Here is a 144,179-nt window from a genome sequence, read left to right as displayed (position 1 = left end):
AGTAGGTCTCAGCGAGATTACATACCCCCATAGTTGAAATAATATCAAGGATAAGGACCGTGATTTTTATTGCAAAAGGATATCGGAAGCCCCGAAACTTATAACGATTAAAAAAGGGTTCTATAGAACCGTCGACAGGATCATCTCAGAGATGAACGAACTCCTAACCCTGAACAATATGGAAATACTCTTGAACTACAACCCTATTCATAAACGTGTACAAATCTCAGGGGCTGCTGATGGGGGTATAAAGACCAGAAGTAATTTAGCCTACATGTTGGGGATGAGTTCCAATAAATGGACATATGTGAGAGAGAAATTATTTCCATTCCCTGCGGATATACATGCAGGGTTTTACAACATATTTGTGTATACCGACATCATTTCCTATCAAAGGGTAGAAGACAGTTATGTGCCCCTCCTGAGAACAGTTCATATAGAGGGAAAGGATGGTGATGTAGTCACTGTTAACTATGACAAGCCACACTATGTACCTGTAAGCAAGAAATATATTGAAAACATTCTGGTTGAGCTTAAAACGGATCAGAATGAAAATATTGAATTTACTTATGGTAAAACTCCACTTTAGACGCACCAAAACCTCTCTAGATATTTAATATATTATTGGTATTATATATACATTTTATAAACATAATACAAATAAATTAAAATGGTTATGGAACACAACCACCATCTCGACCCTAACCGCTATGTCTCATACTATGTTGATCAAGTGGGTAATGGATTACCCGGCTATCACGGCTCCCCAACCATGTACGGTTTCGGGGATAGGAGGCGTACTTCGTAACCTCTTTAGGATGGTTTTACCGTTTATGAAGAGAGGCCTCAGCATAGCCAAACCACATTTAAAATCACCGGCTAAAAATGTTGTAAGTGAGGTTGTAGCCAATGCTATGACCAGGAGGGCGTCATGAGATGCCGAGCATCAAGAAGGCTCGGGGCTTATGCTGTTGTCTCGAAGACCAAAAAAGAGACCTCCGGTTATAAGGCGCAGGCCAGCCCCTAAAAAGTAGAGGTTAACCGTTAAAATAAACTCAGTAAGTCAAAGATGAGGTGAAATGAAGAGGTCTGGACCAAAAACGGCAAAAAGAATACTCGGAAGTATTTTCTGAAAGAACAAGCAACATGGCTCTTTTACACCGCATGTCCTCTGAAGCTATAAAGAGAGAGCTCGATCTTTTCACAGCTCCCTTAACCCAATTTTCAATAGATAGGTCCTGTTATGAGGAGATAGCCCCACTCTCTGACATTACAGACAACGGTCCGATATAATTTTTCATACCAGGCCACGGTGACAACTACCTGGACCTCAACAACACCTTATTGCATTTACGTCTCAAAGTGACCAAAAGAGATGGTACTAATATTGAAGTGAGTCTCATTAATTACCCCTTAGCGACCATCTTCTCCCAAGTGGATGTGAGTTTGGGTGAATGCCTAATCAGTCAAAGCAGTGCCACCTACCCTTATAGGGCCATCTTGGAATGTTTACTAAACTACTCCGAAGACTCTCAAGACACAATTCAGTTCCAGGCTGTTTAGCAAGGATACTGCAGGATGGAATCAATAGACCCTTCCACCGGTGCAAACAAAGGACTGGAGGCACGTGCTTGCTACTGTGCCGAATCTCGAGAGTTTCATCTGCTAGGGCTTATACACTCTGCCATTTTCTTTCAAGAACCGTTACTCTTAAATTCGGTTGATTTAAGGCTAAACTTAACCAGGGCCAAGGATGAGTTTTGTCTGACGTCTGCCCAAGACGGTGACTTTAGTTTAAAAGTGTTAGGGGCAACGCTTTTTATTTAAAAAAGTGTCTGTATCTCTGGCCGTTCGTCTGGGTCATTCACTGGCGTTGATGAAAGGAAATGCCCTTTAACCCCTCCAAAGAATTACCATGAAAACCTTTAGCATAACGGTGGGCAGTAGAATCTGTAGCCCAGAAAACCTTTTTCTAGGCCCTTTACCCCGCTACATGGTTATAGGTCTGGTTGATCACGCCTCTAATGCATAAGAAACCCTTTCATTTTCAACACTTCAATGCAGAGTATGTAGCTCTCTGTCAGAACGGACGTCAGGTCCCTGCTAAGGCTTTCCAACCACAATTTAATAACAACATATCTGTGCGAGAATTTTACAATCTATTCCTGGCTACCGGGATGCATCTAAAAGAGCTCTCTTTACCTATTGACAGAAATGATTATGCAGAGGGTTACACATTGTATGCTTTAAATTTATCACCTGATGATGACTCCTCAGGAAATCTGTCTGTGGTGTCCCAAGGTAACCTCAGGCTGGAAATACGTTTCCGTACACCTTTAGCCTGTACAGTTAGCATGATTGTTTATGCATGCTCTTATTCAATCTTGGAAGTGAATGCCTGAAGACAAGTCTTAGTGGATTATTATTAATAAAGGATCGTTGAGCAAAGACATGAATACCCAAGAGCTTGAAGGTCTCATGAGCCGCTTGATTGGAAAACAATTTTGTGGAGTGTGGGCTTGTGATGAATTACCTATTGAGAAATGGCCGGAGCGACCGGCCATGTTTATTGTCAATACCCATCCTAAACACATGCCGGGTGAACATTGGCTAGCGATGACATTAGAAGACGAAGGAGGAAGAAAAATCTCAACTGTTTATGATTCCTACGGCTTTCCCAACGGATTTTCACATTTCCCCAAATCTATTAAACAGTTTTTGACCAAAAACGGATCAAAGATCTACTACAGCATCAAACAAGTACAAGATAACCTTTCCACTATATGTGGTCAACACTGTGTATTCTACCTATGCCAAAGAGCCCGTGGAGTTTCTTTTCAAGATGTTATGTCTCTTTATAATGATGATTTAAGAAGTAATGATAGGGTTGTAGATTGTTTTGTTAGAAAATATCAAAAGTGTTCAAGTATGTGTCCTTTAAGACCCTGTAATCAAGGCTTATCCTCACGTCAAATGTTTCAAGAATGTCACAAATGTTAAATTGTATCATTTTTCAAATAAAATGTGTTGAATTTAATAAGTCATTCAAAAGTCTTTCAAAAGTCTAACCACCCTGAGAGATCAGGATTAGGAAAAGGTCCGGAGACATTCAGGGGTGTAAATGAGTCATCATCCCTTTCAAAGGGGGAGGGGTTGTTAGAACATCTTTAGGGGTGCTGTAGCTCATTGGAGGTTTTTGTTTTCAAGTTTGAATCTGTTGACAAAGCTTATAGTTGGGTACACCCGAGAGGGGAATGTTGAGGATTGACAGGGCCTTAAGAAACTGACGCCACCCAGGAGGTCTTCTGTCATCAGCAACCTTGTGGGCTGCTGTGGTACCTTTAAGCAAGTCCATCATATGTGAACCCTTGACAACAGAGCTCTGAAAGATAAACTCTCCTTTGTCATTCTAAGTAGCGGCCCCCTTTGAGTCTTTTATCTTGTTCATAATGTATCTAACATTTTTCCTGTTACGTGCCGGAATATGTGTCAACATGTCATGCATAACGTTATCTTCAACAGGCATTTGATCTTCAGCCGGTAAGATCACAGGTACAGGCATTACAGGGGCTTGGCTCTCTCTAGGCACGTCATCTTTTAAAGGGTCCGGTAGGGAAAGCGTTAAATGGCTGGTCTCTCTCTCACCTTGTTTTACCAAGGCCAAATAACTTTGCAAGAAGTTTGTGTATTTTTGGACCTTATCATAGGGGTTCAAATCCTTTTCGGTTCAAAATATCCTTCATGGCCGTATCCAAATCATTTCCCGCTGTTTGCCTGATATTTTCAGGACCCTGTAATTGCTGTTTAAGTCTATCCAACACTTGTTGAGGCACCAAGTACATTTTCTTTGCCATCACACTCTGTGTTCAACCCCCACGTCTGGCAGCAATAAGGCTGGTGAAGGGCACGGCTATACTTAGTAAAGGTAGAAGAAAACCCCCAGACTGTTGTATGGTATGTCTTTTCTTTTGAACAATGGCCCTTTTATTGGCAAAGAGTTTGTTCGCGGTCTTTTGTCTCAAATTTTTTTTATTTGGTCAGGGTGAGTGGAATGCGTCCTTTTAGAAGATTCAAAGCAATCTCACATAGGGATAATATGAGATCTGAAGAACAGTGACCCAAGATGGCCTTCCGTTCTTTAGCGGTAGCCCCAACTAGGCTTCTCAAGAGCGGCAGGTTTCTTTTTAAACGCAGAGACATAGCGGTTACTTTTTAGGAATTTAAGCCGCCGGCCACCTCCATGGGAACAAGCCGGTTTCGGAGCCTCAGGAGTTCTGGAGTATTTGATTTTAAATCCACGATTAAATAAGAAAATGGTGCTTTGCTAGTGTCCTCGTAGCTCTCCATAAAGTAAAATGTCCTTCTAGGGTACATCTGCTGAGCTAGAGTGTTTATTTGTAGTTTGTCTCTAGGGTTTTTGAACAAAACCATGTAATTGGCATTTAAACTAATGGTACAGCTATTTTTACCTTGGTGAAACACATTTTGCACCAAGTAATGCATGGACAGGTTTCTATGATGAGTATATTGGGTAAAAACTTGTGCAATTTCAGGATGCCCATTACCTGCAAATAGCATATCGTCCAAAACCAGCAGATTGTTTTCATGAGGTGGTAAAAGTTCATCATCAGACAGGGATGCGGGTATTCCTTCAACAAATTTGATTTTTATTTTCTTCAACAGCTCATCATACAAAGGTTGATAACATGAATAACACCACACAATATTGTCAGGTTTCTGAGATAATACATGTTCAGAATTCTCTAAAATACTTTTTACAAAACAAGTTTTACCGCTATTGGATGGGCCTGCGATTAATGCCGAAAATGGTAGTTGCAACTAGGGATCAAAACCTTCTACAGCAGCCATTATATCTTAAGCTTTAAGACACACGGGACTTGTAACATAAGTCAGTAGCCAAAGGGCAAGGTGGTCCCGTCAGGTAAAAGTCATCTCTTGTCATAGACTACCCGGAATCTTTTAGTAAGTGGGGCATTCTTTAGATGGAAGCCCTTTTTATCTCTAACAATCTTTTTGTAGGAGCTCAAAATGTCCAAGTTACTATTCTGTTTGTTTATGAACCCCTCGACCAAGCGTGTGATTGATTCCAAGTTTCCTCCTGTGGTCCTATCTGGTCCAACCCAGATAGTTGCTAAGTGGGGGGTTCCAATCACCCGGTTTGCCTCCATAGACCACAGAGTCTGTGTCATGGTAAAGAACCCTCCTCTGCAGCTGCTCCATGAGGGTGTATAGTTGAAGTCGACCATAGGCCGTGGTAAATGCTGCAAGAAACACATTTACATTACCCAGGAGTAGAACCTATTTATTGTTATGTCTCCATTGCACCAGGGCAATGTCTTGACTCAAGAATGAAAAATGTGAAATTTCGTATTGGTCCGAAAAAACAAATTCCCAAAATTATTCGGGTCTTTAACTTCTATGGCCGGATAAAAAACGTACCCGCTTTAATCTGGTTCCTACTCCTGCCCAAAAACTAGAATATGCATATAATTAGTAGATTTGGATAGAAAACACTCTAAAGTTTCTAAAACTGTTTGAATGGTGTCTGTGAGTATTATAGAACTCATATGGCAGGCCAAAACCGGAGAAGATTCCATACAGGAAGTGCCCTGTCTGACAATTTGTTGTCCTTCTGTTGCATCTCTATCAACATTACAGCATCTGTGCTGTAACGTGACACTTTCTAAGGCTTCCATTGGTTCTCTAAAGCCGCCAGAAAGTGGAATGGGGTGTCTGCTGTCTCTGGGCAAAATACAGCAACAGAGTTTGTCAGTGGTCATCCTGGGGACAGTGAGACTGAGATGCGCGTTCACGAGACTTCTCAATTTTTTTCTTTCAGCCTTTGAATGAATACAACGTTGCCCGGTTGGACTATTATTGCTATTTTACAAGAAAAATAGCATAAAAATTGATTTTAAACAGCGTTTGACATGCTTCTAAGTACGGTAATGGAATATTTTGAATTTTTTTGTCAGGAAATGAGCTCGCGCGTTACCCTTCGGATAGTGACCTGAACGCACGAACAAAACGGAGGTATTTGGATATAACTATGGATTATTTGGAACCAAAACAACATTTGAAGTAGAAGTCCTGGGAGTGCATTCTGACGAAGAACAGCAAAGGTAATCACATTTTTCTAATAGTAATTCTGAGTTTAGTGAGCCCCAAACTTGGTGGGTGTCAAATTAGCTAGCCTGTGATGGCCGAGCCATGTACTCAGAATATTGCAAAATGTGCTTTTGCCGAAAAGCTATTTTAAAATCGGACATAGCGTTTGCATAAAGGAGTTCTGTATCTATAATTCTTAAAATAATTGTTATGTATTTTGTCAACGTTTATCATGAGTAATTTAGTAAATTCACCGGAAGTTTTCGGTGGGTATGCTAGTTCTGAACATCACATGCTAATGTAAAAAGCTGTTTTTTGATATAAATATGAACTTGATTGAACAAAACATACATGTATTGTATAACATAATGTCCTAGGAGTGTCATCTGATGAATATCATCAAAGGTTAGTCCTGCATTTAGCTGTGGTTTGGGTTTATGTGACATACATGCTTGCTTGGAAAATGGCTGTGTGATTATTTGTGTCTATGTACTCTCCTAACATAATCTAATGTTTTGCTTTCGCTGTAAAGCATTTTTGAAATCGGACAATGTGGTTAGATTAACGAGAGTCTTATCTTTAAAATGGTGTAAAATAGTTGATTGTTTGAGAAAATTGAATTGTGGTATTTTAGTTGGTTTTGTATTTCGCGCCGTGCGATGCCATTGGCTGTTGGCTAGGGGTTCCGCAGGCGGAACGGGGTTCCGCTTGCGGAATGTCTGTCCTCAACAGGTTAATGATCGACGTTGTTAGCATATTGATTCTCTGGGAAAGTTTGCCCCAAAGCGAGTTTAAGTACAATTTTGACAGATTTCTTTTGGTTTTGTTGACTTCTATTCTGTCAGGGTCAAGAAGTATACCTTCTCTGTCGTGATGGTCCTGAATGTACTTGTCTTTGCTCTCTTGATCTGTGACCAATGCAGGATAGCCTGAAGACATTTGCTTGCATCTCAAGAAGGTCTTGATGTACTGTTTAAAAAGAGTGTCTGATTTCCTGGAAAAGTTCCACACTTCAAAGATTTTTGCCACACGATACCCCATCTCCAGAGCCTTAGAGAATTCAACTGTGACCCATACACCTGTCAGGGCTCTTTCTTGATCGGAATGATCACAAGGCTTTTCCTGGTTGTTGTTTTCACTGCAGGTGTGACAAAGGGAAAATAAAAGTTTTCCTTGAGGTCCCTTGTAAGGCAACACTGGCAGAAACAAACCCTGAGGAGGGTAAACAGTTGCTTTGATCAGACCAAAATAGTTTTGGGGTAAGTCAAAGTCACAGTGAATAATTTCAGGATGCCCCATAGGATAGCATGAGGAACTCATTACATGAGGATTAAGGGATGTAAAATCTACACATCCTATTGTCTCGTCGGGTTGAGCTACATACCACAATGTCAAAGCATTGGTACAGCCTCCATACAAGGCCTGTCGTGGTTCCAAGGGTTCTGGTGTGTCAAAGCTGGAAAGGAAAGCTCGAACATGAGGATCAGACATGCTCCCACATCACATTCAGTTTGAACCCATAAGTAGCCTGTAAAGATTCAAATTTGTCTTGGAACTCCTGGTACATTTCCCCTAAAGTATTTTGGGGTAGGACACACATGGCCTGGGGCACAAAGCAAGATTTACAACCGTGGCAGAAACAACCGTTGTACTCAAACACGGTCTCAACACCGTCAATCTGTGTGTATCCATCTACGTGATAAGGCCCAAACGCCTTCTCACCCCTATTCAAAGCATGTTGAATAAAAATGTTTTTATCCTGGGCCAAGTACTCCAACCATTGAATGGACCTACTAGAGTATGACTTGAATTGGCGTCGGTAGTTGTCAGGCAATGGAATAACTATAGATGCTGGAGGTAAAAAGTGTGTACGATAGGTTTTCATGCATGCCGATGCAATAGTTGAACAACCCCAGGGGTCAATGCCGGCATCTTTGATTACCTCTTCTCTGAATCTGAGGCATCCTTCACGAAGTATAACCACATCGTTGTCACAGTATGATCTCTTTGTGGAAATCAAAGGTGCTATGACATACTGTCTCATACCATGTCATGAATCTCTCTCGCTCTTTGGGAGACATTTGATCACACCCGTACATTTCGGGGCTGGGATAAGATCCAATATAATGTAGATTCTCCTCAGATGTGAAGAAATGAGGAAACCACCCTTTCACAGAGTTTTCAAAACCCAAGGCCCTTGGCATTTGAGCCAATCTCATGGGTAAGAAACATAAAATGTCAATGTATCTCCGGTTGAAGGCGGGGTCTACAAAACACAAGTTTTTACTACCTTGAGCTATGACACTGGGTGTAACGCCTTGTTGTATCAGAGGGTTCAAAAGAAGATAGGAGTCATAGGCTCTAGAATTGTGAGCTATAAATGTGAAGTTTCTGTACTGGGGTTTTCTGAAGTGTTTTAGAAAGAGTAGTGCACAATTGGGCCCCTCTGCCAACCACTTTTCACCCTTGAAAGTCATGGTAGATACAAAAATAGGCAAATGAACCCCTGATTGCTGATTAGTCTCAAAATCATAAAACACATATTTCTCTGAATGTTCATCTTCAGCCAAGGGCTGAATATAACACTCGTTGTCATGTCCTGACCATTGTAAGAGGTCATTTGCCATAGTGGAGTGGTCAGGGCGTGACAGGTGGTTGTTTTTGGGTGGTTTTGGGGTTTTCTGTTTCTTGGTGGGATCGTTCTAGAATTCTATTTCTATTTTTCGTTTTCCATGTTTTGGCCAGGTATGGTTTCCAATCAGAGGCAGGTGTCTTTCGTTGTCTCTGATTGGAAGCCATACTTAGGCAGCCTGTTTTCCTTTGGGTTTTGTGGGTAGTTGTTTCCTTTTAGTCTAGAGTACCTGACGGGACTGTTGTTGGTTGTTTTATTGTTTTGTTGTTGAAGTGTTTTCATTAAAAATCAAAGAATGAGCACTATACACGCTGCGCCTTGGTCTCCATTCAACGACCCCTATGACACTCGTGTGGCACTTCTTGAACCACTTCAGCATCTCTGCTTTTCAAGGCCCTTAACAGATTGGGCAATGTATGATTCCACACACATGAGGTTTAGGGCTGTCTATTTTAAGGTTGTAATTGCAATGGCATTTTGGACATTTCTTGTTAATGTCACAACTGATTACAGATTTACATGCCTTGGGGTGCCATGTTTCAATTTTGTGTTTCTCGTAGCAGTAGGCCAAACGATATGTGCGTTGACAATCCGCACAGGGTGTTAGGTTTAAGGGTTGCACCGGACATGTTTCATCCAGACATACTGAACAGTTATAACGGCAAGAGTGCCCCCCCTTTCGGGTGTAGCCTGTATGACATGATGGACACACATAGGGCGCTCCTAAAAACGCTGTGATGTTGGTAATAGCATAATAATGGGCGTTTTGCACATAAAAGTACAGAATCTGAGGATGAGGTTGTGGGTTGTTCTGGAATTTCAAGAGAGCTGCATTAGCTCTACTGTGGTATAAAACCACAATCGTGATGTTCAGAACATTTTCAAATTTGACTATGTCAGAGAAAGCCACAGCATCCTGTATACCTAGACCCACGGCATTTTGGAGCACCCTAGCCTTTTGTAAAGCCTCTAGATCAGTACATCCAGGGTTGAGTAAATGTGCTAGGCCTATTGCGAAGCATAACTGATTAACGGGATTGTGAACGTTTATGAGACATGCCCTTTTATTGTTTTTGATTTCTGATTGTATGAGACTATCAAGTTTCCTTCTCTGACCCCTTCCACCTAGGGGTTGGCGTACTATTTGTAGTACGAGCTCGAGGGTCCTATCAGCTATGATGGATAAATTAGTAATAGGTTATGGTATGGGCGGGCACAAGCTGCGGACAACAAACACAATTGCATTTTATCGATGGAAAGTTGAATGCACAGAGACACCGTGACGAGATCCTGAGGCCCATTGTCGTGCCATTCATTTGCCGCCATCACCTCATGTTCCAGCATGATAATGCACGGCCCCATGGCACAAGGATCTGCACACAATTCTTGGAAGCTGAAAATGTCCCAGTTCTTCCATGGCCTGCATGGAAGTATGCTCTGGATCGACGTGTACGACAGCGTGTTCCAGTTCCGGCCAATATCCAGCAACTTCACACAGCCTTTGAAGAGGAGTGAGACAACATTCCACAGGCCACAATCGGCCTGATCAACTCTATGCGAAGGAGATGTGTTGCGCTGCGTGAGGCAAATGGTGGTCACACCAGATACTGACTGGTTTTCTGGTCCACACCCTAACTTTTTTTAAGGTATCTGTGACCTACAGATGCATATCTGCATTCGCAGTCATGTTAAATCCATAGATTAGGGCCTAATGAATTTATTTCAGTTGATTGATTTACTTATATGAACTTTAACTCAGTAAAATCTTAGAAATGTTTGCATGTTGCGTTTATATTTTTGTTCAGTGTATATTATGATTAAAGAAAAGTCTTAGTTATAGTCTAGAAATGTTTTTATTAAAGCCTCTAGATTTAAGCGCTATACTAGTACAGTGATAATTTCACCAAAACCTGTAAATACATATACTGTATAAAGAAAAATAATACATTACTCTTGCATATAAAGCTTATACTGATTCTAAGCATGGCTGTCAACTTGACTTTTCGCTTTACATTGCAAGATAGCGCTAACAAATGTGTACATGCTCAAGTAATACACAATCTTCCTGGTTAATCAAGTCTCAAATTTTTGCTAATTTCTGCTCAATCTTGCATGCTTTCTCAAACAGCTGTAACTGTATATGCATTTGTAAATCAGCTCCTTTCTTGAGTTGGGCTCTGGGATGTAACAACCGTTGAGCATCTGACCTTATGGTTGATTGTGGGGGAAAGGGTGTGTGTGTGTGTGTGTGTGTCCCACATCTATTGTAAGGGGGTAAGGATGTTAGGGACAATATAGGATGAATCACAATAATTGTTTGCTAAAATAATAAGTGCTTGACAAAAATGTAATGTAATGCAATGGCAATCCTGGTTATGGGTAACAATCCTTTGCATGAACTGCCGACATTATTACCCATATTAATTGTTAATAATGGAAATGAAGACACACAAGTTTTTGAATATGTATATTTTTAATGGCTATATATATATATATATATAAAGCAGATTGAGGTGAGAGCATTGGAAATGTTTTTATCGGTTGATCTGCTTCTGTTCAGTGGGTGGCACTGTGTGCTCTTTTCGAAAGGATGGGTCCTGGCCTCTCGGGGGGCCTAGGGATCCGGGGGGACGGGGGTGGTCTGCAGGTCACTGGGATGACAACCCAACTAGGGATGGGGAGGGGCTTTAGCGGGTGGAATAGTGGAGAACAATTGGAGGGTTACTTAGTAGCAATGCAAATATCAAGGTCCAGCTATATGGACACTCAATCACTATGGTACTTTTTAATGGTAAATTTACAAACATATATTATGATAGATTTGAAACTTGTGTCTGATTATGGTGAATGGTGAAATAAGTATAGCCAGTTATAATTGTAATTGCTTAGCAGATAAGAAGAAAATAAGAAAAATATTTACCTGGCTCAAAGAGAAGGTATATCATATCTATTGTTTACAGGAAACTCATTCAACAATTTTAGATGAAGTTGTGTGGAAAAAGGACTGGGGGGGTGAAATATAGTTCTCCCATGGGCAAAAGAACTCGAAAGGGGTGATGATATTAATTAACAGTCATTTTGATCCGAATGTGCAAATTGTCCAAATAGATCCGCAAGGTAGATGGATGATTTTAAATATGTTATTGGACCATAAACAGAGATGGCTCATGAACCTTTACGGACCAAATAGTGATTATCCACACTTCTTTGAAGTACCTCAATGGACCAGAAAGGAAATCATACTACAAACTATCACCCTCATGCTCTTTAGGGAATTATGAGTGTCATGGATATATTGTAATTAGTGGATATATGGAGGCTTACATCTTCTGACCTAGTGAGATATACAGTTGAAGTTGGAAGTTTACATACACTTAGGTTGGAGTCATTAAAACTCGTTTTTCAACCACTCCTCAAATTTCTTATTAACAAACTATAGTTTTGGCAAATCAGTTAGGACATCTACTTTCTGCATGACACAAGTCATTTTTCCAACAATTGTTTACAGACAGATTATTTCACTTATAATTCACTGTATCACAATTCCAGTGGGTCAGAAGTTTACATACACTAAGTTGACTGTGCCTTTAAACAGTTTGAAAAATTCCAGAAAATGATGTCAAGGCTTTAGAAGCTTCTGATAGGCTAAGTGACATCATTGGAGTCAATTGGAGGTGTACCAGTGGATGTATTTCAAGGCCTACCTTTAAACTCAGTGCCTCTTTGCGCGACATCATGGGAAAATCTGTCACGGTCGTCATAAGGAGTAGTCCACACATTTTGGGGGGCTGCCTCTCAGGTTCCCATAGCTCCCTTCGCTTGTCCTCCCAGAGTTGACGTTCCAACTCCCATGTCCATCCTTCCCCCCGATGCTCCAAACCACGCTGCTTGGTCTTCTGTTGGTGGGATCTTCTGTCACGGCTGTCTTTGGAAGAAGAGGACCAAGGCGCAGCGTACTTAGAGTTCCACATGTTTAATAAATATGAAACTCACCAAAACAATACATACAAAAACGAAGCGTGACGTTCTGGGCTGCTCACAGGCAGCTACACAAACACAAGATCCCACAAAGCACAGGTGGGAAAAGGCTACCTAAGTATGATTCCTAATCAGAGACAACGATAGACAGCTGCCTCTGATTAGGAACCATACTCGGCCCAAAACAAAGAAATACAAAAACAAAAGGAACATAGAACGCCCACCCAAGTCACACCCTGGCCTAACCAAAATAGAGAACAAAACCCTCTCTATGGCCAGGGCGTGAAAAAATCAAAAGAAATCAGCCAAGACCTCAGAATTTTTTTTTTAGACCTCCACAAGTCTAGTTCATCCTTTGGAGCAATTTCCAAACGCCTGAAGTTACCACGTTCATCTTGTGGCAAAGAAGGGGGTCGAGTGATAAATGGCAGATATGTGAGGGCAGAACTAATAAACGGGCTCTGCCCGATCACTAAAATGGCCACCCCGATCAGAACTACAGATCACAAAATGGCCGACTGCCAAAACTACAATTCCCAGAAGCAAGGGGAACCCTCAGAAGGTGGAGCCGACCCACAGATAAAAGGTCAAGAAAAACCAGGAAGAGAGAGAGAGAGCGGGAAGGATCTATGAACCATAGAGAGAGAGACATTCTACATTGGCTGGATTTACCGTGTACGAGCTGGACTGTTTTGGACTTACCTGTTGGCGTTTAGACCTGGACCTACCGAGAACCAGATTTGTGTACCGAACCCTGCTATCCTTGACCTTACCTGCGGCCTGGGTGGACCAGGACAGAGAAACAAACATACAGGTACTGTCATGTTCGAAAGAACTTTAATTCTGGGCTGACTTTGGTGACAGTTTCTCACTTAATTTGTGACAAACGCTCCTAGCTTTGAAGAGGTTTGCCACAATCTGTACAAACAATAGTACGCAAGTATAAACACCATGGGACCATGCAGCCGTCATACCGCTCAGGAAGGATATGCGTTCTGTCTCCTAGAAATTAACGTGAAATTAACTCACCCAACTGGTGCGAAAAGTGCAAATCAATCCCAGAACAACAGCAAAGGACCTTGTGAAGATGCTGGAGGAAACAGGTACAAAAGTATCTATATCCACAGTAAAACGAGTCCTATATCGACATAACCTGAAAGGCCGCTCAGCAAGGAAGAAGCCACTGCTCCAAAACAGCCATAAAAAAGCCAGACTATGGTTTGCAACTGCACTAGGGGACAAAGATCATACTTTTTGGAGAAATGTCCTCAGGTCTGATGAAACAAAAATAGAACTGTTTGGCCATAATGACCATCGTTATGTTTAGAGGAAAAGGGGGAGGCTTGCAAGCCAAAGAACACCATCCCAACCGTGAAGCACGGGGGTGGTAGCATCATGTTGTGGGGGTGCTTTGCTGCAGGAGGGACTGGTGCACTTCACAAAATAGATGGCATCAAGAGGATGGAAAATAATGTGGATATATTGAAGCAACATCTCAAGACATCAGTCAGGAAGTTAAAGCTTGGTCGCAAACGGGTCTTCCAAATAGACAATGACCCCAAGCATACTTCCAAAGTTGTGGAAAAATGGCTTAAGGACAACAAAGTCAAGGTATTGGAGTGGCCATGACAAAGCCCTGACCTCACTCCTATAGAAAATTTGTGGGCAGAACTGAAAAAGCGTATGCGAACAAGGAGATCTACAAACCTGACTCAATTACACTAGCTCTGTCAGGAGGAATGGGCCAAAATTCACCCAACTTATTGTGGGAAGCTTGTGGAAGGCTACCCGAAACGTTTGACCCAAGTTAAACAATTTAAAGGAAATGTTACCAAATACTAATTGAGTGTATGTAAACTTCTGACCCACTGGGAATGTGATGAAAGAAATAAAAGCTGAAATAAATAATTCTCTCTACTGTAATTCTGACATTTCACATTCTTAAAATAAAATGGTGATCCTAACTGACCTAAAACAGGGAATTTTTACTAGGATTAAATGTCAGGAATTGTGAAAAACTGAGTTTAAATGTATTTGGCTGAGGTGTATGTAAACTTCCGACTTCAACTGTATATGGCGGAGGCTTAATCAAGATAGTCGTCTTGACTTTTTCTTATGTCATTCTCGTTGGCACCAAAAGTTTAAAAAGTGTTGATTGGGGATAGAATGCGGTCGGACCATCAGATAATTGGCATATACATTACTCTTACTGAATTTCCATGTGGGCGAGGATATTGAACATTTAATCAAAGCCTGTTGGATGCTAACTTTTTTTTAAACTAGGACAGAGGAATTTATAACTACATTTTTCAGACATAACACAGGTACAGCAAATTGTCCCTTATTGTATGGGACAATTTTAAATGTGCCTTTAGAGGCCATGCAATTCAGTACTCATCTCTAAAACAACAGCAATTTAGGTCAATAAGAAATGGGGAAACTTATTAAAAAAAGATCAAGTGTAAGATATTTTAAAAAATAAAGCAAACTATAGATAACATTTTGCTACCATGGAAAGGTAAATTCCTGTCTAATTTTGGAAAAATCCTCCTGATTGATTATTTAGTCATATCCCAGTTTACCTATTTGCTTATGGTCTTACCTACACCTAGCGAACAGGTCTTTTTATTATTTGATTAAAAAAATAGATTATATTTTATTTGGAACGGCAAGCCGGACAAACTTAAATGGGCCTATTTATATAATAAATATGAATTCGGAGGGCAGAAATGATTAAATATTAAAGCACTAGTCCTCTCATTAAAGGCTTCAGTCATACAAAAATAATACTTAAATCCAAACTGGTTCTCCAGCAAATTAGTAAGAATGTCTCACCCTATGTTCAAGAATGGCCTTTTTTTTCTCCCTTTATTCAGATTACAACCTCTCAGTTATTTGAAAAGGAAATCATCTCCCAAATATCGCTTTTTTAAAATCAAGACATAGCAAGTAGGTTGCAATTTCAATTTAATCCACCAGAAAAGACAGAACAAATAATACAACAAATATTGTGGTTACACTCAAATATACTAATTGATAAAAAACATAAATATTTTTATCAAAAAAATGTAAAGTATAATCTTCGTAAATGATATCATAAATAGGACTGGTGGAGTTATGTCACACATGCAGCTAACAAAAACATATGGACATTTCTGCACTACCCAACACTAAAACCAACTAATTGCAGCGTTACCGCAAAAATGGATGAGGAAAGTGGAAGGGGTAAAATTAAGAAACTTGTCTCTCTGTGTACCTGCTCAAGTAATACACAATGTTTCTACTTCATAAAAGCCACCTTCATGAGCTTATATTGACAGAAAGTGTTGGCAGCGTCCATTCCAAATAGAAGAACAGGCATGACTGTAGACTCAAGGAAACCACGTCCTTCCTTCTCAGGTGTGTTTCTCTTCTTGAACTCCTCTATCTCCTGTCTCATTAAGTCAGCCTTCTCCTTGTGGCCCTTCTCCAGCAGATCCTTCTGCTCCTGCATCTTGCACTCCAAGGCCCTGTGGAAGTCCCGTTCCTGTTGCTTCAAATTGTCCTTCATCTTCTCTTCCATCTGCTTCAACTTCTCATCTTTGCTTCTGCGATCGTCCTCCATGGTGCGCTCCATCTCCAACCGTTTCTCTTCAGCAGCCCTTCTTCTCCTGCTCCAACACAGCTGACCTCTCCTTCTCCTCTGCATGGTCCAAAGGAAGAGTTGAGGTAGGAAAACACAATAACTTCTAGACTACTCATGTTCTCTTTCATATCGAGGCAACAGACAGCCACTGATCTTTTCCATGTTCTGGAGTAGGCCATAACTTTTAGGTTAAACTTTAGCCCGCATACGTACTCTTTCAAACATCCCAGATCTATGTTGACTTCGTGCAAGATTATCACATATTTATTGTGAGAAGTCACTCCAACCAGAAACCTGAATTCAAGCAGAAAATAACATCCCAATGCTATATTTTGGACTTACCGTGGATCTTTTTCTCATTTTCTGTCAATTTTTTTCAGCCTGCAAGATGGAATTCTTCTCTAGACTCTTCTCCCTCAGGAACTGCTCAAGAATCTCCTCAGCCTGCAGAAAACACCCTGAAAGGCTACATGTTTTATCATTGGTTGATGGCAATCTAAAACCGGTTGGATGTGTTTCTAGTATGATGCTGTAGATGCCTAGAAATACTTTATGGAAGATAATGTGAATCATAACAGTCACAGAGGTTCATAGAAACAGCAATCCATCTACGACATTGAAACTACTGTGAGTCGATTGACCTGAAAGACGAGAACAACTCCAGTGTTCAATATGGATTTTTTTGATAAATGTTTCAGCCATAGCAAGGATTCAGCTCAAAGCTCTTACCCTAACTCCTTTCACGGGCTCGGCTCGGTACTGTGCCACCATGTTGTCATGGTGATTGCAGTAAAGCTCATATTCTCCAGGTGTGGTGTAGATCCCCTCCTTAATCTTCTGGGCCATCGGAGCAGACAGCTTCTCCAGAAGGGCCGCACACTTCTTCTCTGAGGCATCCACGTTCTGGATGAGGAGGTCAGCGTAGGGCTTTGCAATGGCCACCTGCAGGAGTCAAGACTGTTTTAGGGAAGCATTTGTAAAAAGTGGTCCTTGACAGAGTTAAGAACTAAAGCAGTGTTTGTACCAGGCACAGATCTGAAATGATGACCCTTACCGCCAATGCTTTCAAGAAATCCCCATTTTCGTCTTTGAAGGATTGTTTCATGAAAGCCTGCGTGGCCTGGTGGTCGGAGCGGAGGTGATGAGCTGAAATCTGACGCATATCCACAGGGAATAAGGCCTTCACCTCCTCCATGCCCCTCTGGTACACTACCTGGCCCTCATCCACAGCAGCCTGGTTCTCAATTTGAGCCATGGCCAGCACCGCATTCTCTAGACAGGGCACAGAGCCTTTGGCTATGGTCTCCACATAGGTGTTAACCAAGTGGCCGAGCACTGCAATCAGATAAGAGGCGGGAAGAAAAATATAAGTGTATATATTTGGTGGTACAATAACATAGGCTACATTCAATGCATCTGTGCAGAATCTGCTGATATTTGACTTACTTCTCCCGGTAACTTTGTGGCCCCCTTTGACAGTTTTTGTACGGCTCTCCTGGAAAATAAAGCAGCAGAAAGTATCTGCAACCTTTCGGGAAGCTTCCACAGAGGTCAGCTTCGTCCATGGAATCCAGATGGGGCATGTTGGCAGGAGTTGTAGGGGTGGGGAATACAAAGCACTTGCGCGAGGGGAAGTAGTTCCGGATGCACTCTCGTGGGAGGTTGTACATCAGGTTCTTTTTACCCCCACCTGAATGATAGTCAGCATTCACCATTACAGTTGACATTAATCTATTTTTAGGGCTGGTTTCCCAGACACAGACTAGGCCTTGTCCTGGACACAAAAGTGTGTTCAATGGAGAATCTCGTCTGGAGGCCTAATCTGTGTCTGGGAGACTGGCTCTTAGTTCACCATCCAAACACACAATCATTAACAGACAAGCATATACAGAGATAAGTTTAAATTAACATGAGGCAGAAGACTTTATGTTCAATAAACAACTGGATAAAATAATTTGGTTTATGTCTCTGTTTGATTATGAGTGTAATCCTATATTACATTTTCATCGGAATGATTTTATAATAGGTCATTTTGACAGGCAGCGCCAATATCAATCATCTTGTTTCACAACCCCTATGCTCTTTGTGAGATAGTGATTGTTCCAACTGAATAATTGTTTGGGGAGTACTATTCTAGTGACATTGTGCACAGTTGATCATTGGGGTGGTGGCTAGTGCTAATGTCACCTTTTCTGAGTTCCAGGGAATGCTCCAGATACTCATCTTCGGTGACGTTTCTACCGTCGATCTCGAGTAGTAGAGTGAAATCTCTGATGGCCCACACAAAATTCGGAAAGAACTGCACAAACTGGGTGTCCCCTTCTTCCTCGTCATCATGAGAGGATGAAGCTGCACTGGAAGAATTCACCTTGATCCGCTCTGTCAGCTCACTCACATATCTATAGGGCCGGTTGAGGATTGACTGATAAAAGCTACCAAAGTAAAAAAAAGAATGTGCATCTGCATTGACATGTGACTGCTACAGTTGTACAAGGACTTGCTATACAACAGTTATAGCATACGAGCAGTTTCAGTTTCTTTTTGAATGGACTGTGTCCACATGCACTGAGTAACCCCTAAGGGAATGGATCCAACAAAGTACAGTGTGTTGAATAATCTGCAAACACGTAATTAATGCTGTCAGTTACACAATATATTGTTCCAGGTCTATAAGGACATTTTGCTTAGCATCCAATAGTTACACAAACATACAGCACTTTCACTTTCAATATGAGAGGGAGTTCCAAGAAATAGCCCAATTGGGGGAAACATCCTCTACCCATGTGATATGTATATGTACACCTGTTAAGTCAATAGGAGAGAAAAGGGGGGAGGATTGCCATGGGGAAATTGATATTGGTTTAAAGGATACTGGAGATTCTCCACGGCTTGATTGTCGATGGTCCCTCGACTGTTGTAGACCAGAGTACTGCTTAACAGAATGGCCAAGGAGAAGATCCAGGCATCATTCTTAGAATCTCCCTGAAACAAGTGTGACAACAGCAACATGCCTATTGGTGATATGGATAAATGAAATGAAATCATTTCAAATACACTATATATACAAAAGTATGTGGACACCCCTTCAAATTAGTGGGTTCGGCTATTTCAGTCAAACTTGTTGCTAACAGGTGTATAAAATCGAGCACAAAGCCATGGAATCTCCATAGACAAACATTGGCAGGAGATTGGCCTTACTGAAGAGCTCAGTGACTTTCAACGTGGCACCATCATAGGATGCCACCTTTCCAACAAGTCAGTTCGTCAAATTTCTGCCCTGCTAGGGCAGCTCCGATGAACTGTTAGTGCTGTTATTGTGAAGTGGAAATGTTTAGGAGCAACAACGCAAAGGCTCAGCCATGAAGTGGTAGGCCACACAAGCTCACAGAATGGGTCCGCTGAGTGCTGAAGCTCGTTGCGCATAAAATCATCTGTCCTCGGTTGCAACACTCACTACCGAGTTCCAAACTGGCTCTGGAAGCAACGTCAGCACAAGTACTGTTCATTGGGAGCTTCATGAAATGGGTTTCCATGGCCAAGCAGTAGCACCATGTGCAATGCCAAGAGTCGGCTGGAGTGGTGTAAAGATTGCTGCCATTGGACTCTGCAGCATTGGAAACGCGTTCTCTTGAGTGATGAGTCACGTTTCACCATCTGGCAGTCCGACGGACGAATCTGGGTTTGGTGGATGCCAGGAGAACGCTACCTGCCCGAATGCATTGTGCCAACTGTAAAGTTTGGTGGAGGAGGAATAATGGTCTGGTGCTGTATTTTATTGTTTGGGCTAGGCCCCTTAATTCCAGTTAAGGGAAATCTTAACGCTACAGCATACAATGACATTCTAAACAATTCTGTGCTTCCAACTTTGTGGTAACAGTTTGGGGAAGGCCCAGTTTGCACATGACTTGGAATGAGATGTTAGACGAGCAGGTGGCTACATACTTTTGGTCATGTAATGTATGTGTGTTTAGATATTTGTTCACTGTGCTAGATTACTAATGTGGATTTTAAAGAGACTGAACTTTGACCTCTCACCTTCTCCACATCCCCCAGCCCCTCTGTATCCAGCAGCACCAGGGTGTGGTCTCTTTTTTCAGGGTGAGGCACACACCACATCCAGATTCCCTTAGTCTTGGATTGAATGGTGGCTCCCAGGGCAAAACCTAAATCAATATTTCAAAGACCGTTTTAAGACAAAAAAATTGAATATACTTTTTCTTCTGAAAGAAATGTATAGATGCAAAAAATTGGGAATTGTCTATTGAGGCACAGATTATACCCAAACCAGTTTGTGAATTCAGATATGTCTCTCAGCATCAGTCAGTCTCTGTCTCACCTCTTCTCTTTCCAGCCAGCTTGTTCATGAGGTAGGACTTGCCGGTGCGGTACAGCCCGACCACCGCCACCACTATGACTTTCTGGTTCAGTCCCGTCAGGTACTTGATGGCACCAGGAACTACATGAAGCTCGCCATCGGCGTTTTCGACCAGGCACATTGGGGAATCCATGGTCAAGTGGCTTCACAGGATGATCAGCCTACAGCTCCCACAAATAGTCAATCTATAATACAATTATGAATTAAATATAGTTCAGGTGAATTATGTGAATATTATATAGACTAGGACTACTGCGAAGGTTATGAAAGAAATATTATTAAGATCTGCATAATTAAACAGCTGAGCCATATGCATACACAATTAAAAGTGAAGTTAAAATATTGTCCAATGCTAGCTTTAATTTCATTACGAAATTTGTCTTCAAACATGTAACTGTTTTCCTGCTTTGGAAAAGCATTAGTCGATAGTAGCCTACTCACATAAACGACCTCTCCAAAAGCCTGCTCCAAACCAACTGTAAAATTGCAGAGGATGTCGCAATCTCGAGTACCTATTTCAAGGGGGTTTCAACTAAGGTTAGGGCTAGATATAATGTTAACAGTGTGGTTAAGGTTAGGTTTAAAATCACATTTTAAGAAGGTAAATTATTGAAATAGGCGAGGTCTATGACGTTGTGGCTGTAGTAACTAGTTGTACCTATTTGTCTGCAGATACAGAAAGTGAAAGTTGTCTAGACTATGTTTTATCAATTATTTTCACCAGTCAAATAAGATATGGAACTGACGCATCCGACTTTTAATTTAAAAAAAAAATATATATATATATATATTGTTTTAATGGCGTTATTGAGGCAATTATCTGTCTTTTGTTCCAGATAGGAATAGTGATTCGTTCTAGTGCTAGTTGGAACAAGAAAACTCGGTTATGGTCGACTTGCTAACTGGTTGTAGTTCTACGTGTTGGTTATACACATATCGCGTTCATACCATTAGTAAGTCGAACTTTTCTGAGTTCCTAGTACCTACCAGCACTTGAACGCGGTATTTGTCAGGTCATGTTTCACTGCAGCAGAGTTTTTTGGGGGAAACGTCGTGCTTTCCCGGAAGCTTAATTGTTAACGTAAGAGAAACACTTTCAGTTTCAATATCACAACCGATCTCTTTTGCCATGCAAACGCGGACAACAGACTGAACAACAAGCTCACTGTACGGTATAGTGTTGCCGAGGTAAGCCTAAACTCTCTTTCACTTCTAAATGTGGGCTTTTTTACTATATGATATATAGCTATTGATTTGCAAAATGACAGGTTTAATGTTGGCTGGTGAAAAAATATTTTTACAAAAAAACATTTGCGGTAAATTAATTGATTGGATAACCACGCCTGTACATGCAAGCACATTCAGAACTATTCATGGCGTCTATTCATGGAGTAGCCTCTACGAATCAGAGAGTGGAAGACTCCTCTCCTGTCTTTGAATTTGAACGTACTTTTCCTGTTGTCTGCTGTTTGGACACACCTATTCATTCCAAGGTTTTTCTACATGGTAGAATAATAGTGAAGACATCAAAACTATAAAATAACACTTATGGAATCATGAAGTAACCAAAAAAGTGTTAAACAAATCAAAATATATTTTATATTTGAGATTCTTCAAGGTACCCACCCTTCGCCTTGATGACAGCTTTGCACACTCTTGGCATTCTCTCAACCAGCTTCATGAGGTAGTCACCTGGAATGCATTTCAATGAACAGGTGTGCCTTGTTAAAAGTTAATTTGTGGAATTTCTTTCCTTCTTAATGCATTTGAGCCAATCAGTTGTGTTGTGATAAGGTTGTGGTGGTATACAGAAGATAGCACTATTTGGTAAAAGACAATGTCCATATTATGGCAAGAACAGCTCAAATAAGCAAAGAGAAACGACAGTCCATCATTATCATTACATTAAGACAAAAAGGTCAGTCAGTACGGAACATACTCTACTTCCTAGGACATTATGTTATACAATACATGCATGTTTTGTTCAATCAAGTTCATATTTATGTCAAAAAACAGCTTTTTACATTAGCATGTGATGTTCAGAACTAGCATACCCACCGAAAACTTCTGGTGAATTTACTAAATTACTCATGATAAACGTTGACAAAATACATAACAATTATTTTAAGAATTATAGATACAGAACTCCTTTATGCAAACGCTATGTCCGATTATAAAATAGCTTTTCGGCGAAAGCACATTTTGCAATATTCTGAGTACATAGCTCGGCCATCACAGGCTAGCTAATTTGACACCCACCAAGTTTGGGGCTCACTAAACTCAGAATTACTATTAGAAAAATGTGATTACCTTTGCTGTTCTTCATCAGAATGCACTCCCAGGACTTCTACTTCAACAACAAATGTTGTTTTGGTTCCAAATAATCCATAGTTATATCCAAATACCTCCGTTTTGTTCGTGCGTTCAGGTCACTATCCGAAGGGTAACGAGCGAGTGCATTTCGTGACAAAAAAAATCGAAATATTCCATTACCGTACATAGAAGCATGTCAAACGCTGTTTAAAATCGATTTTTATGCTATTTTTCTTGTAAAATAGCGATAATATTCCAACCGGGCAACGTTGTATTCATTCAAAGACTGAAAGAAAAAAATTGAGAAGTCTCGTGAACGCGCATCTCAGTCTCACTGTCCCCAGGCTGACCACTTACAAACTCTGCTGCTGTACTTTGCCCAGAGACAGCAGACACCCCATTCCACTTTCTGGCGGTTTTAGAGAGCCAATGGAAGCCTTAGAAAGTGTCACGTTACAGCACAGATGCTGTATTGTCGATAGAGATGCAACAGATGGACAACAAATTGTCAGACAGGGCACTTCCTGTATGGAATCTTCTCAGGTTTTGGCCTGCCATATGAGTTCTGTTATACTCACAGACACCATTCAAACAGTTTTAGAAACTTTAGTGTTTTCTATCCAAATCTACTAATTATATGCATATTCTCGTTTCTGGGCAAGAGTAGTAACCAGTTTAAATCGGGTACGTTTTTTATCCGGCCGTGAAAATACTGCCCCCTAGCCCAGACAGGTTAAGAACACATTCTTATTTACAATTATGGCCTACCGGGGAACAGTGGGTTAACTGCCTTGTTCAGGGGCAGAATGACAGATTTTTACCTTGTTGGCTTGGTCCAGCAACCTTTTGGTTACGACTCCAATGCTTTAGTGGATGTTGAGAATTGAATGTTCACCTCTCTACCATGTAAGGGCTATTTGACCAAGAAGGAGGGTGATGGAGTGCTGCATCAGATGACCTGGCATCCACAATCACCCGACGTCAACCCAATTGAGATGGTTTGGGATGAGTTGGACTGCAGAGTGAAGGAAAAGCATCCAACAAGTGCTCAGCATATGTAGGAACTCCTTCAAGACTGTTGGAAAAGCATTTCAGTTGCAGCTGGTTGAGAGAATGCCAAAAGTGTGCAAAGCTGTCATCAAGGCAGTGTGGCTACTTTGAAGAATCTCAAATATAAAAATAATAATTGTTTAACACTTTTTTGGTTACTACATGATTCCATGTGTGTTATTTCAAAGTGTTGATGTCTTCACTATAGAAAATTGGAAAAATCAAGAAAAACCCTTGAATGAGTAGGTGTGTCCAAACTTTTGACTGGTACTGTACACACACACACACACACACACACACACACACACACACACACACACACACAGTGTCCTACTCAATAAAAAGTTATTATGTGTGTCTTTGCCTTCGTTTCTTTTGGTCAGCATCATGTCAGGCCAGACAGTACCCATGAAGGAACCAGTATGTCTGATAGAGAACGACAGTGATGGGAAGCTGCGTGTGGTCCGCAGTGCACTGGACATCCTGGACCAGATTGACCAGCATGTGGTAGTGGTGTCGGTGGTCGGGCTGTACCGCACCGGCAAGTCCTACCTCATGAACAAGCTGGCTGGGGAGAGGAAAGGTAAGCACATCCACGAAAGCATTTTTTAAATCTATGTTCCGATCAAGTTTCATGAGCCTAAAATAAAAGATCCTAGACATTTTCTATATACACAAGAAGCTTATTTCTCTGAAATGCTGTGCACAAATTTGCTTACATCCCTGTTAGTGAGCATTTCTCCTTTGCCACGATAATCCATCCACCTGACAGGTGTGGCATATCAAGAAGCTGATTAAACCGCATGATCATTACACCGGTGCACCTTGTGCTGGGGACAATAAAAAGCCACTCTAAAATGTTCAGTTCTGTCTCACAACACAATGCCACAGAGGTCTCAAGTTTTGAGGGAAAGTGCAATTGGCATGCTGACTTCAAGATTGTCCACCCAAGCTGTTGCCAGAGAATTGAATGTTAACTTCTCTATCATAAGCCACCTCCAACGTCATTTTGACAGTACATCCAACCGACCTCACAACGCAGACTACGCGTAACCATGCCAGTCCAGACCTAAACTCAGCAAAAAAAGAAACGTCCCTTTTTCAGGACCCTGTCTTTCAAAGATAATTCATAAAAATCCAAATCACTTCACAGATCTTCATTGTAAAGCGTTTAAACACTGTTTCCCATGCTTGTTCAATGAACCATGAACAATTAATGAACATGCACCTGTGGAACAGTCATTAAGACACTAACAGCTTACAGACGGTAGGCAATTAAGGTCAGTTATGAAAACTTAGGACACTAAAGAGGCCTTTCTACTGACTCTGAAAAACACCAAAAGAAAGATGCCCAGTGTCCCTGCTCATCTCGGTGAACGTGCCTTAGGCATGCTGCAAGGAGGCATGAGGACTGCAGATGTGGCCAGGGCAATAAATTGCAATGTCCATACTGTGAGACTCCTAAGACAGAGCTACAGGGAGACAGGACAGACAGCTGATCGTCCTCGCAGTGGCAGACCACATGTAACAACACCTGCACAGGATCGGTACATCCGAACATCACACCTGCGGGACATGTATAGGATGGCAACAACAACTGCCCTAGTTACACCAGGAACGCACAATCCCTCCATCAGTGCTCAGACTGTCCGCAATAGGCTGAGAGAGGCTGGACTGAGGGGTTGTAGGCCTTTTGTAAGGCAGGTCCTCACCAGACATCACCGGGAACAATGACGCCTATGGGCACAAACCCACCGTCGCAGGACCAGACAGGACTGGCAAAAAGTGCTCTTCACTGACAAGTCACGGTGTTGTCTCACCAGGGGTGATGGTCGGATTTGCGTTTATAGTCGAAGGAATGAGCGTTACACCGAGGCCTGTACTCTGGAGCGGGATCGATTTGGAGGTGGAGGGTCCGTCATGGTCTGGGGCGGTGTGTCACAGCATCATCGGACTGAGCTTGTTGTCATTGCAGGCAATCTCAACGCTGTGCGTTACAGGGAAGACATCCTCCTCCCTCATGTCGTACCCTTCCTGAAGGCTCATCCTGACATGACCCTCCAGCATGACAATGCCACCAGCCATATTGTTCGTTCTGTGCGTGATTTCCTGCAAGACAGGAATGTCAGTGTTCTGCCATGGCCAGCGAAGAGCCCGGATCTCAATCCCATTGAGCACGTCTGGGACCTGTTGGATTCGGAGGGTGAGGGCTAGGGCCATTCCCCCCAGAAATGTCTGGGAACTTGCAGGTGCCTTGGTGGAAGAGTGGGGTAACATCTCACAGCAAGAACTGGCAAATCTGGTGCAGTCCATGAGGAGGAGATGCACTGCAGTACTTAATGCAGCTGGAGGCCACACCTGATACTGACTGTTACTTTTGATTTTGACCCCCCCCCCCCCTTTTTGTTCAGGAACACATTATTCTATTTCTGTTAGTCACATGTCTGTGGAACTTGTTCAGTTTATTACTCAGTTGTTGAATTTTGTTAAGTTCATACAAATATTTACACATGTTAAGTTTGCTGAAAATAAATGCAGTTGACAGTGAGAGGACGTTACTTTTTTTGCTGAGTTTATATATTTGGCTTCTTCACCAGCGGGATCATCTGAGACCAGCCACCCAGGCAGCAGATGAAACTGTGGGTTTGCTCAACTGAAGAATTTCTGCACAAACGGTCAGAAACCGTCTCAAGGAAGCTCATCTGCGTGCTCATGGTCCTCGCCATGGTCTTGTCCTGACTGCAGTTTGGTGTCTTAACCGACTTCAGTGGGCAAATGCTCACCTTCAATGGCGTTATGGTATGGGCAGGCATAAGCTACTGACAGCGATACCGTGACGAGGTCCTGAGGTCCATTGTCGTGCCATTCATCCGCCGCCATCACCTCATGTTTCCGCATTATAATGCAGGGCCCCATATCGCAAGGATCTGTACACAATTCCTGAAAATGTCCCAGTTCTTACATGGCCTGCATAGTCACCAGACATGTCACTCATTGAGAATTTTTGGGATGCTCTGGATCGACGTGTTCGACATCGTGTTCCAGTTCCCACCAATATCCAGCAACTTCGCACAGCCATTGAAGACGAGTGGGACAACATTCCTCACACCACAATCAACAGCCTGATCAACTCTATGCGAAGAAGATATGTCACGCTGCATGAGGCAAATGATGGTCACACCAGATACTGACTGGTTTTCTGATCCACCCCCCTATTTTTTATGTTTTATTTTCTGATTTCCTTATTTGGACTGTAACTCAGTAAAATCTTTGAAATTGTTTCATGTATTTTTGTTCAGTGTACATAACAATATGCATGACCTCAACACTGTTATATGGATAAGGAATGATTATGTATAAGATCATTGTTTCTCATAAAGATAGGGTAATAGAAATGTGAAACAGAAAGTGTTAACTTATGTACTGTATTTGTCATTCAGAGTTAGAGAGATATGCTGCACCAAAGTACAGATTTGTTCTGCTCTGACCACATTAGGATTTGATGTTTTTTTCTCTCCAAAATTGGAAATTCGACACATCCTGTTATTGCGTTGTGGAAACTACAGTTTCTCTTTTACACCATAACGTACAACCAGACAGCAGAGCAAATATCAAAAAAACATTTTGTTCCGACCACATTTGTTCTAGATGGGTTGTGTAGATAAGTGTGCCGTTTTGCACTGGCTGCTAGTTTCACTTTCAGTCTGTCAGTATGATATACAGTATAATTAGACAAAATGGTTCATCTGAAAACCAGCAGCCTTGAGTAAACACTTTACATCCTGCTGGCTCTTTACAGATTCCATCCTAAGAACCGTTTTTATCCTCTGTCCTCAAGGTTTTGCCCTGGGAGCCACCATCCAGTCCAAAACTAAGGGCATCTGGATGTGGTGTGTGCCTCACCCTGAAAAAAGAGACCACACCCTGGTGCTGCTGGATACAGAGGGGCTGGGGGATGTGGAGAAGGTGGGAGGTCAAAGTTCACTCTCTGTCAAAAACCTTTTGTGGCTCAGATTGTTTAGATAACAGAATATAACATTGCTATGGGTAAAATCCCAAAACTGTGTCTAGTACTGATAGCTGATGTCATCATCTGTATATAATGTCTGACTTGTAAATGTATGATATATACACATTGATTCTAAAGAGTATAACAAATAAATAATGACCCATGAACTTAGTTATAAGCTTGTTTTACTCCAATGTTTGTAAATGTAATTAAACACTGTATAACATCATAGTTAACTGCAATTAGGATGTCACAGATGGTGAGTCATTGCACCCATAGCTCAGTCTATGAATTTGAGTGGTTACATTTCTCCAGGCCCATCCCTCAGATTTTTTTTGTTAGCTTTTTTTTAACCAAAACTGAGGCAGGGTGGGGCTTGGTTAATGTTTCAATTAAGGATTCCAGCTTTGACCTTTATTTAGGTAGGGAGCCCATAAAACGGCGTATGGAGTAGACATTTAGTTACTGACTTGATTTCACTCTAGTATGAACAGAGTACCAATGTGTTCCTTCTGTTGTGTCTGCAGGGTGATGAGAAGAATGACAACTGGATCTTTTCCCTGGCTGTCCTGCTCAGCAGTACTCTGGTGTACAACAGCATGGGAACCATCGACAACAACGCCCTGGAGAAACTACAGTATCCTTCAGCAGGCCTATAAAGAAATATAGTGTAGTGTTGTATGTCTGGGTTCATTTCATCCCCAACAACCGAACCGACCTCAAAAAGCACTAATCGCTCAGCACTATACTGCATGTTAGTAAATCTGGGTTCATTTTGTCCTCAACACCGCCTTCTACAGCTATGTGACAGAACTGACAGAGCACATCAAGGTGAAGTCCAACCAGCGAGACGGGGAAGAATCTTCAGAGTACCTGCGTTACTTTCCTTCCTTTGTGTGGACAGTCAGAGATTTCACCCTGACCCTGGAGGTTGATGGGAGACCCATCACAGCCAATGAGTACCTGGAGAATGCTCTTAAACTGAGAACAGGTGAAGGGAACACCAGCTAGCACAGCTAACTTAATCTCTTTTTCTAAACCATGGCTAGATTGAATTTACCAAAGTTAACAATACTTTTACAAAAGACATGTTGGATATAAAAATATGAAATGCTTTTCTTCCACAAAAAATGTCACGGTTAAACATTTAATTTGTTGATTAATGATTGATGTACTTTTCCTTTCATTTACAAAGGTCATAGTAAGAAAGATCAGGCATACAATCTGCCTCGTAGCTGTCTGCGGAACTATTTCTCTCCTCGCTGGTGCTTTGTGTTTGAGAGGCCAGCCAGCGGAGACAAAATGAGACGTATGGAGGAGCTGACCGATGCTGACCTGGAGCCTGCCTTTGTGGAGCAAGCCAAGGAGTTCTGTGACCACGTCTTCAATGAGGCCAAGACCAAGACCCTGAAACAGGGCCTGAAAGTTACCGGCAGACGTGAGTATTACAACACTGATATTGAGGATGGAAAGCACTTATGAAAGTAGGTCATGATGTTTGATAATACAACTAAAGTACTGCTGCTACTATAACCACTTCCTCTATTATTATAATTATGATTACTACAAGTACCATGACCAGTACAACTAACAACACCATTAGTACTTAAATTACTACTAATTCTACTACTTACTTTACTTCTATACAAGCACAACTGACCACCACAGTATCACACCATCACTACCACAACTACCAGATGTGCTGATTTCCTGCCCTCTCCTGCAGTGCTGGGAAACCTGGCAGAGACGTATGTGTCTGCCATCCGGAGCGGGCAGATCCCCTGCCTGGACAATGCTGTGTTGGCGCTGGCCCAAATTGAGAACTCCAGTGCCATCGAGAGGGCCAGGGCCCACTACCAGAAGGGTATGGCTGACTGGGTGGCCTTCCCCACAGAGACCCAAGAGGAGCTGTCTGAAGTGCATGCTGTCATGGAGAAGGAGGCTGTGGCCATATTCATCAACAACTCCTTCAAAGACGAGGACCAGAAGTACCAGTTGGAGCTCATGGTATGGGAATGTAGATTCTATATTCAATGAGTCAATATTAAATTCAATGATGCATGTATTTAACAAGATGAGGATAATTTGTCATTTGGGTGAGCTACCCCTTTATGCTACACTTACATGTACATTTTAGTCATTTAGCAGACACACTTATCCAGAGCGACTTACAGCAGTAATTAGGGTTAAATGCCTTACTCAAGGGCACATTGACAGATTATTCACCATTTATTACCTCAACTGAACCAAGACATTCAGGTTTGTTCTGGTACATTCTGAACCAACCTCTCAAACACAAAAATAGAAATTGCTTCAAGAGGAGTATGAGAAGATCTGTGTGAGGAACTACAAGGAGTCCCAGAAGGCATGCGAGTCCAAAATCGAATGCATCTTTGCCCCCTTGGAGGAGAAAATAAGGGATGTCTCCTACATGACCCCTGGAGGATACAAAGAGTACTGCAACGACCTGAAACTGGCCACCAGCGAATACAGATCTGAGGGAGGCAGGGGAGTGAAGGTATGTTGGGGAGGTGGTGCTATTTTAGGATATTATGTAATTATCATGTTTTGTGGATGCTGGTCAAAGGAGTTATGAATGCACTGATGTGATGTTGAAAGTTAAATATTATGTGTGATTGTTCCAGGCTGAAGAGGTACTGAAGGAGTACTTGGAAAGGAAAGCTAGCATTGGTCAGACCATCCTGTCAGCAGACCAGTCCCTCACTGAAGCTGAGCAGAGAGCAGAAGGTGATATAGGTCACCATGAATATGCACTCCATGACCTGGCAACAACATTCTAATGACCACCAAATGGAGGCTTACCTCTCGTTCTCTTTGATATTTATCTCACTAACTCTCTCTCTCTCACACATACTCTGTCTATCTTTCTCTGCAGCGGAGCAAGCGAAAAGGGAGGCATCTGAGCGGGAAAATCGAGCCATGGAGGAGCAGCTGGTTGTCCAGGAGAGGTTGAGAGCGGACCAGCAGAGGACGTATGAGGAGAATGTGAACCAGCTGATGGAGAGGATGGAGAGAGACAGTAGAAATGCCATAGCAGAGCATGACAGAGTTCTGCAGGCCAGACTAAAGGTAGGAACCTAAAACACAAACATTGAGAAGTACACTTTAAAACTACAGGATCTGTAGGGGTAAGATTAACTGTGTGTATGTGTTTTGTTTTAATGACACAGTCCGTGATGTGTAAAAACAAACCTTGTAATTTCAGGAGCAGAATGACCTTCTCCAGCAAGGGTTTGATGGCAGAGCACACCAAATGCAAAGAGAGATAGATGCCCTTAAGGGTGCGAAGGCACAAGAGGAAGAGAAAAAACCCTCATTTATGAGCACAGCTCTGGATACTGTAGGGACTGCAGCTACCTTGTTCCTTCCAGGAATACTTCCCAAAGTAGGAGGAATGGCTGTGAAATGGCTGTCTAAGTGGTTTTGATCTAGGTTCCCGAGGAGGATGATGAGCTATTATTCTTATAGACATGTGGATTGACTGAATATGTATTTATTGATAGTTGATTCTTTGATTTAGGTTAAGCACTCAGTCAAGGTTTTATTTGATGTTAGTTTTTTTTGTACGTCATTTGAATAAATAATTAGCATGCCTAATCATAATGAAGTAGAGCTTTTAGATAGCACTCTTAAAAATGGTTTTGCAGTTGTTTTACTATTACCAAATAGGCCTACTTCTTTTTAACACTGACGACATTTACATGCACACCAATATCCTGTTATTATTCGGGATACTCAAGTATTCTGTTTTTGAGTTGATGTATATAAACGTCATATTCCATTTACAATTTAAAAAAGCTTGTATCCCGGTTATGAGAATCCCGTATAAGATGCCTGAGATATGTTGATCTTAGACGGTAAACTGTGGCATGTAAACATCCTATTCCGTTTACTGTTTCCCACGGTCTGCACAGGCTCAATTTCACATATCGGTGTTGTGTGATGATGTTTTCATCTGATTGTCAAACAAATCACTTTAAAAAGTAGGCTACCAGCGCATTTCGATCCACCATGATCATTTATTTTGCTGATACTCCGTACTGGACCATATAGCCTACTGGCTACTTTCACCCCTAATTTAGACAAGATTTTTGTCTATAATTTTCGAGATTTGGTAGGCCGTATTATAATTTCTGAGATTTGGTTGGTCATTTGTTTGTCAACTATAGTTAGATACATGCAGCTTCTAGTCTGTCATGACTAAATATTGTAGTGCTCACCAGAATAATGTCTTACATAGATAGCATGAATGCATTATTAATGTAGTTAACACCGGTATAGTTGTCTGTTTTGTTTAGGAACCAGGGAGAAAACGCAATATCTCCAAAACAGTGGAACTATTGGTCCTGTGCAAAATGTCCAAATGTCATCAGTTGACCGGTTTTAAGGAAATACAAGTTTGAGAAAACTATACAACATGTTTCTGATAAGACTTTACTTCGTCTTGGGTGCATATTTTATGTTTTTGAAATACTGGCTGGTTGCAGAACAGTGTCATAACAACGCATTCACATTTTCTCAAGAGATGCTGAAATAAATATTTCTCCACTCCTGTTCCCAAGACAAAACTAACATTTATTGTATCATTTTACTGCAAGTAATGCATAATTCAGTAGGAGTTAATATTATATTATCGTAATTTCCGGACTATTGAGCGCACCTGAATATAAGCCGCACCCACTGAATTTTTTTACAATTATTATTTTGAACATAAATAAGCCGCACATGTCTATACGCCGCAGGTGCCTACCGGTACATTGAAACAAATGAACTTTACACAGGCTTTAACGAAACACGGCTTGTAACGAAAATAAATTGGCTTTAACGAATCACGGCTTGTAACAAAAATAAATAGGCTTTAACGAAGCACGGCTTGTAACAAAAATAAATAGGCTTTAACGAAACACGGCTTGTAACAAAAAATAAAACATTTGCAGTAAACAGTAGCCTACCAAGAAAGTCATTGGTCACTATCTTCCTCCTCCTGTGCACTGAAACCACTGAAGTCATCTCCTTCGGTGTTGGAGTTGAATAGCCTCAGAATTACTTCATCCGATATTGGATCGTTTTCATTGTCGCTCTCGTCACTGTTTGACCTTAACCCGTTCGGCAATTTCATTGGTCTAATGAAAGCTTCATGCTGCCAAAAAACTGAGCACGTCACAGAATGTGTTTTTTTGGAGAGAGAAAAATTTGAAAGCGGGAAAAATCCATATATTAGCTGCGTCATTGTTTAAGCTGCGAGGTTCAAAGCGTGGGAAAAAAGTTGCGGCTTATAGTCCGGAATTTACGGTAAATAATTGTTTTCCCTCATCAATCTACACAATACCCCATAATGACAAATCCAAAACTGGTTTTACATTTTTTTTGCTAATTCATAAAAAATAAACTGATAATACATTTACACAAGTATTCAGGCCCTTTACTTAGCACTTTGTTGAAGCACCTTTGGCAACGATTACAGCATTGAGTCTTTTTGGGTATGATGCAGTCAGTGCATTCATCTAAAGTTGATAAAATATCACAATCATAGCAAGTCATATCACAGTCATAGCGAGTAAACCATTTCTGTAACTATTACTGGGAATGGTGTTGTAGTTAAGGATACATTGGTCTTCAAAATATCCTCTATTTGTAACAAGATAACTTGTGGATGTACAGTGGGGGAAAAAGTATTTTATCCCTTCACTGAGGACAAACTCTTCAGACAAAGTTTTCAAGAGAATGTTAATTTAGTTACCATGGAAACATATTGTGACACTGAAGCACATGGCTGCAGTGGACAGTTGTTCCAGATGTGATGTAAAAATCGAGGTAAATATTGCTTGTGTAGAGAATATTAGAATTGTCAGTCATTTCCAAACAGGCTATAATTTCTTTAATTTGTGGTAGAACTTTTGAATTTTTTTTGGTATTTTATGTATTTAGTGTAAACGATATGCTTGCTGTAATACTAATCAAAGTATGCTAAGCTGTCTGTCAATTTTCTCCAGAAACTGTAGAAATGCCATTTCCATCACAGTCATTTCCATCACAAACCTAAGTGTGGTGGAAATAACAGAAAGTGGTGGAAATGACACAAATCCATTAACTTATTCGTTTTTACTTTACTTTTTTAATCATGTTTTAAATTAATTGAATCTAGAAAATGCTCCAAGGTGTGCACAAGTTGAAAACTAAGTAGTATTTGTGTTTATTTTTAGAAGATGCCACATAAAACAGCACAGAGGTCACAGACATATAGAAACAAAATAAAAACGGATCCTATATGATACCAGGAACATCTGCAAAAAGACAGGGAGAGATACTGGAAGAAAAAAGAGAAGGGAGAAGTTAAATCTATCTCTGAGCTTACAAAGTGAGAACAAAGAAACAAGAGATGGCAATGGAAATGTAACCAACGGAATAGAAGACAAACTTTAAAGAGAACAGTTGCAATGCAGACCTACCTACCAGAACATGAGGCTAACATACCTGCCCCTAACTTACCTGCCCCTGATGGACACCCTGATACCCCTTCCTCATCGTCTGCAACATGAATGAGAAGTCGAATACTTGCTGGTTGGAAGAGGTCGCTCGAAAGCATACAGAGATCATAGTATGACAAATGTCAAACTTGATAATGCTTTACGGAAAGCTGTGAAATACAAAAAAAGGTATGATCGACTGAACAAAATGAAGAGACAAGATTCCCCAAAAACAAAGACAAAACAGCAAATGAAGGGAACTCCGAAGAACTTTAGAAGGATTTTATTGTTTCAAAATGCCATCATTGCATCATTGCATTGAGTTAAAACAAAAGTATAAAAAAATGTGCAGTGCCAAGGACAAACAAGTTGCTTCAAAAATGCTCAGAGGCAACATCCTGAGAAAGTATGGCCTGGTCAAAGCTGCAAACAGAGAATTTGGATTTTCAGCAAAAGCAATGTGGGCAAATGAAAACAGGCCATCAAGTCTTCAATACTCCAGGAAAAATCAGTGTAACAGAATTAACACTGCCACAGAAGAGAAAATCACTAGATTCTATGAACGTGATGACAACAGCAGAGCAACAACAGGGAAAAAGGACACACTAACGAGGAACAAGAAGAACAAGCAGAAGCGCTTCTTGAATGGCACAATTCAGAACCTTTATCAGAAGGTTTCCTACTGTGAATTCTGCAAAAGACGTCCTTTTAGGGTTGTCAAGCCAACAGTCCAGGATAGGGACACGTCTGCAAAACCCACGCCAACCTCCAGTTCATGGCGGACAAACTACAGTATCACAAAGTGATCAGCTGCAGCAACATTGAGAACGTTGTTGAGTCTTTGTGCTGTGAGAACCTGAAGAAAGAGCTCATGTATAGAGAGTGCTCCCTTTGCCAAGCAAAATAGCTTAAAACATCTGACATTGATGCTGGTGAGCAGACATGGTGGTTTGAGTGGAAAAACAAAGCTAGAGAGAGAGAAGAAAAACAAAGAGGGAAACATGGAGAAGTTCACTGTACATTTGACAGTAAAACAAAAGGTATGTGGCACACTGCAGATTCTATTGGAGGACTCCAAAGGATTGAAAGAGAAGTTGGGGAAACACTTGTACAACATTCGACACCAATACTCCAAACTGAGAGAATTAAGAGAATCTGGGGAAAGAGATCATTGTGCATATTGATTTTGCAGAGAACTACCTGTGTAAATACACCAGTGAAATCCAGGCAGTTCACTTTGGTGATTCTCACAAGCAGGTGACCCTCCACACCTGTGTTGGGTATACCACAAATGATACAGTTTCACTTTGTTCACTGAGCTCTATGCGGCATTACCCCTCTGCTATCTTGGCCCATCTCTCAAAAACACTGGCCTACTTCCTTGAGCCCTGCCCATCAGCTACTGCTGTAACAAGGGTCGTATAAAGGGGACCAAGGCCCGGCGTGTAGAGTGCTCATACTTTTCTTTAATGAAACACTTAACCAAAAACAACAAAACGACAGCCGACAGTTCCGTCAAGACACTTGACAAAACGGAAAACAACTACCCACAACAACACATGAAAAACAGGCTGCCTAAGTATGGCTTCCAATCAGAGACAACAATAGACAGCAGCCTCTGATTGGAAACCATACCTGGCCAAAACATAGAAAACGAAAACATAGAATGCCCACCCACCTATCACACCCTGACCTAACTAAACAAGAAAAACACAGCTCTCCTAGGTCAGAGCGTGACAACTGCTGTACACTTTGTGAGTGATGGGCCTACAACCCAGTATAGGTCTGAAATGTTTAACAATGGTTGTTGTTCACAATGTTTGCAATAAAATATTGTTTTCATACGTTTTTGTTTTTACATATATGTCATTTCCACCACACCTTGTCATTTCCATCACAACCCATATTTTGAGGTAAATGAGTATATTATGTATAATTTACATACATTTATTTGTTTTATATGGAAATCATATGGTTGTTATCATAATCTCACAAAAAGGTTGGGTGGAAATATCTTATTTTTCATGATAAATAAATGTTTTCAGCTGTCACCAAGGCAAGTTTATACATTCAGGCGTCGTGTTGAATTATTATTATTAGGAAAACCTTAAAAATCACTTTAAATAATATTCAATACAAGTTCATGTACAAATTTATAAGAAATCCGTTATAAATCAATTGTATGATATTTCATTTTCAACTAAAATGGATGTTTAATGACGTGATGGAAATTACATTTGTCTATGGCTGTCTGGGAAAATGACAAAAATATATAAATTCCTGAATAGTACGATCGCAGCCATCATCAGATATAGTTTCTAGACAAATCAAATACAAGTACAATACTGGTAAAATGGTGTTTGAATAAGTTTTAATTTCTGAAACTTTGCACGGCCAAAAGTGGCCGAAGTTGCATAATCACCCAATAAAGTCATATAGGGCCAGTTTCCCAGACACAGATTAAGCCTAGTCCGTTAAGCCTAGTGCGGGACTAAAAAGAGATTTTCCATTCATCATTTGTATTTATGTTTTTTGGTCCATGGGACTAGGCTTGATCTGTGGCTGAGAAACCGCCCCATAAGGTTTGGCTTCATCTAGAAAAGTGTCAATACAAACCAAGGCGAACATAATCTGTTTCTTAATAGTGTGACCCTATGGTTGGGAGAATGCCACTTCCTTTTCCTACCATTAGTGTACTGTACAGTGTTGTAGACATTACAAAGGTCATTGGATTTTCATTGAGCCCACACATTCACACCCCTTAATAGTGTGTCCGAAGGCAAGGGTTATTATGGGTAGGTTATCTAAATGGGTTGAGAGAGCGAGAGAGCATTTTCTGTTATTGTGGATGTGTCTTCCTGTGGCTGCTTACATATTGAACACAAACTGTAAATCCAGTTTTACATCCAAATGAACATCAAAGACCAAAGTATATATTCTAGGACCTGAAGGAATAGCTACTGTAGAAATTGCCATCATAACATTTTCAGCAACCTGTTTGAATGACTCATCGCACTGCTATTGTCCCACTGCTATTATGGCAATTGTGGTCCTGTGTGGCTCAGTTGGTAGAGCATGGTGTTTGCATGGTGTTTGCAACGCCAGGGTTGTGGGTTCGATTCACACAGGGGACCAGTACAGAAAATGTATGCATTCACAATGTCGCTCTGGATAAGAGGGTCTACTAAATTGTTTAAAGAAAATGTAAAATTACAAGGCTAATACAAGGTGACTCAGTAAATAGGAGAAATGTTGGTGGGGCAACAGTTGATTGAATGCACTGCATTTTCCCCAAGGGAACTTCAGGTGTGGCGTTTGTTATTCAGAAACACACAATGCGTGAGAGAGAATCCATGGCCTTAGCAATGGAGAGAAGTCATGCAGAAGAACAACTCCTGACTTGTTATAACTTTCTAGTTGTTAAGAGTGAGATTAACATGATTAAATTAGCAAAATATGTATAGGTAATCAAATTTTAGAATTCAAGATCAACACAGGAGGAAAAGATTGACAGAGAGTGTGTTAAAAGACCAATCTTAATCGTGTTAGCTAGCCAAATTCAAATTTGTCAACTAGCTTACCGTCAAGTTCCAACTGTTTACTGGTGGTAACCATAGCAACATGGCCACTGAGGCAGCACTAGCAGCAGAAGCAGAGACTAATAGATTTCTCCCCCTTTTTTTGAATTTCCAGCAGGAATTGTCATGGAAATATTCAGTCAATCATATTTCTCAAATACCTGAGCCTGTGAGTTCAAATATACTTTTATTACGACATAAGAAAAGCCGAGCTAGTTCATGAAAACAACTAACTTTCCAGTCTTGGCACATACTTCTTATACATTTTTCCTGCTTACATCACACCCATAGTAAACTCCTCTTAATTACTCATCCCCTCTGGCATTTAGCCACCGTTATCTTATTGCCTTGCACTAAGTTTAGTTTGGTTTCATATTAGGGCATGAAAACAGTAGAGCCACAGCAACAGTTCAAAAAGACAGACATGTTCTCGACTAAGACAGGTGAGTGCATGTAGGACCAGTCCTTGGCACTTTACAGAAATAACCAGACATGTCATCCTGCTACCTCCTCTGAAAGGGACAGCCATGTTCTGGAAAAGACCCAAGCGGTGTAACCATAGCAACAGTATATCAGACCATAACACAGTTACAGGAATAACAAGTCCTGTCCACACCACGACAGGTGCATGTCTAATGGTGTCTAATGACCCAGAGCACATATAGAGTGCACTAGTTTTGCTGACTATCCTGAAATGTATAATGGCCACACATGTTCTGGAAAATTCTCAATAGAATCAAATCAGAGAACGGAAGAATCAATTTTAGACACAGAATTCTGAGGGAGAACCCGGAAACTTTATTTCCCGGCTGCTCACACAACAGGACTGTTACAAACCTGTTATTTTACACAGACCACACTACTGCCTGGCATACAGCTGTAACCAGGCATTTCAGCTATGCGACAAAGAAAGGCATCTGCAAGAGAAGGCAAATCCACATTTTTGAGGACAGTGAGAAGGATCAGGAAAACAGGTTTCTGACGGTAAACGTACCAGAACGGCACTGTCATGGTCCAGGGCAGTGAGGCTGCACTCAGCTCTTTTGTGCAAGATAGCGGAAACAAAAAAAGACAAGGACAGCACCTCGACCTCTCCCCTCACCTCAGGCACCCCAACAGCAGGAGCCCAGGCCCACACCTACACCCACACAACAGGTCTATCCTCCCCCTGCCTGCCTACCACCACCAGAGCCAAGACCACACTACCATCAGCCTGCTGAGAGACAGGCTGGCTCTGTTAGATGTATGGGTTACTGAGCTACACCACCTCTAGCCAAGACACAGAGCTACTACAAGACCAGATCAACCAGTGCAGGACACAGCTGAAGAACTCTGTCCAGGAGCTGAGAGAGAGCCTTACCACAGCTCTTGAGGAGGTAAAGAACACCATGAGGAGAGAGCTTGTGCAGGTAAAGGAGGAGATGGCAATGGAGTTGTCTGTCATCAAGAGGGTGCTGCAGCACAGAGAGCAAACTGTAGAGACTCCTAGATAGAAGCTGTAGCCCCTCACCACTCCTAACAACCCCACTGACCCACCTTCACCCACAACCCCCCAATACCAACAACCCTTTACCCACACCCGCAGTCAACAAGGAGGCTCACATGGGGACACCTACTACAGAGAGAAGCTCTCTGCCCCCCCTTGACACACCCCACACACCCCTCCTTGTACACAGGCCCTGTGTACCCCAGCCCCAGACCGTAAAACCCACTGATGTGGCCATCGTCATTGACTCAAATGGGAAATTCATCCAAGAGGATAAACTCTTCCCCCACCACAAGGTGTCCAAAATATGGTGTTCAAAAACACAGGATGCACTCCACATCCTGTCCCAGTCTGACTTTGGCACACCAGTCCACATTATTATTCACACCGGCAACCTGCGAGAGGAGCAGGAGAGAGTAGGCAGCTCTGGTCAACAGAGTAGCAGAGATGGCCTTTGAGTGGCTCCCCAACTCCCACATCACCATCTCCACTCTGCTGCCCCGCAAAGACTTTCATCCCCATACCATTCAGAAAGTCAACGCTGACATCACCAGAGGGTGTGGCCTACTCCCGAACGTGCACGTTGCTCAACGCCCAACAATCACCCCAGAGCATCTGCACGACCACTCCCACCTGAGGAAGCAGACAGTAGGGATGTGTACCAAGTCTCTAAAGGACGTAGCACTTGGTAGACAAACACCCCATGCCGCAGAGGACCACCCAGAGACCCCTACCAGACCACTGCACCACCAAGGATCCCCAGGCCCTCTCAACACCCGACCAGACCCAGCGCACCCCACAGGCCCCACCCACCACCAGAGCATCACCACATCCATCGGCTTAGGCAGACTGGACCGGGCCCATCCTACTACCCCGCGTCAGACCACCACCTCTACCAGACCAGAGAGGAAGCCCCACGGCCCAGACCTGGCCCCCCTCCACTCCACAGGGCCCAACAGCAGGACCAGCGCAGCTACGCAGAGGTCGTCAGAGGACAGGAGAACCCTGTAGGATTAAGTGAGATTAAACAGCTCCTCCAATACATCTGCACTAAACTGCACTAAACACGCGCACACACGGACACACACACACATGCACCTATTGTACTAAAAGTTTACTTGTTCAATGACTAGGAATATATATATACAGTTGAAGTCGGAAGTTTACATACACTTAGGTTGGAGTTATTAAAACTCGTTTTTCAACCACTTCTCACATTTCTTGTTGACAAACTATAGTTTTGGCAAGTCAGTTAGGACATCTACTTTGTGTATGACACAAGTAATTTTTCCAACAATTGTTTACAGACAGATTATTTCCCTTATAATTCACTGTATCACAATTCCAGTGGGTCAGAAGTTTACATACACTAAGTTGACTGTGCCTTTAAACAGCTTGGAAAGTTCCAGAAAATGATGTCATGGCTTTAGAAGCTTCTGATAGGCTACTTGACATCATTTGAATCAATTGGAGGTGTACCTGTCGATGTATTTCAAGGCCGACCTTCAAACTCAGTGCCTCTTTGCTTGACATCATGGGAAAATCAAAAGAACTCAGCCAAGACCTCAGAAAAAGAATTGTAGACCTCCACAAGTCTGGTTCATCCTTGGGAGCAATTTCCAAATGCCTGAAGGTACCACGTTCATCTGTACAAACAATAGTATGCAAGTATAAACACCATGGGACCACGCAGCATTCTTACCGCTCAGGAAGGAGACGCGTTCTGTCTTCTAGAAATGAACGTACTTTGGTGCGAAAAGTGCAAATCAATCCCAGAACAACAGCAAAGGACCTTGTAAAGATGCTGGAGGAAACAGGTACAAAAGTATCTATATCCACAGTAAAACGAGTCCTATATCGACATAACCTGAAAGGTGGCTCAGCAAGGAAGAATCCACCGCTCCAAAACCACAATAAAAAAGCCAGACTATGGTTTGCAACTGGGGACATGGGGACGAAGATTGTACTTTTTGGAGAAATGTCCGCCGGTCTGATGAAACAAAAATAGAACTGTTTGGCCATAATGACCATCGTTATGTTAGGAGGAAAAGGGGGGAGGCTTGCAAGCCGAAGAACACCATCCCAACCGTGAAGTATGGGGGTGGCAGCATCATGTTGTAGGGGTGCTTTGCTGCAGAAGGGAGTGGTGCACTTCCCAAAATAGATGGCATCATGAGGATGGAAAATTATGTGGATATATTGAAGCATCATCTTTGAGACATACTTGAGACATACTTCCAAAGTTGTGGCAAAATGCTTAAGGTAAACAAAGTCAAGGTATTGGAGTGGCCATCACAAAGCCCTGATCTATATCCCATAGAAAATTTGTGGGCAGAACTGAAAAAGCGTGTGCGAGCAAGGATGCCTACACACCTGACTAAGTTACACCAGCTCTGTCAGCAGGAATGGGCCAAAATTCACCCAACTTATTGTGGGAAGCGTGTGGAAGGCTACCCGAAATGTTTGACCCAAGTTAAACAATTTAAAGGAAATGCTACCAAATACCAGAACATCCAATCAATCAGAATAAAACAAATCACAACACAGTCAAAACAAAACTACATTGCTTACTGGGAAACACAAGCACAAGCACAAAGCAAAATGCAGTGCTATCTGGCCCTAAATCGACAGTACACCGTGGTTAACTATTTGACCTTGGTTACTGATCAAAACCTTAAAAAAAACCTTGTCAAAGTACAAGCTCAGTGAGCACAATCTTACCATTGAGAAGGGTAGACACAGGAAAACCTGGCTCCCTGTAGAGGAAAGGCTGTGCAACCACTGCACAACAGCAGAACCTGAGACAGATCTGCATTTCCTGACAAAATGTAAAAAATATAAAACAATTAGAGTGTCATTTCCCCAAAGTTGAAACCCTCATTCAAGGTTTCAAAGACCTCTCTGATGAGGATATACTACCCATCCTGTTGGGGGAGGATGCAGAGAGCTGTGGGTTGGCAGCGCACTACATTGCTGCCTGCCATAAGATGAGGGACAGACCAATCAACCTGCACATTTCCTCTACTGTATGCTTATTGTTATTGTTCAATGTATGGTTATTTTGACCCTCGGTTATTATTGTTACCGTTGTCCTGTTAACAATTTTTATTATTATTTTAATATTGTAAATATCCAAAGTAAGCTTTGGCAATATGTATATTGTTACGTCATGCCAATAAAGCAAATTGAATTGAGAGAGAGAGAGAGAGAGAGAGAGAGAGCGAGCCTTACCGAAGGAGAGCAGGACCTGTTTGTTGAGTTGTTGGCCAATAGCATACTCCATGGTCAAGCTGGTCGACCAAACCACACCTCTCATTATCATATTTCCCAGGATGCTCTGTTGCAGTTAGATTTCTTAAAAATAGTTTGTTTCCCTATGTGTTTTTGCATGTACATTGATTGATTTATTAATCAATTAATTTATTTTATGCTACACAAAGATAAATAACATACTTTTTTCTAAACTAATCCAATCTGTAAATTGGATTTATTGCACCGTTACTGAAATGGTTGTTCCCGATTAACTGGTTTAGGTAGTCTCTGTTTTTCTTTTCTCCAATCCTGACAGTCATTCTAAATGTAAATTGTGGGTGAATAAAAGTTTATGGTCCAAAACACAGTAAAGGCTGGTCACCAACCAGCAAACCACATCAAAGGCTGGCCACCAGAGAAAACACAACAAAGGCTGGTCACTAGACTATGCTGGTCTATGCTGTTTTTTTCAGCAGGTTATAGTACAGTATATCTGTTTATCAAAGTAAGGTGGATAACTCCTTGGTCCTGCTTTGTGACATTCCCCTCAGGTCTTGATGTGCGTGGTGTGTCCAAGCAGCACACTAATGAAGATCAGTAGTTTTTATGAAAATCATTCCTGCATGTCTCGTCCTGGCCCTAAAGCTGATCTGGGTACTGATTATCTGAGTAGAGATGTGTTCATATCATTCCATAATTACAGTTCCTCTTGTTGTCCTGCTGCTGATGTACACGTTTGTATTTGATTAAATTGATATGAGGTGACTGAAAGACAGGATGTGTCTCTTTTTCATGTGAATGCTTGTGCTTATGTTTCCATGTAGAGATTCAGCTGGTGGTGTTCAGTTCATCAGTTCTCCCCATTGATCAATATCTCTACTAAAACAAGTTTAGCGTCATCCTTAACCCGATCAGAGAAAATGTGAAAAGGTATCGAATAGAGATGAAGCAAGGTTTATTCAAACAACAATCACAATTAAAAAACATGATAATGGTCAACCCTTAAGTGAAAAGCGCATTGAAGATGAGCAGTTTCATTTTAGCCTTACGTGTAATATAGAACAATACATTTGACCTCGACAAGTTCAGCAAGCTCAATTATTTTACCCTACATCCAAGAACAAAACACAAATCTTAACGCTCCAATTTTAAGATGAATCTATGATAACTTTTAAATATGATGTAATATTATCAGAATGAGAAATCAATGGTTAGAATGTGAGGAACTGACGTCTGTGAAGTCACAGCTGGTTTGGCCCCATTGTACAGCAGTCTTTCTGTTGCACTATTTCCTAGTAGTTTTACTGGGCTCTTCTGGTTAATGATGAGACTGGAGAAAGGGGTGGCTGCTGATCTGGACCACTGACCAATCTCTGGTGAATCCTTTAGACCTCTGAGCCAGGGCTTTTGCCAGTTGTACCTGTGTTGACTTTGGGCAGAGTTGTGTCTTTAGAGTTGCCAACTGCTCCTGTTTTCAGTTTGGGTGTGGCCATCTTGTCTTGCTTGAGTGTCATGCGCTCCTTATCAGGGATATTGTCAACCGCACCTGATTTGAGATTGAATCTGACCTGCTCCTTGAACACAATCGCCTTGCGTTGCTCACGGGCTTTCTTATAGTTAAAGTAGTGACCTAAGCCATTGCTGACACTCTCCATGACACCCTGTGCTATGGCTCTGAAGTTACGAGACTGCTCTTCCTTCTCCTCGCGCTTGGCCTCCTCCTTCTCTCTCAGGCTCTGTATCTCCTCCTTCATGGCTGCCTCTTTCTCTGTGAAACCCTTAGCCATCAGCTTTTCCTGCTCATGGAGCTTGCTATCTAGCGCTCTCTCCAACTCCTGTTGCTTCCCTTTCGCCTCCTGGACCATCTTAGCCTAGAATCACAGAGGGACAACATAACAAGCAAGCTGTATCTTCTCAAAGACTACTGTGTTTACCTCCCTCAATTACTACAATCTATCTGTGGTTATAGTTAAAAAATATCATTTTATGAGACATGGTATACTATAGGTTCCCAGTGTCCTTACATACCTCTAGCTGACAGATTCCCTCCTGATGACTCCTCTCCCTCTCCTGGATCAGTTTCTCTAACTGGTGCTGTTTCTCTGCCTCCATCTTCACTGCCTGTTCAGCCAGGGCTCTCTTCTCTTGCTCCTCTGTGTCAGAAAAGACAGTAGCCAATGGCTATTTCTCAAGTGCAAACTGATTGATTAATGGTCTGAAAACCATTTGAACACCAAAATGTGGCCCAGTATCTGAGATAAAAGTAAGATGAGCGTCCTTGATGTCTTTCATTTTTGCATTGTTGCTTTCCTTTGTTTTTCTCTTTTGTTAATTTTGTTGTTGGCTGGGGGGGGGGTTGGGGGTGACGTCCTGGATGGTAAAGAGGCAGCTGTCGGGAGAATGTGGGGGGGATCTTGGAGGGTTAGCGGTTGGGAGCTTGGGCCGATAGGTGGCTGGTTCGGGTCCCCATTTTGTCTTGGTGGAAGATCTGTCGACGTGCCCTTGGGCGGTGCTTGGACCCTGGTTGATATTGTGGGTCGTTGTGGATGGGAGCCTGTTAGATGACTGAATGTAATGTAAATGTTGAGCGGCTTCACTGCAGGTAGATTGTATGTTCAATAAAAAAATATATAATAACAAAAAGGAGGTGCGTCAGGCCACGAAGGCATAAATGGGTTTTTCCAGATGCGAGTCAGTAACAGACTACTACTACTTACATTAACACTAAAAGATTCAAAGTGGATTCAAAACAATTTATTTATAAACTGATATGCATTTTATATACAACTTCAAATGATAATTTCCAAATGAATCATATTTTGCTTCAATAGACAACGTTCTCAAAGAATATAAGACCAAAAAAGAAGACTGAACAAAAATAGAAACGCAACATGTAAAGTGTTGGTCCCATATTTCACGAGCTGAAATAAAATATCTCCGAAATTTTCCATACACAATAAAAAGCTTATTTCTCTACATTTTTTTGCACAAATTTGATACATCCCTGTTGTTGAGCATTTCTCCTTTGCCAAGATAATCCATCCACCTGACAGGTGCGGCATATCAAGAAGCTGATTAAACAGCATGATCATTACAGAGATGCACCTTGTACTGGGGACAATAAAAGACCACTCAAATGAGCAGTTGTCACACAACACAATGCCACAGATGTCTGAAGTCGAGGGAGCATGCAATAGGCATGCTGATTGCAGGAATGTCCACCAGAGCTGTTGCCAGAGAATTGAATGTTCATTTCAGTATGTCTAACCGGCCTCAACACCACAGACCACGTGTAACCACACAATCCCAGGACCTCCACATCCACTTTCTGCACAAACTGTCTCAGGAAGCTCATCTGCATGCTCGTCGTCCTCAACAGGGTCTTGACCTGACTGCAGTTTGGCCACCTTCAATGACCACTGGCATGCTGGAGAAGTGTGTTCTTCACGGATGAATAACAGTTTCAACTGTACAGGGCAGATGGCAGACAGCATGTAGGGCGTCGTGTTGGTGAGCGGTTTGCTGATTTCAACGTTGTGAACAGAGTGCCCCATGGTGGAGGTGGGGTTATGGTGTGGGCCAGCATAAGCAACGGACAACAAACACAATTGCATTTTATCGATGGCAAGTTGAATGCACAGAGAAACTGTGACGAGATCCTGAGGCCCATTGTCGTACAATTAATCCGAGGCCATCACCTCATGTTTGAGCATGATAATGCACGGCCCAATGTCGCAAGGATCACAATTTTTGGAAGTTGAAAATGTCCCAATTCTGGGATGCTCTGGATCGACATTGTGTTCCAGTTCCTGCCAACATTCAGCAACTTCACACAGCTATTGAAGAGGACTGGGACAACATTCCACAATCAATGCACTGATCAACTCTATGCAAAGATGTGTTGTGCTGCATGAGGCAAATGGTGGTCACACCAAATACTGACTGGTTGTCTGGTCCACACCCTACCTTTTTTTAAGGTATCTGTGACCAACAGATGCATATCTGTATTCCTAGTCATGTTAAATCCATAGATTAGGGCCTAATTAATTTATTTCAGTTGATTGATTTCCTTAAATGTAATTCAGTAAAATCTTTGAAATTGTTGCGTTTATATTTTTGTTCAGTGTATATTACGATTAAAGATAAGTCTTAGTTATAGTCTAGAATTTTTTTTATTAAAGCCTCTAGATTTAAGCGCTATACTAATACAGTGATAATTTCACCAAAACCTGTAAATACATATACTGTATAAGAAAAATAATACATTACTCTTGCATATAAAGCTTATACTGATTCTAAGCATGGCTATCAACTTCACTTTTCGCTTTACATTGCAAGATAGAGCTAACAAATGTGTACATGCTCAAGTAATACACAATGTTTCTACTTCATAAAAGCTCCCCTCATGAGCTTATATTGAAAGAAAGTGTTGGCAGCATCCAATCCAAGTCGAAGAACAGGCATGACTGTAGACTCAAGGAAACCACCTCCTTCCTTCTCAGGGGTGTTGCTCTTCTTGAACTCCTCTATCTCCTGTCTCATTAAGTCAGCCTTCTCCTTGTGGCCCTTCTCCAGCAGATCCTTCTGCTCCTGCATCTTGCACTCCAAGGCCCTGTGGAAGTCCCGTTCCTGTTGCTTCATCTCCTCCTTCATCTTCTCTTCCATCTGCTTCAACTTCTCGTCTTTGCTTCTGCGATCGTCCTCCATGGTGCGCTCCATCTCCAACCGTTTCTCTTCAGCAGCCTTCTTCTCCTGCTCCAGCACAGCTGACCTCTCCTTCTCCTCTGCATGGTCCAAAGGAAGAGTTGAGGTAGGAAAACACTCTAACTTCGAGACTACTCATGTTCTCTTTCATATGGAGTCAACAGACAGCCCCTGATCTTTTCCATGTTCTGGAGTAGGCCATAACTTTTAGGTTAAACTTTAGCCCGCATACGTACTCTTTCAAACATCCCAGATCTATGTTGACTTCATGCAAGTGCAAGATTATCACATATTTATTGTGAGAAGTCACTCCAACCAGAAACCTGAATTCAAGCAGAAAATAACATCCCAATGCTATATTTTGGACTTACCGTGGATCTTTTTCTCATTTTCTGTCAATTTTTTGTCAGCTTGTAGGATGGAATTTTTCTCTAGACTCTTCTCCTTCAGGAACTGCTCAAGAATCTCCTCAGCCTGCAGAAAATACCCCAAAAGGCAACATGTTTTATCATTGGTTGATGGCTATCTGTTTCTGGTATGATGCTGCAGATGGAAGCTAATGTGAATCATAACAGTAACAGAGATTGATAGAAACAGCAATCCATCTACGGAATAGAAACTAAGTGGATCGGCCTGAAAGATGAGAACAGCTCGTGTTTAATATGGATTTTTTGATGAGTGTTTCAGCCCTAGAAAGGATTCTTACCCTAACTCCTTTATCAGGCTCGGCCCGGTATTGTGCCACCATGTTGTCATGGTGATTGCAGTAAAGCTCATATCCCCCAGGTGTAGCGTAGATCCCCTCCTTAATCTTCTGGGCCATCGGAGCAGACAGCTTCTCCAGAAGGGACGCACACTTCTTCTCTGAGGCATCCTCGTTCTGGATGAGAAGGTCAGCGTAGTGCTTCGCAATGGCCACCTGCAGGAGTCAAGACTGTTTTAGGGAAGAATTTGTAAAAAGTGGTCCTTGACAGAGTTAAGAACTAAAGCAGTGTTTGTACCAGGCACAGATCTGAAATGATGACCCTTACCGCCAACGCTTTCAAGAAATCCCCATTTTCGTCTTTGAAGGATCGTTTCATGAAAGCCTGCGTGGCCTGGTGGTCTGAGCAGAGGTGATGAGCTGAAATCTGACCCATGTCCACAGGGAATAAGGCCTTCACCTCCTCCATGCCCCTCTGGTACACCGCCAGGCCCTCATCCACAGCAGCCTGGTTCTCAATTTGAGCCATGGCCAGCACCGCATTCTCCAGACAGGGCACAGAGCCTTTGGCTATGGTCTCCACATAGGTGTTAATCAAGTGGCCGAGCACTGCAATCAGATAGAGGCGGGAAGAAAAATATAAGTGTATACATTTGGTGGTACAATAACATAGGCTACATTTAAAAAAAAAATGTATTACACCTTTATTTAACCAGGTAGGCTAGTTGAGAACAAGTTCTCATTTACAACTGCGACCTGGCCAAGATAAAGCAAAGCAGTGCGACACAAACAACAACTCAGAGTTACACATGGAATAAACAAGCATACAGTCAATAACACAATAGAAAAAAAAGAAAGTCTATATACACAATGTGTGCAAATGGCATGAGGAGGTAAGGCAATAAATAGGCCATAGTAGCGAAGTAATTACAATTTAGCAAATTAACACTGGGGTGATAGATGTGCAGATGATGATGTGCAAGTAGAAATACTGGTGTGCAAAAGAGCAGAAAAGTAAATAAAAACAATATGGGGATGAGGTAGGTAGATTGGATGGGCTATTTACAGATGGGCTATGTACAGCTGCAGCGATCGGTTAGCTGCTCAGATTGCTGATGTTTAAAGCAAGTGAGGGAAATATAAGTCTCCAGCTTTAGCAGTTTTTGCAATTTGTTCCAGTCATTGGCAGCAGAGAACTGGAAGGAAAGGCGGCCAAAGCAGGTGTTGGCTTTGTGGATGACCAGTGAGATATACCGGCTGGAGCGCGTGCTACGAGTGGGTGTTGTTATCGTGACCAGTGAGCTGAGATAAGGCGGAGCTTTACCTAGCAAAGACTTATAGATGACCTGAAGCCAGTGGGTCTGGCAACGAATATGTAGCGAGGGCCAGCGGACGAGAGCATACAGGTCGCGGTGGTGGGTGGTATATGGGAATTTGGTGACAAAACGGATGGCACTGTGATAGGCTGCATCCAGTTTGCTGAGTAGAGTGTTGGAGGCTATTTTTTAAATGACGTCACGAAGTCGAGGATCGGTAGGATAGTCAGTTTTGCGAGGGTCTGTTTGGCGGCGTGAGTGAAGGAGGCTTGGTTGCGAAATAGGAAGACAATTCTAGATTTAATTTTGGATTGGAGCTGTTTAATATGAGTGGAAGGAGAGTTTACAGTCTAGCCAGACACCTAGGTATTTGTAGTTGTCCACATATTCTAAGTCAGAACTGTCCAGAGTAGTGATGCTGGGCGAGCGGGTGCGGGCAGCGAACGGTTGAAAAGCATGCATTTAGTTTTACTAACGTTTAAGAGCAGTTGGAGGCCACGGAAGGAGTGTTGTATGGCATTGAAGCTTGTTTGGAGTTTGTTAACATAATGTCCAAAGAAGGGCCAGATGTATACAGAATGGTGTCGTCTGCGTAGAGGTGGATCAGGGAATCACCAGCAGCAAGAGCGACATCGTTGATATATACAGAGAAAAGAGTCGGCCCGAGAATTGAACCCTGTGGTACCCCCATAGAGACTGCCAGAGTTTCAGATAACAGGCCCTCCGATTTGACACACTGAACTCTGTCTGAGAAGTAGGCGAGGCAGTCATTTGAGAAACCAAGGCTGTTGAGTCTACCGATAAGAATACTGTGAGACAGAGTTGAAAGCCTTGGCCAGGTCAATGAATACGGCTGCACAGTACTGTCTTTTATCGATGGCGGTTATGATATTGTTTAGTACCTTGAGCGTGGCTGAGGTGCACCTGTGACCAGCTCGGAAACCGGACTGCACAGCGGAGAAGGTACGGTGAGATTCGAAATGGTCAGTGATCAGTTTATTAACTTGGCTTTCAAAGACCTTAGAAAGGCAGGGCAGGATGGATATAGGTCTGTAACAGTTTGGGTCTAGAGTGTCACCCCCTTTGAAGAGGGGGATGACCGCGGCAGCTTTCCAATCTTTAGGGATCTCGGACAATACAAAAGAGAGGTTGAACAGACTGGTAATAGGGGTTGCAACAATGACGGCGGATAATTTTAGAAAGAGAGGGTCCAGATTGTCTAGCCCAGCTGATTTGTACGGGTCCAGGTTTTGCAGCTCTTTCAGAACATCTGCTGTCTGGATTTGGGTGAAGGAGAAGCTTGGGAGGCTTGGGCAAGTAGCTGCGGGGGGTGCGGAGCTGTTAGCCGGGTTATCCAGGAGGAAAGCATGGCCAGCCATAGAGAAATGCTTATTGAAACATTCAATACATCTGTGCAGAATGTGCTGATATTTGACTTACTTCTCCCGGTAACTTTGTGGCCCCCTTTGACAGTTTTTGTACGGCTCTCCTGGAAAATGAAGCGGCAGAAAGTATCTGCAACCTTTCGGAAGGTTCCACAGAGGTCAGCTTCGTCCATGGAATCCAGATGGGGCATCTTGGCAGGAGTTGTAGGGGTGGGGAATACAAAGCACTTGCGCGAGGGGAAGTAGTTCCGGATGCACTCTCGTGGGAGGTTGTACATCAGGTTCTTTTTACCCCCACCTGAATGATAGTCAGCATTCACCATTACAGTTGACATTAATTTATTTTTAGGGCCGGTTTCCCAGACACAGACTAGGCCTTGTCCTGGATACAAAAGTGTGTTCAATGGAGAATCTCGTCTGGAGGCCTAATCTGTGTCTGGGAGACTGGCTCTTAGTTCACCATCCAAACACACAATCATTAACAGACAAGCATATACAGAGATATGCTTAAATTAACATGAGGCAGAAGACTTTGTCCAATAAACTGGATAAAATAATTGTGTCATTTGATTTATGAGTCTGTTTGATTGTGAGTGTTACAATACATTTCCATAGGAATGATTTTATAACGTGTAATTTAGCAAGTGTCAGAGCAAATATCAATCATCTTGTTTTTCAACCTCTTTGTTCTTGTGACAATGATTGTTCCAACTGAATAATTGTTCATGGGGAGCACTATTCTAGACACTGTGCACAGTTGATCATTGGGGTGGTGGCTAGTGCTAATGTCACCTTTTCTGAGTTCCAGGGAATGCTCCAGATACTCATCTTCGGTGACGTTTCTACCGTCGATCTCGAGTAGTAGAGTGAAATCTCTGATGGCCCACACAAAATTCGGAAAGAACTGCACAAACTGGGCGTCCCCTCCTTCCTCGTCATCGTGAGAGGATGAAGCTGCACTGGAAGAATTCACCTTGATCCGCTCTGTCAGCTCACTCACATATCTATAGGGCCGGTTGAGGATTGACTGATAAAAGCTACCAAAGTTTAAAAAAAATCACGTTCGTCTACATTGACATGTGCCTGCTACAGTTGTACAAGGACTTGCTATACAACAGTTATAGCATACGAGCAGTTTCAGTTTATTTTTGAATGGACTGTGTCCACATGCACTGAGTAACCCCTAAGGGAATTGATCCAACAAAGTACAGTGTGTTGAATAATCTGCAAACACATAATTAACGCTGTCAGTAACACAATATATTGCTCCAGGTCTATAAGGACATGTTGCTCAGTGTCCAATAGATATACAAACATACAGCACTTTCACTTTCAATATGAGAGGGAGTTCTAAGAAATGGTCTGGTTGGGGGAAACATCCCCTACCCATGTGACCTGTACACCTTTTAAAGTCAACAGGAGAGTAAACAGGGGAGGTTTGCCATGGGGAAATTGATATTGGTTTAAAGGATACTGGAGGTTCTCCACGGCTTGATTGTCGATGGTCCCTCGACTGTTGTAGACCAGAGTACTGCTTAACAGAATGGCCAAGGAGAAGATCCAGGCATCATTCTTAGAATCTCCCTGAAACAAGTATGACAACAGCAACATGCCTATTGGTGATATGGATAAATGAAATGAAATCATTTAAAATAGATGTGTGTTTAGATATGTGTTCACTGTGCTGATTAGTAATGTGAATTGTTAAGAGACTGAACTTTGACCTCTCACCTTCTCCACGTCCCCCAGCCCCTCTGTATCCAGCAGCACCAGGGTGTGGTCTCTTTTTTCAGGGTGAGGCACACACCACATCCAGATTCCCTTAGTCTTGGATTGGATGGTGGCTCCCAGGGCAAAACCTAAATCAATATTTCAAAGACCATTTTAAGAAAAACATTACGCAATACAATTTATTTCTAAACCAGTGTACTGATTAAAAAAAACATTTAATTGGGCATTGACTATTGAGGTACAGCTGATGGTCAAAGCAGTCTGTACATTTTGATTTGTTTCTCAGATTCAGTCTCACCTTTTCTCTTTCCAGCCAGCTTGTTCATGAGGTAAGACTTGCCGGTGCGGTACAGCCCGACCACCGCCACCACTATGACTTTCTGGTTCAGTCCCATCAGGTACTTGATGGCACCAGGAACTACATGAAGCTCGCCATCGGCGTTTTCGACCAGGCACATTGGGGAATCCATGGTCAAGTGATTTCACAGGATGATCAGCCTACAGCTCCCACAAATAGTCAATCTATAATAAAACTATTAATTAAATATAGTTCAGGTGAATTATTTATAAAAGTTCATTATCGATTCCTTCTATAAATTAAGCTCACAATGTGAATATAGTCTAGGACTACTGAATAAGCTATGCAAATATATTATTAAAAAGATCTGCACCATGAAACAGCTTAGCCATATGCATACAACATTCAGTTGAAGTGAAGTTAAATTATTGTCCAATGTCAGCTTCAATTTCATTATATAATTCGTCTGCAAAAATGTAATGGTTTCCTGCTATGGTACAGCATTCGTCAGTCCTACTTACATAGGAGTCGTCTCCAAAAATCCTCTCCAAACCAACTGAGGTTAATCGCAGAGGAACAGTGTCCTGCTGGCTATATATTTGCTGCGAAACAGAAAGTGAAAGTTGCCTAGGCTATATATTTTTGTTCACTTATTGTCACCAGTCCAATAAGAGATTGAACTGACGCAAGCTACTTTTTAATTCATCAACAAAATCTTTCAAAATGTCAGAAGGAAATGCAATAGAAATATTCAATTGTGAATGGCGTTATTGAGCCAATTATCGAGCTATTGTTCAACTAGGAATAATGCCACTTTCACATGGTAGTCGGAACTAGAAACTGGAGAGAAAAAAAACACGGAACTCTGAAATCTCCGACTTCCGTGCGTTCACGTAAACTGGGAAATCTGGAGGAAAAAAACGAGCTTCGACTGAGACTTATTTCCATCTCGGAATTCCAAATCGGGAAATCGGGCCTCTCTCTCGAGCTCCCAATTTCCGACATGAAGATAACTGACGTCATGACATGATTTGACCTCGTTTTTTTACCGAGTTCCCAGTTGTCTTGAACGCACCATTATGTACGTGCGATTCAACCAGTTAGGAAGTCTGACATTTCGGAATGTCCCAGTTCCCACTAGCACGTGATCGCGGCATTTAATGAACCACTGCGCAGCACAGGGACTTTTATACGTCACTTATTTATTTTACTACCCTAACGCTGACCACAGACTGAACAATAACCCACGACAGCGTTGCCGAGGTAAACTCCCGTGCACTGCTTACATTTAGGATTATTTTTATTTTTTTTACTATTGATTTGCAAGTTGACTGGTTATATGAAAAATACTTGATCCATCCTTAATAATGTAGGCGTTTGCGGTTAATTAATTGATTAGATAACCAGAAATCTTCTGACATAGGCTATATCTGCCACATGATTTAGCCTATGGTAGAACCAGTATGTGAACTTTTCTGTAGTCTACATGCTGGACATAAAATGTATGACAACGTACTGTATTGAGACTGAATTAGAGGGTGATGCCTCTGGAATTTATACACTGATTGAGTAGGTAAAGTTATGGAGATTGTCCTCCTATTAGAGAGACGGTGAGAAAGACAGTTCCTCAGTTTAGGGTTCTTTAATGTTGATTGGAGGTTAAATGTTTGCAATTCTGTGATATGTCACTCAGCTTTGATTATCCAATTAACTGTCCATTTATCCATACAAGATGTGGTCTGGAAATAATAAACATGAATACAATGGCAAAAATACTAAGAAGGCACCTTCATTTAGCAATAACAAAACAAGATATACAGCTTTCATCTGTTATAATAATCCAATGACTGAAACGAAAATACAAGTAGCTAGCAACATCAGACTAACCATCTAACAATGACAGGTGAAAATGTAGCTAACAATGTTAGATAGCTACCATAAAAAAGAGACACAATTGATCAGTTTGGCCTGGCGGGCAGCTCTAGGAAGAGTCTTGGTGGTTCCAAACTTCTTCCATTTAAGAATGATGAGGCCACTGTGTTCTTGGGGACCTTCAATGCTGCAGGATTTTTTTGGTACCCAGGCCCAGATCTGTGCTTCGACACAATCCTGTCTCTGAGCTCTATGGACAATTCCTTTGACCTCGTGTCTTCCTTTTTGATCGGACATGCACTGTCAACTGTGAGACCTTATATAGACAGGCGTGTGCCTTTCCAAATCATGTCCAATCAATTGAATTTACCACAGATGGACTCCAAGTTGTAGAAACATCTCAAGGATGATAAATGGAAACAGATGCACCTGAGCTCAATTTCTAGTATCATAGCAAAGGGTCTGAATACTTATGTAAATAAGGTTTTTCACTTATTTTTAATAGATTTGCTAAAATGTCTAAATCTGTTTTCGCTTTGTTATTATGGGGTAATTATGTGTAGATTGCTGAGCATTATTTTTAAATCAATTTTATAATAAGGCTGTAACGTAACAATGTGCAAAAAGTAAAGAGCTCTGAATACTTTCCGAAGGCACTGTATATAGAGACTTTACAGTTGGCACTATGTATTCGGACAGGTAGCATTCTCCTGGTATCCGCCACATCCAGATTTGTCTGTCAGACTGCCAGATGAGGGAGTGTGATTCATCACTCCAGAGAACGTGTTTCCACTGCTCCAGAATCCAATGGCGGCGAGCTTTACACCACTCCAGCCGACGCTTGGCATTGCACATTGTGATCTTAGGCTTGTGTGTGGCTGCTCGGCCATGGAAACCCATTTCATGAAGCTCCCGACTAACTGTTCTTGTGCTGACATTGATTCTAGAGGGAGTTTGGAACTCTGTTGTGAGTGTTGCAACCGAGAACATATGATTTTTTTCAGCATTTGCCGGTCTCATTCTGTGAGCTTGTGTGGCCTACCACTTTGCGGCTGAGCCGTTGTTCCTAGACGTTTCCACTTCACAATAACAGCACTTACATTTGAACAGGGCAGAAATTTGACGAACTGACTTGTTGGAAAGATGGCATTCTATGACAGTGCCACGTTGAAAGTCACTGAGCTCTTCAGTAAGGCCATTCTACTGCTAATGTTTGTCTATGGAGATTGCATGGCCGTGTGCTCGATTTGATACGCCTATCAGAATCGGGTGTAGCTGAAATAGCCGAATCCACACCCCACACGCCGACCCCTTCCATAGTTTGGGAACCACTGCTGTAGGCTACATCCCAGTAAACACGGACCAACACCGATGTCTTGAATCAATCATAGACGTCTGTTTGGTTCAGACATCGTCCAGTCTAGACCGGCCTTGATTTGGTCGAAAAATATATGGTATTTTCAACTTTCATTCAGAAACGAAAAATTAGCCAATTCTTTTTACATTTATTTCTTATGTCTGGAAAATTCTATTTTAGACGTATTTTCAACGTCTTTGTGCTTTCTGGGACTATTCTAGCTTTGCGGGGTATAGGAGGCAATTTATTTTGTTTGGCCTAGGGCGACAAAACGGCCAGGACCGGGCCTGAATTTATTATCATTTTTTTGTCACTGTCCACTCAATCTGTTGATAAGCTTTGATTCACTCTTTATCACCTGTTCCTGTGCCTCCTTGATCACATTACATTTAATTGCAATAAAAAGGTCTGTAGGGACTGTGACACACACACACACACACACACACACACACACACACACACACACACACACACACACACACACAGTACCCTACTCAATTAAAACTTATTGTGTGTCCTTGCCATCGTTTCTATAGGACAGCATCATGGCAGGCCAGAGAGTACCCATGAAGGAACCAGTATGTCTGATAGAGAACGACAGTGATGGGAAGCTGCGTGTGGTCCGCAGTGCACTGGACATCCTGGACCAGATTGACCAGCATGTGGTAGTGGTGGCGGTGGTCGGGCTGTACCGCACCGGCAAGTCCTACCTCATGAACAAGCTGGCTGGAGAGAGGAAAGGTGAACCACTCAAGCATTTTTTTTTATCTATGGTCCAAAGTTCGAACAATGTACATAACAATATGCATTAGCTCAACACTGTTATATGGTTAAGGAATGATTATGTATAAGATAATGATTTCTCATAAAGATAGGGTAATAGAAATGTGAAACAGAAAGTGTTAACTTATGTACTGTATTTGTCATTCAGAGTTAGAGAGACAGATATGCTGCACCAAAGTACAGATTTGTTCTGCTCTGACCACATTATGCTTTGTTTTTTTCTCTCCAAAATTGGAAATTTGACACATCCTGTTATTGCATTGTGGAAACTACAGTTTCTCTTTCAGTTTTACACCATAACGTACAACCAGACAGCAGAGCAAACATCAAAAAAACATTTTGTTCCGACCACATTTGTTCTAGATGAGTTGTGTAGATCAGGGTGCCGTTTTGCACTGGCTGCTAATTTCACTTTCAGTCTGTCAGTATGATATAAAGTATAATTAGACAAAAAGGTTCATCTGAAAACCAGCAGCCTTGAGTAAACACTTTACATCCTGCTGCCTCTTTACTGATTCCATCCTAAGAACCGTTTTTATCCTCTGTCCTCAAGGTTTTGCTCTGGGAGCCACCATCCAGTCCAAAACTAAGGGCATCTGGATGTGGTGTGTGCCTCACCCTGAAAAAAGAGACCACACCCTGGTGCTGCTGGATACAGAGGGGCTGGGGGATGTGGAGAAGGTGAGAGGTCAAAGTTCACTCTCTGTCAAAAACCTTTTATGGCTCAGATTGTTTAGATAACAGAATATAACATTGCTATGGGTGAAATCCCATGTTATCTCAATAAACTATGTCTAGTACTGAGAGCTGATGTCATCAATTGTATATAATGTCTGACTTATAAATGTATGATATATACCCATTGATTCTAAAGAGTATAACAAATAAATAATAATCCATGAGCTTAGTTCAACTGTCATACCCCATCAGAACCCAAAATATAAGCTTGTTTTACTCAAATGTTTGTAAATGTAAATAAACTCTGTATAACATCATGGTTAACTACAATGATGATGTCACGGATGGTGAGTCATTGCACCCTTAGCTCAGTCTATGAATTTGACTGGTTACATCTCTCCAGGCCCATCCCTCAGATTTGTTTGTCCAAAACTGAGGCAGGGTGGGGCTTGGTTAATGTTTCAATTAAGGATTCCAGCTTTGACCTTTATTTAGGTAGGGAGTCCATAAAACGGCGTATGGAGTTGACATTTAGTTACTGACTTGATTTCACTCTAGTATGAACAGAGTACCAATGTGTTCCTTCTGTTGTGTCTGCAGGGTGATGAGAAGAATGACAACTGGATCTTTTCCCTGGCTGTCCTGCTCAGCAGTACTCTGGTGTACAACAGCATGGGAACCATCGACAACAACGCCCTGGAGAAACTACAGTATCCTTCAGCAGGCCTATAAAGAAATATAGTGTAGTGTTGTATGTCTGGGTTCATTTCATCTCCAACAACCGAACCGACCTCAAAAAGCACTAATCGCTCAGCACTATACTGCATGTTAGTAAATCTGGGTTCATTTTGTCCTCAACACCGCCTTCTACAGCTATGTGACAGAACTGACAGAGCACATCAAGGTGAAGTCCAACCAGCGAGACGGGGAAGAATCTTCAGAGTACCTGCGTTACTTTCCTTCCTTTGTGTGGACAGTCAGAGATTTCACCCTGACCCTGGAGGTTGATGGGAGACCCATCACAGCCAATGAGTACCTGGAGAATGCTCTTAAACTGAGAACAGGTGAAGGGAACACCAGCTAGCACAGCTAACTTAATCTCTTATTCTAAACCATGGCTAGATTGAATTTACCAAAGTTAACAATACTTTTACAAAAGACATGTTGGATATAAAAATATGAAATGCTTTTCTTCCACAAAAAATGTCACGGTTAAACATTTAATTTGTTGATTAATGATTGATGTACTTTTCCTTTCATTTACAAAGGTCATAGTAAGAAAGATCAGGCATACAATCTGCCTCGTAGCTGTCTGCGGAACTATTTCTCTCCTCGCTGGTGCTTTGTGTTTGAGAGGCCAGCCAGCGGAGACAAAATGAGACGTATGGAGGAGCTGACCGATGCTGACCTGGAGCCTGCCTTTGTGGAGCAAGCCAAGGAGTTCTGTGACCACGTCTTCAATGAGGCCAAGACCAAGACCCTGAAACAGGGCCTGAAAGTTACCGGCAGACGTGAGTATTACAACACTGATATTGAGGATGGAAAGCACTTATGAAAGTAGGTCATGATGTTTGATAATACAACTAAAGTACTGCTGCTACTATAACCACTTCCTCTATTATTATAATTATGATTACTACAAGTACCATGACCAGTACAACTAACAACACCATTAGTACTTAAATTACTACTAATTCTACTACTTACTTTACTTCTATACAAGCACAACTGACCACCACAGTATCACACCATCACTACCACAACTACCAGATGTGCTGATTTCCTGCCCTCTCCTGCAGTGCTGGGAAACCTGGCAGAGACGTATGTGTCTGCCATCCGGAGCGGGCAGATCCCCTGCCTGGACAATGCTGTGTTGGCGCTGGCCCAAATTGAGAACTCCAGTGCCATCGAGAGGGCCAGGGCCCACTACCAGAAGGGTATGGCTGACTGGGTGGCCTTCCCCACAGAGACCCAAGAGGAGCTGTCTGAAGTGCATGCTGTCATGGAGAAGGAGGCTGTGGCCATATTCATCAACAACTCCTTCAAAGACGAGGACCAGAAGTACCAGTTGGAGCTCATGGTATGGGAATGTAGATTCTATATTCAATGAGTCAATATTAAATTCAATGATGCATGTATTTAACAAGATGAGGATAATTTGTCATTTGGGTGAGCTACCCCTTTATGCTACACTTACATGTACATTTTAGTCATTTAGCAGACACACTTATCCAGAGCGACTTACAGCAGTAATTAGGGTTAAATGCCTTACTCAAGGGCACATTGACAGATTATTCACCATTTATTACCTCAACTGAACCGAGACATTCAGGTTTGTTCTGGTACATTCTGAACCAACCTCTCAAACACAAAAATAGAAATTGCTTCAAGAGGAGTATGAGAAGATCTGTGAGAGGAACTACAAGGAGTCCCAGAAGGCATGCGAGTCCAAAATCGAATGCATCTTTGCCCCCTTGGAGGAGAAAATAAGGGATGTCTCCTACATGACCCCTGGAGGATACAAAGAGTACTGCAACGACCTGAAACTGGCCACCAGCGAATACAGATCTGAGGGAGGCAGGGGAGTGAAGGTATGTTGGGGAGGTGGTGCTATTTTAGGATATTATGTAATTATCATGTTTTGTGGATGCTGGTCAAAGGAGTTATGAATGCACTGATGTGATGTTGAAAGTTAAATATTATGTGTGATTGTTCCAGGCTGAAGAGGTACTGAAGGAGTACTTGGAAAGGAAAGCTAGCATTGGTCAGACCATCCTGTCAGCAGACCAGTCCCTCACTGAAGCTGAGCAGAGAGCAGAAGGTGATATAGGTCACCATGAATATGCACTCCATGACCTGGCAACAACATTCTAATGACCACCAAATGGAGGCTTACCTCTCGTTCTCTTTGATATTTATCTCACTAACTCTCTCTCTCTCACACATACTCTGTCTATCTTTCTCTGCAGCGGAGCAAGCGAAAAGGGAGGCATCTGAGCGGGAAAATCGAGCCATGGAGGAGCAGCTGGTTGTCCAGGAGAGGTTGAGAGCAGACCAGCAGAGGACGTATGAGGAGAATGTGAACCAGCTGATGGAGAGGATGGAGAGAGACAGTAGAAATGCCATAGCAGAGCATGACAGAGTTCTGCAGGCCAGACTAAAGGTAGGAACCTAAAACACAAACATTGAGAAGTACACTTTAAAACTACAGGATCTGTAGGGGTAAGATTAACTGTGTGTATGTGTTTTGTTTTAATGACACAGTCCGTGATGTGTAAAAACAAACCTTGTAATTTCAGGAGCAGAATGACCTTCTCCAGCAAGGGTTTGATGACAGAGCACACCAAATGCAAAGAGAGATAGATGCCCTTAAGGGTGCGAAGGCACAAGAGGAAGAGAAAAAACCCTCATTTATGAGCACAGCTCTGGATACTGTAGGGACTGCAGCTACCTTGTTCCTTCCAGGAATACTTCCCAAAGTAGGAGGAATGGCTGTGAAATGGCTGTCTAAGTGGTTTTGATGTAGGTTCCCGAGGAGGATGACGAGCTATTATTCTTATAGACGTGGATTGACTGAATATGTATTTATTGATAGTTGATTCTTTGATTTAGGTTAAGCACTCAGTCAAGGTTTTATTTGATGTTAGTTTTTTTTGTACGTCATTTGAATAAATAATTAGCATGCCTAATCATAATGAAGTAGAGCTTTTAGATAGCACTCTTAAAAATGGTTTTGCAGTTGTTTTACTATTACCAAATAGGCCTACTTCTTTTTAACACTGACGACATTTACATGCACACCAATATCCTGTTATTATTCGGGATACTCAAGTATTCTGTTTTTGAGTTGATGCATATAAATGTCATATTCCATTTACAATTAAAAAAAGCTTGTATCCCGGTTATGAGAATCCCGTATAAGATGCCTGAGATATGTTGATCTTAGACGGTAAACTGTGGCATGTAAACATCCTATTCCGTTTACTGTTTCCCACGGTCTGCACAGGCTCAATTTCACATATCGGTGTTGTGTGATGATGTTTTCATCTGATTGTCAAACAAATCACTTTAAAAAGTAGGCTACCAGCGCATTTCGATCCACCATGATCATTTATTTTGCTGATATTCCGTACTGGACCATATAGCCTACTGGCTACTTTCACCCCTAATTTAGACAAGATTTTTGTCTATAATTTTCGAGATTTGGTAGGCCGTATTATAATTTCTGAGATTTGATTGGTCATTTGTTTGTCAACTATAGTTAGATACATGCAGCTTCTCGCCTGTCATGACTAAATATTGTAGTGCTCACCAGAATAATGTCTTACATAGATAGCATGAATGCATTATTAATGTAGTTAACACCGGTATAGTTGTCTGTTTTGTTTAGGAACCAGGGAGAAAACGCAATATCTCCAAAACAGTGGAACTATTGGTCATGTGCAAAATGTCCAAATGTCATCAGTTGACCGGTTTTAAGGAAATACAAATTTGAGAAAACTATACAACATGTTTCTGATAAGACTTTACTTCGTCTTGGGTGCATATTTTATGTTTTTGAAATACTGGCTGGTTGCAGAACAGTGTCATAACAACGCATTCACATTTTCTCAAGAGATGCTGAAATAAATATTTCTCCACTCCTGTTCCCAAGACAAAACTAACATTTATTGTATCATTTTACTGCAAGTAATGCATAATTCAGTAGGAGTTAATATTATATTATCGTAATTTCCGGACTATTGAGCGCACCTGAATATAAGCCGCACCCACTGAATTTTTTTTAAATTATTATTTTGAACATAAATAAGCCGCACATGTCTATACGCTGCAGGTGCCTACCGGTACATTGAAACAAATGAACTTTACACATGCTTTAACGAAACACGGCTTGTAACAAAAATAAATTGGCTTTAACGAAACACTGCTTGTAACAAAAATAAATAGGCTTTAACAAAGCACGGCTTGTAACAAAAATAAATAGGCTTTAACGAAACACGGCTTGTAACAAAAAATTAAAAATTTGCAGTAAACAGTAGCCTACCAAGAAAGTCATTGGTCACTATCTTCCTCCTCCTGTGCACTGAAACCACTGAAGTCATCTCCTTCGGTGTTGGAGTTGAATAGCCTCAGAATTGCTTCATCCGATATTGGATCGTTTTCATTGTCGCTCTCGTCACTGTTTGACCTTAACCCGTTCGGCAATTTCATTGGTCTAATGAAAGCTTCATGCTGCCAAAAAACTGAGCACGTCACAGAATGTGTTTTTTTGGAGAGAAAAAAATTTGAAAGCGGGAAAAATCCATATATTAGCCGCGTCATTGTTTAAGCTGCGAGGTTCAAAGCGTGGGAAAAAAAGTTGCGGCTTATAGTCCGGAATTTACGGTAAATAATTTGTTCCCCTCATCAATCTACACAATACCCCATAATGACAAATCCAAAACTGGTTTTACATTTTTTTTTGGTAATTCATAAAAAATAAACTGATAATACATTTACACAAGTATTCAGGCCCTTTACTTAGCACTTTGTTGAAGCACCTTTGGCAACGATTACAGCATTGAGTCTTTTTGGGTATGATGCAGTCAGTGCATTCATCTAAAGTTGATAAAATATCACAATCATAGCAAGTCATATCACAGTCATAGCAAGTAAACCATTTCTGTAACTATTACTGGGAATGGTGTTGTAGTTAAGGATACATTGGTCTTCAAAATATCCTCTATTTGTAACAAGATAACTTGTGGATGTACAGTGGGGGGGAAAGTATTTTATCCCTTCACTGAGGACAAACTCTTCAGACAAAGTTTTCAAGAGAATGTTAATTTAGTTACCATGGAAACATATTGTGACACTGAAGCACATGGCTGCAGTGGACAGTTGTTCCAGATGTGATGGAAAAATCGAGGTAAATATTGCTTGTGTAGAGAATATTTTAATTGTCAGTCATTTCCAAACAGGCTATAATTTCTTTAATTTTGGTAGAACTTTTTAATTTTTTTGGTATTTTATGTATTTAGTGTAAACGATATGCTTGCTGTAATACTAATAAAGTATGCTAAGCTGTCTGTCAATTTTCTCCAGAAATTGTAGAAATGCCATTTCCATCACAGTCATTTCCATCACAAACCTAAGTGTGGTGGAAATAACAGAAAGTGGTGGAAATGACACAAAGCCATTAACTTATTCGTTTTTACTTTACTTTTTTAATCATGTTTTAAATGAATTGAATCTAGAAAATGCTCCAAGGTGTGCACAAGTTGAAAACTAAGTAGTATTTGTGTTTATTTTTAGAAGATGCCACATAAAACAGCACAGAGGTCACAGACATATAGAAACAAAATAAAAACGGATCCTATATGATACCAGGAACATCTGCAAAAAGACAGGGAGAGATACTGGAAGAAAAAAGAGAAGGGAGAAGTTAAATCTATCTCTGAGCTTACAAAGTGAGAACAAAGAAACAAGAGATGGCAATGGAAATGTAACCAACGGAATAGAAGACAAACTTTAAAGAGAACAGTTGCAATGCAGACCTACCTACCAGAACATGAGGCTAACATACCTGCCCCTAACTTACCTGCCCCTGATGGACACCCTGATACCCCTTCCTCATCGTCTGCAACATGAATGAGAAGTCGAATACTTGCTGGTTGGAAGAGGTCGCTCGAAAGCATACAGAGATCATAGTATGACAAATGTCAAACTTGATAATGCTTTACGGAAAGCTGTGAAATACAAAAAAAGGTATGATCGACTGAACAAAATGAAGAGACAAGATTCCCCAAAAACAAAGACAAAACAGCAAATGAAGGGAACTCCGAAGAACTTTAGAAGGATTTTATTGTTTCAAAATGCCATCATTGCATCATTGCATTGAGTTAAAACAAAAGTATAAAAAAATGTGCAGTGCCAAGGACAAACAAGTTGCTTCAAAAATGCTCAGAGGCAACATCCTGAGAAAGTATGGCCTGGTCAAAGCTGCAAACAGAGAATTTGGATTTTCAGCAAAAGCAATGTGGGCAAATGAAAACAGGCCATCAAGTCTTCAATACTCCAGGAAAAATCAGTGTAACAGAATTAACACTGCCACAGAAGAGAAAATCACTAGATTCTATGAACGTGATGACAACAGCAGAGCAACAACAGGGAAAAAGGACACACTAACGAGGAACAAGAAGAACAAGCAGAAGCGCTTCTTGAATGGCACAATTCAGAACCTTTATCAGAAGTTTAAGAGGGAATGTTCAGAAATTCAAATTTCCTACTGTGAATTCTGCAAAAGACGTCCTTTTAGGGTTGTCAAGCCAACAGTCCAGGATAGGGACACGTCTGCAAAACCCACGCCAACCTCCAGTTCATGGCGGACAAACTACAGTATCACAAAGTGATCAGCTGCAGCAACATTGAGAACGTTGTTGAGTCTTTGTGCTGTGAGAACCTGAAGAAAGAGCTCATGTATAGAGAGTGCTCCCTTTGCCAAGCAAAATAGCTTAAAACATCTGACATTGATGCTGGTGAGCAGACATGGTGGTTTGAGTGGAAAAACAAAGCTAGAGAGAGAGAAGAAAAACAAAGAGGGAAACATGGAGAAGTTCACTGTACATTTGACAGTAAAACAAAAGGTATGTGGCACACTGCAGATTCTATTGGAGGACTCCAAAGGATTGAAAGAGAAGTTGGGGAAACACTTGTACAACATTCGACACCAATACTCCAAACTGAGAGAATTAAGAGAATCTGGGGAAAGAGATCATTGTGCATATTGATTTTGCAGAGAACTACCTGTGTAAATACACCAGTGAAATCCAGGCAGTTCACTTTGGTGATTCTCACAAGCAGGTGACCCTCCACACCTGTGTTGGGTATACCACAAATGATACAGTTTCACTTTGTTCACTGAGCTCTATGCGGCATTACCCCTCTGCTATCTTGGCCCATCTCTCAAAAACACTGGCCTACTTCCTTGAGCCCTGCCCATCGGCTACTGCTGTAACAAGGGTCGTATAAAGGGGACCAAGGCCCGGCGTGTAGAGTGCTCATACTTTTCTTTAATGAAACACTTAACCAAAAACAACAAAACGACAGCCGACAGTTCCGTCAAGACACTTGACAAAACGGAAAACAACTACCCACAACAACACATGAAAAACAGGCTGCCTAAGTATGGCTTCCAATCAGAGACAACAATAGACAGCAGCCTCTGATTGGAAACCATACCTGGCCAAAACATAGAAAACGAAAACATAGAATGCCCACCCACCTATCACACCCTGACCTAACTAAACAAGAAAAACACAGCTCTCCTAGGTCAGAGCGTGACAACTGCTGTACACTTTGTGAGTGATGGGCCTACAACCCAGTATAGGTCTGAAATGTTTAACAATGGTTGTTGTTCACAATGTTTGCAATAAAATATTGTTTTCATACGTTTTTGTTTTTACATATATGTCATTTCCACCACACCTTGTCATTTCCATCACAACCCATATTTTGAGGTAAATGAGTATATTATGTATAATTTACATACATTTATTTGTTTTATATGGAAATCATATGGTTGTTATCATAATCTCACAAAAAGGTTGGGTGGAAATATCTTATTTTTCATGATAAATAAATGTTTTCAGCTGTCACCAAGGCAAGTTTATACATTCAGGCGTCGTGTTGAATTATTATTATTAGGAAAACCTTAAAAATCACTTTAAATAATATTCAATACAAGTTCATGTACAAATTTATAAGAAATCCGTTATAAATCAATTGTATGATATTTCATTTTCAACTAAAATCGATGTTTAATGACGTGATGGAAATTACATTTGTCTATGGCTGTCTGGGAAAATGACAAAAATATATAAATTCCTGAATAGTACGATCGCAGCCATCATCAGATATAGTTTCTAGACAAATCAAATACAAGTACAATACTGGTAAAATGGTGTTTGAATAAGTTTTAATTTCTGAAACTTTGCACGGCCAAAAGTGGCCGAAGTTGCATAATCACCCAATAAAGTCATATAGGGCCAGTTTCCCAGACACAGATTAAGCCTAGTCCGTTAAGCCTAGTGCGGGACTAAAAAGAGATTTTCCATTCATCATTTGTATTTATGTTTTTTGGTCCATGGGACTAGGCTTGATCTGTGGCTGAGAAACCGCCCCATAAGGTTTGGCTTCATCTAGAAAAGTGTCAATACAAACCAAGGCGAACATAATCTGTTTCTTAATAGTGTGACCCTATGGTTGGGAGAATGCCACTTCCTTTTCCTACCATTAGTGTACTGTACAGTGTTGTAGACATTACAAAGGTCATTGGATTTTCATTGAGCCCACACATTCACACCCCTTAATAGTGTGTCCGAAGGCAAGGGTTATTATGGGTAGGTTATCTAAATGGGTTGAGAGAGCGAGAGAGCATTTTCTGTTATTGTGGATGTGTCTTCCTGTGGCTGCTTACATATTGAACACAAACTGTAAATCCAGTTTTACATCCAAATGAACATCAAAGACCAAAGTATATATTCTAGGACCTGAAGGAATAGCTACTGTAGAAATTGCCATCATAACATTTTCAGCAACCTGTTTGAATGACTCATCGCACTGCTATTGTCCCACTGCTATTATGGCAATTGTGGTCCCGTGTGGCTCAGTTGGTAGAGCATGGTGTTGCATGGTGTTTGCAACGCCAGGGTTGTGGGTTCGATTCACACAGGGGACCAGTACAGAAAATGTATGCATTCACAATGTCGCTCTGGATAAGAGGGTCTACTAAATTGTTTAAAGAAAATGTAAAATTACAAGGCTAATACAAGGTGACTCAGTAAATAGGAGAAATGTTGGTGGGGCAACAGTTGATTGAATGCACTGCATTTTCCCCAAGGGAACTTCAGGTGTGGCGTTTGTTATTCAGAAACACACAATGCGTGAGAGAGAATCCATGGCCTTAGCAATGGAGAGAAGTCATGCAGAAGAACAACTCCTGACTTGTTATAACTTTCTAGTTGTTAAGAGTGAGATTAACATGATTAAATTAGCAAAATATGTATAGGTAATCAAATTTTAGAATTCAAGATCAACACAGGAGGAAAAGATTGACAGAGAGTGTGTTAAAAGACCAATCTTAATCGTGTTAGCTAGCCAAATTCAAATTTGTCAACTAGCTTACCGTCAAGTTCCAACTGTTTACTGGTGGTAACCATAGCAACATGGCCACTGAGGCAGCACTAGCAGCAGAAGCAGAGACTAATAGATTTCTCCCCCTTTTTTTGAATTTCCAGCAGGAATTGTCATGGAAATATTCAGTCAATCATATTTCTCAAATACCTGAGCCTGTGAGTTCAAATATACTTTTATTACGACATAAGAAAAGCCGAGCTAGTTCATGAAAACAACTAACTTTCCAGTCTTGGCACATACTTCTTATACATTTTTCCTGCTTACATCACACCCATAGTAAACTCCTCTTAATTACTCATCCCCTCTGGCATTTAGCCACCGTTATCTTATTGCCTTGCACTAAGTTTAGTTTGGTTTCATATTAGGGCATGAAAACAGTAGAGCCACAGCAACAGTTCAAAAAGACAGACATGTTCTCGACTAAGACAGGTGAGTGCATGTAGGACCAGTCCTTGGCACTTTACAGAAATAACCAGACATGTCATCCTGCTACCTCCTCTGAAAGGGACAGCCATGTTCTGGAAAAGACCCAAGCGGTGTAACCATAGCAACAGTATATCAGACCATAACACAGTTACAGGAATAACAAGTCCTGTCCACACCACGACAGGTGCATGTCTAATGGTGTCTAATGACCCAGAGCACATATAGAGTGCACTAGTTTTGCTGACTATCCTGAAATGTATAATGGCCACACATGTTCTGGAAAATTCTCAATAGAATCAAATCAGAGAACGGAAGAATCAATTTTAGACACAGAATTCTGAGGGAGAACCCGGAAACTTTATTTCCCGGCTGCTCACACAACAGGACTGTTACAAACCTGTTATTTACACAGACCACACTACTGCCTGGCATACAGCTGTAACCAGGCATTTCAGCTATGCGACAAAGAAAGGCATCTGCAAGAGAAGGCAAATCCACATTTTTGAGGACAGTGAGAAGGATCAGGAAAACAGGTTTCTGACGGTAAACGTACCAGAACGGCACTGTCATGGTCCAGGGCAGTGAGGCTGCACTCAGCTCTTTTGTGCAAGATAGCGGAAACAAAAAAAGACAAGGACAGCACCTCGACCTCTCCCCTCACCTCAGGCACCCCAACAGCAGGAGCCCAGGCCCACACCTACACCCACACAACAGGTCTATCCTCCCCCTGCCTGCCTACCACCACCAGAGCCAAGACCACACTACCATCAGCCTGCTGAGAGACAGGCTGGCTCTGTTAGATGTATGGGTTACTGAGCTACACCACCTCGAGCCCAGACACAGAGCTACTACAGGACCAGATCAACCAGTGCAGGACACAGCTGAAGAACTCTGTCCAGGAGCTGAGAGAGAGCCTTACCACAGCTCTTGAGGAGGTAAAGGCCACCAATGAGGAGAGAGCTAGTGCAGTAAAGGAGGAGATGGCAAAGGAGTTGTCTGTCATCAAGAGGGTGCTGCAGCACAGAGAGCAAACTGTAGAGACTCCTAGATAGAAGCTGTAGCCCCTCACCACTCCTAACAACCCCACTGACCCACCTTCACCCACAACCCCCCCATACCAACAACCCTTTACCCACACCCGCAGTCAACAAGGAGGCTCACATGGGGACACCTACTACAGAGAGAAGCTCTCTGCCCCCCCTTGACACACCCCCACACACCCCTCCTTGTACACAGGCCCTGTGTACCCCAGCCCCAGACCGTAAAACCCACTGATGTGGCCATCGTCATTGACTCAAATGGGAAATTCATCCAAGAGGATAAACTCTTCCCCCACCACAAGGTGTCCAAAATATGGTGTTCAAAAACACAGGATGCACTCCACATCCTGTCCCAGTCTGACTTTGGCACACCAGTCCACATTATTATTCACACCGGCAACCTGCGAGAGGAGCAGGAGAGAGTAGGCAGCTCTGGTCAACAGAGTAGCAGAGAGGCCCTTTGAGTGGCTCCCCAACTCCCACATCACCATCTCCACTCTGCTGCCCCGCAAAGACTTTCATCCCCATACCATTCAGAAAGTCAACGCTGACATCACCAGAGGGTGTGGCCTACTCCCGAACGTGCACGTTGCTCAACGCCCAACAATCACCCCAGAGCATCTGCATGACCACTCCCACCTGAGGAAGCAGACAGTAGGGATGTGTGCCAAGTCTCTAAAGGACGTAGCACTTGGTAGACAAACACCCCATGCCGCAGAGGACCACCCAGAGACCCCTACGAGACCACTGCACCACCAAGGATCCCCAGGCCCTCTCAACATCCCACCAGACCCAGCGCACCCCACAGGCCCCACCCACCACCAGAGCATCACCACATCCATCGGCTTAGGCAGACTGGACCGGGCCCAGCCTACTACCCCGCGTCAGACCACCACCTCTACCAGACCAGAGAGGAAGCCTCACGGCCCAGACCTGGCCCCCCTCCACTCCACAGGGCCCAACAGCAGGACCAGCGCAGCTACGCAGAGGTCGTCAGAGGACAGGAGAACCCTGTAGGATTAAGTGAGATTAAACAGCTCCTCCAATACATCTGCACTAAACTGCACTAAACACGCGCACACACGGACACACACACACATGCACCTATTGTACTAAAAGTTTACTTGTTCAATGATTAGGAATATATATACAGTTGAAGTCGGAAGTTTACATACACTTAGGTTGGAGTTCTTAAAACTCGTTTTTCAACAACTTCTCACATTCTTGTTAACAAACTATAGTTTTGGCAAGTCGGTTAGGACATCTACTTTGTGTATGACACAAGTAATTTTTCCAACAATTGTTTACAGACAGATTATTTCCCTTATAATTCACTGTATCACAATTCCAGTGAGTCCGAAGTTTACATACACTAAGTTGACTGTGCCTTTAAACAGCTTGGAAAATTCCAGAAAATGATGTCATGGCTTTAGAAGCTTCTGATAGGCTACTTGACATCATTTGAATCAATTGGAGGTGTACCTGTCTATGTATTTCAAGGCCGACCTTCAACTCAGTGCCTCTTTGCTTGACATCATGGGAAAATCAAAAGAACTCAGCCAAGACCTCAGAAAAAGAATTGTAGACCTCCACAAGTCTGGTTCATCCTTGGGAGCAATTTCCAAACGCCTGAAGGTACCACGTTCATCTGTACAAACAATAGTATGCAAGTATAAACACCATGGGACCACGCAGCATTCTTACCGCTCAGGGAAGGAGAAGCGTTCTGTCGTCTAGAATTAACGTACTTTGGTGCGAAAAGTGCAAATCAATCCCAGAACAACAGCAAAGGACCTTGTAAAGATGCTGGAGGAAACAGGTACAAAAGTATCTATATCCACAGTAAAACGAGTCCTATATCGACATAACCTGAAAGGTCGCTCAGCAAGGAAGAATCCACCGCTCCAAAACCGCAATAAAAAAGCCCAGACTATGGTTTGCAACTGGGGACATGGGGACGAAGATTGTACTTTTTGGAGAAATGTCCGCTGGTCTGATGAAACAAAAATAGAACTGTTTGGCCATAATGACCATCGTTATGTTAGGAGGAAAAGGGGGGAGGCTTGCAAGCCGAAGAACACCATCCCAACCGTGAAGTATGGGGGTGGCAGCATCATGTTGTAGGGGTGCCTTTGCTGCAGGAGGGAGTGGTGCACTTCCCAAAATAGATGGCATCATGAGGATGGAAAATTATGTGGATATATTGAAGCATCATCTTTGAGACATACTTGAGACATACTTCCAAAGTTGTGGCAAAAGCTTAGGTAAACAAAGTCAAGGTATTGGAGTGGCCATCACAAAGCCCTGATCTGTATCCCATAGAAAATTTGTGGGCAGAACTGAAAAAGCGTGTGCGAGCAAGGATGCCATACACACCTGACTAAGTACACCAGCTCTGTCAGCAGGAATGGGCCAAAATTCACCCCAACTTATTGTGGGAAGCGTGTGGAAGGCTACCCGAAATGTTTGACCCAGTTGAACAATTAAAGGAAATGCTACCAAATACCAGAACATCCAATCAATCAGAATATAAACAAATACAACACAGTCAAAACAAAAACTACATTGCTTACTGGGAAACCACAAGCACAAGCACAAAGCAAATGCAGTGCTACCTGGCCCCCTAAATCGACAGTACACCGTGGTTAACTATTTGACCTTGGTTACTGACTCAAAACCTTAAAAAAAACCTTGTCAAAGTACAAGCTCAGTGAGCACAATCTTACCATTGAGAAGGGTAGACACAGGGAAAACCTGGCTCCCTGTAGAGGAAAGGCTGTGCAACCACTGCACAACAGCAGAACCTGAGACAGATCTGCATTTCCTGACAAAATGTAAAAATATAAAACAATTAGTTGTGTCATTTCCCCAAAGTTGAAACCCCTCATTCAAGGTTTCAAAGACCGCTCTGATGAGGATAGACTACCCATCCTGTTGGGGGAGGATGCAGAGAGCCGTGGGTTGGCAGCGCACTACATTACTGCCTGCCATAAGATGAGGGACAGACCAATCAACCTGCACATTTCCTCTACTGTATGCTTATTGTTATTGTTCAATGTATGGTTATTTTGACCCTTGGTTATTATTATTACCGTTGTCCTGTTAACAATTTGTATTATATTTTAATATTGTAAATATCCAAAGTAAGCTTTGGCAATATGTACATTGTTACGTCATGCCAATAAAGCAAAGTGAATTGAGAGAAAGAGAGAGAATGACAGAGACGAGAGAGAGAGAGAGAGAGAGAGAGAGAGAGAGAGAGAGAGAGAGAGAGAGAGAGAGAGAGAGAGAGAGAGAGAGAGAGAGAGAGAGAGAGAGAGAGAGAGAGAGAGAGAGAGAGAGAGAGGAGAGAGAGAGAGAGGAGAGAGAGAGAGCGAGAGAGAGAGTACCTTACCGAAGGAGAGCAGGACCTGTTTGTTGAGTTGTTGGCCAATAGCATACCCCATGGTCAAGCTGGTCGACCAAACCACACCTCTCATTATCATATTTCCCAGGATGCTCTGTTGCAGTTAGATTTCTTAAAAATGTTTGTTTCCCTATGTGTTTTTGCATGTACATTGATTGATTTATTAATCAATGAATTTATTTTATGCTACACAAGATAACATACTTTTTTCTAAAACTAATCCAATCTGTAAATTGGATTTATTGCACCGTTACTGAAATGGTTGTTCCCGATTAGCTGGTTTAGGTGTTCTCTGTTTTTCTATTTCTAATCCTGACAGTCATTCTAAATGTAAATTGTGGGTGAATAAAGTTTATGGTCCAAAACACAGTAAATGCTGGTCCACCAGCAAACCACATCAAAGGCTGGCCACCAGAGAAACACAACAAAGGCTGGTCACTAGACTATGCTGGTCTATGCTGTTTTTTTCAGCAGTTATAGTACAGTATATCTGTTTATCAAAGTAAGGTCGGATAACTCCTTGGTCCTGCTTTGTGACATTCCCCTCAGGTCTGATGTGCTGTGGTGTGTCCAGCAGACAACTAATGAAGATCAGTAGTTTTTATGAAAATCATTCCTGCATGTCTCGTCCTGGCCCTAAAGCTGATCTGGGTACTGATTATCTGAGTAGAGATGTGTTCATATCATTCCATAATTACAGTTTCCTCTTGTTGTCCTGCTGCTGATGTACACGTTTGTATTTGATTAAATGATATGAGGTGACTGAAAGACAGGATGTGTCTCTTTTTCATGTGAATGCTTGTGCTTATGTTTCCATGTAGAGATTCAGCTGGGTGGTGTTCAGTTCATCAGTTCTCCCCATTGATCAATATCTCTACTAAAACAAGTTTTAGCGTCATCCTTAACCCGATCAGAGAAAATGTGAAAAGGTATCGAATAGAGATGAAGCAAGGTTTATTCAAACAACAATCACAATTAAAAAACATGATAATGGTCAACCCTTAAGTGAAAAGCGCATTGAAGATGAGCAGTTTCATTTAGCCTTACGTGTAATATAGAACAATACATTTGACCTCGACAAGTTCAGCAAGCTCAATTATTTACCCTACATCCAAGAACAAAACACAATCTTAACGCTCCAATTTTAAGATGAATCTATGATAACTTTTAAATATGATGTAATATTATCAGAATGAGAAATCAATGGTTAGAATGTGAGGAAACTGACGTCTGTGAAGTCACAGCTGGTTTGGCCCCATTGTACAGCAGTCTTTCTGTTGCACTATTTCCTAGTAGTTTACTGGGCTCTTCTGGTTAATGATGAGACTGGAGAAAGGGGTGGCTGCTGATCTGGACCACTGACCAATCTCTGGTGAATCCTTTAGACCTCTGAGCCAGGGCTTTTGCCAGTTGTACCTGTGTTGACTTTGGGCAGAGTTGTGTCTTTAGAGTTGCCACATGCTCCTGTTTCAGTTTGGGTGTGGCCATCTTGTCTTGCTTGAGTGTCATGCGTCCTATCAGGGATATGTCAACCGCACCTGATTTGAGATTGAACTGACCTGCTCCTGAACACAATCGCCTTGCGTGCTCACGGGCTTTCTTATAGTTTAAAGTAGTGACCTAAGCCATTGCTGACACTCTCCATGACACCCTGTGCTAGGCTCTGAAGTTACGAGACTGCTCTCCTTCTCTCGCGCTTGGCCTCCTCTTCTCTCTCAGGCTCTGTATCTCTCCTTCAGTGGCTGCCTCTTTCTCTGTGAAACCTTAGCCATCAGCTTTTCCTGCTCATGGAGCTTGCTATCTAGCGCTCTCTCCAACTCCTGTTGCTTCCTTGTCGCCTCCTGGACCATCTTAGCCTAGAATCACAGAGGGACAACATAAACAGCAAGCTGTATCTTCTCAAAGACTACTGTGTTTACCTCCCTCAATTACTACAATCTATCTGTGGTTATAGTTAAAAAATATCATTTTATGAGACATGGTATACTATAGGTTCCCAGTGTCCTTACATACCTCTAGCTGACAGATTCCCTCCTGATGACTCCTCTCCCTCTCCTGGATCAGTTTCTCTAACTGGTGCTGTTTTCTCTGCCTCCATCTTCACTGCCTGTTCAGCCAGGGCTCTCTTCTCTTGCTCCTCTGTGTCAGAAAAGACAGTAGCCAATGGCTATTTCTCAAGTGCAAACTGATTGATTAATGGTCTGAAAACCATTTGAACACCAAAATGTGGCCCAGTATCTGAGATAAAAGTAAGATGAGCGTCCTTGATGTCTTTCATTTTTGCATTGTTGCTTTCCTTTGTTTTTCTCTTTTGTTAATTTTGTTGTTGGCTGGGGGGGGGGGTGGGGGGTGACGTCCTGGATGGTAAAGAGGCAGCTGTCGGGAGAATGTGGGGGGGATCTTGGAGGGTTAGCGGTTGGGAGCTTGGGCCGATAGGTGGCTGGTTCGGGTCCCCATTTTGTCTTGGTGGAAGATCTGTCGACGTGCCCTTGGGCGGTGCTTGGACCCTGGTTGATATTGTGGGTTCGTGTGGATGGGAGCCTGTTAGATGACTGAATGTAATGTAAATGTTGAGCGGCTTCACTGCAGGTAGATTGTATGTTCAATAAAAAAATATATAATAACAAAAAGGAGGTGCGTCAGGCCACGAAGGCATAAATGGGTTTTTCCAGATGCGAGTCAGTAACAGACTACTACTACTTACATTAACACTAAAAGATTCAAAGTGGATTCAAACAATTTATTTATAAACTGATATGCATTTTATATACAACTTCAAATGATAATTTCCAAATGAATCATATTTTGCTTCAATAGACAACGTTCTCAAAGAATATAAGACCAAAAAAAGAAGACTGAACAAAAATAGAAACGCAACATGTAAAGTGTTGGTCCCATATTTCACGAGCTGAAATAAAATATCTCCGAAATTTTCCATACACAATAAAAAGCTTATTTCTCTACATTTTTTTTGCACAAATTTGATACATCCCTGTTGTTGAGCATTTCTCCTTGTGCCAAGATAATCCCTCCACCTGACAGGTGCGGCATATCAAGAAGCTGATTAAACAGCACATGATCATTACAGAGATGCACCTTGTACTGGGGACATAAAAGACCACTCAAATGAGCAGTTTGTCACACAACACAATGCCACTAGATGTCTGAAGTCGAGGGAGCATGCAATAGGCACTGCTGATTGCGGAGATGTCCACCAGAGCTGTTGCCCAGAGAATTGAATGTTCACTTTCAGTATGTCTAACACCGGCCTCAACACCACAGACCACGTGTAACCACACAATCCCAGGACCTCCACATCCACTTTCTGCACAAACTGTCTCAGGAAGCTCATCTGCATGCTCGTCGTCTCAACAGGGTCTGACCTGACTGCAGTTTGGCCACCTTCAATGACCACTGGCATGCTGGAGAAGTGTGTTTCTTCACGGATGAATAACAGTTTCAACTGTACAGGGCAGATGGCAGACAGCATGTAGGGCGTCGTGTTGGTGAGCGGTTTGCTGATTTCAACGTTGTGAACAGAGTGCCCCCATGGTGGAGGTGGGGTTATGGTGTGGGCCAGCATAAGCAACGGACAACAAACACAATTGCATTTTATACGATGGCAAGTTGAATGCACAGAGAAACTGTGACGAGATCCTGAGGCCCATTGTCGTACAATTAATCCGAGGCCATCACCTCATGTTTGAGCATGATAATGCACGGCCCAATGTCGCAAGGATCACAATTTTTGGAAGTTGAAAATGTCCCAATTCTGGGATGCTCTGGATCGACATTGTGTTCCAGTTCCTGCCAACATTCAGCAACTTCACACAGCTATTGAAGAGGACTGGGACAACATTCCACAATCAATGCACTGATCAACTCTATGCAAAGATGTGTTGTGCTGCATGAGGCAAAATGGTGGTCACACCAAATACTGACTGGTTGTCTGGTCCACACCCTACCTTTTTTTAAGGTATCTGTGACCAACAGATGCATATCTGTATTCCTAGTCATGTTAAATCCATAGATTAGGGCCTAATTAATTTATTTCAGTTGATTGATTTCCTTAAATGTAATTCAGTAAAATCTTTGAAATTGTTGCGTTTATATTTTTGTTCAGTGTATATTACGATTAAAGATAAGTCTTAGTTATAGTCTAGAATTTTTTTATTAAAGCCTCTAGATTTAAGCGCTATACTAATACAGTGATAATTTCACCAAAACCTGTAAATACATATACTGTATAAGAAAAATAATACATTACTCTTGCATATAAAGCTTATACTGATTCTAAGCATGGCTATCAACTTCACTTTTCGCTTTACATTGCAAGATAGAGCTAACAAATGTGTACATGCTCAAGTAATACACAATGTTTCTTACTTCATAAAAGCTCCCCTCATGAGCTTATATTGAAAGAAAGTGTTGGCAGCATCCAATCCAAGTCGAAGAACAGGCATGACTGTAGACTCAAGGAAACCACCTCCTTCCTTCTCAGGGGTGTTGCTCTTCTTGAACTCCTCTATCTCCTGTCTCATTAAGTCAGCCATTCTCCTTGTGGCCCTTCTCCAGCAGATCCTTCTGCTCCTGCATCTTGCACTCCAAGGCCCTGTGGAAGTCCCGTTCCTGTTGCTTCATCTCCTCCTTCATCTTCTTCTCTTCCATCTGCTTCAACTTCTCGTCTTTGCTATTCTGCGATCGTCCTCCATGGTGCGCTCCATCTCCAACCGTTTCTCTTCAGCAGCCTTCTTCTCCTGCTCCAGCACAGCTGACCTCTCCTTCTCCTCTGCATGGTCCAAAGGAAGAGTTGAGGTAGGAAAACACTACTAACTTCGAGACTACTCATGTTCTCTTTCATATGGAGTCAACAGACAGCCCCTGATCTTTTCCATGTTCTGGAGTAGGCCATAACTTTTAGGTTAAACTTTAGCCCGCATACGTACTCTTTCAAACATCCCAGATCTATGTTGACTTCATGCAAGTGCAAGATTATCACATATTATTGTGAGAAGTCACTCCAACCAGAAACCTGAATTCAAGCAGAAAATAACATCCCAATGCTATATTTTGGACTTACCGTGGATCTTTTTCTCATTTTCTGTCAATTTTTTGTCAGCTTGTAGGATGATGAATTTTTCTCTAGACTCTTCTCCTTCAGGAACTGCTCAAGAATCTCCTCAGCCTGCAGAAAATACCCCAAAAGGCAACATGTTTTATCATTGGTTGATGGCTATCTGTTTCTGGTATGATGCTGCAGATGGAAGCTAATGTGAATCATAACAGTAACAGAGATTGATAGAAACAGCAATCCATCTACGGAATAGAAACTAAGTGGATCGGCCTGAAAGATGAGAACAGCTCGTGTTTAATATGGATTTTTTGATGAGTGTTTCAGCCCTAGAAAGGATTCTTACCCTAACTCCTTTATCAGGCTCGGCCCGGTATTGTGCCACCATGTTGTCATGGTGATTGCAGTAAAGCTCATATCCCCCAGGTGTAGCGTAGATCCCCTCCTTAATCTTCTGGGCCATCGGAGCAGACAGCTTCTCCAGAAGGGACGCACACTCTTCTCTGAGGCATCCTCGTTCTGGATGAGAAGGTCAGCGTAGTGCTTCGCAATGGCCACCTGCAGGAGTCAAGACTGTTTTAGGGAAGAATTTGTAAAAAGTGGTCCTTGACAGAGTTAAGAACTAAAGCAGTGTTTGTACCAGGCACAGATCTGAAATGATGACCCTTACCGCCAACGCTTTCAAGAAATCCCCATTTTCGTCTTTGAAGGATCGTTTCATGAAAGCCTGCGTGGCCTGGTGGTCTGAGCAGAGGTGATGAGCTGAAATCTGACCCATGTCCACAGGGAATAAGGCCTTCACCTCCTCCATGCCCCTCTGGTACCACCGCCAGGCCCTCATCCACAGCAGCCTGGTTCTCAATTTGAGCCATGGCCAGCACCGCATTCTCCAGACAGGGCACAGAGCCTTTGGCTATGGTCTCCACATAGGTGTTAATCAAGTGGCCGAGCACTGCAATCAGATAGAGGCGGGAAGAAAAATATAAGTGTATACATTTGGTGGTACAATAACATAGGCTACATTTAAAAAAAAATGTATTACACCTTTATTTAACCAGGTAGGCTAGTTGAGAACAAGTTCTCATTTACAACTGCGACCTGGCCAAGATAAAGCAAAGCAGTGCGACACAAACAACAACTCAGAGTTACACATGGAATAAACAAGCATACAGTCAATAACACAATAGAAAAAAAAGAAAGTCTATATACACAATGTGTGCAAATGGCATGAGGAGGTAAGGCAATAAATAGGCCATAGTAGCGAAGTAATTACAATTTAGCAAATTAACACTGGGGTGATAGATGTGCAGATGATGATGTGCAAGTAGAAATACTGGTGTGCAAAAGAGCAGAAAAGTAAATAAAAACAATATGGGGATGAGGTAGGTAGATTGGATGGGCTATTTACAGATGGGCTATGTACAGCTGCAGCGATCGGTTAGCTGCTCAGATTGCTGATGTTTAAAGCAAGTGAGGGAAATATAAGTCTCCAGCTTTAGCAGTTTTGCAATTTGTTCCAGTCATTGGCAGCAGAGAACTGGAAGGAAAGGCGGCCAAGCAGGTGTTGGCTTTGTGGATGACCAGTGAGATATACCGGCTGGAGCGCGTGCTACGAGTGGGTGTTGTTATCGTGACCAGTGAGCTGAGATAAGGCGGAGCTTTACCTAGCAAAGACTTATAGATGACCTGAAGCCAGTGGGTCTGGCAACGATATGTAGCGAGGGCCAGCGGACGAGAGCATACAGGTCGCGGTGGTGGGTGGTATATGGGAATTTGGTGACAAAACGGATGGCACTGTGATAGGCTGCATCCAGTTTGCTGAGTAGAGTGTTGGAGGCTATTTTTTAAATGACGTCACGAAGTCGAGGATCGGTAGGATAGTCAGTTTGCGAGGGTCTGTTTGGCGGCGTGAGTGAAGGAGGCTTGGTTGCGAAATAGGAAGACAATTCTAGATTTAATTTTGGATTGGAGCTGTTTAATATGAGTGGAAGGAGAGTTACAGTCTAGCCAGACACCTAGGTATTTGTAGTTGTCCACATATTCTAAGTCAGAACTGTCCAGAGTAGTGATGCTGGGCGAGCGGGTGCGGGCAGCGAACGGTTGAAAAAGCATGCATTTAGTTTTACTAACGTTTAAGAGCAGTTGGAGGCCACGGAAGGAGTGTTGTATGGCATTGAAGCTTGTTTGGAGTTTGTTAACATAATGTCCAAAGAAGGGCCAGATGTATACAGAATGGTGTCGTCTGCGTAGAGGTGGATCAGGGAATCACCAGCAGCAAGAGCGACATCGTTGATATATACAGAGAAAAGAGTCGGCCCGAGAATTGAACCCTGTGGTACCCCCATAGAGACTGCCAGAGTTTCAGATAACAGGCCCTCCGATTTGACACACTGAACTCTGTCTGAGAAGTAGGCGAGGCAGTCATTTGAGAAACCAAGGCTGTTGAGTCTACCGATAAGAATACTGTGAGACAGAGTTGAAAGCCTTGGCCAGGTCAATGAATACGGCTGCACAGTACTGTCTTTTATCGATGGCGGTTATGATATTGTTTAGTACCTTGAGCGTGGCTGAGGTGCACCTGTGACCAGCTCGGAAACCGGACTGCACAGCGGAGAAGGTACGGTGAGATTCGAAATGGTCAGTGATCAGTTTATTAACTTGGCTTTCAAAGACCTTAGAAAGGCAGGGCAGGATGGATATAGGTCTGTAACAGTTTGCGTCTAGAGTGTCACCCCCTTTGAAGAAGAGGATGACCGTGGCAGCTTTCCAATCTTTAGGAATCTCGGACAATACAAAAGCGAGGTTGAACAGACTGGTAATAGGGGTTGCAACAATGGCGACGGATAATTTTAGAAAGAGAGGGTCCAGATTGTCTAGCCCAGCTGATTTGTACAGGTCCAGGTTTTGCAGCTCTTTCAGAACATCTGCTGTCTGGATTTGGGTGAAGGAGAAGCTTGGGAGGCTTGGGCAAGTAGCTGCGGGGGTGCGGAGCTGTTAGCCGGGTTATCCAGGAGGAAAGCATGGCCAGCCATAGAGAAATGCTTATTGAAACATTCAATACATCTGTGCAGAATGTGCTGATATTTGACTTACTTCTCCCGGTAACTTTGTGGCCCCCTTTGACAGTTTTTGTACGGCTCTCCTGGAAAATGAAGCGGCAGAAAGTATCTGCAACCTTTCGGAAGGTTCCACAGAGGTCAGCTTCGTCCATGGAATCCAGATGGGGCATCTTGGCAGGAGTTGTAGGGGTGGGGAATACAAAGCACTTGCGCGAGGGGAAGTAGTTCCGGATGCACTCTCGTGGGAGGTTGTACATCAGGTTCTTTTTACCCCCACCTGAATGATAGTCAGCATTCACCATTACAGTTGACATTAATTTATTTTTAGGGCCGGTTTCCCAGACACAGACTAGGCCTTGTCCTGGATACAAAAGTGTGTTCAATGGAGAATCTCGTCTGGAGGCCTAATCTGTGTCTGGGAGACTGGCTCTTAGTTCACCATCCAAACACACAATCATTAACAGACAAGCATATACAGAGATATGCTTAAATTAACATGAGGCAGAAGACTTTGTCCAATAAACTGGATAAAATAATTGTGTCATTTGATTTATGAGTCTGTTTGATTGTGAGTGTTACAATACATTTCCATAGGAATGATTTTATAACGTGTAATTTAGCAAGTGTCAGAGCAAATATCAATCATCTTGTTTTTCAACCTCTTTGTTCTTGTGACAATGATTGTTCCAACTGAATAATTGTTCATGGGGAGCACTATTCTAGACACTGTGCACAGTTGATCATTGGGGTGGTGGCTAGTGCTAATGTCACCTTTTCTGAGTTCCAGGGAATGCTCCAGATACTCATCTTCGGTGACGTTCTACCGTCGATCTCGAGTAGTAGAGTGAAATCTCTGATGGCCCACACAAAATTCGGAAAGAACTGCACAAACTGGGCGTCCCCTCCTTCCTCGTCATCGTGAGAGGATGAAGCTGCACTGGAAGAATTCACCTTGATCCGCTCTGTCAGCTCACTCACATATCTATAGGGCCGGTTGAGGATTGACTGATAAAAGCTACCAAAGTTTAAAAAAAATCACGTTCGTCTACATTGACATGTGCCTGCTACAGTTGTACAAGGACTTGCTATACAACAGTTATAGCATACGAGCAGTTTCAGTTTATTTTTGAATGGACTGTGTCCACATGCACTGAGTAACCCCTAAGGGAATTGATCCAACAAAGTACAGTGTGTTGAATAATCTGCAAACACATAATTAACGCTGTCAGTAACACAATATATTGCTCCAGGTCTATAAGGACATGTTGCTCAGTGTCCAATAGATATACAAACATACAGCACTTTCACTTTCAATATGAGAGGGAGTTCTAAGAAATGGTCTGGTTGGGGGAAACATCCCCTACCCATGTGACCTGTACACCTTTTAAAGTCAACAGGAGAGTAAACAGGGGAGGTTTGCCATGGGGAAATTGATATTGGTTTAAAGGATACTGGAGGTTCTCCACGGCTTGATTGTCGATGGTCCCTCGACTGTTGTAGACCAGAGTACTGCTTAACAGAATGGCCAAGGAGAAGATCCAGGCATCATTCTTAGAATCTCCCTGAAACAAGTATGACAACAGCAACATGCCTATTGGTGATATGGATAAATGAAATGAAATCATTTAAAATAGATGTGTGTTTAGATATGTGTTCACTGTGCTGATTAGTAATGTGAATTGTTAAGAGACTGAACTTTGACCTCTCACCTTCTCCACGTCCCCCAGCCCCTCTGTATCCAGCAGCACCAGGGTGTGGTCTCTTTTTTTCAGGGTGAGGCACACACCACATCCAGATTCCCTTAGTCTTGGATTGGATGGTGGCTCCCAGGGCAAAACCTAAATCAATATTTCAAAGACCATTTTAAGAAAAACATTACGCAATACAATTTATTTCTAAACCAGTGTACTGATTAAAAAAAACATTTAATTGGGCATTGACTATTGAGGTACAGCTGATGGTCAAAGCAGTCTGTACATTTGATTTGTTTCTCAGATTCAGTCTCACCTTTTCTCTTTCCAGCCAGCTTGTTCATGAGGTAAGACTTGCCGGTGCGGTACAGCCCGACCACCGCCACCACTATGACTTTCTGGTTCAGTCCCATCAGGTACTTGATGGCACCAGGAACTACATGAAGCTCGCCATCGGCGTTTTCGACCAGGCACATTGGGGAATCCATGGTCAAGTGATTTCACAGGATGATCAGCCTACAGCTCCCACAAATAGTCAATCTATAATAAAACTATTAATTAAATATAGTTCAGGTGAATTATTTATAAAAGTTCATTATCGATTCCTTCTATAAATTAAGCTCACAATGTGAATATAGTCTAGGACTACTGAATAAGCTATGCAAATATATTATTAAAAAGATCTGCACCATGAAACAGCTTAGCCATATGCATACAACATTCAGTTGAAGTGAAGTTAAATTATTGTCCAATGTCAGCTTCAATTTCATTATATAATTCGTCTGCAAAAATGTAATGGTTTCCTGCTATGGTACAGCATTCGTCAGTCCTACTTACATAGGAGTCGTCTCCAAAAATCCTCTCCAAACCAACTGAGGTTAATCGCAGAGGAACAGTGTCCTGCTGGCTATATATTTGCTGCGAAACAGAAAGTGAAAGTTGCCTAGGCTATATATTTTTGTTCACTTATTGTCACCAGTCCAATAAGAGATTGAACTGACGCAAGCTACTTTTTAATTCATCAACAAAATCTTTCAAAATGTCAGAAGGAAATGCAATAGAAATATTCAATTGTGAATGGCGTTATTGAGCCAATTATCGAGCTATTGTTCAACTAGGAATAATGCCACTTTCACATGGTAGTCGGAACTAGAAACTGGAGAGAAAAAAAACACGGAACTCTGAAATCTCCGACTTCCGTGCGTTCACGTAAACTGGGAAATCTGGAGGAAAAAAACGAGCTTCGACTGAGACTTATTTCCATCTCGGAATTCCAAATCGGGAAATCGGGCCTCTCTCTCGAGCTCCCAATTTCCGACATGAAGATAACTGACGTCATGACATGATTTGACCTCGTTTTTTTTACCGAGTTCCCAGTTGTCTTGAACGCACCATTATGTACGTGCGATTCAACCAGTTAGGAAGTCTGACATTTCGGAATGTCCCAGTTCCCACTAGCACGTGATCGCGGCATTTAATGAACCACTGCGCAGCACAGGGACTTTTATACGTCACTTATTTATTTTACTACCCTAACGCTGACCACAGACTGAACAATAACCCACGACAGCGTTGCCGAGGTAAACTCCCGTGCACTGCTTACATTTAGGATTATTTTTATTTTTTTTACTATTGATTTGCAAGTTGACTGGTTATATGAAAAATACTTGATCCATCCTTAATAATGTAGGCGTTTGCGGTTAATTAATTGATTAGATAACCAGAAATCTTCTGACATAGGCTATATCTGCCACATGATTTAGCCTATGGTAGAACCAGTATGTGAACTTTTCTGTAGTCTACATGCTGGACATAAAATGTATGACAACGTACTGTATTGAGACTGAATTAGAGGGTGATGCCTCTGGAATTTATACACTGATTGAGTAGGTAAAGTTATGGAGATTGTCCTCCTATTAGAGAGACGGTGAGAAAGACAGTTCCTCAGTTTAGGGTTCTTTAATGTTGATTGGAGGTTAAATGTTTGCAATTCTGTGATATGTCACTCAGCTTTGATTATCCAATTAACTGTCCATTTATCCATACAAGATGTGGTCTGGAAATAATAAACATGAATACAATGGCAAAAATACTAAGAAGGCACCTTCATTTAGCAATAACAAAACAAGATATACAGCTTTCATCTGTTATAATAATCCAATGACTGAAACGAAAATACAAGTAGCTAGCAACATCAGACTAACCATCTAACAATGACAGGTGAAAATGTAGCTAACAATGTTAGATAGCTACCATAAAAAAGAGACACAATTGATCAGTTTGGCCTGGCGGGCAGCTCTAGGAAGAGTCTTGGTGGTTCCAAACTTCTTCCATTTAAGAATGATGAGGCCACTGTGTTCTTGGGGACCTTCAATGCTGCAGGATTTTTTTGGTACCCAGGCCCAGATCTGTGCTTCGACACAATCCTGTCTCTGAGCTCTATGGACAATTCCTTTGACCTCGTGTCTTCCTTTTTGATCGGACATGCACTGTCAACTGTGAGACCTTATATAGACAGGCGTGTGCCTTTCCAAATCATGTCCAATCAATTGAATTTACCACAGATGGACTCCAAGTTGTAGAAACATCTCAAGGATGATAAATGGAAACAGATGCACCTGAGCTCAATTTCTAGTATCATAGCAAAGGGTCTGAATACTTATGTAAATAAGGTTTTTCACTTATTTTTAATAGATTTGCTAAAATGTCTAAATCTGTTTTCGCTTTGTTATTATGGGGTAATTATGTGTAGATTGCTGAGCATTATTTTTAAATCAATTTTATAATAAGGCTGTAACGTAACAATGTGCAAAAAGTAAAGAGCTCTGAATACTTTCCGAAGGCACTGTATATAGAGACTTTACAGTTGGCACTATGTATTCGGACAGGTAGCATTCTCCTGGTATCCGCCACATCCAGATTTGTCTGTCAGACTGCCAGATGAGGGAGTGTGATTCATCACTCCAGAGAACGTGTTTCCACTGCTCCAGAATCCAATGGCGGCGAGCTTTACACCACTCCAGCCGACGCTTGGCATTGCACATTGTGATCTTAGGCTTGTGTGTGGCTGCTCGGCCATGGAAACCCATTTCATGAAGCTCCCGACTAACTGTTCTTGTGCTGACATTGATTCTAGAGGGAGTTTGGAACTCTGTTGTGAGTGTTGCAACCGAGAACATATGATTTTTTTCAGCATTTGCCGGTCTCATTCTGTGAGCTTGTGTGGCCTACCACTTTGCGGCTGAGCCGTTGTTCCTAGACGTTTCCACTTCACAATAACAGCACTTACATTTGAACAGGGCAGAAATTTGACGAACTGACTTGTTGGAAAGATGGCATTCTATGACAGTGCCACGTTGAAAGTCACTGAGCTCTTCAGTAAGGCCATTCTACTGCTAATGTTTGTCTATGGAGATTGCATGGCCGTGTGCTCGATTTGATACGCCTATCAGAATCGGGTGTAGCTGAAATAGCCGAATCCACACCCCACACGCCGACCCCTTCCATAGTTTGGGAACCACTGCTGTAGGCTACATCCCAGTAAACACGGACCAACACCGATGTCTTGAATCAATCATAGACGTCTGTTTGGTTCAGACATCGTCCAGTCTAGACCGGCCTTGATTGGTCGAAAAATATATGGTATTTTCAACTTTCATTCAGAAACGAAAAATTAGCCAATTCTTTTTACATTTATTTCTTATGTCTGGAAAATTCTATTTTAGACGTATTTTCAACGTCTTTGTGCTTTCTGGGACTATTCTAGCTTTGCGGGGTATAGGAGGCAATTTATTTTGTTTGGCCTAGGGCGACAAAACGGCCAGGACCGGGCCTGAATTTATTATCATTTTTTTGTCACTGTCCACTCAATCTGTTGATAAGCTTTGATTCACTCTTTATCACCTGTTCCTGTGCCTCCTTGATCACATTACATTTAATTGCAATAAAAAGGTCTGTAGGGACTGTGACACACACACACACACACACACACACACACACACACACACACACACACACACACACACACACAGTACCCTACTCAATTAAAACTTATTGTGTGTCCTTGCCATCGTTTCTATAGGACAGCATCATGGCAGGCCAGAGAGTACCCATGAAGGAACCAGTATGTCTGATAGAGAACGACAGTGATGGGAAGCTGCGTGTGGTCCGCAGTGCACTGGACATCCTGGACCAGATTGACCAGCATGTGGTAGTGGTGGCGGTGGTCGGGCTGTACCGCACCGGCAAGTCCTACCTCATGAACAAGCTGGCTGGAGAGAGGAAAGGTGAACCACTCAAGCATTTTTTTTTTATCTATGGTCCAAAGTTCGAACAATGTACATAACAATATGCATTAGCTCAACACTGTTATATGGTTAAGGAATGATTATGTATAAGATAATGATTTCTCATAAAGATAGGGTAATAGAAATGTGAAACAGAAAGTGTTAACTTATGTACTGTATTTGTCATTCAGAGTTAGAGAGACAGATATGCTGCACCAAAGTACAGATTTGTTCTGCTCTGACCACATTATGCTTTGTTTTTTTCTCTCCAAAATTGGAAATTTGACACATCCTGTTATTGCATTGTGGAAACTACAGTTTCTCTTTCAGTTTTACACCATAACGTACAACCAGACAGCAGAGCAAACATCAAAAAAACATTTTGTTCCGACCACATTTGTTCTAGATGAGTTGTGTAGATCAGGGTGCCGTTTTGCACTGGCTGCTAATTTCACTTTCAGTCTGTCAGTATGATATAAAGTATAATTAGACAAAAAGGTTCATCTGAAAACCAGCAGCCTTGAGTAAACACTTTACATCCTGCTGCCTCTTTACTGATTCCATCCTAAGAACCGTTTTTTATCCTCTGTCCTCAAGGTTTTGCTCTGGGAGCCACCATCCAGTCCAAAACTAAGGGCATCTGGATGTGGTGTGTGCCTCACCCTGAAAAAAGAGACCACACCCTGGTGCTGCTGGATACAGAGGGGCTGGGGGGATGTGGAGAAGGTGAGAGGTCAAAGTTCACTCTCTGTCAAAAACCTTTTATGGCTCAGATTGTTTAGATAACAGAATATAACATTGCTATGGGTGAAATCCCATGTTATCTCAATAAACTATGTCTAGTACTGAGAGCTGATGTCATCAATTGTATATAATGTCTGACTTATAAATGTATGATATATACCCATTGATTCTAAAGAGTATAACAAATAAATAATAATCCATGAGCTTAGTTCAACTGTCATACCCCATCAGAACCCAAAATATAAGCTTGTTTTACTCAAATGTTTGTAAATGTAAATAAACTCTGTATAACATCATGGTTAACTACAATGATGATGTCACGGATGGTGAGTCATTGCACCCTTAGCTCAGTCTATGAATTTGACTGGTTACATCTCTCCAGGCCCATCCCTCAGATTTGTTTGTCCAAAACTGAGGCAGGGTGGGGCTTGGTTAATGTTTCAATTAAGGATTCCAGCTTTGACCTTTATTTAGGTAGGGAGTCCATAAAACGGCGTATGGAGTTGACATTTAGTTACTGACTTGATTTCACTCTAGTATGAACAGAGTACCAATGTGTTCCTTCTGTTGTGTCTGCAGGGTGATGAGAAGAATGACAACTGGATCTTTTCCCTGGCTGTCCTGCTCAGCAGTACTCTGGTGTACAACAGCATGGGAACCATCGACAACAACGCCCTGGAGAAACTACAGTATCCTTCAGCAGGCCTATAAAGAAATATAGTGTAGTGTTGTATGTCTGGGTTCATTTCATCTCCAACAACCGAACCGACCTCAAAAAGCACTAATCGCTCAGCACTATACTGCATGTTAGTAAATCTGGGTTCATTTTGTCCTCAACACCGCCTTCTACAGCTATGTGACAGAACTGACAGAGCACATCAAGGTGAAGTCCAACCAGCGAGACGGGGAAGAATCTTCAGAGTACCTGCGTTACTTTCCTTCCTTTGTGTGGACAGTCAGAGATTTCACCCTGACCCTGGAGGTTGATGGGAGACCCATCACAGCCAATGAGTACCTGGAGAATGCTCTTAAACTGAGAACAGGTGAAGGGAACACCAGCTAGCACAGCTAACTTAATCTCTTATTCTAAACCATGGCTAGATTGAATTTACCAAAGTTAACAATACTTTTACAAAAGACATGTTGGATATAAAAATATGAAATGCTTTTCTTCCACAAAAAATGTCACGGTTAAACATTTAATTTGTTGATTAATGATTGATGTACTTTTCCTTTCATTTACAAAGGTCATAGTAAGAAAGATCAGGCATACAATCTGCCTCGTAGCTGTCTGCGGAACTATTTCTCTCCTCGCTGGTGCTTTGTGTTTGAGAGGCCAGCCAGCGGAGACAAAATGAGACGTATGGAGGAGCTGACCGATGCTGACCTGGAGCCTGCCTTTGTGGAGCAAGCCAAGGAGTTCTGTGACCACGTCTTCAATGAGGCCAAGACCAAGACCCTGAAACAGGGCCTGAAAGTTACCGGCAGACGTGAGTATTACAACACTGATATTGAGGATGGAAAGCACTTATGAAAGTAGGTCATGATGTTTGATAATACAACTAAAGTACTGCTGCTACTATAACCACTTCCTCTATTATTATAATTATGATTACTACAAGTACCATGACCAGTACAACTAACAACACCATTAGTACTTAAATTACTACTAATTCTACTACTTACTTTACTTCTATACAAGCACAACTGACCACCACAGTATCACACCATCACTACCACAACTACCAGATGTGCTGATTTCCTGCCCTCTCCTGCAGTGCTGGGAAACCTGGCAGAGACGTATGTGTCTGCCATCCGGAGCGGGCAGATCCCCTGCCTGGACAATGCTGTGTTGGCGCTGGCCCAAATTGAGAACTCCAGTGCCATCGAGAGGGCCAGGGCCCACTACCAGAAGGGTATGGCTGACTGGGTGGCCTTCCCCACAGAGACCCAAGAGGAGCTGTCTGAAGTGCATGCTGTCATGGAGAAGGAGGCTGTGGCCATATTCATCAACAACTCCTTCAAAGACGAGGACCAGAAGTACCAGTTGGAGCTCATGGTATGGGAATGTAGATTCTATATTCAATGAGTCAATATTAAATTCAATGATGCATGTATTTAACAAGATGAGGATAATTTGTCATTTGGGTGAGCTACCCCTTTATGCTACACTTACATGTACATTTTAGTCATTTAGCAGACACACTTATCCAGAGCGACTTACAGCAGTAATTAGGGTTAAATGCCTTACTCAAGGGCACATTGACAGATTATTCACCATTTATTACCTCAACTGAACCGAGACATTCAGGTTTGTTCTGGTACATTCTGAACCAACCTCTCAAACACAAAAATAGAAATTGCTTCAAGAGGAGTATGAGAAGATCTGTGAGAGGAACTACAAGGAGTCCCAGAAGGCATGCGAGTCCAAAATCGAATGCATCTTTGCCCCCTTGGAGGAGAAAATAAGGGATGTCTCCTACATGACCCCTGGAGGATACAAAGAGTACTGCAACGACCTGAAACTGGCCACCAGCGAATACAGATCTGAGGGAGGCAGGGGAGTGAAGGTATGTTGGGGAGGTGGTGCTATTTTAGGATATTATGTAATTATCATGTTTTGTGGATGCTGGTCAAAGGAGTTATGAATGCACTGATGTGATGTTGAAAGTTAAATATTATGTGTGATTGTTCCAGGCTGAAGAGGTACTGAAGGAGTACTTGGAAAGGAAAGCTAGCATTGGTCAGACCATCCTGTCAGCAGACCAGTCCCTCACTGAAGCTGAGCAGAGAGCAGAAGGTGATATAGGTCACCATGAATATGCACTCCATGACCTGGCAACAACATTCTAATGACCACCAAATGGAGGCTTACCTCTCGTTCTCTTTGATATTTATCTCACTAACTCTCTCTCTCTCACACATACTCTGTCTATCTTTCTCTGCAGCGGAGCAAGCGAAAAGGGAGGCATCTGAGCGGGAAAATCGAGCCATGGAGGAGCAGCTGGTTGTCCAGGAGAGGTTGAGAGCAGACCAGCAGAGGACGTATGAGGAGAATGTGAACCAGCTGATGGAGAGGATGGAGAGAGACAGTAGAAATGCCATAGCAGAGCATGACAGAGTTCTGCAGGCCAGACTAAAGGTAGGAACCTAAAACACAAACATTGAGAAGTACACTTTAAAACTACAGGATCTGTAGGGGTAAGATTAACTGTGTGTATGTGTTTTGTTTTAATGACACAGTCCGTGATGTGTAAAAACAAACCTTGTAATTTCAGGAGCAGAATGACCTTCTCCAGCAAGGGTTTGATGACAGAGCACACCAAATGCAAAGAGAGATAGATGCCCTTAAGGGTGCGAAGGCACAAGAGGAAGAGAAAAAACCCTCATTTATGAGCACAGCTCTGGATACTGTAGGGACTGCAGCTACCTTGTTCCTTCCAGGAATACTTCCCAAAGTAGGAGGAATGGCTGTGAAATGGCTGTCTAAGTGGTTTTGATGTAGGTTCCCGAGGAGGATGACGAGCTATTATTCTTATAGACGTGGATTGACTGAATATGTATTTATTGATAGTTGATTCTTTGATTTAGGTTAAGCACTCAGTCAAGGTTTTATTTGATGTTAGTTTTTTTTGTACGTCATTTGAATAAATAATTAGCATGCCTAATCATAATGAAGTAGAGCTTTTAGATAGCACTCTTAAAAATGGTTTTGCAGTTGTTTTACTATTACCAAATAGGCCTACTTCTTTTTAACACTGACGACATTTACATGCACACCAATATCCTGTTATTATTCGGGATACTCAAGTATTCTGTTTTTGAGTTGATGCATATAAATGTCATATTCCATTTACAATTAAAAAAAGCTTGTATCCCGGTTATGAGAATCCCGTATAAGATGCCTGAGATATGTTGATCTTAGACGGTAAACTGTGGCATGTAAACATCCTATTCCGTTTACTGTTTCCCACGGTCTGCACAGGCTCAATTTCACATATCGGTGTTGTGTGATGATGTTTTCATCTGATTGTCAAACAAATCACTTTAAAAAGTAGGCTACCAGCGCATTTCGATCCACCATGATCATTTATTTTGCTGATATTCCGTACTGGACCATATAGCCTACTGGCTACTTTCACCCCTAATTTAGACAAGATTTTTGTCTATAATTTTCGAGATTTGGTAGGCCGTATTATAATTTCTGAGATTTGATTGGTCATTTGTTTGTCAACTATAGTTAGATACATGCAGCTTCTCGCCTGTCATGACTAAATATTGTAGTGCTCACCAGAATAATGTCTTACATAGATAGCATGAATGCATTATTAATGTAGTTAACACCGGTATAGTTGTCTGTTTTGTTTAGGAACCAGGGAGAAAACGCAATATCTCCAAAACAGTGGAACTATTGGTCATGTGCAAAATGTCCAAATGTCATCAGTTGACCGGTTTTAAGGAAATACAAATTTGAGAAAACTATACAACATGTTTCTGATAAGACTTTACTTCGTCTTGGGTGCATATTTTATGTTTTTGAAATACTGGCTGGTTGCAGAACAGTGTCATAACAACGCATTCACATTTTCTCAAGAGATGCTGAAATAAATATTTCTCCACTCCTGTTCCCAAGACAAAACTAACATTTATTGTATCATTTTACTGCAAGTAATGCATAATTCAGTAGGAGTTAATATTATATTATCGTAATTTCCGGACTATTGAGCGCACCTGAATATAAGCCGCACCCACTGAATTTTTTTTAAATTATTATTTTGAACATAAATAAGCCGCACATGTCTATACGCTGCAGGTGCCTACCGGTACATTGAAACAAATGAACTTTACACATGCTTTAACGAAACACGGCTTGTAACAAAAATAAATTGGCTTTAACGAAACACTGCTTGTAACAAAAATAAATAGGCTTTAACAAAGCACGGCTTGTAACAAAAATAAATAGGCTTTAACGAAACACGGCTTGTAACAAAAAATTAAAAATTTGCAGTAAACAGTAGCCTACCAAGAAAGTCATTGGTCACTATCTTCCTCCTCCTGTGCACTGAAACCACTGAAGTCATCTCCTTCGGTGTTGGAGTTGAATAGCCTCAGAATTGCTTCATCCGATATTGGATCGTTTTCATTGTCGCTCTCGTCACTGTTTGACCTTAACCCGTTCGGCAATTTCATTGGTCTAATGAAAGCTTCATGCTGCCAAAAAACTGAGCACGTCACAGAATGTGTTTTTTTGGAGAGAAAAAAATTTGAAAGCGGGAAAAATCCATATATTAGCCGCGTCATTGTTTAAGCTGCGAGGTTCAAAGCGTGGGAAAAAAAGTTGCGGCTTATAGTCCGGAATTTACGGTAAATAATTTGTTCCCCTCATCAATCTACACAATACCCCATAATGACAAATCCAAAACTGGTTTTACATTTTTTTTTGGTAATTCATAAAAAATAAACTGATAATACATTTACACAAGTATTCAGGCCCTTTACTTAGCACTTTGTTGAAGCACCTTTGGCAACGATTACAGCATTGAGTCTTTTTGGGTATGATGCAGTCAGTGCATTCATCTAAAGTTGATAAAATATCACAATCATAGCAAGTCATATCACAGTCATAGCAAGTAAACCATTTCTGTAACTATTACTGGGAATGGTGTTGTAGTTAAGGATACATTGGTCTTCAAAATATCCTCTATTTGTAACAAGATAACTTGTGGATGTACAGTGGGGGGGAAAGTATTTTATCCCTTCACTGAGGACAAACTCTTCAGACAAAGTTTTCAAGAGAATGTTAATTTAGTTACCATGGAAACATATTGTGACACTGAAGCACATGGCTGCAGTGGACAGTTGTTCCAGATGTGATGGAAAAATCGAGGTAAATATTGCTTGTGTAGAGAATATTTTAATTGTCAGTCATTTCCAAACAGGCTATAATTTCTTTAATTTTTGGTAGAACTTTTTAATTTTTTTGGTATTTTATGTATTTAGTGTAAACGATATGCTTGCTGTAATACTAATAAAGTATGCTAAGCTGTCTGTCAATTTTCTCCAGAAATTGTAGAAATGCCATTTCCATCACAGTCATTTCCATCACAAACCTAAGTGTGGTGGAAATAACAGAAAGTGGTGGAAATGACACAAAGCCATTAACTTATTCGTTTTTACTTTACTTTTTTAATCATGTTTTAAATGAATTGAATCTAGAAAATGCTCCAAGGTGTGCACAAGTTGAAAACTAAGTAGTATTTGTGTTTATTTTTAGAAGATGCCACATAAAACAGCACAGAGGTCACAGACATATAGAAACAAAATAAAAACGGATCCTATATGATACCAGGAACATCTGCAAAAAGACAGGGAGAGATACTGGAAGAAAAAAGAGAAGGGAGAAGTTAAATCTATCTCTGAGCTTACAAAGTGAGAACAAAGAAACAAGAGATGGCAATGGAAATGTAACCAACGGAATAGAAGACAAACTTTAAAGAGAACAGTTGCAATGCAGACCTACCTACCAGAACATGAGGCTAACATACCTGCCCCTAACTTACCTGCCCCTGATGGACACCCTGATACCCCTTCCTCATCGTCTGCAACATGAATGAGAAGTCGAATACTTGCTGGTTGGAAGAGGTCGCTCGAAAGCATACAGAGATCATAGTATGACAAATGTCAAACTTGATAATGCTTTACGGAAAGCTGTGAAATACAAAAAAAGGTATGATCGACTGAACAAAATGAAGAGACAAGATTCCCCAAAAACAAAGACAAAACAGCAAATGAAGGGAACTCCGAAGAACTTTAGAAGGATTTTATTGTTTCAAAATGCCATCATTGCATCATTGCATTGAGTTAAAACAAAAGTATAAAAAAATGTGCAGTGCCAAGGACAAACAAGTTGCTTCAAAAATGCTCAGAGGCAACATCCTGAGAAAGTATGGCCTGGTCAAAGCTGCAAACAGAGAATTTGGATTTTCAGCAAAAGCAATGTGGGCAAATGAAAACAGGCCATCAAGTCTTCAATACTCCAGGAAAAATCAGTGTAACAGAATTAACACTGCCACAGAAGAGAAAATCACTAGATTCTATGAACGTGATGACAACAGCAGAGCAACAACAGGGAAAAAGGACACACTAACGAGGAACAAGAAGAACAAGCAGAAGCGCTTCTTGAATGGCACAATTCAGAACCTTTATCAGAAGTTTAAGAGGGAATGTTCAGAAATTCAAATTTCCTACTGTGAATTCTGCAAAAGACGTCCTTTTAGGGTTGTCAAGCCAACAGTCCAGGATAGGGACACGTCTGCAAAACCCACGCCAACCTCCAGTTCATGGCGGACAAACTACAGTATCACAAAGTGATCAGCTGCAGCAACATTGAGAACGTTGTTGAGTCTTTGTGCTGTGAGAACCTGAAGAAAGAGCTCATGTATAGAGAGTGCTCCCTTTGCCAAGCAAAATAGCTTAAAACATCTGACATTGATGCTGGTGAGCAGACATGGTGGTTTGAGTGGAAAAACAAAGCTAGAGAGAGAGAAGAAAAACAAAGAGGGAAACATGGAGAAGTTCACTGTACATTTGACAGTAAAACAAAAGGTATGTGGCACACTGCAGATTCTATTGGAGGACTCCAAAGGATTGAAAGAGAAGTTGGGGAAACACTTGTACAACATTCGACACCAATACTCCAAACTGAGAGAATTAAGAGAATCTGGGGAAAGAGATCATTGTGCATATTGATTTTGCAGAGAACTACCTGTGTAAATACACCAGTGAAATCCAGGCAGTTCACTTTGGTGATTCTCACAAGCAGGTGACCCTCCACACCTGTGTTGGGTATACCACAAATGATACAGTTTCACTTTGTTCACTGAGCTCTATGCGGCATTACCCCTCTGCTATCTTGGCCCATCTCTCAAAAACACTGGCCTACTTCCTTGAGCCCTGCCCATCGGCTACTGCTGTAACAAGGGTCGTATAAAGGGGACCAAGGCCCGGCGTGTAGAGTGCTCATACTTTTCTTAATGAAACACTTAACCAAAAACAACAAAACGACAGCCGACAGTTCCGTCAAGACACTTGACAAAACGGAAAACAACTACCCACAACAACACATGAAAAACAGGCTGCCTAAGTATGGCTTCCAATCAGAGACAACAATAGACAGCAGCCTCTGATTGGAAACCATACCTGGCCAAAACATAGAAAACGAAAACATAGAATGCCCACCCACCTATCACACCCTGACCTAACTAAACAAGAAAAACACAGCTCTCCTAGGTCAGAGCGTGACAACTGCTGTACACTTTGTGAGTGATGGGCCTACAACCCAGTATAGGTCTGAAATGTTTAACAATGGTTGTTGTTCACAATGTTTGCAATAAAATATTGTTTTCATACGTTTTTGTTTTTACATATATGTCATTTCCACCACACCTTGTCATTTCCATCACAACCCATATTTTGAGGTAAATGAGTATATTATGTATAATTTACATACATTTATTTGTTTTATATGGAAATCATATGGTTGTTATCATAATCTCACAAAAAGGTTGGGTGGAAATATCTTATTTTTCATGATAAATAAATGTTTTCAGCTGTCACCAAGGCAAGTTTATACATTCAGGCGTCGTGTTGAATTATTATTATTAGGAAAACCTTAAAAATCACTTTAAATAATATTCAATACAAGTTCATGTACAAATTTATAAGAAATCCGTTATAAATCAATTGTATGATATTTCATTTTCAACTAAAATCGATGTTTAATGACGTGATGGAAATTACATTTGTCTATGGCTGTCTGGGAAAATGACAAAAATATATAAATTCCTGAATAGTACGATCGCAGCCATCATCAGATATAGTTTCTAGACAAATCAAATACAAGTACAATACTGGTAAAATGGTGTTTGAATAAGTTTTAATTTCTGAAACTTTGCACGGCCAAAAGTGGCCGAAGTTGCATAATCACCCAATAAAGTCATATAGGGCCAGTTTCCCAGACACAGATTAAGCCTAGTCCGTTAAGCCTAGTGCGGGACTAAAAAGAGATTTTCCATTCATCATTTGTATTTATGTTTTTTGGTCCATGGGACTAGGCTTGATCTGTGGCTGAGAAACCGCCCCATAAGGTTTGGCTTCATCTAGAAAAGTGTCAATACAAACCAAGGCGAACATAATCTGTTTCTTAATAGTGTGACCCTATGGTTGGGAGAATGCCACTTCCTTTTCCTACCATTAGTGTACTGTACAGTGTTGTAGACATTACAAAGGTCATTGGATTTTCATTGAGCCCACACATTCACACCCCTTAATAGTGTGTCCGAAGGCAAGGGTTATTATGGGTAGGTTATCTAAATGGGTTGAGAGAGCGAGAGAGCATTTTCTGTTATTGTGGATGTGTCTTCCTGTGGCTGCTTACATATTGAACACAAACTGTAAATCCAGTTTTACATCCAAATGAACATCAAAGACCAAAGTATATATTCTAGGACCTGAAGGAATAGCTACTGTAGAAATTGCCATCATAACATTTTCAGCAACCTGTTTGAATGACTCATCGCACTGCTATTGTCCCACTGCTATTATGGCAATTGTGGTCCCGTGTGGCTCAGTTGGTAGAGCATGGTGTTTGCATGGTGTTTGCAACGCCAGGGTTGTGGGTTCGATTCACACAGGGGACCAGTACAGAAAATGTATGCATTCACAATGTCGCTCTGGATAAGAGGGTCTACTAAATTGTTTAAAGAAAATGTAAAATTACAAGGCTAATACAAGGTGACTCAGTAAATAGGAGAAATGTTGGTGGGGCAACAGTTGATTGAATGCACTGCATTTTCCCCAAGGGAACTTCAGGTGTGGCGTTTGTTATTCAGAAACACACAATGCGTGAGAGAGAATCCATGGCCTTAGCAATGGAGAGAAGTCATGCAGAAGAACAACTCCTGACTTGTTATAACTTTCTAGTTGTTAAGAGTGAGATTAACATGATTAAATTAGCAAAATATGTATAGGTAATCAAATTTTAGAATTCAAGATCAACACAGGAGGAAAAGATTGACAGAGAGTGTGTTAAAAGACCAATCTTAATCGTGTTAGCTAGCCAAATTCAAATTTGTCAACTAGCTTACCGTCAAGTTCCAACTGTTTACTGGTGGTAACCATAGCAACATGGCCACTGAGGCAGCACTAGCAGCAGAAGCAGAGACTAATAGATTTCTCCCCCTTTTTTTGAATTTCCAGCAGGAATTGTCATGGAAATATTCAGTCAATCATATTTCTCAAATACCTGAGCCTGTGAGTTCAAATATACTTTTATTACGACATAAGAAAAGCCGAGCTAGTTCATGAAAACAACTAACTTTCCAGTCTTGGCACATACTTCTTATACATTTTTCCTGCTTACATCACACCCATAGTAAACTCCTCTTAATTACTCATCCCCTCTGGCATTTAGCCACCGTTATCTTATTGCCTTGCACTAAGTTTAGTTTGGTTTCATATTAGGGCATGAAAACAGTAGAGCCACAGCAACAGTTCAAAAAGACAGACATGTTCTCGACTAAGACAGGTGAGTGCATGTAGGACCAGTCCTTGGCACTTTACAGAAATAACCAGACATGTCATCCTGCTACCTCCTCTGAAAGGGACAGCCATGTTCTGGAAAAGACCCAAGCGGTGTAACCATAGCAACAGTATATCAGACCATAACACAGTTACAGGAATAACAAGTCCTGTCCACACCACGACAGGTGCATGTCTAATGGTGTCTAATGACCCAGAGCACATATAGAGTGCACTAGTTTTGCTGACTATCCTGAAATGTATAATGGCCACACATGTTCTGGAAAATTCTCAATAGAATCAAATCAGAGAACGGAAGAATCAATTTTAGACACAGAATTCTGAGGGAGAACCCGGAAACTTTATTTCCCGGCTGCTCACACAACAGGACTGTTACAAACCTGTTATTTTACACAGACCACACTACTGCCTGGCATACAGCTGTAACCAGGCATTTCAGCTATGCGACAAAGAAAGGCATCTGCAAGAGAAGGCAAATCCACATTTTTGAGGACAGTGAGAAGGATCAGGAAAACAGGTTTCTGACGGTAAACGTACCAGAACGGCACTGTCATGGTCCAGGGCAGTGAGGCTGCACTCAGCTCTTTTGTGCAAGATAGCGGAAACAAAAAAAGACAAGGACAGCACCTCGACCTCTCCCCTCACCTCAGGCACCCCAACAGCAGGAGCCCAGGCCCACACCTACACCCACACAACAGGTCTATCCTCCCCCTGCCTGCCTACCACCACCAGAGCCAAGACCACACTACCATCAGCCTGCTGAGAGACAGGCTGGCTCTGTTAGATGTATGGGTTACTGAGCTACACCACCTCGAGCCCAGACACAGAGCTACTACAGGACCAGATCAACCAGTGCAGGACACAGCTGAAGAACTCTGTCCAGGAGCTGAGAGAGAGCCTTACCACAGCTCTTGAGGAGGTAAAGGCCACCATGAGGAGAGAGCTAGTGCAGGTAAAGGAGGAGATGGCAAAGGAGTTGTCTGTCATCAAGAGGGTGCTGCAGCACAGAGAGCAAACTGTAGAGACTCCTAGATAGAAGCTGTAGCCCCTCACCACTCCTAACAACCCCACTGACCCACCTTCACCCACAACCCCCCCATACCAACAACCCTTTACCCACACCCGCAGTCAACAAGGAGGCTCACATGGGGACACCTACTACAGAGAGAAGCTCTCTGCCCCCCCTTGACACACCCCCACACACCCCTCCTTGTACACAGGCCCTGTGTACCCCAGCCCCAGACCGTAAAACCCACTGATGTGGCCATCGTCATTGACTCAAATGGGAAATTCATCCAAGAGGATAAACTCTTCCCCCACCACAAGGTGTCCAAAATATGGTGTTCAAAAACACAGGATGCACTCCACATCCTGTCCCAGTCTGACTTTGGCACACCAGTCCACATTATTATTCACACCGGCAACCTGCGAGAGGAGCAGGAGAGAGTAGGCAGCTCTGGTCAACAGAGTAGCAGAGAGGCCCTTTGAGTGGCTCCCCAACTCCCACATCACCATCTCCACTCTGCTGCCCCGCAAAGACTTTCATCCCCATACCATTCAGAAAGTCAACGCTGACATCACCAGAGGGTGTGGCCTACTCCCGAACGTGCACGTTGCTCAACGCCCAACAATCACCCCAGAGCATCTGCATGACCACTCCCACCTGAGGAAGCAGACAGTAGGGATGTGTGCCAAGTCTCTAAAGGACGTAGCACTTGGTAGACAAACACCCCATGCCGCAGAGGACCACCCAGAGACCCCTACGAGACCACTGCACCACCAAGGATCCCCAGGCCCTCTCAACATCCCACCAGACCCAGCGCACCCCACAGGCCCCACCCACCACCAGAGCATCACCACATCCATCGGCTTAGGCAGACTGGACCGGGCCCAGCCTACTACCCCGCGTCAGACCACCACCTCTACCAGACCAGAGAGGAAGCCTCACGGCCCAGACCTGGCCCCCCTCCACTCCACAGGGCCCAACAGCAGGACCAGCGCAGCTACGCAGAGGTCGTCAGAGGACAGGAGAACCCTGTAGGATTAAGTGAGATTAAACAGCTCCTCCAATACATCTGCACTAAACTGCACTAAACACGCGCACACACGGACACACACACACATGCACCTATTGTACTAAAAGTTTACTTGTTCAATGATTAGGAATATATATATACAGTTGAAGTCGGAAGTTTACATACACTTAGGTTGGAGTTCTTAAAACTCGTTTTTCAACAACTTCTCACATTTCTTGTTAACAAACTATAGTTTTGGCAAGTCGGTTAGGACATCTACTTTGTGTATGACACAAGTAATTTTTCCAACAATTGTTTACAGACAGATTATTTCCCTTATAATTCACTGTATCACAATTCCAGTGAGTCAGAAGTTTACATACACTAAGTTGACTGTGCCTTTAAACAGCTTGGAAAATTCCAGAAAATGATGTCATGGCTTTAGAAGCTTCTGATAGGCTACTTGACATCATTTGAATCAATTGGAGGTGTACCTGTCTATGTATTTCAAGGCCGACCTTCAAACTCAGTGCCTCTTTGCTTGACATCATGGGAAAATCAAAAGAACTCAGCCAAGACCTCAGAAAAAGAATTGTAGACCTCCACAAGTCTGGTTCATCCTTGGGAGCAATTTCCAAACGCCTGAAGGTACCACGTTCATCTGTACAAACAATAGTATGCAAGTATAAACACCATGGGACCACGCAGCATTCTTACCGCTCAGGAAGGAGAAGCGTTCTGTCGTCTAGAAATTAACGTACTTTGGTGCGAAAAGTGCAAATCAATCCCAGAACAACAGCAAAGGACCTTGTAAAGATGCTGGAGGAAACAGGTACAAAAGTATCTATATCCACAGTAAAACGAGTCCTATATCGACATAACCTGAAAGGTCGCTCAGCAAGGAAGAATCCACCGCTCCAAAACCGCAATAAAAAAGCCAGACTATGGTTTGCAACTGGGGACATGGGGACGAAGATTGTACTTTTTGGAGAAATGTCCGCTGGTCTGATGAAACAAAAATAGAACTGTTTGGCCATAATGACCATCGTTATGTTAGGAGGAAAAGGGGGGAGGCTTGCAAGCCGAAGAACACCATCCCAACCGTGAAGTATGGGGGTGGCAGCATCATGTTGTAGGGGTGCTTTGCTGCAGGAGGGAGTGGTGCACTTCCCAAAATAGATGGCATCATGAGGATGGAAAATTATGTGGATATATTGAAGCATCATCTTTGAGACATACTTGAGACATACTTCCAAAGTTGTGGCAAAATGCTTAAGGTAAACAAAGTCAAGGTATTGGAGTGGCCATCACAAAGCCCTGATCTGTATCCCATAGAAAATTTGTGGGCAGAACTGAAAAAGCGTGTGCGAGCAAGGATGCCTACACACCTGACTAAGTTACACCAGCTCTGTCAGCAGGAATGGGCCAAAATTCACCCAACTTATTGTGGGAAGCGTGTGGAAGGCTACCCGAAATGTTTGACCCAAGTTGAACAATTTAAAGGAAATGCTACCAAATACCAGAACATCCAATCAATCAGAATAAAACAAATCACAACACAGTCAAAACAAAACTACATTGCTTACTGGGAAACACAAGCACAAGCACAAAGCAAAATGCAGTGCTACCTGGCCCTAAATCGACAGTACACCGTGGTTAACTATTTGACCTTGGTTACTGATCAAAACCTTAAAAAAAACCTTGTCAAAGTACAAGCTCAGTGAGCACAATCTTACCATTGAGAAGGGTAGACACAGGAAAACCTGGCTCCCTGTAGAGGAAAGGCTGTGCAACCACTGCACAACAGCAGAACCTGAGACAGATCTGCATTTCCTGACAAAATGTAAAAAATATAAAACAATTAGTGTGTCATTTCCCCAAAGTTGAAACCCTCATTCAAGGTTTCAAAGACCGCTCTGATGAGGATAGACTACCCATCCTGTTGGGGGAGGATGCAGAGAGCCGTGGGTTGGCAGCGCACTACATTACTGCCTGCCATAAGATGAGGGACAGACCAATCAACCTGCACATTTCCTCTACTGTATGCTTATTGTTATTGTTCAATGTATGGTTATTTTGACCCTTGGTTATTATTATTACCGTTGTCCTGTTAACAATTTGTATTATTATTTTAATATTGTAAATATCCAAAGTAAGCTTTGGCAATATGTACATTGTTACGTCATGCCAATAAAGCAAAGTGAATTGAGAGAAAGAGAGAGAATGACAGAGACAGAGAGAGAGAGAGAGAGAGAGAGAGAGAGAGAGAGAGAGAGAGAGAGAGAGAGAGAGAGAGAGAGAGAGAGAGAGAGAGAGAGAGCGAGAGAGAGAGTACCTTACCGAAGGAGAGCAGGACCTGTTTGTTGAGTTGTTGGCCAATAGCATACCCCATGGTCAAGCTGGTCGACCAAACCACACCTCTCATTATCATATTTCCCAGGATGCTCTGTTGCAGTTAGATTTCTTAAAAATTGTTTGTTTCCATATGTGTTTTTGCATGTACATTGATTGATTTATTAATCAATGAATTTATTTTATGCTACACAAAGATAACATACTTTTTTCTAAACTAATCCAATCTGTAAATTGGATTTATTGCACCGTTACTGAAATGGTTGTTCCCGATTAGCTGGTTTAGGTGTTCTCTGTTTTTCTTATTTCTAATCCTGACAGTCATTCTAAATGTAAATTGTGGGTGAATAAAAGTTTATGGTCCAAAACACAGTAAATGCTGGTCACCAGCAAACCACATCAAAGGCTGGCCACCAGAGAAAACACAACAAAGGCTGGTCACTAGACTATGCTGGTCTATGCTGTTTTTTTCAGCAGGTTATAGTACAGTATATCTGTTTATCAAAGTAAGGTGGATAACTCCTTGGTCCTGCTTTGTGACATTCCCCTCAGGTCTTGATGTGCGTGGTGTGTCCAAGCAGCACACTAATGAAGATCAGTAGTTTATATGAAAATCATTCCTGCATGTCTCGTCCTGGCCCTAAAGCTGATCTGGGTACTGATCATCTGAGTAGAGATGTGTTCATATCATTCCATAATTACAGTTCCTCTTGTTGTCCTGCTGCTGATGTACACATGTTTGTATTTGATTAAATTGATATGAGGTGACTGAAAGACAGGATGTGTCTCTTTTTCATGTGAATGCTTGTGCTTATGTTTCCATGTAGAGATTCAGCTGGTGGTGTTCAGTTCATCAGTTCTCCCCATTGATCAATATCTCTACTAAAACAAGTTTAGCGTCATCCTTAACCCGATCAGAGAAAATGTGAAAAGTTATTGAATAGAGATGAAGCAAGGTTTATTCAAACAACAATAACAATTAAAAAACATGATAAGGGTCAACCCTTAAGTGAAAAGCGCATTGAAAATGAGCAGTTCCATTCTAGCCTTACGTGTAGTATAGAACAACACATTTGACCTCGACAAGTTCAGCAAGCTCAATTATTTTACCCTACATCCAAGAACAAAACACAAATCTTAACGCTCCAATTTTAAGATGAATCTATAATAACTTTTAAATATGACGTAATATTATCAGAATGAGAAATCAATGGTTAGAAAGTGAGGAACTGACGTCTGTGAAGTCACAGCTGGTTTGGCCCCATTGTACAGCAGTCTTTCTGTTGCACTATTTCCTAGTAGTTTTACTGGGCTCTTCTGGTTAATGATGAGACTGGAGAAAGGGGTGGCTGCTGATCTGGACCACTGACCAATCTCTGGTGAATCCTTTAGACCTCTGAGCCAGGGCTTTTGCCAGCTGTACCTGTGTTGACTTTGGGCAGAGTTGTGTCTTTAGAGTTGCCAACTGCTCCTGTTTTGAGTTTGGGTGTGGCCATCTTGTCTTGCTTGAGTGTCATGCGCTCCTTATCAGGGATATTGTCAACCGCACCTGATTTGAGATTGAATCTGACCTGCTCCTTGAACACAATCGCCTTGCGTTGCTCACGGGCTTTCTTATAGTTAAAGTAGTGACCTAAGCCATTGCTGACACTCTCCATGACACCCTGTGCTATGGCTCTGAAGTTACGAGACTGCTCTTCCTTCTCCTCGCGCTTGGCCTCCTCCTTCTCTCTCAGGCTCTGTATCTCCTCCTTCATGGCTGCCTCTTTCTCTGTGAAACCCTTAGCCATCAGCTTTTCCTGCTCATGGAGCTTGCTATCTAGCGCTCTCTCCAACTCCTGTTGCTTCCCTTTCGCCTCCTGGACCATCTTAGCCTAGAATCACAGAGGGACAACATAACAAGCAAGCTGTATCTTCTCAAAGACTACTGTGTTTACCTCCCTCAATTACTACAATCTATCTGTGGTTATAGTTAAAAAATATCATTTTATGAGACATGGTATACTATAGGTTCCCAGTGTCCTTACATACCTCTAGCTGACAGATTCCCTCCTGATGACTCCTCTCCCTCTCCTGGATCAGTTTCTCTAACTGGTGCTGTTTCTCTGCCTCCATCTTCACTGCCTGTTCAGCCAGGGCTCTCTTCTCTTGCTCCTCTGTGTCAGAAAAGACAGTAGCCAATGGCTATTTCTCAAGTGCAAACTGATTGATTAATGGTCTGAAAACCATTTGAACACCAAAATGTGGCCCAGTATCTGAGATAAAAGTAAGATGAGCGTCCTTGATGTCTTTCATTTTTGCATTGTTGCTTTCCTTTGTTTTTCTCTTTTGTTAATTTTGTTGTTGGCTGGGGGGGGGGTTGGGGGTGACGTCCTGGATGGTAAAGAGGCAGCTGTCGGGAGAATGTGGGGGGGATCTTGGAGGGTTAGCGGTTGGGAGCTTGGGCCGATAGGTGGCTGGTTCGGGTCCCCATTTTGTCTTGGTGGAAGATCTGTCGACGTGCCCTTGGGCGGTGCTTGGACCCTGGTTGATATTGTGGGTCGTTGTGGATGGGAGCCTGTTAGATGACTGAATGTAATGTAAATGTTGAGCGGCTTCACTGCAGGTAGATTGTATGTTCAATAAAAAAATATATAATAACAAAAAGGAGGTGCGTCAGGCCACGAAGGCATAAATGGGTTTTTCCAGATGCGAGTCAGTAACAGACTACTACTACTTACATTAACACTAAAAGATTCAAAGTGGATTCAAAACAATTTATTTATAAACTGATATGCATTTTATATACAACTTCAAATGATAATTTCCAAATGAATCATATTTTGCTTCAATAGACAACGTTCTCAAAGAATATAAGACCAAAAAAGAAGACTGAACAAAAATAGAAACGCAACATGTAAAGTGTTGGTCCCATATTTCACGAAAATATCTCCGAAATTTTCCATATACAATAAAAAGCTTATTTCTCTACATTTTTTGCACAAATTTGATACATCCCTGTTAGTGAGCATTTCTCCTTTGCCAAGATAATCCATCCACCTGACAGGTGCGGCATATCAAGAAGCTGATTAAACAGCATGATCATTACAGAGATGCACCTTGTACTGGGGACAATAAAAGACCACTCAAATGAGCAGTTGTCACACAACACAATGCCACAGATGTCTGAAGTCGAGGGAGCATGCAATTGGCATGCTGATTGCAGGAATGTCCACCAGAGCTGTTGCCAGAGAATTGAATGTTCATTTCAGTATGTCTAACCGGCCTCAACACCGCAGACCACGTGTAACCACACCAGCCCAGGACCTCCACATCCACTGCAGTGGTCATTGAAGGTGGCAGTTTGGCCACCTTCAATGACCACTGGCATGCTGGAGAAGTGTGTTCTTCACGGATGAATAACAGTTTCAACTGTACAGGGCAGATGGCAGACAGCATGTAGGGCGTCGTGTTGGTGAGCGGTTTGCTGATTTCAACGTTGTGAACAGAGTGCCCCATGGTGGAGGTGGGGTTATGGTGTGGGCCAGCATAAGCAACGGACAACAAACACAATTGCATTTTCTCGATGGCAAGTTGAATGCACAGAGAAACTGTGACGAGATCCTGAGGCCCATTGTCGTACAATTAATCCGAGGCCATCACCTCATGTTTGAGCATGATAATGCACGGCCCAATGTCGCAAGGATCACAATTTTTGGAAGTTGAAAATGTCCCAATTCTGGGATGCTCTGGATCGACATTGTGTTCCAGTTCCTGCCAACATTCAGCAACTTCACACAGCTATTGAAGAGGACTGGGACAACATTCCACAATCAATGGACTGATCAACTCTATGCAAAGATGTGTTGTGCTGCATGAGGCAAATGGTGGTCACACCAAATACTGACTGGTTGTCTGGTCCACACCCTACCTTTTTTTTAAGGTATCTGTGACCAACAGATGCATATCTGTATTCCTAGTCATGTTAAATCCATAGATTAGGGCCTAATTAATTTATTTCAGTTGATTGATTTCTTTATATGTAATTCAGTAAAATCTTTGAAAATGTTGCGTTTATATTTTTGTTCAGTGTATATTACGATTAAAGATAAGTCTTAGTTATAGTCTAGAAATGTTTTTATTAAAGCCTCTAGATTTAAGCGCTATACTAATACAGTGATAATTTCACCAAAACCTGTAAATACATATACTGTATAAGAAAAATAATACATTACTCTTGCATATAAAGCTTATACTGATTCTAAGCATGGCTATCAACTTCACTTTTCGCTTTACATTGCAAGATAGAGCTAACAAATGTGTACATGCTCAAGTAATACACAATATTTCTACTTCATAAAAGCTCCCCTCATGAGCTTATATTGAAAGAAAGTGTTGGCAGCATCCAATCCAAGTCGAAGAACAGGCATGACTGTAGACTCAAGGAAACCACCTCCTTCCTTCTCAGGTTTGTTGCTCTCCTTGAACTCCTCTATCTCCTGTCTCATTAAGTCAGCCTTCTCCTTGTGGCCCTTCTCCAGCAGATCCTTCTGCTCCTGCATCTTGCACTCCAAGGCCCTGTGGAAGTCCCGTTCCTGTTGCTTCATCTCCTCCTTCATCTTCTCTTCCATCTGCTTCAACTTCTCGTCTTTGCTTCTGCGATCGTCCTCCATGGTGCGCTCCATCTCCAACCGCTTCTCTTCAGCAGCCTTCTTCTCCTGCTCCAACACAGCTGACCTCTCCTTCTCCTCTGCATGGTCCAAAGGAAGAGTTGAGGTAGGAAAACACTCTAGCTTCTGGACTACTCATGTTCTCTTTCATATGGAGGCAACAGACAGCCCCTGATCTTTCCATGTTCTGGAGTAGGCCATAACTTTTAGGTTAAACTTTAGCCCGCATACGTACTCTTTCAAACATCCCAGATCTATGTTGACTTCATGCAAGTGCAAGATTATCACATATTTATTGTGAGAAGTCACTCCAACCAGAAACCTGAATTCAAGCAGAAAATAACATCCCAATGCTATATTTTGGACTTACCGTGGATCTTTTTCTCATTTTCTGTCAATTTTTTGTCAGCTTGTAGGATGGAATTTTTCTCTAGACTCTTCTCCTTCAGGAACTGCTCAAGAATCTCCTCAGCCTGCAGAAAATACCCCAAAAGGCAACATGTTTTATCATTGGTTGATGGCTATCTGTTTCTGGTATGATGCTGCAGATGGAAGCTAATGTGAATCATAACAGTAACAGAGATTGATAGAAACAGCAATCCATCTACGGAATAGAAACTAAGTGGATCGGCCTGAAAGATGAGAACAGCTCGTGTTTAATATGGATTTTTTGATTAATGTTTCAGCCCTAGAAAGGATTCTTACACTAACTCCTTTATCAGGCTCGGCCCGGTATTGTGCCACCATGTTGTCATGGTGATTGCAGTAAAGCTCATATCCCCCAGGTGTAGCGTAGATCCCCTCCTTAATCTTCTGGGCCATCGGAGCAGACAGCTTCTCCAGAAGGGACGCACACTTCTTCTCTGAGGCATCCTCGTTCTGGATGAGAAGGTCAGCGTAGTGCTTCGCAATGGCCACCTGCAGGAGTCAAGACTGTTTTAGGGAAGAATTTGTAAAACATGGTCCTTGACAGAGTTAAGAACTAAAGCAGTGTTTGTACCAGGCACAGATCTGAAATGATGACCCTTACCGCCAACGCTTTCAAGAAATCCCCATTTTGGTCTTTGAAGGATCGTTTCATGAAAGCCTGCGTGGCCTGGTGGTCTGAGCGGAGGTGATGAGCTGAAATCTGACCCATGGCCACAGGGAATAAGGCCTTCACCTCCTCCATGCCCCTCTGGTACACCGCCAGGCCCTCATCCACAGCAGCCTGGTTCTCAATTTGAGCCATGGCCAGCACCGCATTCTCCAGACAGGGCACAGAGCCTTTGGCTATGGTCTCCACATAGGTGTTAACCAAGTGGCCGAGCACTGCAATCAGATAGAGGCGGGAAGAAAAATATAAGTGTATACATTTGGTGGTTCAATAACATAGGCTACATTTAAAAAAAAAAATGTATTACACCTTTATTTAACCAGGTAGGCTAGTTGAGAACAAGTTCTCATTTACAACTGCGACCTGGCCAAGATAAAGCAAAGCAGTGCGACACAAACAACAACTCAGAGTTACACATGGAATAAACAAGCGTACAGTCAATAACACAATAGAAAAAAAAGAAAGTCTATATACACAATGTGTGCAAATGGCATGAGGAGGTAAGGCAATAAATAGGCCATAGTAGCGAAGTAATTACAATTTAGCAAATTAACACTGGAGTGATAGATGTGCAGATGATGACGTGCAAGTAGAAATACTGGTATGCAAAAGAGCAGAAAAGTAAATAAAAACAATATGGGAATGAGGTAGGTACATTGGATGGGCTATTTACAGATGGGCTATGTACAGCTGCAGCGATCGGTTAGCTGCTCAGATTGCTGATGTTTAAAGCAAGTGAGGGAAATATAAGTCTCCAGCTTTAGCGGTTTTTGCAATTTGTTCCAGTCATTGGCAGCAGAGAACTGGAAGGAAAGGCGGCCAAAGCAGGTGTTGGCTTTGGGGATGACCAGTGAGATATACCTGCTGGAGTGCGTGCTACGAGTGGGTGTTGTTATCGTGACCAGTGAGCTGAGATAAGGCGGAGCTTTACCTAGCAAAGACTTATAGATGACCTGAAGCCAGTGGGTCTGGCAACGAATATGTAGCGAGGGCCAGCGGACGAGAGCATACAGGTCGCGGTGGTGGGTGGGTGGTATATCGGGCTTTGGTGACAAAACGGATGGCACTGTGATAGGCTGCATCCAGTTTGCTGAGTAGAGTGTTGGAGGCTATTTTTTAAATGACATCGCCGAAGTCGAGGATCGGTAGGATAGTCAGTTTTACGAGGGTATGTTTGGCGGCGTGAGTGAAGGAGGCTTGGTTGCGAAATAGGAAGACAATTCTAGATTTAATTTTGGAATGGAGATGTTTAATATGAGTGGAAGGAGAGTTTACAGTCTAGCCAGACACCTAGGTATTTTTAGTTCTCCACATATTCTAAGTCAGAACTGTCCAGAGTAGTGATGCTGGGCGAGCGGGTGCGGGCAGCGAACGGTTGAAAAGCATGCATTTAGTTTTACTAGCGTTTAAGAGCAGTTGGAGGCCATGGAAGGAGTGTTGTATGGCATTGAAGCTTGTTTGGAGTTTGTTAACACAATGTCCAAAGAAGGGCCAGATGTATACAGAATGGTGTCGTCTGCGTAGAGGTGGATCAGGGAATCACCCGCAGCAAGAGCGACATCGTTGATATATACAGAGAGAAGAGTCGGCCCGAGAATTGAACCCTGTTGTACCCCCATAGAGACTGCCCGAGTTTCGGATAACAGGCACTCCGATTTGACACACTGAACTCGGTCTGAGAAGTAGGCGAGGCAGTCATTTAAGAAACCAAGGCTGTTGAGTCTACCGATAAGAATACTGTGAGACAGAGTTGAAAGCCTTGGCCAGGTCAATGAATACGGCTGCACAGTACTGTCTTTTATCGATGGCGGTTATGATATCGTTTAGTACCTTGAGCGTGGCTGAGGTGCACCAGTGACCAGCTCGGAAACCGGACTGCACAGCGGAGAAGGTACGGTGAGATTCGAAATGGTCAGTGATCAGTTTATTAACTTGGCTTTCAAAGACTTTAGAAAGGCAGGGCAGGATGGATATAGGTCTGTAACAGTTTGGGTCTAGAGTGTCACCCCCTTTGAAGAGGGGAATGACCGCGGCAGCTTTCCAATCTTTAGGGATCTCGGAAAATACGAAAGAAAGGTTCAACAGACTGGTAATAAGGGTTGCAACAATGACGGCGGATAATTTTAGAAAGAGAGGGTCCAGATTGTCTAGCCCAGCTGATTTGTATGGGTCCAGGTTTTGCAGCTCTTTCAGAACATCTGCTGTCTGGATTTGGGTGAAGGAGAAGCTTGGGAGGCTTGGGCAAGTAGCTGCGGGGGGTGTGGAGCTATTGGCCGGGTTAGCCAGGAGGAAAGCATGGCCAGCCATAGAGAAATGCTTATTGAAACATTCAATACATCTGTGCAGAATGTGCTGATATTTGACTTACTTCTCCCGGTAACTTTGTGGCCCCCTTTGACAGTTTTTGTACGGCTCTCCTGGAAAATAAAGCAGCAGAAAGTATCTGCAACCTTTCGGAAGCTTCCACAGAGGTCAGCTTCGTCCATGGAATCCAGATGGGGCATGTTGGCAGGAGTTGTAGGGGTGGGGAATACAAAGCACTTGCGCGAGGGGAAGTAGTTCCGGATGCACTCTCGTGGGAGGTTGTACATCAGGTTCTTTTTACCCCCACCTGAATGATAGTCAGCATTCACCATTACAGTTGACATTAATCTATTTTTAGGGCCGGTTTCCCAGACACAGACTAGGCCTTGTCCTGGACACAAAAGTGTGTTCAATGGAGAATCTCGTCTGGAGGCCTAATCTGTGTCTGGGAGACTGGCTCTTAGTTCCAAATCCAAACACACAATCATTAACAGACAAGCATATACAGAGATATGCTTAAATTAAGGCAGAAGACTTTATGACCAATAAACAAACTGGATAAAATAATTGTGCCATTTGATTTATGAGTCTGTTTGATTATGAGTGTAATCCTACAATACATTTCCATAGGAATGATTTTATAACGTGTAATTTAGCAAGTGTCAGAGCAAATATCAATCATCTTGTTTCACAACCCTTATGCACTTTGTGAGATAGTGATTGTTCCAACTGAATAATTGTTCATGGGGAGTATAATCTAGTGACATTGTAATTTAGCAAGATTCAGAGCAAATATCAATCATCTTGTTTCACAACCCCTATGCTCTTTGTGAGATAGTGATTGTTCCAACTGAATAATTGTTCAACTGAATAATTGTTCATGGGGAGCACTATTCTAGAGACACTGTGCACAGTTGATCATTGGGGTGGTGGCTAGTGCTAATGTCACCTTTTCTGAGTTCCAGGGAATGCTCCAGATACTCATCTTCGGTGACGTTTCTACCGTCGATCTCGAGTAGTAGAGTGAAATCTCTGATGGCCCACACAAAATTCGGAAAGAACTGCACAAACTGGGTGTCCCCTTCTTCCTCGTCATCGTGAGAGGATGAAGCTGCACTGGAAGAATTCACCTTGATCCGCTCTGTCAGCTCACTCACATATCTATAGGGCCGGTTGAGGATTGACTGATAAAAGCTACCAAAGTTCAAAAAAATCACGTTTGTCTACATTGACATGTGACTGCTACAGTTGTGCAAGGACTTGCTATACAACAGAATACGAGCAGTTTCAGTTTATTTTTGAATGGACTGTGTCCACATGCACTGAGTAACCCCTAAGGGAATGGATCCAACAAAGTACAGTGTGTTGAACATTCTGCAAACACATAATTAACGCTGTCAGTAACACAATATATTGCTCCAGGTCTATAAGGACATGTTGCTCAGTGTCCAATAGATATACAAACATACAGCACTTTCACTTTCAATATAAGAGGGAGTTCTAAAAAATGGTCTGGTTGGGGGAAACATCCCCTACCCATGTGACCTGTACACCTGTTAAAGTCAACAGGAGAGGAAACAGGGGAGGTTTGCCATTGGGAAATTGATATTGGTTTAAAGGATACTGGAGGTTCTCCACGGCTTGATTGTCGATGGTCCCTCGACTGTTGTAGACCAGAGTACTGCTTAACAGAATGGCCAAGGAGAAGATCCAGGCATCATTCTTAGAATCTCCCTGAAACAAGTGTGACAACCGCAACATGCCTATTGGTGATCTGGCGAAATGTAATGAATAATGGTCTGGTGCTGTATTTTATTGTTTGGGCTAGGCCCCTTAATTCCAGTTAAGGGAAATCTTAACGCTACAGCATACAATGACATTCTAAACAATTCTGTGCTTCCAACTTTGTGGTAACAGTTTGGGGAAGGCCCAGTTTGCACATGACTTTGGAATGAGATGTTAGACGAGCAGGTGGCTACATACTTTTGGTCATGTAGTGTATGTGTGTTTAGATATTTGTTCACTGTGCTAGATTACTAATGTGGATTTTAAAGAGACTGAACTTTGACCTCTCACCTTCTCCACGTCCCCCAGCCCCTCTGTATCCAGCAGCACCAGGGTGTGGTCTCTTTTTTCAGGGTGAGGCACACACCACATCCAGATTCCCTTAGTCTTGGATTGGATGGTGGCTCCCAGGGCAAAACCTAAATCAATATTTCAAAGACCATTTTAAGAAAAACATTATGCAATACAATTTATTTCTAAACCAGTGTACTGATTAAAAAAAACATTTAATTGGGCTTTGACTATTGAGGTACAGCTGATGGTCAAAGCAGTCTGTACATTTTGATTTGTTTCTCAGATTCAGTCTCACCTTTTCTCTTTCCAGCCAGCTTGTTCATGAGGTAAGACTTGCCGGTGCGGTACAGCCCGACCACCGCCACCACTATGACTTTCTGGTTCAGTCCCATCAGGTACTTGATGGCACCAGGAACTACATGAAGCTCGCCATCGGCGTTTTCGACCAGGCACATTGGGGAATCCATGGTCAAGTGATTTCACAGGATGATCAGCCTACAGCTCCCACAAATAGTCAATCTATAATAAAACTATTAATTAAATATAGTTCAGGTGAATTATTTATAAAAGTTCATTATCGATTCCTTCTATAAATTAAGCTCACAATGTGAATATAGTCTAGGACTACTGAATAAGCTATGCAAATATATTATTAAAAAGATCTGCGTCATGAAACAGCTTAGCCCTATGCATACAACATTCAGTTGAAGTGAAGTGAAATTATTGTCCAATGTCAGCTTCAATTTCATTATATAATTCGTCTGCAAAAATGTAATGGTTTCCTGCTATGGTACAGCATTCGTCGGTCCTACTTACATAGGAGTCGTCTCCAAAAATCCTCTCCAAACCAACTGCGGTTAATCGCAGAGGAACAGTGTCCTGCTGGCTATATATTTGCTGCGAAACAGAAAGTGAAAGTTGCCTAGGCTATATATTTTTGTTCACTTATTGTCACCAGTCCAATAAGAGATTGAACTGACGCAAGCTACTTTTTAATTCATCAACAAAATCTTTCAAAATGTCAGAAGGAAATGCTATAGAAATATTCAATTGTGAATGGCGTTATTGAGCCAATTATCGAGCTATTGTTCAACTAGGAATAATGCCACTTTCACATGGTAGTCGGAACTAGAAACTGGAGAGAAAAACACGGAACTCTGAAATCTCCGACTTCCGTGCGTTCAATTAAACTGGGAAATCTGGAGGAAAAAAAACGAGCTCCAACTGAGATTTATTTCCATCTCGGAATTCCAAATCGGGAAATCGGGCCTCTCTCTCGAGCTCCCAATTTCCGACATGAAGATAACTGACGTCATGACATGATTTGACCTCGTTTTTTTACCGAGTTCCCAGTTGTCTTGAACGCACCATTATATACGTGCGATTCAACCAGTTAGGAAGTCTTGACATTTCGGAATGTCCCAGTTCCCACTAGCACGTGATCGCGGCATTTAATGAACCACTGCGCAGCACAGGGACTTTTATACGTCACTTATTTATTTTACTACCCTAACGCTGACCACAGACTGAACAATAACCCACTACAGTGTTGCCGAGGTAAACTCCCGTGCACTGCTTACATTTAGGATTATTTTTTATTTTTTTTACTATTGATTTGCAAGTTGACTGGTTATATGAAAAATACTTGATCCATCCTTAATAATGTAGGCGTTTGCGGTTAATTAATTGATTAGATAACCAGAAATCTTCTGACATAGGCTATATCTGCCACATGATTTAGCCTATGGTAGAACCAGTATGTGAACTTTTCTGTAGTCTACATGCTGGACATAAAATGTATGACAACGTACTGTATTGAGACTGAATTAGAGGGTGATGCCTCTGGAATTTATACACTGATTGAGTAGGTAAAGTTATGGAGATTGTCCTCCTATTAGAGAGACGGTGAGAAAGACAGTTCCTCAGTTTAGGGTTCTTTAATGTTGATTGGAGGTTAAATGTTTGCAATTCTGTGATATGTCACTCAGCTTTGATTATCCAATTAACTGTCCATTTATCCATACAAGATGTGGTCTGGAAATAATAAACATGAATACAATGGCATCAATACTAAGAAGGCACATTCATTTAGCAATAACAAAACAAGATATACAGCTTTCATCTGTTATAATAATCCAATGACTGAAACGAAAATACAAGTAGCTAGCAACATCAGACTAACCATCTAACAATGACAGGTGAAAATGTAGCTAACAATGTTAGATAGCTACCATAAAAAAGAGACACAATTGATCAGTTTGGCCTGGCGGGCAGCTCTAGGAAGAGTTTTGGTGGTTCCAAACTTCTTCCATTTAAGAATGATGAGGCCACTGTGTTCTTGGGGACCTTCAATGCTGCAGGATATTTTTGGTACCCTTCCCCAGATCTGTGCTTCGACACAATCCTGTCTCTGAGCTCTATGGACAATTCCTTTGACCTCATGTCTTCCTTTTTGCTCGGACATTTACTGTCAACTGTGGGACCTTATATAGACAGGCGTGTGCCTTTCCAAATCATGTCCAATCAATTGAATTTACCACAGATGGACTCCAAGTTGTAGAAACATCTCAAGGAGCTCAATTTCTAGTATCATAGCAAAGGGTCTGAATACTTATGTAAATAAGGTTTTTCACTTATTTTTAATAGATTTGCTAAAATGTCTAAATCTGTTTTCGCTTTGTTATTATGGGGTAATTATGTGTAGATTGCTGAGCATTATTTTTAAATCAATTTTATAATAAGGCTGTAACGTAACAATGTGCAAAAAGTAAAGAGCTCTGAATACTTTCCGACGGCACTGTATATAGAGACTTTACAGTTGGCACTATGTATTCGGACAGGTAGCATTGTCCTGGCATCCGCCACATCCAGATTTGTCTGTCAGACTGCCAGATGAGGGAGTGTGATTCATCACTCCAGAGAACGTGTTTCCACTGCTCCAGAATCCAATGGCGGCGAGCTTTACACCACTCCAGCCGACGCTTGGCATTGCACATTGTGATCTTAGGCTTGTGTGTGGCTGCTCGGCCATGGAAACCCATTTCATGAAGCTCCCGACTAACTGTTCTTGTGCTGACATTGATTCTAGAGGGAGTTTGGAACTCTGTTGTGAGTGTTGCAACCGAGAACATATGATTTTTTTCAGCATTTGCCGGTCTCATTCTGTGAGCTTGTGTGGCCTACCACTTTGCGGCTGAGCCGTTGTTCCTAGACGTTTCCACTTCACAATAACAGCACTTACATTTGAGCAGGGCAGAAATTTGACGAACTGACTTGTTGGAAAGATGGCATTCTATGACAGTGCCACGTTGAAAGTCACTGAGCTCTTCAGTAAGGCCATTCTACTGCTAATGTTTGTCTATGGAGATTGCATGGCCGTGTGCTCGATTTGATACGCCTATCAGAATCGGGTGTAGCTGAAATAGCCGAATCCACACCCCACACGCCGACCCCTTCCATAGTTTGGGAACCACTGCTGTAGGCTACATCCCAGTAAACAAGGACCAACCCCGATGTCTTGAATCAATCATAGACGTCTGTTTGGTTCAGACATCGTCCAGTCTAGACCGGCCTTGATTTGGTCGAAAAATATATGGTATTTTCAACTTTCATTCAGAAACGAAAAATTAGCCAATTCTTTTTACATTTATTTTTTATGTCTGGAAAATTATATTTTAGACGTATTTTCAACGTCTTTGTGCTTTCTGGGACTATTCTAGCTTTGCGGGGTATAGGAGGCAATTTATTTTGTTTGGCCTAGGGCGACAAAACGGCCAGGACCGGGCCTGAATTTATTATCATTTTTTTGTCACTGTCCACTCAATCTGTTGATAAGCTTTGATTCACTCTTTATCACCTGTTCCTGTGCCTCCTTGATCACATTACATTTAATTGCAATAAAAAGGTCTGTAGGGACTGTGACACACACACACACACACACACACACACACACACACACACACACACACACACACACACACACACACACACAGTACCCTACTCAATTAAAACTTATTGTGTGTCCTTGCCATCGTTTCTATAGGACAGCATCATGGCAGGCCAGACAGTACCCATGAAGGAACCAGTATGTCTGATAGAGAACGACAGTGATGGGAAGCTGCGTGTGGTCCGCAGTGCACTGGACATCCTGGACCAGATTGACCAGCATGTGGTAGTGGTGGCGGTGGTCGGGCTGTACCGCACCGGCAAGTCGTACCTCATGAACAAGCTGGCTGGAGAGAGGAAAGGTGAACCACTCAAGCATTTTTTTTATCTATGGTCCAAAGTCCGAACAATGTACATAACAATATGCATGAGCTCAACACTGTTATATGGTTAAGGAATGATTATGTATAAGATAATGATTTCTCATAAAGATAGGGTAATAGAAATGTGAAACAGAAAGTGTTAACTTATGTACTGTATTTGTCATTCAGAGTTAGAGAGACAGATATGCTGCACCAAAGTACAGATTTGTTCTGCTCTGACCACATTATGCTTTGTTTTTTTCTCTCCAAAATTGGAAATTTGACACATCCTGTTATTGCATTGTGGAAACTACAGTTTCTCTATCAGTTTTACACCATAACGTACAACCAGACAGCAGAGCAAACATCAAAAAAACATTTTGTTCCGACCACATTTGTTCTAGGTGGGTTGTGTAGATGGTGCCGTTTTGCACTGGCTGCTAGTTTCACTTTCAGTCTGTCAGTATGATATACAGTATAATTAGACAAAAAGGTTAATCTGAAAACCAGAAGCCTTGAGTAAACACTTTACATCCTGCTGGCTCTTTACAGATTCCATCCTAAGAACCGTTTTTATCCTCTGTCCTCAAGGTTTTGCTCTGGGAGCCACCATCCAGTCCAAAACTAAGGGCATCTGGATGTGGTGTGTGCCTCACCCTGAAAAAAGAGACCACACCCTGGTGCTGCTGGATACAGAGGGGCTGGGGGATGTGGAGAAGGTGAGAGGTCAAAGTTCACTCTCTGTCAAAAACATTTTATGGCTCAGATTGTTTAGATGACTGATAAGAGAATTATCTATTAAAGGTAAATGAATCAATAGACCATGATGAAATGATTAGTCATACAGAATGGTTAATGAATAATCAATGTAATGATCAATGTAGGGATAGATAAGTTTGATTAGTTCTGGAAAGTTCAGGAACCATGTGATAGGGAAAGGAATGTGTATATGCAATTAGAGGGACACCAGGAGACACATGGTCCTGGGAGTGAAAGCTTCAAAGCATTTCTTATCTTGAGGGAAAGAAACAGGCGAGCTCGGGAGAGTGATAAAGAGGGTGAGAAGTTTGTGGGGGAGACAGGTCACCAACAGTTTGTGTGTAAATGCATGTGCGTAAGAAAGCAAGAACTATATAATGACTGTTTTGTTATCCTGACGTCAGAACGTTCTCTGAATAAAGCTACAGAAACCTTTTGCAGAAAGCTGAGTCCTTGCCTAATTATTTTAACCCATTGTCTTACAAACCTTGGGCATTAGTCAAGGCGAATTGATTATTGATTATTATCATAAAATATATAAAATTCCTTTAACAATTGGTCCTTCGAGCCGGATTTCAAACTGCCGCTGTCGTTCCAAGGAGACACCGAAACCGTGCACGGGCGGATGAAAAATCCGTAAATCAAAGACCTGGCCCTTTTCTGTGGGTTCCTTACAGGCCGGTGGCAAACTGGTACGCGACAGAGGTGGTGACGAGATTCAACGAACATTGAATTCTCAGCTGCAAGATAAGGTCAGTAATCTTTATTCATTATTTTGGGGTTAAATTCTAAACTTACTAAGATAAAGTAGTAGGGAGGATTTTAAATATAGGAAGTAGTCTGGGACTATTCGGAAACAGACGGGTCCGTAATGACTCGTAGTAGTTGAGGCCATTACTAAAAATAAACTACCCCGTATCGATATAGTCTGGGACTATTCAAAAGATATGGGATGTAGTCTGGGGCTACTAAAAATATATGGGAAATAGTCTGGGACTATTCAAAATATATGGGAAATAGTCTGGGACTATTAGGGGTATATGGGAAGTAGTCTGGGGCTGCTAAAAATATGTGGGAAGTAGTCTGGGACTACTAAAAATATATGGGAAATAGTCTGGGACTATTCAAAATATATGGGAAATAGTCTGGGACTATTAGGGGTATATGGGAAGTAGTCAGGGACTATTAAAAATATAGAATAAAAGCACACCCAAATAAGCATAATAACAAGGAAAGCAATTGAATAATATGGGTGGTAAATCCTCAAAGGAGGTCCCGGAATTAAGAGAGATATATGAGAGATATATTGAATCCAAGGATAGGAGGAACATTTATTTTGGGCCGAAATGGAGGAAGAAATACGATTTTGATGGATGTTTGAATGTTGAAAGATTGGAATTAATGTAAAACAAATACATAAGGTCAGTGGGGGTAAGATGGAGAAGCAGCGCACAGAGGGGCTTGACACCGCTCGGGTTTGGCTGGCAGAAGCTAGAAAGAGAGCGGAGGGGGCCAAAAGTAAGGGAGTTACTAAAATGAATGTTTGGGTAGCCAGGAGCAGACAGAGAGGAGAACAGGATTTAGCAAACTTATTGAGAAAAGTGGATAGAGACACTGTAGACAGAAGGGGAAAAACAGGGAGACGCGCTGACAAAGACGGAAAGAAGCTGTGTTTTAATTGCGATAGAACAGGACATTTCGCCAGAGACTGTACAACACCCTGTGAACATTGTGACCGAGTAGGACACAACTACCGAAATTGTAAACATGAATAATAGCATTGTGGTTCAGTGGTAGAATTCTTGCCTGCCATGTGGGGGACCTGTGTTCAGATCCAGCCCATGCACCATGGGACTAAAATTAAATGTAATTATTGTTATGTTTTGACTGGAACGATACGGTTGTTAGTGTTTGTTTAAGATAGAAACCGAATGTTTTGATAGCTTGTTTAGTTTAAATAGGAAGACAGATTCTTTCAAAATAATAGCGAGGCGAATTCGATAAAGTACGTTGTTTGTGGTCTAAATGGCCTGCTTAAAGGATTTATAGAGAATGGGAGTTGTATTTGAATGACGGAATCAAGGAAAAGGCAGTTACTTAAATCTAATGAATTATAAGGAGCGGAAATTAATAATTGCGACAGAATTGTGGCGATATACATGATATTTTTAAACCCTTGGACATTTCATAAGACTATAAACCAATACCTAGAGAGATTAAAGGACGTGTCCAACGCTAATATTGGGTTAATAGAACCCACGGTAGTGGATGGATTTGAAGCCCCGTATTATCAGCAATGAAAAATTGCTTTCGTCATTGGAATGCATCCCGAGATAGATCGTGCCACCAAACAGAACCTCGTAGGGTGGGGGCTAGCAGATCTGAGGGAAGTAAGAGAGGCCAGAGAGGGGGTCGAGACAAATACAGAGAGAAGGTCAGGCGCCCACAGAAAGGCATGTTCAATCACATAAACCATTGATGAAGTTTAAAACTAATGATTGGGGGGAGTACAATGGTATTATTAGGTTTTGTTTATAGTCATCTTTTGGGTTTTGAATCAGTGTGATAGGATGAAACGCTGACCAAGTGGTTATTTTATGGAAAAAGAAGCGCTTAGCTCTCTTTGGGAAAAAATAAATAAATAAATAAAAAAATTCCTAGGGACATGATATCTTAAAGGGGAATACGAGTGTTTCAATTGTCACAAGCTAGGACACCTTGCTAGACAGTGTAACGCACCGTGTAACCGCTGCAGGGGGGGAAACCATTCTGGTAGAGATTGTAACAAAAACAGAGACAAGCAAGGCCAGAGAGGGACTAGAGATAAAGAAAAGAAGGTCAGGCGCCCCCAGCCAGACTCAGAGGAGGAGGATGGGGCATGACTAACTATGGAGAGCAGGGGAACAGACACTAGTGAGGGGAAGGACGATTTTCAGAATTTAGTTATAAACAGCGATTGTGAAGTTTTTGAATTGGCTACAATTGATTTGGCAGTACAACAAGAACAGAAACCCTATTTGACACTAACAGTAATGGGAGAGAGAATCAAATTTCTGTGTGATACTGGGGAGTGTCTTGTTTTCAGAGTTTTAATAAACACATGAAATTCATTTGATAGGGAATGTTCTGGGAACCTGGGATACAAAATGTAGATGAAGTTCTAAGCCTTAATTTGTTTAATGTAGTAAGAAACACGGTTCTGAAAGGGTGGTATGACTTGTTGACCCCTCTGGTGACTTTTCCTGTGTGGTCTGATCAGCCACATTGAAAAGCCATTTGGATGGTGAATTAAGGTCATTGGTGATATTGATTTTAAGGGAATTTGAAGAACTGATAATTATGATGGAGTTAAAGTTCTTAGACACAATTGACAATTTGAACCAATGAGAAGACTAAAAGGGCAAAGCCTTAGACTAAGGGTAGGCTTCTTTAAGTCTATTTTCCTAGAACAATAAGGGTAAAATATTTTTCCTGTGTGGAGTAAATCAGATGAGTCATTTTGATCTGATTATGTGATTTGAAAATATTTTGACCAGTAGCAGGGGGATTTTTTTTACATGATCTAGATACGTTTATTTTCCCTTAGGAAGTCAGCTCTTGTTGAATTCAGTGTAAGAGATGTATTACTATATTTTGTTGTGAATAAGTTTAATAATGGTAGACTTATGTCAACAGGACAGGGATACATGACATCTGTAAGTGATCCAGGATTATTGAGGGTATCGAGATAAATTTAAGTAGATATGCAATATCTAGACAGGTTGATTTTTCTAAAGTTCAGGAGTGCAACCAAGGAGACAATGAGACATTTAGTCAATATTTGGAAACAACTCAGATTTGATACTTTCTGTTATGAGAAAAAGCTGGAGACAGATAGAAGGGCAGACAGAGAGATCCTCCCCTGCACTGCTGAAACCTTGAGGGTTGGGGAGTAGCACGAAGAAAGAAGGGGGGCCAGCAGAAGTAGATAGGAAGAGAATTTGGTTCACTTAGCTTTAGGATATTAATTCATGGAGAGACTATCGGCTCCATTGGCAGGCATGTATTTTAGTTTTGATTTTAAGTTTATGTTTGGTAAAATCGCTAGGAGGAGATATGATCATTTTGTTGAAAGTAATTGTTACCCTAACTAAAAGAGCAATGAAAGCTTAGTTGGTTTCAGGGGGTAGACTATGAACCATTGCCCAGACACTATTCTGCACAGTAGGCCGAAATAGTAGCATTGACTAGAACCGGTGAAATAAGAAAGGAGAGAAAAGTTAATATTTACACAGACAAGCACATAGACATTTAAAACCATACAAAGCAGCATAGATAAATCTTAAAGACGATAAGAAACTAGACAGAGAATTTTTACAGAATAGCCGAGGATGAAGGCCCCAGGGAGAATTGGACATGTAGAAAATGAAAGGGGGCATCCTACAAGAGAAGATCTGACATAAGGATAATTTGCTTATCCTACCAAAGAAATTGTATGGATACGCAGCAATATTGATACATAGGCTAAGCAATGTATCAAGGGGAGGGAAGTATAGTAGAGTAGTTAGGAAAGAGTGATGGCCTAGAGGATAATTACTTAAACACATTTTTTTGTAAGAAGCTCCATTCCAACATTTGGAATTGGACTTATTGAAATATTCCGAAAGGAGGGGAAGAAGGGATGTTTGACAAGAATAGATAAGTATAGCAAATGGGTAGAAGCGTTCCCAACTTACTTGGTGGACATGATTATGGTAGCTAAAATATTAAGTCAAGATATTATCCCTAGAGTTGGTTTACTAGGAGCCATCTCTTTAAATGATGGATGACAGTTTAGCTAATCAGGTAGAGCCTATAGAATGACAGAGTTAAAAATACCAGAACTGGTAGACATAGAAGTTGAAGAAATACTAGCAGAGCACATGAGAAGACTGTTTGTTAACCAAACCCGTATGTCCAAGATTTTGTGTCCAACAGGTGAATTACAGGAGAAGGTGATTCACTCAATCCAACCAGGAGACTGGGTGTGGATCCAGTCCCTGAGGGGAAAAAAAAAAACTGGAAGCAACACCATTGGGAAGGCCCATACCAGGTTCTGTTAAACCACTGCTTTTGCCATTACAAAAGCTGAGAGAGTCACTTGGGTCCACGTTACCCACTGCAAGGAGGTATGTACACATATGAACACTGTTGATCACACACAGAGTTAGGAGAAGAACCGATACCAACAGGGTCCGGGGGTTACCTCCTTAACGAAGATTTCCTATCCCGACCGTTCATCACTGTGTGTGCTCCTAGAGGTGTGAGTATGGGGTGGTACCTAGCAGAGAGACTGAGGGCAGGAGAGGGTTGGCGGTTTTTGGGAAGAGTAGAGACTCTGAGCTGCATCATAGTCTAATCTGACTGATACATTGATCCACCACCTTCTGGTACTAATCATACGATACCGTTGTCATTGAGAAGAAGTAGAAGATAAACTATATAATACACTGATGAGTGACTTACAGAATAAGGAATCAAAGAAGATCAAGATTTAGAATTTAAGGTAAACATTAAACAATTTCCTGGGGAAGCAGAAAACTGTACAGGAATTGGGGTTGGCCAGATTGAAGTACTCAGCCAACCCACCTCGGTTCACCTAAATTCCGGATGAATACCAGTGTTATAGATACAAGAATGGCACCGAGAACTTAGATGATTTTAATGACTGAAAGGTAATTGGTAATGTGACTGACTTAGGTTTGAGAGATGAATAGAACATTCTTAACCTCACAGCACCTATAACTGATGAAGGGTGGGCTAGTACCAGCAAAGGACGCATACGACGGAAATTACCACAAAGGGTGGTTAGGAACTTGCGCCCTGGGGTTATAGGTCCAACCAAGTCAAGTTAGTCATCAGAGGCCAGTTATAGGAGGCTAAAGTAGGCACAGGAGGAGTTTTGACCAGGATGGGAGTAGCTTTGTCTAGATGGATGCTATTGGCATCCTCAGGGAAGTTCCAGATGAATACAAAGCTATGAATCAAATATGTGAAGGCTTTAACACTACATTATTTTGGTGGTTGACAATAAATAAAAATGTAGATGGGATTAATGACATATTTTATAATCAAGAGATTCATGAATGAAAATGGGGATGCAGTAAAGAGGTTCTCTGATCAATTATCCGCCACCCCCCTCATGACCTGGTAAAATAGACTGACTCTCGATACGTTATTGGCAGAAGAGGGCAGTGTAGGTAGAATGATTAGGTTCAGCGCTACACGTACATTCCTGATAATACATCCCATGTTTGGGAAATGGAAAAGTGTTGTAAGAACTGTATTATGGGCTGCTTTCACCTGTATGAGTGTGTTTGTGTTGTGTGGATGTTGTCTCGTCCCATGTGTGAGAGGTTAAATCACAAGGACTCTAGAGAGATCGATGATGCAGCAGATGGTGAGATATGGACCTATTCCGAGCTCTGATCAGTGGGAAGGCGATTGCGGGCCTCCAGGCCAGGAAGATGATTCCGTCTCTTTCGACAACGAGGAGCCAATGTTTGATGAAACAATTTTCAACATTTAGATACACTGTTCCTTAAATGAAAATTATGATGAAAATCCTAAATAGAAGTGTCATAATTGGAAATAGGCCTAGGACATTAATGGATGAATATGAGGAATATTCATGTATTGGACTTGTTTAAATCATTGTAGTGTGATGTATTGTATTTCCATATAGCGTGTGATGTATTGTATTTCCATATAGTGTGTGATGTGATGTATTTCCATATAGTGTGTGATGAATTTCCATGTAGCGAGTGATTATTGCATTTACATATAGCGTGTGATTAGTATGGTTCTCATATAGCATCTGATCAAATCATGGAGAATTATTGAATAATTTAAGGGTGGAATTGATAAGAGAATTATCTATTAAAGGTAAATGAATCAATAGACCATGATGAAATTATTAGTCATACAGAATGGTTAATGAATAATCAATGTAATGATCAATGTAGGGAAAGATAAGTTTGATTAGTTCTGGAAAGTTCAGGAACCATGTGATAGGGAAAGGAATGTGTATATGCAATTAGAGGGACACCAGGAGACACTGTCACGTCCTGGCCAGTATATAAGGTTAATTGTTTGTAGTTTGGTCAGGGTGTGACAGAGGGTATTTGTTTTATGTGGTTCAGGGTGGTGTGTTTGGTTTAAGGGTGTTTGTTTTAGTAATTCCGGGTGTTGGTTTGTTTAGGTATTTCTATGTGGAGTCTAGTATGTCTGTTTCTATGTCTGGTGAATTGGTGTTGGGACTCTCAGTTGAAGGCAGGTGTTTTCTATCTGCCTTTGATTGAGAGTCTCATAAATGAGGGTGTGTTTGTGTTTGTGTTTTGTGGGTGATTGTTCTGTGTAAGCACTATGCTTTGACAGACTGTTAGTTGTTCGTATTTTGTTATTTTTGTATGTTCATTTTTGTAGTGAATAAAAATCAAGATGAGCATTCACGAACCTGCTGCGTATTGGTCCACATTTTCCGATGACGATTTCGTTATATCGTCAGAGGACGAAGACAACCGTGACAGAATCACCCACCTCAAAAGGACCAAGCAGCAGAGGAAGGAGCAGACGGCGTTCGAGTTGGACTGGCGGGAGAAGTGGACTTGGGAGGAAGTTCTGAACGGGGCCGGACCTTGGCATCAGGCTGGGGAGTATCGCCGCCCGCAGTGGGAAATAGAAGCAGCCAAGGCAGAGAGGCGGTGGTACGAGGCCAGAGTGGACGCGCTGAAGGAGATGCACGAGAGGCACCCCCAAGAAAATTTTGGGGGGGGGGCACACGGGTAGTTTGGCTAGGCGTAAGAAGAGCCGGAAGCCAGCTACCCGTGGATATATGGAGGAGCGTATGGGGTGGAGAGCGTTATGTTTCGTTGAGGAGCGCACTATCTCACCCATACGCACGCACAGTCCGGTGCGAGTTATTCCAGCCCCTCGCAGGTGCCGTGCTAGAGCGGGCATCCAGCCTGGTAGGAGGATGCCTGCGCAGCGCATCTGGTCGCCGGTACGCCTCCGAGGACCAGGCTACCCAACTCCCGCTCTACGCACGGCTACCATCAAGCCCCTGCACAGCCCAGTCTGCCCTGTACGAGCACTCCGCTCGTGCAGGGCTACTAGTTCCATCGAGCCAAGGCGGGTTGTGCAGGAGGTAAGATCTAGACCGGCTGTGCGCCTCCATAGCCCTGGGTTTCCAGCTCCTGTCTCTCGTGCGGACCCGGAAGTGCGTCCACCCAGTCCGACTCGTCCTGTTCCCGCTCCCCGCACTAAACGGCAAGTGCGTAAACCCAGCCTCGTCAGTCAACAGTCGTCGGAGCTGCCCGCCAGTCAACAGTCGTCGGAGCTGCCCGCCAGTCAACAGTCGTCGGAGCTGCCCGCCAGTCAACAGTCGTCGGAGCTGCCCGCCAGTCAACAGTCGTCGGAGCTGCCCGCCAGTCAACAGTCGTCGGAGCTGCCCGCCAGTCAACAGTCGTCGGAGCTGCCCGCCAGTCAACAGTCGTCGGAGCTGCCCGCCAGTCAACAGTCGTCGGAGCTGCCCGCCAGTCAACAGTCGTCGGAGCTGCCCGTCAGTCAACAGTCGCCGGAGTGGCCAGACTGCGCTGAACTGCCGGAGTGGCCAGACTGCGCTGAACTGCCGGAGTGGCCAGACTGCGCTGAACTGCCGGAGTGGCCAGACTGCGCTGAACTGCCGGAGTGGCCAGACTGCGCTGAACTGCCGGAGTGGCCAGACTGCGCTGAACTGCCGGAGTGGCCAGACTGCGCTGAACTGCCGGAGTGGCCAGACTGCGCTGACCTGCCGGAGTGGCCAGACTGCGCTGACCTGCCGGAGTGGCCAGACTGCCCTGACCTGCCGGAGTGGCCAGACTGCCCTGACCTGCCGGAGTGGCCAGACTGCCCTGACCTGCCGGAGTGGCCAGACTGCCCTGACCTGCCGGAGTGGCCAGACTGCCCTGACCTGCCGGAGTGGCCAGACTGCCCAGACCGAGCCGACAGACTGCCCAGACCGCCCCGAGCCGACAGACTGCCCAGACCGCCCCGAGCCGACAGACTGCCCAGACCGCCCCGAGCCGACAGACTGCCCAGACCGCCCCGAGCCGACAGACTGCCCAGACCGCCCCGAGCCGACAGACTGCCCAGACCGCCCCGAGCCGACAGACTGCCCAGACCGCCCCGAGCCGACAGACTGCCCCGAACTGCCAGACTGCCCAGACTGCCTGGAACGGCCAGAACCTGAGCCGCCTCCAATATAGGTGGGTTGGGGAGGGGGGGTGTAGCACAGTGCCGTCGTTGACGGCAGCCACCCTCCCTTCCCTCCCTTTAGTAAGGGGGAATTTTTCTTTTAGGTATTGTTTGGGGGTATTTTTTTTGTTTGTTTTTGTTTTTAAGGTGCTTCTGGGGTAGCACCTTTAAGGGGGGGGTACTGTCACGTCCTGGCCAGTATATAAGGTTAATTGTTTGTAGTTTGGTCAGGGCGTGACAGAGGGTATTTGTTTTATGTGGTTCAGGGTGGTGTGTTTGGTTTAAGGGTGTTTGTTTTAGTAATTCCGGGTGTTGGTTTGTTTAGGTATTTCTATGTGGAGTCTAGTATGTCTGTTTCTATGTCTGGTGAATTGGTGTTGGGACTCTCAGTTGAAGGCAGGTGTTTTCTATCTGCCTTTGATTGAGAGTCTCATAAATGAGGGTGTGTTTGTGTTTGTGTTTTGTGGGTGATTGTTCTGTGTAAGCACTATGCTTTGACAGACTGTTAGTTGTTCGTATTTTGTTGTTTTTGTATGTTCATTTTTGTAGTGAATAAAAATCAAGATGAGCATTCACGAACCTGCTGCGTATTGGTCCACATTTTCCGATGACGATTTCGTTATATCGTCAGAGGACGAAGACAACCGTGACAGACACATGGTCCTGGGAGTGAAAGCTTCAAAGCATTTCTTATCTTGAGGGAAAGAAACAGGCGAGCTCGGGAGAGTGATAAAGAGGGTGAGAAGTTTGTGGGGGAGACAGGTCACCAACAGTTTGTGTGTAAATGCATGTGCGTAAGAAAGCAAGAACTATATAATGACTGTTTTGTTATCCTGACGTCAGAACGTTCTCTGAATAAAGCTACAGAAACCTTTTGCAGAAAGCTGAGTCCTTGCCTAATTATTTTAACCCATTGTCTTACAAACCTTGGGCATTGGTCAAGGCGAATTGATTATTGATTATTATCATAAAAGATATAAAATTCCTTTAACAATGACAGAATATAAGATTGCTATGGGTAAAATCCCATGTTATCTCAATAAACTATGTCTAGTACTGAGAGCTGATGTCATCAATTGTATATAATGTCTGACTTATACATGTATGATATATACCCATTGATTCTAAAGAGTATAACAAATAATGACCAATGAGCTTAGTTCAACTGTTGTACCCCATCAGAACCCAAAATATAAGCTTGTTTTACTCAAATGTTTGTAAATGTAAATAAACTCTGTATAACATCATGGTTAACTACAATGATGATGTCACGGATGGTGAGTCATTGCACCCTTAGCTCAGTCTATGAATTTGACTGGTTACATCTCTCCAGGCCCATCCCTCAGATTTGTTTGTCCAAAACTGAGGCAGGGTGGGGCTTGGTTAATGTTTCAATTAAGGATTCCAGCTTTGACCTTTATTTAGGTAGGGAGTCCATAAAACGGCGTATGGAGTTGACATTTAGTTACTGACTTGATTTCACTCTAGTATGAACAGAGTACCAATGTGTTCCTTCTGTTGTGTCTGCAGGGTGATGAGAAGAATGACAACTGGATCTTTTCCCTGGCTGTCCTGCTCAGCAGTACTCTGGTGTACAACAGCATGGGAACCATCGACAACAACGCCCTGGAGAAACTACAGTATCCTTCAGCAGGCCTATAAAGAAATATAGTGTAGTGTTGTATGTCTGGGTTCATTTCATCCCCAACAACCGAACCGACCTCAAAAAGCACTAATCGCTCAGCACTATACTGCATGTTAGTAAATCTGGGTTCATTTTGTCCTCAACACCGCCTTCTACAGCTATGTGACAGAACTGACAGAGCACATCAAGGTGAAGTCCAACCAGCGAGACGGGGAGGAATCTTCAGAGTACCTGCGTTACTTTCCTTCCTTTGTGTGGACAGTCAGAGATTTCACCCTGACCCTGGAGGTTGATGGGAGACCCATCACAGCCAATGAGTACATGGAGAACGCTCTTAAACTGAAAACAGGCGAGAATACTCACTAGCACATAACTGGATTGATGATAGTAAATATGAATGTATGAATACATACATAAAACATTGTTGCGCACATAGAAGTTAATTTAGGCTTATGTGCATATTTTTTGTTTTTACAAAAGGTCAAAGTGCAAAGGTTCAGCAGTACAACCTGCCTCGTAGTTGCCTTCGGAACTATTTCTCTCCTCGCTGGTGCTTTGTGTTTGAGAGGCCAGCCAGCGGAGACAAAATGAGACGTACGGAGGAGCTGACCGATGCTGACCTGGAGCCTGCCTTTGTGGAGCAAGCCAAGGAGTTCTGTGACCACGTCTTCAATGAGGCCAAGACCAAGACCCTGAAACAGGGCCTGAAAGTTACCGGCAGACGTGAGTATAATTATTATAATACAACAAATATACTAAAGTACAACAGCTGATAGTACAACCACTTCCTCTACTACCACCAGTGCCATCACTACTACCACTACTACTACCAGCACCACTACAACTACTACAATTTCCTTTACTTCTTCTATAAGTAGTACTACTATTTATACTACTTCCATCGCTACTACATCCATCACTACCACAACTGTACATTGAGTGCGCAACACATTATCAACACCTTCCTAATATTGAGTTGCACCCCCTTTGCCCTCAGAAAAGCCTCAATTCGTCAGGGCATGGACACTACAAGGTGTCAAAAGCATTCTACAGGGAGGGATGCTAGCCCATGTTGACTCAAAATGCTTCCCACAGTTGTGTCAAGTTGGCTGGTTGTGCTTTGGGTGGTGGACAATTCTTGATACAGACTGGAAACTCTTGAGAAACTCAGCAGCGTTGCAGTTCTTGACACACTCGAACTGGTGCACCTGGCACCTACTACCATACCTTGTTCATAGGCACTTAAATCTTTTATCTTGCCCATTCACCTTCTGAATGGCACCCACACAATCCATGTCTCAATTGTCTCAAGGCTTCAAAATCCTTATTTAACTTGTCTCCTCCCCTTCATCTACACTGATTTGAAGTGAATTTAACAAGTGATATCCATACGGGATTATAGCTTTCACCTGGATTCACCTGGTCAGTCTGTCATTGAAAGAGCAGGTGTTCCTAATGTTCTGTACACAGTTAATTATTATAATAGAGTATGACTCTTGCAGTTTTGTATATGTATGTATGTATGTATGTATGTATGTATGTATGTATGTATGTATGTATGTATGTATGTATACTGTGCATTCGGACAGTATTCAGACCCCTTCCCTTTTCCACATTTTGTTATGTTACAGCATTATTCTAAAATGGATTATATATCATTTTTTTCTCAAATCTCCACACAATACCTCAATGACAAGGTAAAAACAGGTTTTTAGATTTTTTACAAACTTATTACAATAAACAGAAACCTAATTTAAATAAGTATTCAGACCCTTTGTTATGAGACTTGAAATTGAGCTCAGGTGGATCCTGTTTTCATTGATCATCCTTGAGATGTTTCTCCAACTTGATTGGAGTCCACCTGTGGTAAATTCAATTGATTGGACATGGTTTGGAAAGGCACACACCTGTCTATATAAGGTCCCACAGTTGACAGTGCATGTCAGAGCAAAAACCAAGCCATGAAGTCGAAGGAACTGTCCGTAGTGCTCCGAGACAAGATTGTGTCGAGGCACAGATCTGGGAAGGGTAGCAAAACATTTCTGCAGCATTAAAGTTCCCTAAGAACACAGTGGCCTCCGTCATTCTTAAATGGAAGAAGTGTGGAACCACCAAAACTCTTCCTAGAGCTGGCCACCTGACTAAACTGAGCAATCGGGGGAGAAGGGCCTTGGTCAGGGAGGTGACCAAGTCACTCTTGGTCACTCTGAGAGAGCTCTAGAGTTCCTCTGTGGAGATGGGAGAACCTTCCAGAAGGACAACCATCTCTGCAGAACTCCACCAATCAGGTCTTTATGGAAGAGTGGCCAAGCAGAAGCCACTCCTCAGTAAAAGGCACATGACAGCCTGCTTGGTGTTTGCCAAAAGGCACCTAAAGACTCAGACAATTATAAAAAAAAATGTATTTAACTTTTATTTAAACAACATTGAGATTAAAAAATCTATTTTATACATTACAATAAAAACAGAATAAAACATCACGCATATAAAACAATATAATTCAGCACATAATAAACCAAAATAAACATATTTAATAAAAGCAATCACCATGAGAAACAAGATTCTCTGGTCTGATGAAACCAAGATTGAACTCTTTGGTCTGAATGCCAAGCATCATGTCTGGAGGAAACCTTGCACCATCCCTACGGTGAAGCATGGTGGTGGCAGCATCATGCTGTGGGGATGTTTTTCAGCAGCAAGGACTGGGAGACTAGTCAGGATCAAGGCAAAAAATGAACGGAGCAAAGTACAGAGATCCTTCATGAAAACCTGCTCCAGAGCGCTCAGGACCTCAGACCGGGGCAAAGGTTCACCTTCCAACAGGACAACGACCCTAAGCACACAGCCAAGATAACGCAGGAGTGGATTCGGGTCATCTCTGAATGTCCTTGAGTGGCCCAGCCAGAGCCCGGACTTGAACCCGATGGAACATCTCTGGACAGACCTGAAAATAGCTGTGCAGCAACGCTCCCCATCCAACCTGACAGAGCTTGAGAGGATCTGCAGAGAGGAATGGGAGAAACTCCCCAAATACAGGTGTGCCAAGTCTGTAGCGTCATACCCCAAAATATTTGAGGCTGTAATCACTGCCAAAGGTGCTTCAACAAAGTAGTGAGTACTTATGTAAATGTGATATTTCAGTTTAGAATTTTTTTATACATTTGCTAACATTTCTAAACCTGTTTTTGCTTTGTCATTATGGGGTATTGTGTGTAGATTGATGAGGGGAAAAAAACTATTTTAAATACATTTTAGAATAAGGTTGTAATGTAACAAAATGTGGAAAAAGTCAAGGGGTCTGAATACTTTCCGAATGCACTGTATATAAGTTAGTCATTGTCCAGTTTATTAGGTACGCCCATCAGGAATCGGGTTGGACCCCCAATTTTTTCCAGAAGAGACTAAATTCTTCGGGGCATGGATTCTACAAAGTGTGGCGTTCAAACTTTACCCAATTGGTATCAAGGGACCCCAACGTGTGCCAGGAAAACATTCCCCAAACTATTACACCCCCGCCACCAGCCTGTACCGTTGACAGCAGGAAGGATGGGGCCATGGACTCATGCTGTTTACGCCAAATCCTGACTCTGCCATCAGCATGACGCAACAGAAATTGGGATTCGTCGGACCAGGCGAACAATTGTCCAGTGTTGGTGTTCGCATGCCCATTGGAGTCGCTTATTTTTGGTTTTAGCTGATAGGAGTAGAACCCAGTGTGGTGATCTGCTGCAATAGCCAATCCGTGACAAGGACCGACGAGTTGTTCGTTCCAAAATGCTGTTCTGCACACCACTGTTGTACTGTGCCATTTTTTGTCTGTTTGTGGTCCACCTGTTAGCTTGCTCGATTCTTGCCAGTCTTCTTCGACCTCTCTCATCAACGAGCTGTTTTCGCCCACAGGACTGCCTTTGACTGCATGTTTTTTGTTCGTCTCACCATTCTCAGTAAACCCTAGACACTGTCGTACATGAAACGCCCAGGAAGCAGGACGTTTCTGAGATACTGGAACCGGCATGCTTGGCACCGACTATCATACCACGCTCACAGTTGCTTAGGTCACTTGTTTTGCCCATTCTAACGTTCAATTGAACAGTACAGTGGTTGCTGCACTAAACGTTTTGCGATTATACTGCGGGATTTAGAGGTCATTTGTGGTTTAGTAAGGTACCCTGCGTCACCACTTCATTCCTCCACTGATTATGCTTTTGGGTCCTACTGTCTCTCTAACTGACAATGAATGGGCAACATAAACCTAAATAGAAACTGATAATTGTGCATGACTTCAGTATTACTTACTAAAACTGTTGTTACACAAAGGTTTTTATTTTATTAGGATTATTTTGCTCTTACTGTAGTACTGTAGCCCACTTACATCCAGTCACGGTGTACTGCGCAACGTGGCGCAACGGTCTAACACGGAACCCATGCATGGAACCGTGCATAAATATATTTTGTCCCCCTACACCAAACGCAATCATGACACGCAGGTTAAAATATCAAAACAAACTCTGAACCAATTACATTAATTTGGGGACAAGTTGAAAAGCATTAAACATTTATGGCAATTTAGCTAGTTAGCTTGCTCTTGCTAGCTAATTTGTCCTATTTAGCTAGCTTGCTGTTGCTAGCTAATTTGTCCTGGGATATAAACATTAGGTTGTTATTTTACCTGAAATGCACAAGGTCCTCTACTCCGACAATTAATGCACATAAAACGGCCAACCGAATCGTTTCTAGTCATCTCTCCTCCTTCCAGGCTTTTTCATCTTTGAACTTATATGGTGATCGGCATCTAAACTTTCATAGTATTACCACGACAACCGGCAACACAGTTCGTCTTCTATAAATCAATGAAGAGATGGGAGAGGCAGGACTTGCAGTGCGATTAGCGTCAGAAATAGGAATGACTTCTATTTTAGCCCTTGGCAACGCAGATGCTCGTTGACACGCGCGAGCAGTGTGGGTGCAATAATTGAATAACATAGATTACTAAATTTATTTTCCAACCGCAAGCGGTGTAGTCAGGGTATTAGACACTGCACAGCAATGCAAGTTGTGTTGCTACAGATGCTGGTTCAATACCCCTGCTGGCCTGGACTGGGAGACCCATGAAATTACTGTAGGTTTTTCTCCCTCTAAAAACAGAAATAAATCATTCTAAAAAACAAACTGTCTTTATTTACACATTTCTCACCCCATGTTCAAGAATTGCCTTTTTTCACTCATTTTACGTTATTGGAAAACGAAATAATCTTCAAAATTGTTATTTTTTAAACAAAGCGAATATTATATTTAATTTTGAATTATATAAAAGCCCCCTGGATATTCTCACAGATATATTATTAACCCTGTTATTAGCAGGACAACATATAAATCAAATCAAATATTGGTCATGGCTCTCGAGTGGCGCACAATGGGGTTGCCTTGCTGATCTCCAGCTGTATCCACTGAAAGCGAGTGAGGTTCAAGGCACGAGGGCAGGGGGCACGCGATGGGCTGCAGAGCCGCGCGCAGAAGCTGGACGTAGCCTATGGGGAAGGCACCCCCCTCCGCCAGACTGGGTAGCACAAAGCAACACTTTAAGGGGCATTGCACTAATAATGGCGCTGACTAGGGAAACGTTCCTGCTGTTCTTAGTGCAAGTCTGCATGTTCAAACTAAAACAATGTAACTAATAATGGCATCTTTATGCTTTCGTTAATAACATAAATGAGGGTAGGGGGAGAATTCTATCGTCAAATATATTTATAAGTTAGGTTGGCTGTATCACAACCGGCCGTGATTGGTTGCAATTTCAGTTTAATCCACCAGAAAAGACAAAACAAATAATACCACAATAAGTATTATGTATCAAATCCGACCGTGATTGGGAGTCCCATAGGGCGGCGCACAATTGGCCCAGCATTTCTCTCCCTCAAAAAACAGAAATAAATGTTATGGCCTTTACAAATATTATTTTGGCCTTTATTCAGATTAAAAATAGCTTACTTTCGTTTTTTTGAAAACGAAATAACCTCCAAAATATCGTTATATATTATCAAGTTGATGGCACAGTCATATAGTCAGCACCTACATAAAGCTGAGTAACTCACTCATTCATGGCTTTGGATCAAAATAAATACGTACCAACATTCTTTCTGATAGTCTTTTATTAATAAAGACATGTTTTGGTTATCCTGTCCTGGACACCATGTACAGTATTATGGGCTATTAGCAGGACAATATACCTTTACCAACACCTCTCTGTATTTTGATACTTTGTGGATGGGGGCTCCCGCAGTGCAAAATGCATTGCTACAGACAAGGTTCGATACCCGTGCCAGCCGCCACCTGGAAACCCATGAGATGGCTTTTGGTTTTAATTTAGAATCCTCCAATCCAATCCTCCTGCCGCAGGTAGCCTAGTGATTAGAGCGTTGGGCCAGTAACTGAAAGGTTGCTAGATTGAATCCCTGAGCAGACAAGGTAGAAATCAGTTGTTCTGCCACTGAACAAGGCTAACCCACTGTTCCTAGGCTGTCATTGTAAATAAGAACTTGTTCTTAACTGACTTGCCTAGTTAAATATAATAATAAATAAAATATGTAATTATTGGTGGAGTCACATCATATTTTTCAATATACTGTAGGTCCTACAGTAGGCGACATGAGTCTCATTAGTGTCGAGTAATGTGCTGTTAACCTCTCTCGGGTATGTGGGACGATTTCGTCCCACCTACGTAACAGCTACTGAAATTCCAGTGGCGCGATTTTTGAATCGTTAGAAATACTATTACTTCAATTTCTCAAACATATGACTATTTTACAGCTATTTAAAGACAAGAATCTCGTTAATCTAACCCCACTGTCCGATTTCAAAAAGGCTTTACAACGAAAGCAAAACATTTGCTGACATAATCTGAGTGCCCAGCCAGAAAAAATCAGACAGCCATTTTTCAAGCTAGCATATAATGTCACAAAAACCCAAACCACAGCTAAATGCAGCACTAACCTTTGATGATCTTCATCAGATGACACACCTAGGACATTGTGTTATACAATACATGCATGTCTGTTCAATCAAGTTCATATTTATATCAAAAAACAGCTTTTTGCATTAGCATGTGACGTTCAGAAAACGCATAACCCCCGGCAAACTTCCGTTGAATTTACTAACAGTTTGCTAAATTACTCACGATAAACGTTCACAAAAAGCATAACAATTATTTTAAGAATTATAGATACATTACTCCTCTATGCACTCGATATGTCCGATTTTAAAATAGCTTTTCGGATGAAGCACATTTTGCAATAATCTAAGTACATAGCCCGGCATTACAGGGCTAGCTATTTAGATACCCACCCAGGTCAGCATCCACCAAAATCACATTTCCTATAAGAAAAATGTTCTTACCTTGCTTGTTCTTCATCAGAATACACTGCCAGGACTTCTACTTCAATAACAAATGTTGGTTTGGTCCCAAATAATCCATCGTTATATCCAAACAGCGACGTTTTGTTCGTGAGTTCTAGAATGCTTCTTCACGCTCCCGCGCATGGCGCATTGGCGTGTCAAAAATGTCTAAATATTCCATTACCGTACTTCGAAGCATGTCAACCGCTGTTTAAAACCAATTTTTATGCCATTCAACTCGTAGAGAAGTGATAATATTCCGACCGGGAGTATGCATTGAGCCTAAACAGCCGAATAAAATTTCTCCTCAGAAGCGACTCATGCACGCGCATCATTCAAAGGTCCTCGGAGCAGCCACTTACAAAAGGTGATAATGTGTTTCAGCCTGAGGCTCCCTCGTAAACCTTCAGTTATTTCGCGGGTTCTGAGAGCCTATTGGAGCCCTGGGAATTGTCACGTTACAGCTAAGATCCTTACTTTTCAATAAAAAGATGCAAGACGCACGACTCCTTGTCAGACAGGGTACTTCCTGCTTGAAACCTTGTCAGGTTTTTGCCTGCCATAGGAGTTCTGTTATACTCACAGACACCATTCAAACAGTTTTAGAAAATTCAGAGTGTTTTCTATCCAAACCTGAACAATAATATGCATATTCTAGCTTCTGAGTTGGTGTAGGAGGCAGTTAAAAATGGGAACATATTTTTTCCAAAATTCTCAATACTGCCCCCTACCCCAAACAGGTTAAAAGTGGTGTAAGTCTTATTTATTTAAAGAGCATATTGAAGTTAGGATAGGATTTGAAGCAATAGCCTACAACTATTTTAGCACCGTTTCGCGCTGCTCTGAGACAGGCATGAGGACTGGTCTTGATAAATCAATGAGATTTTTATTTTCACTGACTCTTCGTTTGGGCATTGGTTAGACTACAATTAGGGTGTAGAAATGTTATGCCCTTAGTGTAACCTTTATTTAATTAGGCAAGTCAGTTAAGAACAAATTCTTATTTATAAGGACAGCCTACTCCTTCCTCCCCGTCAGTGAATTGAACCCCGGTCTCCAGCGTGCCCGCACGACACAGGGATTTTAGTACTGTAGCCTACTCCCGACCTTCACCTTGTACAGCGCCATATTTTCCTTTCCATCCTGACGGAAACCCAGAGGGTTTTTTGTTTTTTTTTGGAATAGAAACACCATAATATTAAGCAAAAAAATTAAGCAACATTTCTTAAAATCAATCACATATACTATGTTCTTACAAAAAAAGGTTTTAAATTCTCTAGTACAGCCACTATTGAAGGCTATCAAATGCTTCTCAAAGATGTCCTCTGGTGGTCAAACTAGCACTAACTAGCATTAATGGTACCAGTGGTTGGCACTTAAATAATGTGCCATAGAATTCTGCTGTGCCGCAGTATGCTGCAACTTTTAAAGGACAAATCACTGTAACTGAATGCCTCAATGTCTGCCTGCTTTATATAGCAAGTCACAGCAACGTGACACACTGTCTATAGGAGCCAACTATTTTCGTGAACCTAATAAACCGGCCGACTGAGTGGATATATGCAGATTGTGCTCACTCACTCTCTCCCTCTCTCTCCTGCAGTGCTGGGGAACCTGGCAGAGACGTATGTGTCTGCCATCCGGAGCGGGCAGATCCCCTGCCTGGACAATGCTGTGGTGGCGCTGGCCCAGATTGAGAACTCCAGTGCCATCGAGAGGGCCAGGGCCCACTACCAGAAGGGCATGACTGACTGGGTGGCCTTCCCCACAGAGACCCAAGAGGAGCTGTCTGAAGTGCATGCTGTCATGGAGAATGAGGCTGTGGCCATATTCATCAACAACTCCTTCAAAGACGAGGACCAGAAGTACCAGTTGGAGCTCATGGTGTGGGAATGTAGATTCTATATTCAATGAGTCAATATTCAATTTAATGATACATGTATTTAACAAGATTAGGTTAATTTGTCATTTGGGTGAACTATCCCTTTTATGGTACCATTTTATTGCCTCAACTCAACCAAGACATTCTGGTTTGTTCTGGTACATTCTGAACCAACCTCTTTCTATAGAAAGTGCTTCAAGAGGAGTATGAGAAGATCTGTGAGAGGAACTACAAGGAGTCCCAGAAGGCATGCGAGTCCAAAATCGAATGCATCTTTGCCCCCTTGGAGGAGAAAATAAGGGATGTCTCCTACCTGACCTCTGGAGGATACAAAGAGTACTGCAACGACCTGAAACTGGCCACCAGCGAATACAGATCTGAGGGAGGCAGGGGAGTGAAGGTATTTTGGGGAGGTGGTGCTTCAGCTATTTTAGGATATTATGTAATTATCATGTTTTGTGGATGCTGGTCAAAGGAGTTATGAATGCACTGATGTGATGTTGAAAGTTAAATATTATGTGTGATTGTTCCAGGCTGAAGAGGTACTGAAGGAGTACTTGGAAAGGAAAGCTAGCATTGGTCAGACCATCCTGTCAGCAGACCAGTCCCTCACTGAAGCTGAGCAGAGAGCAGAAGGTGATATAATAAATATAAAACTAACATCTGCCAAATCAGTGTGCTAAAATGACAACACACAACCTGATGACAACATTCTAATGACAACCACATGAAGGCTTACCTATAACTCTCTCTTTCCCTTGGTCTCTCTGTCACTCATACTCTCTCCCTCTTTAGCCAAGCAAGCAAGAAGGGAGGATTCTGAGCGGGAGAATCGAGCCATGGAGGAGCAGCTGGTTGTCCAGGAGAGGTTGAGAGCGGACCAGCAGAGGACGTATGAGGAGAATGTGAACCAGCTGATGGAGAGGATGGAGAGAGACAGTAGAAATGCCATAGCAGAGCATGACAGAGTTCTGCAGGCCAGACTAAAGGTAGGAACCTAAAACACAAACATTGAGAAGTACACTTTAAAACTACAGTAACTGTAGTAATACGATGTGTGTCTGTGTACACTGCATTTGTCAGTTAGTTATACACTGTATGTGATGTACTGTATGTGGCAAACTTTATTTGTCATTTCAGGAGCAGAGTGATCTCCTCCAGCAAGGATTTGATGACAAAGCAAGCCAAATGCAAAGAGAAATAGATGCCCTTAAGGGTGCGAAGGCACAAGAGGTAGAGAATAGGCCATCATTCATTAGCAAGGCTCTGGATACTGTTGGGACTGCAGCTACAATGTTCCTACCAGGAATATTCCCCAACATTGGAGGAATGGCTTTGAAATTCTTTTCAAAGTTGTTCTGATGAAAGTTCTCGAGGAGAATGACTAATAATAATTTGATAGTTTTTCCCATACACCAGTTTAATAATTTATTGATTCAATCAGTATTTATTGAAGTTAATGACTGACTTACTTTAGATTAAGCACTCAATTAAGGTTGTATTTGTTTGGTTTTATGCTAGTTTAGACTACAATACAAAAAACAAAGGAAAGCTTTTAAGACGTTTTTGCAGTTCTTTTTTTACTAATACCTCTAACATTAAAAGATTGATCAGTGCCTAAATGATCTACTTGAAGTTTAGTTTGATGTGGTGCATTTCTTATTGAACCAGACATGCTTCCCTAGTTATAGTTATGCATCCATAGTTATAAATGATGTGGTTAACTCTATGGATAATAGGCAACATTGACCTGTCAAAAGCTTTCGATACTGTTGATCACTCACTGCTAATTTAGAGGCTTTCCTCAATTGGCCTGCATGTAAGTGGTTTAAAAATGACTTGACAGATAGAACTCAATGTGTATCTACTGATGGTGTTAAATCAGGTTTCCTGGATATTACGAAAGGTGTCTCGCAGGGGTCGATTCTGGGTCCTGTACTTTTCACATGAACAATATAAACTTGTCTGTTAAATTGTAACCTGCACTTGTATGCCGATGATACTGTTGTGTATGCCATTACCCCAGTTGACCAGGCTCTATCTGAACTGCTCTGAGTTACAGTTCACAGCAGGTGAAGTATGGTCTCAATATGTTAACATGAAACAGCCAGGTTTTTCTCCATGCTCCGGTGTGGCAATGATGTAATCCAGATTAATTTTTTTTTCACTGTGGGTTAAGGGCCTGAAAAGCGAGCCTGCAACGGGCAACAAAACTTTGAAAGTCAACCACATTGAAAGTGCGGTTTCGGGTCTTTCGATCAAACCTTCATTTCCAAACTTTCATTTCCTTTGCACCTTCTCCAGATCCTCACTGGCAAACTCACAGGCGCAGTGTAATCTGTATCGAAAAGCGCTAACGTGCGCCCATAAACGTCTCAGACAGATCGACCATGGTGGGATGGCACACGCTGGGAACACTCTTGGGTACTTTTCTGATAACCCACCAGGTTCCTCTACTCTGGGCATTTGGCACAACATTCCCTCCAGCCAAATTGTTTCCCAGAATGAATGAGACCCCCTTCACCGGTAGGCTAGGCCTCACTCCAACGACAACGGAACCAGAAATAAGATCAGACTAGTGTTCCACATTATACAAAGTAACTTCCATGCAACCGATCTCCACACCTTGTACTAACACACTGTAACCAGTTGCTGTAGTGTCAGACAAAGGCAAATCACCCTTAAAAATGAATGACTGGGCTTCCCCAGTGGATCGCAGTATCTTCACCGGCTGCTAAACAGCATCGCCACTCTGCAGAGACACAAACTAGTCAAACAAAGGGTTCATACATCTGATCCAAAATCTTGTTCAGGAGATGCTCCAATCCCAACCAGAGACTTAATTGGCTGGAGTGGTCCCACAAGAAGAAACAGCTTTTTCTCTCTCTCATTTTTGTGTTTCAACTTAGGACACTGAGAGACAATGTGTCCTTTCTCACTGCAGTAATGACAAACTGGCTGTTTTCTGCCGATCTTTATCTTTGGGCACTGTAGAAATGGACTGAAACCATGGGGCGGCAGATAGCCTAGTGGTTAGAGCGTTGGGCCAGTAACTGAAAGGTGTTGGTGGATCGAGTACCTGAGCTGACGAGGTAAAAATCTGTTGTTCTGCCCCTGAACAAGGCAGTTAATCCACTGTTCCTAGGCTGTCACTGTAAATAAGAATTTGTTCTTAACTGACTTGCCTAGTTAAATACAAACTAGGAGTTGGCTTCTCTGGGTTGCTTTTTGCGTAGGGATAACTACTGTGTGCTTTGTTTGTGAAGGTTGTTACAGTTGAAGTCGGAAGTTTACATACACTTAGGTTGGAGTCATTAAAACTCGTTTTCAACCACTCCACACATTTCTTGTTAACAAACTATAGTTTTGGCAATCGGTTAGGACATCTACTTTGTGCATTACACGAGACGCGTTCTGTCTCCTAGAGATGAACGTACTTTGGTGCGAAAAGTGCAAATCAATCCCAGAACAGCAAAGGACCTTGTGAAGATGCTGGAGGAAACAGGTAAAAAAGTAACTATATCCACAGTAAAAAGAGTCCTATATCGACATAACCTGAAAGGCCACTCAGCAAGGAAGAAGCCACTGCTCCAAAACCTCCATAAAAAAGCCAGACTACGGTTTGCAACTGCACATGGGGACAAAGATCGTACTTTTTTGGAGAAATGTGGTCTGGTCTGATGAAACAAAAATAGAACTGTTTGGCCATAATGACCATCGTTATGTTTGGAGGAAAAAGGGGGAGACTTGCAAGCCGAAAAACACCATCCCAAACGTGAAGCACGGGGGTGTCAGCATCATGTTGTGGGGGTGCTTTGCTGCAGGAGGGAGTGGTGCACTTCACAAAAAAGATGGCATCAATAGGTAGGAAAATTATGTGGATATATTGAAGCTCAAGACATCAGTCAGGAAGTTAAAGCTTGGTCGCAAATGGGTCTTCCAAATGGACAATGACACCAAGCATACTTCCAAGTTGTGGCAAAATGGCTTAATGACAACAAAGTCAAGGTATTGGAGTGGCCATCACAAAGCCCTGACCTCAATCCTATAGAAAAGTTGTGGGCAGAACTGAAAAAGTGTGTGCTAGCAAGGAGGCCTACAAACCTGACTCCGTTACACCAGCTCTGTCAGGAGGAATGGGCCAAAGTTCACCCAACTTATTGTGGGAACCTTGTGGAAGGCTACCCAAAACGTTTGACCCAAGTCAAACAATTTAAAGGCAATGCTACCATATACTAATTGAGTGTATGTAAACTTCTGACCCACTGGGAATGTGATGAAATAAATAAAAGCTGAAATAAATCACTCTACTATTATTCTGACATTTCATTCTTAAAATAAAGTGGTGATCCTAACTGACCTAAGACAAGGAATTTTTACTTGGATTAAATGTCAGGAATTGTGAAAAACTGAGTTGAAATGTATTTGGCTAAGGTTTATGTAAACTTCCGACTTCAACTGTATGTGTCAACACAAAGTCATCTGCAAGAACTGCAGCTTTCTCAAGTTTGTATTGACACAACATAGCTTTGTGCTTCTGTCTTCTGAGCCTTTCCTACAAGAACACTTTGTCGGAGCAGAGACCAAATATCTCGCGGCCATTTCAGGGATGTGGAAATCCGCTCAAACAGAGTAAAATATACATCCACCTCCTTTTCATTGAAAGGCGGAACAAGCCAGCTGTTCCGACCAAGATCACACTCTATTGAGGGAGCAGGATGGCCTGACTGGATTCGGAGTGTTTCCAGATCTCTCTCTCTTAGTCAAATGGCATGCTCAAGTTCCTGTTCTTGTCTTTCCCTGCGCTCTAACTCTTAATTTCTGTTGCTCCAGTCTCTCATGTTCTCTTTAAATTGTATTTTTGCTCGAGCTCTAATTTCTGTTGTTCCAACTTTACCTTTAGTCCTAACTCCCTTAGTTGCACATCTACGGGATGTACTGTACTCCCTTAGTTGCACGTCTACGGGATGTACTGTACTCCCTTAGTTGCACGTCTACGGGATGTACTCTACCACCCATAGGACCCATTTCATCAACCTCCCTCTCCGGAAGGATTTCCTCCTCCACCAAAGCAGTACCTATCAACTCTTTGACTATTGCTTTTGGATCGCCAGATGCCATCTTGATGTCATAATGCTTTGAAATTACCATCAAATTCACCTTTGTACATTTATCTAGCATCTCCCATGTAGGGTTTTTCACAAATACTTCCAACTTAAAATCCATGGCTTTATTTTTATAAGCCTGTGTGTTTATGCAACTTTCAAAAATGAATCCACCAATCAGAAACTGTACTACCAAACAGAATTTTGAACACTCAAATATCTGGGCAGAGCAGAGTTTAAAAGTAGGTGATTAGAGCGACTATCATAATCATGATAAACAAGATCCCGGACGAGCCCGCATTTTGTTACATTCCCCAGCAAGAAAAGAAAAAGTCGCTCAACAGAAGGGGGAACTAACAAAGAGTCACGGACAACAACCAAAACGAAACAGGTGGGATTTTAGGAGTTAAAGACACTCGCGGAGGCATCCACTGAAAGATGCATAGCAACAACAACTGGGATCTGAAAGACACCCACCATGAGCAGCCACTAAATGTGCCCACTAAGAAGCAAACAAAAGAACAACCCACTCAAAACTTAAAGACAGGAAACAAACCAAAACAGTGGCACAAAACAAAATCAAATAAAGGATTATTGATCTAGAAAACAAAAAAGGGCATGCAGTGGCAATTCTAGCTTGTATGACTCCCTGGGCGACTCCCCCCCAAAAGCACCATTCTGCACTAATTTTTATTCAGACATTTGGAACAACACAAATAAATAATCATAACATTTAAAAATATATAAATATTAAAATATGTACAAAAATAAGATTCATTCATATCAAAAGTAGTAACAAAGACAAATAGAAACAAATAGTATATAAATATAAACTAAAAAAAGAATCAAATTATTACACTATTACCCTATTGCTAACAAAAAAACAATTAAAACTAAATTGCACAAATCCTATATCACACAAATACAAAAATAGCAAATATCACACAAATACAAAAAACACTTATAATGAAAATAACCTGATTAATACACTAGTGCACAACTGCCATCTAAACCCTGACCTTTCTTGCCTTCCTTGATGCAAAGTCATCAATTACATCATCATCAGAAATCTGCCCAGCAATTGCATGGTTAATACTGATGACAGCAAGGCCACTAAGGCGTTCCTGTGCCATGGTGGACCTCAGGTATGATTTGATGAAAA

General features: G+C 42.1%; 5 protein-coding genes and 3 pseudogenes across 9 annotated transcripts; 4 read left to right on the top strand and 4 right to left on the bottom strand.

Annotated features, from left to right (window-relative positions):
- Window positions 1–15,787: 15,787 nt before the first annotated feature.
- On the bottom strand, window positions 15,788–21,688 carry LOC115155698 (guanylate-binding protein 1-like; annotated as a pseudogene).
- Window positions 21,689–21,801: 113 nt separating this feature from the next.
- Window positions 21,802–32,693, top strand: LOC115155696 (guanylate-binding protein 1). The gene is made up of 11 exons (XM_029702591.1): window positions 21,802–21,927; window positions 24,486–24,685; window positions 27,941–28,068; window positions 28,639–28,748; window positions 28,912–29,102; window positions 29,307–29,549; window positions 29,838–30,118; window positions 30,417–30,629; window positions 30,757–30,859; window positions 31,008–31,201; window positions 31,338–32,693. Exons 2-11 carry the CDS (start codon window positions 24,490–24,492, stop codon window positions 31,557–31,559), a joined length of 1,881 nt encoding a protein of 626 aa, XP_029558451.1. The 5' UTR covers window positions 21,802–21,927; window positions 24,486–24,489; the 3' UTR covers window positions 31,560–32,693.
- Window positions 32,694–43,850: 11,157 nt separating this feature from the next.
- On the bottom strand, window positions 43,851–53,973 carry LOC115155695 (guanylate-binding protein 1). 3 transcript variants are annotated; one of them, XM_029702588.1, is made up of 11 exons: window positions 53,574–53,973; window positions 53,053–53,252; window positions 52,755–52,882; window positions 52,498–52,607; window positions 51,816–52,027; window positions 51,079–51,321; window positions 48,651–48,931; window positions 48,326–48,538; window positions 47,991–48,093; window positions 44,944–45,068; window positions 43,851–44,786 (listed from the first exon to the last, which is right to left on the bottom strand). In XM_029702588.1, the coding sequence occupies exons 2-11, from the start codon at window positions 53,222–53,224 to the stop codon at window positions 44,301–44,303; spliced, it is 2,073 nt and encodes a 690-aa protein (XP_029558448.1). In that variant the 5' UTR covers window positions 53,225–53,252; window positions 53,574–53,973; the 3' UTR covers window positions 43,851–44,300. The 3 variants fall into 3 exon arrangements, with proteins under 3 accessions (XP_029558448.1, XP_029558447.1, XP_029558449.1); XM_029702587.1 differs by having other exon boundaries at window positions 53,053–53,276; window positions 53,574–53,970; XM_029702589.1 differs by lacking the exons at window positions 43,851–44,786; window positions 44,944–45,068 and adding an exon at window positions 47,069–47,699 and having other exon boundaries at window positions 53,053–53,276; window positions 53,574–53,971.
- Window positions 53,974–54,140: 167 nt separating this feature from the next.
- Window positions 54,141–62,395, top strand: LOC115155697 (guanylate-binding protein 1). The gene is made up of 11 exons (XM_029702592.1): window positions 54,141–54,315; window positions 56,818–57,022; window positions 57,618–57,745; window positions 58,343–58,452; window positions 58,616–58,806; window positions 59,011–59,253; window positions 59,542–59,822; window positions 60,121–60,333; window positions 60,461–60,563; window positions 60,712–60,905; window positions 61,042–62,395. Exons 2-11 carry the CDS (start codon window positions 56,827–56,829, stop codon window positions 61,261–61,263), a joined length of 1,881 nt encoding a protein of 626 aa, XP_029558452.1. The 5' UTR covers window positions 54,141–54,315; window positions 56,818–56,826; the 3' UTR covers window positions 61,264–62,395.
- An 11,706-nt stretch (window positions 62,396–74,101) lies between these two features.
- Window positions 74,102–82,758, bottom strand: LOC115155692 (guanylate-binding protein 1-like; annotated as a pseudogene).
- Window positions 82,759–84,029: 1,271 nt separating this feature from the next.
- Window positions 84,030–92,273, top strand: LOC115155694 (guanylate-binding protein 1-like; annotated as a pseudogene).
- An 11,270-nt stretch (window positions 92,274–103,543) lies between these two features.
- LOC115155690 (guanylate-binding protein 1) lies at window positions 103,544–113,874 on the bottom strand. 3 transcript variants are annotated; one of them, XM_029702584.1, is made up of 11 exons: window positions 113,552–113,874; window positions 113,031–113,230; window positions 112,733–112,860; window positions 112,281–112,390; window positions 111,606–111,817; window positions 110,721–110,963; window positions 108,287–108,567; window positions 107,962–108,174; window positions 107,627–107,729; window positions 104,639–104,763; window positions 103,544–104,481 (listed from the first exon to the last, which is right to left on the bottom strand). In XM_029702584.1, the coding sequence occupies exons 2-11, from the start codon at window positions 113,200–113,202 to the stop codon at window positions 103,996–103,998; spliced, it is 2,073 nt and encodes a 690-aa protein (XP_029558444.1). In that variant the 5' UTR covers window positions 113,203–113,230; window positions 113,552–113,874; the 3' UTR covers window positions 103,544–103,995. The 3 variants fall into 3 exon arrangements, with proteins under 3 accessions (XP_029558444.1, XP_029558443.1, XP_029558445.1); XM_029702583.1 differs by having other exon boundaries at window positions 113,031–113,254; window positions 113,552–113,870; XM_029702585.1 differs by lacking the exons at window positions 103,544–104,481; window positions 104,639–104,763 and adding an exon at window positions 106,706–107,336 and having other exon boundaries at window positions 113,031–113,254; window positions 113,552–113,873.
- Window positions 113,875–114,121: 247 nt separating this feature from the next.
- LOC115155691 (guanylate-binding protein 1-like) lies at window positions 114,122–139,547 on the top strand. Its single transcript, XM_029702586.1, has 11 exons — window positions 114,122–114,292; window positions 116,778–116,982; window positions 117,574–117,701; window positions 128,524–128,633; window positions 128,797–128,987; window positions 129,119–129,361; window positions 137,634–137,914; window positions 138,100–138,312; window positions 138,446–138,548; window positions 138,708–138,901; window positions 139,053–139,547. The coding sequence occupies exons 2-11, from the start codon at window positions 116,787–116,789 to the stop codon at window positions 139,272–139,274; spliced, it is 1,881 nt and encodes a 626-aa protein (XP_029558446.1). The 5' UTR covers window positions 114,122–114,292; window positions 116,778–116,786; the 3' UTR covers window positions 139,275–139,547.
- Window positions 139,548–144,179: the final 4,632 nt, after the last annotated feature.

Source organism: Salmo trutta, chromosome 20, assembly GCF_901001165.1.
Source record: "Salmo trutta chromosome 20, fSalTru1.1, whole genome shotgun sequence".
In the NCBI taxonomy this organism is placed as follows: domain Eukaryota; kingdom Metazoa; phylum Chordata; class Actinopteri; order Salmoniformes; family Salmonidae; genus Salmo; species Salmo trutta.
The sequence above is the reverse complement of the archived record's forward strand: the minus strand, read 5'-3'. Positions and strand labels throughout refer to the sequence as shown.

Excerpts from the sequence above, each read along its gene's own strand:
- LOC115155695 (XM_029702588.1), bottom strand. The coding sequence starts at position 53,224 with ATGGATTCCCCAATGTGCCTGGTCGAAAACGCCGATGGCGAGCTTCAT. Across the intron at positions 52,608-52,754 it reads GGCTGGGGGACGTGGAGAAG|GGAGATTCTAAGAATGATGC; the intron begins GTGAGAGGTCAA and ends TACTTGTTTCAG. Across the intron at positions 51,322-51,815 it reads TTCCCTGGAACTCAGAAAAG|GTGGGGGTAAAAAGAACCTG; the intron begins GTGACATTAGCA and ends ACTATCATTCAG.
- LOC115155690 (XM_029702584.1), bottom strand. The coding sequence starts at position 113,202 with ATGGATTCCCCAATGTGCCTGGTCGAAAACGCCGATGGCGAGCTTCAT. Across the intron at positions 111,818-112,280 it reads CAAGCCGTGGAGAACCTCCA|ATATGTGAGTGAGCTGACAG; the intron begins GTATCCTTTAAA and ends CCGGCCCTATAG. Across the intron at positions 104,482-104,638 it reads AGGGAATCTGTCAGCTAGAG|GCTAAGATGGTCCAGGAGGC; the intron begins GTATGTAAGGAC and ends CTGTGATTCTAG.
- LOC115155691 (XM_029702586.1), top strand. The coding sequence starts at position 116,787 with ATGGCAGGCCAGACAGTACCCATGAAGGAACCAGTATGTCTGATAGAG. Across the intron at positions 128,634-128,796 it reads AACGCCCTGGAGAAACTACA|CTATGTGACAGAACTGACAG; the intron begins GTATCCTTCAGC and ends CGCCTTCTACAG. Across the intron at positions 138,902-139,052 it reads TTCTGCAGGCCAGACTAAAG|GAGCAGAGTGATCTCCTCCA; the intron begins GTAGGAACCTAA and ends TTGTCATTTCAG.
- LOC115155696 (XM_029702591.1), top strand. The coding sequence starts at position 24,490 with ATGTCAGGCCAGACAGTACCCATGAAGGAACCAGTATGTCTGATAGAG. Across the intron at positions 28,749-28,911 it reads AACGCCCTGGAGAAACTACA|CTATGTGACAGAACTGACAG; the intron begins GTATCCTTCAGC and ends CGCCTTCTACAG. Across the intron at positions 31,202-31,337 it reads TTCTGCAGGCCAGACTAAAG|GAGCAGAATGACCTTCTCCA; the intron begins GTAGGAACCTAA and ends TTGTAATTTCAG.
- LOC115155697 (XM_029702592.1), top strand. The coding sequence starts at position 56,827 with ATGGCAGGCCAGAGAGTACCCATGAAGGAACCAGTATGTCTGATAGAG. Across the intron at positions 57,746-58,342 it reads GGCTGGGGGATGTGGAGAAG|GGTGATGAGAAGAATGACAA; the intron begins GTGAGAGGTCAA and ends TTGTGTCTGCAG. Across the intron at positions 58,453-58,615 it reads AACGCCCTGGAGAAACTACA|CTATGTGACAGAACTGACAG; the intron begins GTATCCTTCAGC and ends CGCCTTCTACAG.